The sequence below is a fragment of the Pyrus communis genome, chromosome 16, assembly GCF_963583255.1.
Source record: "Pyrus communis chromosome 16, drPyrComm1.1, whole genome shotgun sequence".
Lineage (NCBI taxonomy): Eukaryota > Viridiplantae > Streptophyta > Magnoliopsida > Rosales > Rosaceae > Pyrus > Pyrus communis.
The window spans coordinates 13,912,883-14,034,778 of NC_084818.1; the positions used below are offsets into that span (position 1 = coordinate 13,912,883).

Genomic DNA, 121,896 nt, shown 5'->3' on the forward strand with positions numbered 1-121,896 from the left:
AACTTTACCTGGACTTCAATTACAAGTAATCCCAAAAGAGTAATGGGTGGGTTCTCCAAATATTGTTGCTTACGAAATGAACCTCTAGAGTTTCAAGCAAAGTTTCGATTAAAATGAGGGCATTTGTTGTGTCTTTTTACATAGCAAACTCATAATACGTAAAAAAATAAATGGTTCCACGAGTGATGAAACAAACTTATAAGGAAAATTGTAACATGAATAATTTCAATATCTCTAATCTCTAATATTAGAAAGCCAACAATCAACTTTGGTGTCCAAGGCTTCACCACAAATATTTAGACAAAAAAACTCCTAAAACATAAAAAAAAAAAAAAAAAATATTTACAAGTGACAAAAAATAATGCAACCAAAATAGCAAGGATACTTTTGTCATCTTGAATTTATAATATTAGAAAACTAGTTATCAACTTTAGTGTCCCAAGACTTCACCAATACAATTTAGACAAAAAAAAAAAAACCCCTAAAACAAAAAAATGTACAACTGACTAAAAATAATGCAACCAAAATCGCAAGGACAGTTCAACCACCCAAAAAAAAAAAATCCAGGGATACTTTTGTCATCCAAATTATTGAAAAAGCCAAAAAACACCACGCTAACAGTAAAAATGAAAAAAATAATAATAACGTGGGAGAAGAAAAAGTTACCACGGTCAACACGTTCAGTTTTCAAACTGCATATAAGTTCCTTCAATTTTTAGACTCCCACCTTCGGTTACTGAAAAGAACACTACTTCTCCTCTCTTGCTCTGAGTCAGCCATCGCTGCTAGTTCCAAACCGCCGCCACCACGTACCGAAAGGAAGGAGACGATACGCCTTCCAACACAAAAAGAGTTACGTCGACGTCCATCAGCAATCTAACTTGGAGCGTACTCAATCGCCAACCTACATAATCAGTCTTAATTGAATGCAAACTTTTCTTATTTTTCATGGGTATTCAATGAAACATAATCTGTTGTTTTCGTAACTTTTTTTGATTTCGAAGTTTACTGCTTGATTAAATATTTGTACTAAATTCTTTGTAATGTTGCTGTGATTGGGTAAATTTGGGGTTCATGACTGGGTCTGTGGTTGAAGCTCCGAGAAATTAGCTCAATCAGATGTGCAAATGGTTGCGCCTCTGATTGTTTGCTTTCTTTTGGGTGCATGCGATTCACATAGGGTAAGAAAGTAAGGTAATTTAGGCTATGAGATTTTCTCTCTAAGAGGGAGAGACTTTCTCTCTGAGAGTGATAGTCTTTTCTCTTTGTGTCTGAGAGTAGCAATAAAACTAAAGATTTCCCTTTAGCCGCCAACCCTAATTCCGTTTAGGGTCAGTGGCAACCCTTCGTTTTTCTTCTTTGCTTCCTCTTTCTTCTATTTTTGGTGTTTTTCCCTGCTCTCCTTCCTATTTTGCCTTGCCTTTCCACCCCGATTATCACAGATCTTTCCTACTGCCGAATCATCCATCCATCCATATACATGTCCTTAATTTGGCTTCCGCCGATTCCATCTCTGTTTTAATCTGCAATCAATTTTAACTGCGAACTGATACGGTTTTCAACTGAAAGTGCGTAGAGTTTCAGTGTTCACACCGGCTCGGGTGGCAACACCACCTCATTCTCTCTGTCTGCCTTTTCTGATAGTGTTGCTTGTGGTAATCCCACGGGCTTCTTTGATTTCCCTTAATCAGTGGCTGCGATCAGTGAGATGTTATCTGTTGGAAGATGAAATTCATCTTGTGAGTTCCTAGTGATAGTTGGTGGTAGAGGTTGAGATCGTCGTGGAGTGTTGTTCTGGTGCTTTCGGCGGTGTCGTTGGAAGGAAGCAGTTAGGGTTAGCTTTTGTGTTTTTTTGTTTTGGGTTACTATTAAGGTCCTTTCTTTTGCTTGTGTGGTTAATGTTTGTGGGCCTCTAATTGTGTATTTTGTTGTGTTGCCTAAAGTAACCTTAGGTCACTCGATATTACGGTTTGGTGATATTCCTCTTCATTTGGAAGTGAGAGGTATTAGGTTTGAATCTTGTGGATGACAAATTTGATACGAAATTAGGCTGCCCATTGTGTGGCTTAGCCGATCTCCCCCTCCCCTTAGTATAAAAATATAGATGTACTAAAAAAATAAAATAATCTTTGACAAAAAAAAAAAAAAAAAAAAAAAAGAGTAGGGTATTTTAATATTTTAAACATTTTCCTTTTTTTTTTTGGTAATCAATATTTTTTTTTTTGAATTTCAACTGTTTTGGTGTATACCGAGTCGATTCGCAGGCATTTGATTGCTTCGGAACGGAAGAAAGTAAAGGTGTGAGTAACCCTTTTCAGATCAAGTTCTAAATTTTACTTTAGAAATCCTAATTGTCTATAGAAATTTCGCTTTGTTGAAACGAGTGTTTTGAGTAGATGTTTCCTAATTTTAATAGGGGAGTTAATCCTATTCTTTAAGGGACTAAATTGCCTGCACATTACTTCCCTCGATATAAACCCTAGAACCCTTCAATCTTATCCTACGTTTTCTCACCAAAAAAAGCAGATTCAAAAACCTTTTTTGAGAGTTATGGATTTAGGTATGTATGTTTTTTTTGTCTCTCTTCTTCAAATCAGTAGAAAATGTTAAAGTTAATCCTTTGCTTATGCTTTTTGCTGTCTAATTTTGATGTCCTTTTATGTAATTTGAAATGCTTTGGATTTGATCTATTGCCACATGTATGGCTTAGATCTTTTGTAAAGAGCTACCCAATTGCCTTAGCAGCTGTCCCATGTACTGGGACATTTAATCCAAATCAGAAAAATATCTCTTTGTGAAAAAATAGCTCTCTACTATCTGTTTTCATTTGCCCTGCTGCTGCCTCTTACTCAAATCTCCATCTTTCTCTCATTTTTATTCTAGTTTTATTAATGATGAAGATGGTCTGAATACCAACATGGTATTAGAGCCAATCTGATCAAAAAGTGGGGTGTTATTTTATTCTCAAAAGGGGGAAAATTCTAAGTGAAACCCAAGAATCAAAATTTTCAAATTCATGGCTGGTTTAAGTAGCTGTGGATAGATTCAAACTCCTATCTTTAGTGGAGTGAATTATGACTTCTGGAGGACAAAGTTGAGATAGATTCAAACTCCTATCTTCAGTGGAGTGAATTATGACTTCTGGAGGACAAAGTTGAGAACAATTTTTGTATCTCATGATTTGTGGAGCTTGATTGAAGATGGCTATGTGGTACCCTTAAGTACTGTGGCTTTGACAAAGGCTCAGACAAAGGAACTGAAGGAAAACATCAAGAGAGATACAAAAGCTTTTGGGGTCATCCAAAATGCTATCTCAGATGAAATTTTTTTGAGAATCTTGAATGAGACAAGTGCCAAATCAGCTTGTGATGTGCTGGAGAAAGTCTACAGAGGCTCTATTAAGGTAAGGGCTGTCAAACTCCAATATTTGAGAAGACATTTTGAGTACATAGAAGAGATTTTATCTATATAAGAACGAAATATGATGAATAGTTAGATGATTACCTGAGTACATTGTTTGAAATTATTAATCAAATGAAAAGCTATGGTGAAATCTTGTCCGATGGGAGAATAGTTCAGGAGTATCTAATCAGCTTGCCATGAAAGTATGACAACATAGTTTCAATCATAGAGGAGACTAAGGATTTGTCAACTTTGAGTGTTGAAGAATTGATTGGTTCAATCAAAGGTTTTGCTAAGAGACTATTCAGGCATGCCAAAAATGATGTAGAAAATGCTTTCCAAATGCTTACAGTGAATCCAAAAACTAAAGCTAGTTCAAGTCAAAGCAAAGCAAGTCCAACAAGAATTGGAAAGGCAAAAACAAAAAGTGGGAAGGAAAGGGTAATTTTGAAGAGAAGAAAAAGGTTGAGAAGAGTTTGTATGATTCGAAGTGCAAAATTTGTGACAAAGCTCATTACGGTGAATGTTGGTTCAAGGGAAAAGTGAAATAACATAAGTGTAGCAGATTCGGGCATATGCAAAAGGATTGTACCTACAAGGATAATTAGCTAGCTCACTACATCGAAGCAGAAGGTGAAGAGACCAATATGTTTTATGTTGGTCATGATACAACTGTCTACGAAGAAGCTAAAGTTTGGTTTATGGACAGTGGCTGTAGTAATCATATGATGGTGAACAAGAACATTTTCCATAATATTGACACTACAGACCTAACCCGAGTGAATATGGGAAATGGGCAGCTAGTTGATACATTGGGAAGAGGTACTATTGCTGTGCACACGAAGAATGGAAAGATGTTCATCAAGGATGTCATGTTAGTTCCTGATTTGAAGCAAAATGTGCTAAGTCTTGGATAACTCATTGAGCATGGCTATTACTTGTATTTTAGAGACAATACTTGCAAGGTATATGATGGGAGGAATCGTGAACAACTCTTGGCTAAGATTAAGATGAGGAACAGTAGAAACTTTCCTCTCACAATTGAGTATGCAACTTAGTCTGCACTTAAGATAGAAGTACAAGAAGATTCAAAGCTTTGGCATAAAAGGCTTGGCCACTTGAATTTTCAAAGTCTCAAAAAGCTACAAGAAAAAGAAATTGACACGCCCCGACCCCGATATTCCCCGAATACTAGGATAGGCACGTGCTGGCCGACACCCGAAGGTGACGAAAGCCAACACGTGCCTATCCTGGTATTCAAGAAATATCGGGGTCGGGGCGTGTCAGATTTGGTATCAGAGCCTAACCCTGGCCGCGTCTGTGCCGACGAGGACGACGGGCCCCTAAGGGGGGTGGATTGTGACATCCCACATCGCCCAGGGGTGTGATCCTTAAATGTATATTCCCATCCCTACTTAGCATGAGGCCTTTTTGGAGCTCACTGGCTTCGGGCTCCGGAGGAACTCCGAAGTTAAGCGAGAGGGGGGCTAGAGCAATCCCATGATGGGTGACCCACTAGGAAGTTGCTCGTGAGTTCCCAAAAACAAAACCGTGAGGGAATGGTAAACCCAAAGCGAATAATATCGTGCTACGGTGGTGGAGTGGGCCCGGGAAGTGATCCGCCTCGGGCCGGGATGTGACAGAAATGGTGCATGGGTTGTTGAGTATCTAAGAAAATGAAGAAATCTGTGAAGGTTGTGCACTTGGGAAGCATCATAGAGATTCATTTCCACATGGTAAAGCTCGGAGAGCAAAAGCTCAATTGGAATTGATTCATACAGATGTTTGCGGACCCATGAAGACCTCTACACCAGTGGGAAACATGTATTTCCTAATCTTCATGGATGATTATTCCATAATGACTTGGGTGTACTTTCTAAGACAGAAATTAGAAGTGTTCTTAATCTTCAAGAAGTTTCAAGCTATGGTTGAGTAGCAATGGTTATCTAATCAAAGTTTTTAGAAGTAACAAATGAGGAAAGTACACATCCACAGAATTTGATAAGTTTTGTCAAGATATTGGCTTGGAAAGACAGCTCATTGTCAGCTACACTCCACAACAAAATGGAGTAGCTGAAAGAAAATACACAACCATAGTTGAAATGACTAAGGTAATGTTGCATGAAAAGGGAATGCCTCAATATTTATGGGGTGAGGCAGTTAATACATCGGTCTACTTGATAAATAGGTATTCAACAGTGATGGTTAAAGGCAAGACACCATTTGAGGCATGGAGTGGAAAAAAACCTTCTGGGAATCACTTGAGAGTGTTTGGGTCAATCTGCAATGCTTATGTTCCGAAAGAACTAAGACAAAAACTTGATGAGTCAAGTGAATGATGCATTTTCGTAGGCTATGCTTCACACACAATAGGGTATAGACTTTACAATTTTAAAAAGAAGAAAGTTGTGTTTTGTAGAGATGTTCTCTTTAGTGAGAAATCTTCTTGGGATAGGAATCAAGCAACCATCCGAGAGGAATTTGCGCTAATCAAAATTGAAGAAGAAAATCAGCCAAATAAAGAGGAAATTGAGTCGGAAATTCCATAATTGTCACCTGAAAATAGTCCACAAGTTCACTCTCCCACACCCTCGAGTCCAAGTCAACGTTGATTCGGTTAAGGAGTTTAAATGAAGTCTATAAAAGCTGCAATTTGTGTTGTAGAACGGAAAAAACTTTGATGATGCAGTGAAAGAAGAGACATGGAAGGTTGCAATGTAAGAGGAGCTCAATGTTATTGTGAAAAACAAGACATGGGAACTAATGGACAGACCTTGTGACCACTCCTTCATTGGAGTGAAGTGGATTGATAAGACTAAACTCAATCAAGATGGTTCCGTTCAAAGGAACAAAGCTATATTGGTAGCAAAGGGTTATTATCATGAAACAATTGGAGGCCTTATTTCTATAGCTACTTAGAAGGGGTGGTTTCTACACCAACTTGACATCAAGTTTGCTTTCCTAAATGAAGTCATAAAAGAAGAGGTGTTCGTTGATCAACCTCAAGGATTTGTTCTTAAAGGACAAGAGCACAAGGTCTATAAGCTTAAGAAGGCACTTTATGGCCTGAAACAAGCTCCGAGAGCATGGTATGGAGAGATTGACTCATATTTCAATGAAAGGGGATTTCAAAGAAGTGAGAATGAACTTGCCCTCTATGTCAAAACTGAAGGTACTTCAGATATGCTTATTATTTCTTTATATGTTGATGATTTGGTTTATACTGGAAGTAGTGATAAAATGATCTTGAATTTCAAGAATGACATGATGAGGAAATATGAGATGAGTTATCTAGGTATGCTGCATTATTTTTTGGCAATTGGTATCATTCAATCAAATGATGGTATCTTTATTACTCAACATAAATATGCAAAAACACTTCTAGAAAAATTCAAGATGGTTGGTTGCAAGCCTGTTTCAACACTGCTAGTTGTGAATGAAATGTTTCAAAGAGAAGATGGTAGTGGTGATGTTGATGAATCTGTGTATAGAAGCCTAGTTAGGAGTTTGTTGTATTTGACAGCGACTAGACCCGATATTATGTATGCTGCAAGCTTGTTGTCCAGATTTATTCATAAGCCTGCTCGACTTTGGTATTATGTATGAAAGGAATGTTGAGCCAAAATTGTATGGGTTATGTGATAGTGATTGGGGAGGTAGTGTGGATGACTTGAAGAGCACATCTGGCTATATTTTTACACTAGGGACTGGTGTATTCTCTTAGGCGTCTAAGAAGCAGAAATTAGGTGCACTATCCGTTGTGACAACAAGTTAGCTATTTCCATGAGCAAGAATCCTGTCTATCATGGAAAAGCAAAACATATTGCTCTGAAGCATCACTACATCAGAGGTGTTGTGGAAGACAAGGAAATGGATGTGGTATACTGCAAGACAGAAGACCAAGTTGCTGATATCTTCACCAATGCATTACCAAAGGACAGATTCATCTACCTAAGAGAACTTTTGGGAGTGAAGTAGCAAAGCATTAAGAGGAAGTGTTAAAGTTAATTCTTTGCTTCTGTTTTTTTGCTGTCTAACTTTGATGTCCTGTTATGTACTTTGAGATGCTTTGGATCTCTAATCTATTGCCACATGTATGGCTTAGATTTTTTGTAAAGGGCTATCCAATTGCCTTAGCAGTTGTCCTATGTATTGGGACATTTAATCCAAATAAAAAAAATCTCGGTCACGCCCCGAACTCGGGGTTGGTGGAAAAATCACGAACCCGAATCCGGTGCGCAAGTTAAAAAATAAAATTAAATAAAAGGAAAGTGAAACTGGGTGAGAAAATATGAAATTCCTCTTATAAAAATAATTCATGATTCCTTACAAGACTAAAATAAATAAATACAAATTCTATCTTCACACTTAATCCGATCTCATCTCGTCTACCCTTTTTGACTGTTTAGTTCATAAACCTGCATAACAATAGAGGGGTGAGCTTTTCCAAAGCTCAGTAGGGACATAACCTTATCACAGTAATTGACAATACTAAATTAAGTGTCATAAAATCATGTAATAAAGTACCAAATCATTATCAATAACAATGCATGAGTGCAATGCAATACTCTTCATCTCTACCCATTGATTCATATAATAAAACAGACAGACCTGCACGTCCTATACCGTGCATTTTAGCTCTACAGTGGTGGTTTGAATGTTTTAATATACAAATTAACCCCCTGTAACTCAATCATCCCAATTTCCCCTTTTGTTAGTCATCTTGCCAAAACCCTTCGTCACCAGTCTCGAATTACCCTTAAAGAATTTGTGCACTGTGGGCTCACCTGAGACCTAGTACCTGCTAAGAGTTGGTTCAACTACACAAAAGATCCTTTCCAACTACCCTCATTTCCAATTTTTTCTCAACATTGAAACTCCAACCACATAACACATCATGAATGATGCGCAATTAATCTCATTTCATATTCCACATTTATCACCAATGAAACACCATTCCAACAACAATTCACAATTACAACTCTATGAACATTCGAATCAAGCAATGATACACATATAACCAATTATCATCCAATCCCAATCAGTTAATCAATATTAACAATAATATAACACTTCATGAAATTTAATAAGATCAATCTCTATAAAGGTCTACCGTATTTCCCTTATTTGGACTCCAAAGCATTGCACCAACTCTCTATTACAAGAGTACACCACCATTGTGATCAATTCCTATTTCACAAGTACAAGCAAATCACTAAAATGCATAACAACTCTAACCCTAGTTAGACTACTTGGTATTACTAATCTAACACCACTTGATTCAAAAGTCACTTTGGTCGATATGAAATAATGCAATTGCAATAGAAGACGTTTAAATGTAAAAGGATTTAGGAAATAAGCAATATATATGTATATATATCTCACTGTATAATACAAGTACCTCAAAACACTTTGGCTTATACAATTGCATAAAAGCTTTGTCATATTATATATATATATATATATATATATATATATATATATATGTATCAGTATGAACTATTTAACTATTTTACAAAATAATACTCCAACCGAGTTGGAATTGTACAAGTCATTTTATAAGGGTATTGCAAATAGACCAACACTTTAAATCAAAATAGGCTTTGCATTATAGTGAACAAACTAATCATACCATTCTTAATTGAAACCAAAAGGCTGTAGTTGTAAAAATAGGTATATGTTATATAGAATAGTTTTGTATCAAATAAGCAGCATTATATAAAACCCTTGCATATAAAACTTGTTTTGCAGTTTCTGCCTAAAAGCAACCATGAAAGACAACGAGTTACTACATAAAATAGCTAAGCAAAGAACAAAGAGAGCTGCGAATCATTACCCTGTTGCAGGCTGACATCCCAAGCAGGAAGATAAATACGAATATTTCATCACCTTTCTCTCTGATTCTATTTGATTTCTTAATCCCTTCCTTCTATTTGTCTTCTCTTATCTCTTTAACATATATAATGTATACATACACACGTACACACACACACGGACATACATGCATGGCTTCCTAGCAACCAACATATGTTTCCTAAAGTGGTGAATAAAAGAATGAAATGCAACCTCTATTTATAGTAGAAAGTGATAACAAACCACTAACAATGCCTTCGAATAACTCAGAGAAAGATTCAGAGATCGAAGAGACATAGAGAAAGAAAGAGAATGGAGAAGGAAACTGTATTGATTTGTGAAAATGTTCTAACTGAATTACAATATGTGTTTTTAGCTATTTATACACCAAGTACAATCTTAGCTAGTAAGCTATTCATGTAATTAACTAACTAACTAACTAACTGTAAGGCTGATTTGGCAGTCCATCTATCCATTGAATACTGTAATGAGTTGGCAGTCCATCTAACCATTGATTTATGACACTCAACATCCCCCCTCAATCGTGGCTAGGGTACTCCGCCAAAGATTGTAACAATGTCGAAGAAACACTGGATTGTGAAGACCTTTTGTCAGAACATCGGCAGCTTGATCTTCAGTTGGAATATAAACCACTTCCAGATCTTCTTGTTGAACACGTTCTCTCACAAAGTGAAAATCGGTATCAAGATGTTTTATACGAGAATGAAACACAGGATTTGCAGTAAGAGCAATGGCAGACATATTATCACAATGAATTATGGGAGGTGAAGGCAGAAACACTTCTAAATCCTTTAGTATTCCCCTTATCCAAGCAACATCAGCTGTGGTGTAAGCAAGAGCCTTATATTCAGCCTCTGTTGAACTTCTTGATACTGAACATTGTTTCTTTGATTGCCAAGACATTGGATTGCAGCAAGAGTAATGGCAGACATATTATCACAATGAATTATGGGAGGCAAAGGCAGAAACACTTCTAAATCCTTTAGTATTCCCCTTATCCAAGCAACATCAGCTGTGGTGTGAGTAAGAGCCTTATATTCAACCTCTGTTGAACTTCTTGATATTGAACATTGTTTCTTTGATTGCCAAGACACTGGATTGTTGGCCCAGATACACTACATAGCCTATGATCGACCTTTGAGTTTTTAGATCAGATGCCCAATCATCATCTGAAAATGCAGCAATTGTCTTTATTTGATCAGCCAAATATAATATCCCATGGTGCAGTGTACCGTGAAGATATCTTAGTATCCATTTCACTGCTGCATAATGCATTTCTATTGGATAATTCATGAACTGACATACTGTAGAAACAACATATGCAATATTGGGCCTAGTAAAGGTCAAATATTGCAATGATCCTACAATACTCCTATAAAGTGATGGATCTGACATTAAAGAACCCTTAGAAAGTAACATTTGATCATGAGGTTTGCATGGAGTAGCTACAGGTTTACATGTATCCATTCCTACCTTATGGATCACATCCTTTATATACTTTGATTGATTCACAAAAATATCTCCATTCTTCTTATAAGAGATTCGCAATCCCATAAAATATGTCAACTGTCCCATATCCTTAAGTTCAAAGACCTCATATAACTCATCAATCATCTTCTGGATCTTGATAGAGTTTGAACCTGTCAATATGATATCTTCTACATAAAGTAGAAGAATAACAATATCCCCATCATCTTTCTTGATAAACAAACTTGTATCAGAGGCTGAAGCCTAAAAATTCATAACATTCAAGTAAGATGTGAACTTCGAATTCCATGCCCTTGGAGCCTGTTTCAATCCGTATGGTGATTTGATTAATTGCACACATGAGTGGGATGTGATGCATCAACAAACCTCTGTGGTTGTTTCATGTAAATCTCTTCTTGCAAGTCACCATGCAAGAATGCATTTTTAATGTCAAGCTGTCTAAGTTTCCAATGGTTACCTGCTGCTAAAGCCAATGCAACCCTCACAGTAGTATGTCTCACTACTGGACTAAAGGTGTCCAAGTAATCAATACCTTGCTCCTGAGAAAATCCTTGAGCCACAAGCCTTGCTTTATACCTGGAAACACTGTCATCATAATTTTTCTTCACTTTATACACCCATTTGCTGCCAACAATGGATCTGTCACTTGGAGGTGGTACTAGAACCCAAGTGCCTTGACTTCGAAGAGAATCTACTCTTCCTGCATTGCGTGCTGCCATTGTGGTAGTGAAGCAACTTTCCTAAATGTAGTTAGTTCTGAGATATTAGTAATGGCAGATACAAAACTATAGCCTCCACTAAAGCAATCTTCTTTAGTGAGTTGCAAAGATTGCAACTCAGGAAACAATGCTATAAATGCACTATAATCTTGTCTTTGAATAACACCATTTTTCAATCTTGTTACCATTTGGTGGACAGACTTAGAAGTATTTATATTAGTGGATTGATCCATGTTAATGGATGAGTCATTTTGTGATGAAAAGGGCAAGATTACCTGAAGTTGTAAATCTATGTGGACATGCAACAATGATGATGTACCAAAGTGATGATGAGGGGAATATGGATCTTGATATTGTTGTGAAACCAAAACTGACTCCCTTGAGTCCCTTGACTATGACTCACTATCATTATTCATAACTGATACATAAAGACTTGGAGTTGAAGATTGTATTTCAGCATTACTCGTAGCACATGACACTGAAATTCTTCTTCTTGTACATTGTGAGAATTTGAATTTGGAATAGGCATTTGAATAGCTATATACTTATGATTGGACTTATGAGAAACCCCTTAATTAACACCTTTGGTACCATAAGCTAGTTGTTTAATTTCCATGTTTATGCATGGTTACGATGACTGAGTAGTACATCGATCACTAATGCTGCATTCGCTCGATCAATTTGTTTTTCTTAGTTGTTTAATTCCCGTCATGTTTCTTATTCAGTTTTTCCTTTTCAGATTGGAAAATTTTGCCTAACCACCTTCTAGATTCAGTGTTGGAGAAACTTGCATCGAATGACCTTTTGAGATTTAGTCTTGTTTGTATGTCATCGAATAGTGTAACGAAGGATAATCCTCGATGGTCAACCCCAATGGCAAACAGGGTACATGGAACTTATACAACGTTGAGAAGGATAAGGTTTATGATTTACAATTAAGGTTGCTGAACAAACGATTTTGTGGGTCTTCAAAAGGATGGCTTGTAACTGTCGATGAAATTTCGTGGTGACCTTAATGAATCCATTCGCAAGGATTCGAGGATGTGAAGAGAATGAAAATTCAGTCATTCGCCTTCCTTCACAGATGCCTCCTCTACCTAGACGCACTGAGTATTGGGCTCGACGATACGACCGTTATGTTCGCAAGGCTACTATTTCAGTAGATCCAGTTTTAAATGCAGATGAATGTCTTGTTAAGGTCATATTCGGGGATGGTTATCGATTGGCTTCTATTAGATCTAACTCCAATGGTGGGCTAAAAGCCAAATTACTCTCCAAAATTTCCCCCCAAACCCACTCCAACCCAAGGGGAAAATTTAGGCTAAATGCTAAACGCTAAACCAAGGCCAAATTAACCCCAAAATTTAGCCCAGAAATCAGAGTGGACTCTACCTAATATTTATCGGAATTTAAATTTTTTTAGATTAAAATGTTCATAAAATTAATTTACAATAGTCTACATATTTTTTATTTTTAAATTTAATTTAACAAAAAAAATAGCCTAAGTTCATTCTTTAATAATCTTGGGCTAAAATTTTAGGCTAGAACGGTTAGATTAGAAAATCTGTTTCTGGGCTAAAAACTAAATTTTCCAGGCTAAAATATTTGGCTTTTAGCCCAACCATTGGAGATGGTCTTAGACTTGCTAAAGATAAAACTTGGACGTATCGCGATCATAGGACATGGCACTTCATTGACGATGTCGTTCATTTTGGAGATGAAGTTTATTGCGTCGATACATTTGATAGACTTAACCTAGATCGAAAAATTATTGAACAACGTATAGTTTGCGAGAGATATCTCGTGGACTTGAACAAAAAACAAGTTTTAATGGTGTAAAGGTGCTTCAAGATGGAAAGAAAAGGGAACGGACGGCGATACCCCAACTTTGTGATACAAAATTTTGAAATTTTTAGATGGAACTTTGAAGAAAGTAAGTGGATTGAGATGATAAGTTTCGCTGATGTTGCTCTCTTCGTAGGGGCTAACGATTCGGTATTTGTTTTGACCTCAAAGTTACCAGGATGTTAGCCGGATTTCATATACTTCAACTTGGCAATATGTATATTGGAATCGTGAAGATTATGATGTGTATAACTTAGAGACTCAAAGCATTTCAAAGCCTTACACCCCACATGCTTTGACACTATCGAATATGACCAAGCAAAAATCAATCCGGTTTCTGCCAACTCTTCGCCTTCGGTCGTGAATTAATGCTCCTTGGATCTCTTCTTCTTTTATTCTTCTTCTATCTGCAACTCAATGGTTTTACTCCTCTTCTTCTTCTACTATTAATGTAATTTCCAGATGCATATTTTATTGTTAAAGGTTTTCCTTAGGATTGTAGCTTTCTTATTTGACATTTGTTTCGTATAATATGGACAGCCAGTTTGGTATCAAACTTGAATTCAATTTTTTTAACTGAAAAATTTAAGTGGTAGGATTCTCTACTCTCTTATTCCCATCTCATTCCATTCCCTCCACTCACACACTGCTTTTTGTTATATTCATAAAAAATCAATATACAATATTGACGTGGTTTAAATGTGATCGTTTAAATAGAAAAAGATTGAAAGGTAGAAAGATTACGCCAAAATTTAAACCCGGATCGTAATGCCGTCAGAATTCGCCAGAAAAATGGTAACTCAAATTGTAGAAGATGAATCAAAACCTACTAACAATAACGAGAGAGAAACCGAAACATTTAATCGATGAGAGAGAGAGATATCTCAGCGCGAACAGAGAGAGGGGGCTCGAGAGTAGGGGTGGTTCGGTATGGGATCCCATACCGAAACCCTTGTCCCGATTCCCAAACCGAAATTTTTGGGAATCCCAAATTCAATACCAATCCCAAACCAAATTTTCGGGAATCCCAATTTTCGGGAATCCCGAAATAATTTCGGGATTTCGGGACAAATCGGGAATCCCGAAATGTTTTTGGGCTTTTGGACTAAAATTTGACATATTATGTTTTTGGGCTAAAATTTGACATATTATGTTTTTGGGCTAAAATTAAGTTTCAATCTACCCACTACCCATTTGTGCACAAAGTTTTTGGGCTAATGCCATCTCACCCCACATTCCAACTTTGATTCCTCCTCCACATAGTTGTAATTAAATGAAAATTTTGGCGGCGCCCATGTCTGAAAGAACAACTATATTGTGTACTCGAAAACAAAAGAAAAAAATTTGAGCTCAACTAATTGCATGCCCTGTACCCACCTTGTCCGTGTATATATATACAATATATGTATACTGATATGTTCATGCATGCATAATGGTCTTTGCTCCTTTGTTTCCTTGATTTGCCTAGGTATGCAGGAAACTAATATCCACATGTTAATCACACTAGTGGCTAGGTATGCAGGAAACTAATATCCAAAGATTAATCACACTAGTGGCTAGGTATGCAGGAAACTAATATCCAAAGATTAATCACATTAGTTGAGACAACTGGAATATAGAAACAAACAAATTGAACAAACAAACATTAGTTATTTAGTTGAGACAAAGATTAATCACACTAGTGGCTACCAATACCATTAATTAAAAAATAATTCTCTTATAATTAAAAAATAATATATATATATAATATTTATTTCTATTCGGTATGGGAATACCAAAAAAATGGAGATGTAATCCCGAATCCCATACCGAAAATTTCGGTTTGGTTCGGGATGACATACCGAAATGTTCGGGAATTTTGGTTTGGGATCGGAATTTTTTCGGTTTGATTTGGGATTTTTGAGATTTTTTTCCAGCCCTACTCGAGAGGCAGGAACGAAGAGAGACGAAAGCGCCAACGGATAACAACACTCGTGCGGAGTTGTGCTGCAGTCTGCACTGAGTGAGTTCTGACCAATATCTTTTTCGTATTTACTTTTCGACCCCAAAAGGTTTACTTATTTATTTTAAACCCAGAAAAGATAGTTTAGTTATGTATGTCTATCTGGGCCAAGTTGGGCCTGGTCGGGTACTCTTCCCAAAACGACGGTGTTTTGGGGATGCTAGGGTTACGCCATGAATTGAGCGGCTGTTGTCTATAAAACCACAAGCTTCCGCCTCCTCTTCCGCATGTTAGTTGTGATCCAAAGAAAGCAGTTTTTTCTTTCAATTTTTTGGTTTGTGTATGAAATTTGATGATTTTGTTTTGGGTGGTTATTTGTGAGGGGATGATGAAATTCAATGTGCAAACGCAGTACCAATCTTGGTTTCTATGAGCGGCACTTCCACACGAGATTTCTGACTCTCTCTCGCTCTCTTCGTTTCTTCGTATGCTTTATCAATTTATAATATTTAGGTTTACAAAGTGTGGGAATTTTGCAATAACTCTTGAATGCATTTTGAAATCGTAGCGACCTACAAATCGATACACGGGAGATCATATTTTCCCATTTTTCTTTCATTGTGCGTGATCCAGAATAATAACAGTTAAACGTTGCATATATATTCTGTTTAGTATTCGGTTAATTATTTGTGCAGGTCAAACGGTAGCATCAAATATCTCTAATTATTCTTCCCAGCGCCGTGTTTGAAAAGATGGTATTGTCCAAGCTAAACAGGACACCGAGTGGAACTTCTCCTTTGAAGAAATCAACGGCAAATTCGAATCCGAATTGGTGGAGAAATTTTTATGAAGATATCATGAGGGGAAATTTTATCTCTCTTTAGTTTCAGATATGCAAAAAATGATAAACCCCATTTTTAATTAAGAGAGAGAATTTTATAATCAATTGAAAATTTGAGAGAACCATAATTAGATTCAATCAATGGAAAGAAAATTATGGGATAAATAGGAGGGAGGAATAGAGAGAAGAACCCAGGATTAAGACGAGGATGGTAAGAATGAAATTGATATGTGATCACAAATTCAAGAACTATCTGTGATAATTAAATAAAAAAGCATGTTTAGGTCATGCTTCATTGTACTAATCAAACATTTCCAAGCACACAACATAAAAAGTTTATTTTCTTTGTGTATCGCACAAAGAAAGCGTGCAAAAACTAACACAAAGAAAGCCCACCAGGCCGAGAAAAGGACATGCCCAACACTCCAGGGCCCGAAAAAGAAGTTTGCAAAAACTAAGTTTTACATTTTAAATGCTTGTAGTTGTGCACTTGTTTAGAGAAACAGCGCACTTCCTTGGAGTGTAGACTTCTGCATTATAAAAAGTACAATTCAGATGAAAATTGAGATGAGTATGTTTCGGAACATTAATTATTAATTATTCTTTTTTGATAAAAGAATGTGAATAAAATTTACCATCAAATTGCTTGTTGTTGTTGACGTCTGTTACATTTGTTGGTTGGGCTAGTTTAGTTGGTGGAATGGTACATGTGACTCCTCACCTGTCCACATGGCATTGCGAATGCAGACATTTCTACCTTCTGAATTCACGGCACTTGTGCCATAAACCTGTTACATAAAGTTTATTATTGCTAGTTTTTACTTTACCTTGCCAAATAAGGTAAGGTGGATTATGATTGATTTATTTTCTTAAGGATTTTTTTCTTGACAAATGAACTTTACCTTCTTGTACAGTTCCATATTTTGCAGATGGATGATATTACCCTGCATGGAACAAAGAAGACGAAAAACGTATGATGAGTGAACTAACTCTTAGTACGTAGTAATGTGTGAGACAAAATAACGATTGATTAATTATGTATTTTTGGAAAGACCTTTTGATTTAGGTCTTCTATTTCATCGGTCAATATTTGTTCCTGCAAGAGTTTAGATGAATGATATTTGTCAAACTTCTACTAAATGAAAACAATGACACCAGGAAATAAGATAATACATAAATAAAAGCATTAATTTCAGCGAACCTTTTTCATTCGAATTTCTTGTAGACTCATTTCTAATTGACTTTCTAGACCCTTTAGTTCTTTGACACTTAAACCACAAAGTTGTTCTCCCATGAATTGCCTGTCATATCACAATGCGGGACGATAAGTCGATGAGCAGTGTTTGGAGTCCTACCACAAATCAATGTATAGTATACATTGTTTTTAAGTGGCTCACATCCACCCTAGCTAAACCCTAAATAATTAGATATTAAATTAGGACATTGTAAGAATTCTGTATATGAAGCATTTTATGACAGTATTATCCATGAGATGATAACATTAGGTGCAGCCATCGTTATTTGTGTGTGCTTGTGTGCAATTTCAAAAAAAATTGTTGAATTCTAACTAACTGAAGGAGAAAGATAGTACCGATGATTCTCTCTCAAGTTCTGTAGTTCTTGCCTTAAGCTGGCTACCTCCCTTTGCCAAAACTAGCAAGTACACAATAACAAAACAGTAAAATGCATGCATCATTTGAGAAGTGCATCAGATAAAGTCCCTTTGACAATATGTCAGAAACTTGTGATTATTTAAGTACATTATAAACTTTGGTTTATCAAAGAAAAGTAGTTTCTTGCAATTTGTATACAGTTTGGTTTAGTTCAACATACATATTCTAGAAGTACTTCTGAGTCAAGACAAACGAACTATCTTATAATGGAGTTACGCAAGTTCATCATTCCAACATCAGAACTTATATTTTGTTTGGAAGATAACATGTACAGTTCTCATCCTTGGAAGCTGAAAAACATCCTATATATGTTTATATAATAAAAGATGGAAGAGTAATTTAAACTTATTCTTTGTACAGTTCTCACCAAACTCAAAAATATCTTGTGTTTCTATATATGTGAGTTAGGAAACGCAAGTTACTACACACACACACACACACACACACACACACATGTAACTAATTAACATGCTTGATCAGTGCCAAGGAAGTCGTATGCATGTTTAGTTTTGTCTGATGGTTGTGTGAAGCAATCTTTTCTTATGACTAGAACTGGTAGCCTTCAGAAATTATGACTAAGCACGCATAACTCCATTAAAGAATAGTTCGTTTGACTTGACAAAGCAGGACCACAGAATATTATTGTAACAATTTTTTGTTCTTAATTTGTAGCAATATTACAAGCAGCTGTCTGGAGTTGGAAACTTTTATTCCAAAACCTAACAATTACTTGAGTACGTATGAGTAACTGAATGCCTAGGTATAAGTTTTATGCCTAGACGGTGTAAGAAAAAGACGAATTAGTTTGGTTAAATACTTGTAAACGACATGAAATGGTTTATTGTGCATTGCACTTAGGTTGAAGCAGATACACAGATGTAAACATATTTTAGGGTTTCGGATTTCTATGTACAGAGTTTAGTCATGAAATCCATGTGTATCCTACCATCATGCCTTCATGAACCCTGATATCTATTTTAAACTCAAATAGCGTGGGAAGAAAGAAGACGAAATCCAACTCTTGGAGTATATTGTTAATGCAGAGAAAAATTAGCATGACTATTAATAAACTCCAATGTAATTAACATTTCATATGATATGCTGGAATATATGGTTAATGCAGAGAAAAATTAGCAAAAGGCAGATGGAGAAGACCTTCACTTCTGAAGCTGGGTTACGAAGTTGCTGATGTCCCTCCTTTGATCTGTTGTATCTCTCTATCACTGAATTCAAGCTGGTGGAAATAAGGACATAACACAGTGATCATGGTGATTCATGACGAGGACCTTAAAAATGGAAAACTGAACATTGACATTGATTTCTATATCACTACATTATATATATATATATGTTTCAGGGTAACAGATATTAAGGGATATGAATGTTGGCAATTAAGAAGTAGAGGATTATCCACAGAACCACATGTAGTTCTAGTCTTTTGATCTATTTGGAAACCCTACCTGTAGGTATCCAGTTGTAACGAAATTGGTTACTATGAATCCCAAGTTTTCATTTTCCGTGTTTTCCCTTTTCAGGGCCAACATCTTAATTAGATCTGTTTGATAACTTTTTAGTTTTTAATTTTCACTTTTTGTGCCTTAGATTTAAAGAAGGTGTAGGGGAAGTATGGGGTGGTAGGAGGAAGGAGATGAAATCAAGAATAATGAAATAAAACAAAATCTTAGAAGAAAACAACTTCAAATAGTATTTTTGTTGTGCATAGTTTTTATTTCATGGATATTTTCTTGTAAATATTTCTTCTACTTTTCTCCAATCATCATTCCTCCACAATGCATGTCCTTCATTTCTCCCCTAGATTTCCTCTATCTCAAGCATAAAAAATGAAAACTCAAAACTCAAAATAAATAATTATCAAACAAGCAATTATTTTTGCTCATTACTAAATGTGATCCACAATAGTTTCAGGCCGGTTCGTTTTAAAATGTTTTGAGAAGCGAAAATATTTCACATAATTAATTAAATTAGTTTTCCATTTGGTTTGGTAGAATTAACTAAAAGTGTTCTCTTTGTTATAGGTTGTTTTCTAAGAAAGCGCTTCCAAGGACATTGACAAGATGTATATAAATTCAGGGATTGTTTGAAAATCAGCTCATTTATAGTTTTTAATTTTCACTTTTGTGTTAGAGATAATTGAGATATGCATGACAGAAATGGGGAAAAAAGAGAAGAATGAGGATGAGAGATGCAGAAGAAATGTACTAGAAAAGAGACAAAATGAAAATCTAAAATCATTTGAAGTTGTTTTCACTTTCAAGATTTTGTTTTCATTTTGTTCCCTCCCTCTAACCATCTTTCCTCATTCCTCCTTTTTACTATATAATTTTTTTTTGTATCTCAAGCACAAAAAATAAGAATTAAGAACAAAAAATAAAATAATTATCAAACAGACTCTTAGAGTTTTAATTAAATTGAAGGTCAACTACATTTGGCATTGCTGTTGACAAAAACAGACCAAAAGTCACAATATGATTGATCACTTGGATGTCATATGACCAACATATAAGAACTTACTAAATGAAAAGAAAACCCTAACCTTCAAGAGGTAGAAAGAGTTGGGAAAGGGCTCATGTGACGCCCATATAAGCCAAAAAGAGATATATGAAGTTTGTAAAAAAGTAGTGGTTAATTTGTAGTTAGACGGATAAAATGCTAATGGTAACTTTAAGGTTGTACTTGTCAGTTGTCAATGTATTAAAGATAGGTGTCAAACTATTAAGATTGCAAATTGTGATTGACCCTAAAATGTAACTAATTACCCTCCCTAACACTTAATTATGTGCTTTTAACAAAGCGATTTCAAATTGTAACTTACCCTAACTTTTGAATATAGCGATTTCTATACTTTGACAAGCAAAATACATTTTTGTTTGGTTTAGGTTGCCTTAGGGTTGGGTTAGACCAAAATGGATTTATAATGTAAGATAAAAAATAGGTGATTGATAACAAGACATGAATGTGTTACGGTCACATTAACTAGGAATAACTCCGAGAATGTATTCTTTTTTTTGTATCTAACTCATTTAACTAATAGAGGTTGTCATGGCATAATGTCTTTTTCATATATTATGTAAATTCAAGGTCGATATTGTTCTTTCGAGTATCTTCCTGGCTTTTAATTAACATAGATATAATTTATTATCATATCACTTTCAATTTTGCGCAGCATATCACCAATGTAGACGAGTTATTTTACCAGATAATTTGCTTTCATTCTTGGGCATGCAACTCCCCCAATGTAGACGAGTTATTTTACCAGATAATTTGCTTTCATTCTTGGGCATGCAACTCCTCCCTCACATAGATCCGCATTGATCATCATCTCATGTGCCCCTTCATGCATGTTTTAGCTAGTGTTTTGTGTTCAAATTTAGATATATGGTAATATTTGTTGCACTAAATTAACCTCAGCTTTAATAATTATTTTGGAGTACCCTTAATTATCATACCTTTGACTTGGTTCAAGCTACTTCTATCCTTTTTTTAAATACCTTTAACTCCAAGCAGCTCATGATGATCTTCAAAGTAACAGCTTATACATTGAAAAATTCCCCAAAAATATATAGATATTTACACTGTGATGAGCCTCTAGCTATATCTGCTTAAGCTTGCATTGTAATATAAATCTCTAGGTCAGCACCATATTATTTTTGTATTTCCAGATTTGAATCTCTTCTTTCAAAGTGGTCCTAAGAGAATATATAGCTAATTAATTGTTTGAATTAATTAAAAAAATCATAACCATGCTATTTAAATGCAACAACATACATGTAGCACAACAACTGAGCCATGCATACTATATATAACACTGATTAACCCAGAGATACAAGAACTAAGGGATCCAAAATGTATAGAAAAAAAGAACATTGATACTTTTTTTTGGTTTCAAACCTGTTGCTTGCAAATTCATAAAGCTTTTCGGTGCTTGAGAAGATCACAAGTCCAACTTCTGCATCGCACAAAATCGCCAGCTCTTTTGCCTTCTTAATTAAACCCTTCCTACGCTTTGAGAAAGTCACTTGCCTGCTCGTCGAATTATCGATCTTCCGAATCACAATCTTCCCCCTCCCCATATCAGCCCCCTTATGCTCTTTTTGTTTTAAGGTTTCTGCAATTGAATAAGATCAATATTAATGTTAGCGTAAGGGTTAAGAAGATTAAGAAGAAAAGAGTACCTAGCCAATGAGAACACGGACGGTATTGATCAACCTGCCGCCTGTAAGAAACTATTTTGATACATTTTGCCCATTTATTAGAGCTTATATAGGCCAAAAGTGGTTAAAAAACATTCCTTGTATTTTTCTTTTTTCTTTTTCTTTTTTTTTTTAATGGGGTACGAGTTTGGATTTTACTATTAAATTGTCTTACTGGTTTGTAATTAACCTGTGTATTGAAATACAAATTAACAGATTATGTAATATGTAACTTATGGATAGGCTATATATAGAAACTACACGTCTATCTTTGACTATTTTAATGGCGCCATTGGCCTAATAAGTCAGCGACACGTGTGAATAAAATATCATGCCTACTTAGTTTTCTATTGCAATTTGTGGGGGAATTTAGGCCTGTTTGGTATTTTTATTTCACCAAAAACTGTTTAAAGTTAAAGTAATAAAAAAATAATTTTTCTCCTAAAAAAAAAAAAAAAAAGAAGTAACAAAATGCTTGGTAGAAATAAAATTTACTGTTTATTTTAAAATCAATGACATTCAAACATCAACTTTTTAAAAAAGCATCTTATATAGGTTATTTTTAAAAGCTTTTTATTATTATTTATTTATAAAAAACGGAGTTGAGCCTATAAAGTGATTTGCAAGTAATACTATCATTAGCATTAAAATGATGTTATATTTTTTCTTACGTACATTTTCTCCCTTGGAAAACAAAGTGACCACCATCATCTACCATTACAACCACATAGCCTTACACTACCCACTGCCATTACCACCACCACCACCGCAACTCTAGCCTCCCCATCGCCACTACCACCACCATCATTGCCACTACTACCAACACCAGAACTACCACCACAAGCATGTCACCACCACTGCTGCAGCACCTCAACCAACACACCCCACTATTGCCGCCACCAATATACCCTCAATGTTGTCGTTGCACCATCACTTCCCTTACCACCACCACCATCATCGCCACTACCATCATCAACACCACCCATAACTGCAACCACTAGCCTTATGCTATCGTTGCCACAACCACATCCGACGTCGGCGCAACACCACAATCCCCACCACTACTACCTATACACATTAACCACCACACATTGTTATTGGCTTCACCACCACCACAATCGCAACCCTTACTACTGTGATCAATGCTACCTCTACACCTCAATCACCACACTCTATTATTGACACCACCACCATACCCCACCACCACTACTGCCATCACCACCACTGCCCCTATTAGCACTGTCACCGCCACCATCCTTACTACCATGTCTATTGTTTGGCATTATATACAATTATATTAAAATTTACCAAACGGTTTTATACTCACAACGCTTTTAAAAATAAAATTTATCAAACACTCAACTACTTTATTTTACATCTAATTATTCTTAAATCACAACAAATTTTTTTTTTTAAAAAGCACAACAATCCTAACTTGGCCCTTAATTTTTGTTTTTATGCGGTTTTCTTTACACCGATCTAATGTTCTTTTTAGGATGTTCATTCTTTTAGGGTGCCACTTAGAACTATAGTTGAGCGATATTCTTTTTTTACTTGTAAGTGAGAATTCTTAGCTCTAAACTCAGTAGATGGCGAGTTAATACCAAATTATTATGGTTAATTACTATGACATGACCCACATACATACCTCATCCCTTTATGTAAATATATTATTGTATAAAATAAAAATTGCTCAGTTCAGGGTACCATCACACTAGGATGATTGCGATGCATCATCACATAAATTGGTCATCATATAATTTGATATTTACTTTAGTGTTAATACAACTAGAGTAATTAACACACACGCGCGCGCGCACACACACACACATGCCTACCTCCACGTCAAACTTCAACGATTCAAACCATTTATTTTGTAAGTCTCGATTTGTAGATTATCCTTGTAAAAATTTAATTTAATCCGAAACCATTTGCCTATTTAATTATCACTATGAAATTTTAATGTTTCTTAGATAATAAAGTATTTGTCAATTTCTTTGTACTCAATTAGATGCCTCAAATATTTTCGATTTGGGTAATAGTTTGCAGGGATAGTCTATGAGGTGCAACTTGAAAAATAGAGGGTCGGGATCGTTAAAGTTCAATGTGGTGCAGGCCCCACAACTAATTCCCATTTGTATAAAATGGAGATCCCTTCCCTTAAAGGCTTCTTATATATCTAAGTAGAATTGTAGTCAGTGTTCTAAAAGTCCTCGCCTGGCTGTCTAGGGCCCGCCTAAGTACCAGGCGACTGCCACAGTTCCGATTGATTCCTATACATTTAAAAAATAATAAAGAGCGCCCTAACAAATCTAGGCACCTGCCTAGCCCGACTAGGTGAGCCTAGGTGGGTTTAAGCGGGTTGGCAGATTTATGATTTATTTTGCTTTATTTTTATTAAGATATTTAGGGTCCAAACTCTTTATCTCGAATAGAAAATAGATAACTTTCATTTTGCATTTTATGTTTTTAATACATTGTAAGAGACTTGTTGGATACTTGAATGAACACATTATGTGCTTGTTTCCCATGTTCTCAATATGTTCTAGTCTTTTATAATTTACATATTTGTTATAGTTTATGTTTTCCAATACAATTATATATTATAATTTGACACTTATTTATATGGTTGGCACTAGGCTCCTATCCACCTCCGATAAGCGCCTAACGCCTTTAAAACATTGATTGTAGCACTTCAAAAAAGGTTATTTTACATGTTTCTCTTTTATTTTATTTTAATTTGTAAATATTGATGATGATAATGTCAATAAACGTGATGAACTCATTATTTCCTCAAAAACTCTATTTGTACGTTTCTTTATTTCTTCATTATTAATGTTCCGCTATCAATCTCTTCAAAATTTGACGCATATTTTGTGGTAAGGGTTGTTACAGATGATCCTTTTGTATATGTTTTCTTTTTATGGACTGCACATACATGCTCAGTTTCTGAGATCTGGTAAATTTACAGGTAAAATATTGTGGGTAAGATCTCCACGTGTCGGACCAAAGGTTGGTTTATATTGGAAGAAAGCATGGAAGAAGTTCTAGGGCTGCTGCTTTACTTTTCTAGGGCTGCTTTACTTTTCCATGTTCCTTCCATGTTTTCTGCTTTGTTTTTTCTTTCTTTCTGTTTTTGCTTTTCCTTGTTTTCGGCTCCTCCTGTTTCTTTTCCTTTCTTCCGCTCATTTATATGAGCTTTCCTTGTACTTGGTTTCACATAATACAAATATAGACATTCAAAATTCAATATGGTATCAGAGCAGTGATCCTAACCGGCCTGTCTCTGTGGTGTTCTCTTGAGAGATTTGTGAGCTTCTTGTCCTTCAATCATGGCTGAAGAAAGCTTAGTAAATTTGGAAGGAGACGGCTTTCATGCTACTCCACCATCACCACACTCAGATATTGATATCAACCCAAATCAACGTCTTAGTTCTGTCTTGCTAAATGAGTTTAACTATCTTCCATGGGAGAGAGCAATTTCTCTTGCTCTGGGAGGACGATCAAAGCTTGGTTATGTTAATGGTGCTATTCCAATGCCTGAGACTACCTCACCGGAGTATGATGCTTGGCTATGCAAAGACCAGTTGGTCATGTCGTGGCTACTCAATTCCATGGATCGTAAGATTGCAGAAATTTTTAGCTATGCTGAATCCTCCATGACTCTTTGGAAAAATCTCAAGGAAATGTATGGAAATCAGAACAATGCGGCTAGAGTGTTTCAGTTAAAGAAGGACATTGCTGGTTTGCAACAAGAAGGGAAGCCATTTGTGCAACATCTTGGAAAGCTGACCACTATGTGGAACGAGCTGAATGTGTATCGACCACACACCATCGACGCTGCTGTGCTAACTAAAAGAGCCGAGGAAGACAAAATATTCCAACTCTTAGCAAGCCTGAGCCCTGAATTCGAAGATCTTCGAAGCCATATCCTCATGAATCCCGACCTGCCTTCTTTTTCAAGTGTGTGTGCCATAATTCAAAGAGAAGAGGTTCGAAGGAAAGTCATGACCTTGGACATGAAGGCAAATATACCAGAAGCTAGGGCTTACTTCTCTAACCAAAAACTTGGTGAGGAGAGAGGCTACAAAGGAAAGAAAACTGGCTTAAAATGTAGCCATTGTGTTGTTGGAGTGGGCCCTCAGCCCGTCGACCTGAAAATTTCCACATGGTATCTAATTGGGACATGTGATAATATGTCAGAGATTAATGCTCTTAAATAGTATCTCAACAACAAGTTTGCTATCAAGGATCTTGGCACTCTCAAATACTTTCTGGGCATCGAGATGGCACACTCTCACAAGGGTTTCTTCCTCAACCAACGCAAGTATGTCATGGATCTTCTTCACGAAGCAAAAATGACAGATTGCAAGCCTGCTCGTACCCCCTTGGATAGCAACTTGAAGCTAAAAACTCACGGTGATCCAGTTCCCAATTTAAGTTACTATCAAAGAATGGTTGGCAAACTCATTTATCTGACTATCACACGTCCTGATATATCATATGCTGTCAGAATTGTTAGCCAGTTTATGCACTCTCCAAGCATGGATCATTTGAAGATTGTTCATCGTGTGCTACGTTATCTTAAGGGTTCCATTGGTAGAGGAATTCTTATGCGCAACAATAGTCACACTCAGATCTCAGGCTATACCGATGCTGACTGGGCAGGCAATTCTCTCGATCGCAAGTCTACCACTGGGTTTTGTACGTTTGTGGGAGGCAACCTAGTTACCTGGAAAAGCAAGAAACAAAGTGTTGTTGCACGCTCTAGTGCAGAGGCAGAGTATCGTGCTATGGCGTCCACTGCTTGTGAACTTATTTGGCTCAAAAGCCTTCTGTTGACTTTAGGTTTTCCTCATCAACAACCCATGTCCCTACACTGTGATAATCAGGCCGCGATGCACATTGCATCGAATCCTGTATTCCATGAGCGAACTAAACATATTGAAGTTGATTGTCACTACGTCAGAAATCAAGTTCAGTCCAAGGTGATCGACACTCACTACACGCGCAGTCATGATCAACTTGCGGATATTTTCACAAAAGGATTACCCTCTGCTGATTTTCAACGTCTTTTGTTCAAGCTTGGATCAATTAATCCCTTTGATCCAGCTTGAGGGGGAGTATTGGAAGAAAGCATGGAAGAAGTTCTAGGGCTGCTTTACTTTTCTAGGGCTGCTGCTTTACTTTTCTAGGGCTGCTTTACTTTTCCATGTTTCCTTCCATGTTTTCTGCTTCCATGTTTTCTGCTTTGTTTTTTCTTTCTCTCTGTTTTTGCTTTTCCTTGTTTTCGGCTCCTCCTGTTTCTTTTCCTTTCTTCCGCTCATTTATATGAGCTTTCCTTGTACTTGGTTTCACATAATACAAATATAGACATTCAAAATTCAATAGTTTAGTTTATTCTTTTCGAAGAGACTTCCAAATCAGGCAAGTTGAGATTTGAAATCCATGCCAATCCAGATAAAATTGTAAGCTATTGCTTCTAAACAATTTGAACTACTTGGTAGTTGGGACTGCCAAATACAGGGGCACCTACATGTACAAACCTTTTAATTAAGTAGTGTGTAAGCTTCATCCTGCATATGTCATACATGTTTACATTAAGCACCGTCTACATAATTTAGTTCAATTCTCTAACACTTGTCTGGATCAAAAACCTAAAAATATTAAGCTAAATGCTAATTAATTCGATTTTTGTAAACAATTGAATGATTTCAGTTGTTTACATCGTAGCTCCAGCACACATGTTGGCCTGGATTTAAGAGCATATATATATATATATATATATATATATATATATATATATATATATTCACAAACGTTGATAAGATACTGGTGAGAAATTCTTTGAAGGCGTTAAACTGCTGTGGCATGTTTCAAATACCAAGTAACTGACTCACACGTGAAGGACTATATTTAGCATCCACCAACCGAGGTTGGCTTTCGCACGCATGCCTTTATCGAGCTTAGCCAATGGTTATTAAACAAACCCTACGCCCAAGTTACGAGAGATTTTTTTAGTGTGTTCAAAATATGGGACGGAATATCACATATTACTATATAATTAAAAGGGACATTTGAAAAAAAATTCTTCAAATTATATAATAACATATGATGTTTCATCTGTGTTCCGGCTACTTTAAAAAGTCCCAAACTACAGCCTGCAGAGGCACCTGTGAGATTTCTATTTCAGAAAATACTCAGCTCAACACCACTACACAACTCAATATCTTATTATCATGTACATGCCACCCATATATGTCGAGTGATGCATCAAATTCACGTAACTTCCAATGTGCGTTCACGTTTTTTAAACTTTTTTCTTCTCTTCTTTTGGTTTTGTTTTCTTCCTAAAGTGGGCTACGGAATAGTCTTCATGTTCATGAACGGAATGGTCAAGGTCGGGCTCATTATTCCCAGTTGAAACGAAACGAAATAGTTGACCACCGATATTATCTCAAATTTAATCACCTAATAGTTTGTTGAGAGTGAATCCTAAAGAAAGTTGAGGTTCCACCATTAGATCGATTGACAATATGAGAATAATTCAATTTACTTATAAGCTCATAAAATGTTACTTTTCCATCAATATGTGATTCATTATCAATACTGCCCCTCACGTGTGGGGATTTTCAAGCCTAATATGTTGATAACACAAACGGAATGAGCACTCCCACAACTCACAACTCAACCCTATCAATGAACTACACAATGATCACCCAGAAGGTCTGGAGGTTCCTCGAACCAAGACCGAGAGATTGAATCATGCAGAGAAAATTTTGCGAGGCAGCGGGCCAAATCATTAGCCTGACGATGAACTTGGGCAATAGTAACTTTAGTGATCCTCGACATGAAAACTTTGGCATCCTCAATGATAGGTCCAATAAAAGACATGTTAGAAGATCATAACCCCTGCAAAGCAGTCGTGATCTTGAGCGAATCACACTCTAAAATAGAATTAGAAAAAGCCCTTTCAACTATCATCGCCAAACCCTCATGAGTTGCTAGAGTCTCCGTTGCTAGAGTCTCCGCATGAACCGGAGAGAAAACATTCTCAAACCGAGCCACTCTAGCAGCCACAAAGTGACCCAAAGCATCCCTCACGAGATTTAAACTGAGCAGTGGAAGAACTAAATTGATATTAAATTATTAAATTTGTCATTTATGAGGTTTAAATTTGAAATCTCTCACTTTCAAGTAAAGATGAGTATCACTAGATCATAGTATATATCTCTAGGAAATTTTATTTTTATTCTTTTCATTTTGAGTAGGTAAAGAAGATCGCACCACTTATTAATATCATTATAATCTATATATGCTATTACAATTAGCGATTAGGTAAGACCAATAATCATTATGGTTTGGTGACTGTCTCCCATTGGCTAAAACCCATGTGAATTTTATTTGTTAGACCAATAAGATTCGATGTTGCCGTAAATCCTGATGGGGGACCCTTGGATTAAGGAACCCCAAATCGAAGGTTAGGTTGTTTTAGTATTAACTTACTGACATCAACTTGGAGCCTAGCCAGGTGTCAATCATCAACAAATCATATGGTGCACACACCAAGAGAAAAGGAAATTTTGTGGACATTTGCGATTAGTTTATCATCCCAACAAAGGAAAATTGTTGCTTTAACGAGTCATTACACCATTCAACATTACCACTTTTCAGTTTGTGATGTTAACAGTAACATAAATTAATAAGAGAAGCACATGAACTTTATCATAACTTTCAATTTTCTCCGCCCAATGAAAGGAGATATGGCTTTGTTTTGGAGGAGGAGATGTATGTCCCTTTTGATGCTCGGAGCCCAATTGCTCTGTGGACTAAACACATTTACTGCAATTCACGTAATACTTGACAAAACCTTGAGTACCAGAGCAGGTGTTTAGGTAAATAAATATATACAGATATATTACAGTGTAACTCGATCAAGGTGAGTAAATATGTACTTGTGTTCTTTCCCCCTATTGGCCTTTTGACACTTTAACCTAGCTCTTTGTTAGTGTATTTCCCTCTTCGTTTTCTTCATTCCAAATGTCTACTGCGCCATCTATAATTAATTAGTTACATGAGGTATTACTATATATATATATATATCATAAGCTTTTGACTTTTGAATAGACATAAAGCTCAGTAGCTATTTGATAAATGCTAGTCGAAAGTATACATACATACATACATATATATATATATATATATATATATATATATATATATGTGCATGTTTAACTTGACTGCATGATGAGAGTGCAATTTTATTTAAGAGTGAAATGTCGAATCAAAGAGTGCAATTTTATTTGATAAATTCTAGCTACTGGTGAATAAGTGTCAGAGTAGTCAAGTCCTTCTTTTTTATGATACCCTTTGGCAACTAAATGAGCCTTATACTTGTCTATGGTGTGGATTTGAAATCACAAAGATCACTATGGATTAAACCAAGTATTTCGTTGGATTTTTCCACTGATTTATATGAGTGTCTTGCATATTTAGATTATGTGCATATCTCACATTTAGATACTTTGTTCATGGAACATTTTGGCAATAGGCCTAAGTTAACCATTCTTTGAAGAGAACGAAAATTAACATGACCTAATCTTGCATGCCATAATGTAGAGGACTCAATCAAGTAAGCAGAAGAAGCACTAAGCTTGTTATTATTATTAATAGCATTAGCAGAAAGTACATTCATTTTGAAGAGCCCCTCAGCCAGGTAGCCCTTTCCCACATACACCCCACCTTTGGTGATTACAAACTTGTCAGATTCAAACACAATTTTGAAACCTTTGTTACTCAGAAGCGATCCAGAAATCAGGTTCTTACGAATATCAGGAACATGTAGAACATTGGTGAGTGAAAGCTCTTTTCCGGAAGTGAGTTTGAGCGTCACTTTTCCCTTCCCTGCAATAGCAGACGCAGTTGCATTTCCCCATGTACAGATTTTCTCCACCATCAACAGACTGGTAAGTAACAAATAAATTCCGATCGGCACACACATGCCTTGTTGCTCCTGTATCAACAAACCAGTCATTTGAATTAGTCAATAAATTGACTTCAGAGACAACAACAACAAACGTGTCTTCTGCAACATTTGCTTGATTGGAACTTCCAGAATTCTGATCCTTCTTGTGGAGGCAGTCCTTTGCCCTATGACCTATCTTTCCACAAACCCAGCAACCTCCTTTGATTTTCTTAAAGGCTTTCCTTTTCACAGCAGTCATTGCTTTCTTTGCAGCATCCTTGCCTTTGTTTTTCTGATGGTGCCTTACCTTGTGTGAGTCACCTCCTTCCACAACATTGGCTTTTGCCTCTAGCGATGAGACATCATACTTCTTGTTTTTGTGATGATCCTCCTCCACACGCAGTTTGAGAATCAACTGATCCATGCTCATGTCTTCAGTTAGATGCTTTAGATAAATCTTGAAGTCCTTCCAATTCGAAGGCAATTTCTCTATGATAGAGCCAACCACAAAACCTTCTTTCAGACCATGGTTTTCTTCATCTAACTCATGAACAATCACTTGGAGTTCTTCAACTTGCTTGAAAACAGACTTGGTGTCACTCATCTTGTAATTCAGAAATTTCCCAATTACAAACTTCTTAGAACTTGCCACTTCAAACTTGTACTTCTTATCTAGAGACTCCCACAGTTCTTTCGCTGTCTTATATGATGAATAAACATCATACAGAGAGTCATCTAGAGCATTCAGAATGTAGTTCCTGCATAGAAATTCACTGTGAGTCCAGGCTTTTATAGCCTGCAGAATTTCGGCAGGAATATCTCCCTCTTCTGGTGCTTTGGGGGCCTCAAAAGTAATCACATGACTCAAGTTCAGAGTTGTTAAGTAGAACAACATCTTATGTTGCCAACGTTTGAAATCAACTCCCTTGAACTTCTCAGGTTTCTCAACGTGTTGCTTGACGACACCAACATTTGATTGATCCATATTTCTGTCTTAGATTGTTGGAACCAATCATATGTCAAGTATATATTATACAACAATTGCGCAGTTTATTTCGAATAGAAATTTCACAAGGATACAATATATATATATATATATATATATATATATATATATATATATATATATATATATATCTCACAATATAAACAATTAATAAAACTAAATTAATAAACCACAAAACACTGACTTGGTTAGGAAGATAGAGGCTTGCAGTAGCAATCTCCTAAGATAGAAATACGCCCCTACACCAGTGCAGTAGTTCAAATGGACGTCTATCTTGCAGGATACAACTATCTAATCCAAGTTCTTGCACACGAACTTGGATTCTTGGCGAATTGATTGAGCGTTTCTCTGTGAAATATGGAGAAGGAAAAATGAAATTGATGATTGAGTTTCTGATTTTATTGCCATATATATAATGGCATAATTTGAACAAATACAACCGTTCAATTTGCTTATGGGCTTGGTGCTGGGCTTCGGGCAAGTCTCCTTTAATTAGGTATTCTTGGGCTTTTCTTCATCTAAGTTCAATATTTAAATATTAACCCAAACAGATGATGCTTGGAGTCAAATAACTTAAGAATCCTTTTGTTAATAGCAATCACATTCCTGATCAGGATGTATTCCAAACCATATGACAGTTCATCCAATTCAGGGTCTTATTGAAGAAGATCGGGATAAACTTGTTCATATTGAGGTTTTATCATAATAGCTCTTCCTTCGGACATGCTGGTTCTGGGGTGGCAAGACATGTTGATTTAACATGTAGAACATGTTGATTTGACATGTGGTCTGGGATATAAGCACCAATACGAGTCCATGCCATGATAATTTCTCATGTGGACCGATCAACGTTCCCTCGATTGGTTTGACCCACGTTATGATTAGTCCCAGCTTTCTATTCTCATCTGGAAAGCCCTTACAATTCTTGGATTGCTAGGTTTCATCGAAAGACCAATTGTGTTTGAGTAAGCAGATCATATGGTCATATCTTAAATAATCTCAATCACAACCATACTTAACTGCACTTATTACGGAAGGAACATATTCTTGATAACAAAGATCTTCGGTATTTCATAGTTGACCTCAAAAGATCATTCCCTATTTTGGTCTTCTGTCCGGAGTATGTACTTTCCTGATGTTGACCCATGTTAGGCGCCCGAGTTATTGCATAAGACATTCTTGATCATGCTGAGCTGACTTGGCTTAAGGTCAATTAGTAGTTTGATGTGGTCCTATCAAGGGTTTGCTTATTCTAAAGCCGCACACGACTTATACTTAAGAGCATGCGTGAGGCTCGTTGTGATAATATCCTGCATACATAGATAAAATTAGAGTAACTTGAAAATACACTAATCTGTGCATGCAATTTGCGAGATGACCTTTTCTCCAGATTTACTTCATGTTTTGCGCTGGAAATGATTCCCGTTACATTAAATCCAAAATCGACCTGAGTGTTTCAAAATATCATAGATTTTGTTTCCTACTCCATTCCATGCCCTTTGCCTTTCTTCATTTCGAATTACAAGTGTGGAGTTTCTCGTACAATGTTTTGCAAGTGACTTCGCTTCCATTTTTGTCAATGCAGACTTGTATTGGTTGAATTTCGTAGGCTGGTTGCTACTTCAATCTATAACTGTGTTTGTCCTGAGCGAGCTTCAAACCATTATTAGGTTTCATAGTTACTGGCTCCATCGAGATTGTTGATAGGATCATGAACGTTCTTGAACCTTGGTTGACAAGATACTGAAACACATGTCTTCATTCTTCATGCAGACATCAATTGGTCAGATTTTGTTTCTGATCTCTTTGGACCTTTTTAGAGTACCTACTACGTTCACATGAGCTTTACTTAATTCAGTTACTATAGTAATTCCAGAAGTCTTGTTGGAGCTGTGTAGATCTACTCGGTGATGTGGTTCAGGTGAGAATCGTGAGTCAAATGCGTTTTGCAAAGTGAAATGGAAAGGTGGAGCAACTATTACGATTGTCGATTAAATTTCGGGAAGTGTTCTGAATTTTCGTGATGGTTGCTCCAAAAAGGTCGTTCCAATTTGCCAAAATTCACTACTTTTAAGAACAACGCTAGAGTGAAGCTGGATCTCGTCGAGGCTTCTTCCGAGCAATGTTGGCTTGGATCAAGATGGCGCATTGGTTCGAATTAGGATATAAGCAGATGCAGTGTTGCGGAACAAGCAAATTTAGTGTTTTTGTATGCTCCGTCATAGTTTGCTATATATACTTCCTGAATTACTCACAAGTTGTTAAATTACTATTACAATGGTAGATCCATGGGTTCGATTGGAGCGGCTATGATAACTCTTGAATAATCTTTCTGATTTGTCTAGGTATTGAGTCAGTTGCGGTTGTCTTCTCATAGGTCTGCTCCCAGCCTCGTAACACCAAGTTTTTTTTATCGGGTTTGCAGACTTATTCTTTTTAGCCATGACTCGTCCAAATGGTTGCATTGTTCCAGAATGACACCCAATCGTCTAAATAACCTCCTATTTTTGAAAAGTTACCAAAATAATTGCCTCATAGATTTGATAGCAACCATAAGCTATTCAATTATAATTGTTTTGATATGATCTGTAATTAGTGATTAGCATAATCACTATTAAGGGTTTAATTCTTGGGTTTATTAGGCTTATTCCTATTTTAGTGGAGTTTTTTATAATTGCTAGCTGGCTTGAGGAGTCATGACTTGTATAAGAGCACTAACTCTCATTATTGTAATCAGATCAGAATTTACACAAAAAGAAATATAAACAAAAGCAATTCAAGAGCTCTGCTCTTTCTCTTCCTTCCTTCCCTCTTCATCTCTATCCTCAGTATTACTTGTAGGTTGATTAAGGGCTTAGAGTTTTGGATCATATCATGTTTCACCACTAGAAATTAAACAGTTAATCTAATCGGAGTAGATAATAAGAGTAAGAACAACTCCCCTCTTTGTATTTGTTTGCAAAAACCAAGCCTCACTGTTGACTAATCAAGATCCTAAAAAGGGTATATATTAGCATGATAAGTGACATTCTTGGCATCTGAGAAATCAGATCATCCTTGTCCCCTTCAAACGAAATTAGAGTCTTGAGTTCTTCAATCTTAATTGAAGTGGTTGTGACTACCGTCATGGTGCTAATTGTTCATGAAAACATAAGAATTTATCTCTCAATGAAAATACTAATTGTTGAAACCAAATTCACGCATGACCGTTGATATACGAATAGTTGCAGAATTCCATGAACGCCCGTGAATGAGAGGATTGCTTCTGCATGTGATTGAATCTGGGAATGATCCCCTACATATCTCTTGGTCAAAGAGGAAGAGTCAAATCACATGTACTTCCATTTATGAGCATGCAGGGATGCGTTGAATAAGATGTGTGATATGCCAGGGTTAGATACTTAGAACCTCTTCTCTTTGAGCCCTAGAGGGGTGTATTTATAATGTCCAATGCAAATCCTTATAAGGATAGAGATCCGTATTAAAAGTTAGGAGAATCCTAATAGGAAATTTGGGAAGAGATCATTTCCTATTAGGTTAATGATTGTTTAAAGCACACACTAATTCCCACCATAATAGGAATTCTCAAGATTATGTCCTAATCAAAATATGATTAGAGATGTGTTTTTATGGTCAAGTAAGGTTTGGTCTTTGTGTTTTCCCTATCTTGGTCCGGTGGTCTGAAAGTTATGGTCCCACAATGCTAGTGGAGTGTGCTAAGATCACTAGTATCAAATTGGACTTAATATAGAACATGTGCCTCATAAAGAAAATTAGGGTGGTTGGAATTCCACGTCAACCAAATCATATAACGGAGTGGCAGAGCTATAAAAGTTTCAAACCTCAGGGATCGTACGTAGAGGTTGCTTTGAAGGCAAACTTTGAGGTTGTAGCTAAAGAGCTAAAGGTTTTGCTAAAGAGCAAATGAGTTTGTATTGAAAAGTAGTTGGGTTGATTGAAGAATCACTCAAGGTTTAATATAATCGTAGAGATTGAATTTGATGTAAATCTTGAGCTTGAAGGCATCTAGCTCCATTTATTGGCAGTGGGGAAGAAGGAACCTCGATCTTATCGATGATCTAAAGTAGGGATAGATCGGTCATTTAGCACTTAAATTAATTGCAATTCCTGGTTAGTGGGTATTGGAACCAAATTCGCGCCCCGGCTGCATATGGTGGAGGCACAAATTTGAGTGACCTATAAAACAACAAACAACAGTGAGCAAGCCTGAGATCCGAGGAGGGGGTGGGGGTGTTGTGTGTGCGCGCGTGCCGGCTAAAGGCTTTTCGATGGTTAAGTTAGTAAGCAAGTATAAGACTCAAGAAGAGAATTAGAATGCGATGACTGTGCCATCAAAGACCCCCCAAAAGGCATATTTATACTAGTCAGGAGAGAGACCTTTTAGGATAGAATCCTTGTGTTAAGCTAAGAGAATCCTAGATTATATATAGGAGTAGATATTGCATCCTCTTTAGGAGTGTGATTACTTACGGCACACGTCAATTCCTAGAATGTAGGAACTTCAAGACATGTAGAAGATTTGCCTGATTCCATGCTGAATTAGATCCCATTGTCATGTAGAACAAGCATGGTCATTCTTAGCGAAGTCGTTTTAAATTTGCCCATTGCTCTCGAACATGATGATGGTGGCACCACTACTCTGTTACTCTAGCTCTGCTTGGAGCTGTTGAGTCCATAATTGGACTTCCGATGTAACTGTAGCATATCGGATGATGCGTTCATCAACATTGAAGAAGGGGAGATATTATCAGGCTCGATTGTTTGCGTGGTAAACGTGATTTCGGGGGAACCCTGTCCAAGCCCTCAGGCGGGTCGAAATGAAATGAGGTGGTTGTCTGAGCACTAGGATAAGATCCATATCTTTAAGCTTTCTTTATTGAAAACCAACTCAATCAAATAAGGAATCACAATCAAATCCAATCAAAGATACCATGAGATAAACCCAAGATATTATTTAATTAATTATATCTTTAGGATAATTCTCTCATCCATCCATTGGATGATACAGTTGACCAACTGGACGTTGACAGAGTGCATGGCAATCCTACACATGTGGCCAAATATCTCCCTATAAATACTTTATTCTATATGAAATTCTGTTAAGCTTTCGCTACATAGTTAAGTTGTAACTCTCTTTCTCTCTCTCTCTTTTCAGAGAAACTGATTTAGGCATCGAACATCCATTGACAAAATCCCCCCCCTCCTCACCTCCCTCCGTGGACATGTGGCTTTGGTAATTGATCAAAGGTATTTAATTGTTTTGTAGGTACAAATTCATATAGTGAATTTTTGCTATGCTTTCATTGAGAGCTTGATTTAATTCTCAAAGAAGCTCTCGCAATTCCTTTCAGAATTGACCCTTCTTTGAATTTTTCTAGCGCTCCCAATCCCTAAATTTTTAATTCCTTGATTTATGTGTGCTAGAAAAAGGAAAACATGATTGGAAATGCTGAAACTATAGAAAAAGGAAAACATGGTTGGAAATGCTGAAACTATGATGAATGACACTCCCTATATGCCTGGGTTTGCACCCACTGACAAAAGTCATTTCATCGCAACGAAATGCAATGAATACCTGGCCAACGCACCAAATCTCCTTATTTGTGGTTCAGATCTTAACGCTACCTTCATGAAAGTTGTTCATTAGCCCAACATCTATAATATATCCAAATTTCAGGAAGATCTAACGATGCAATCATTGCAGATATTCAAAATTCTGACCTAGTGTGCAATTTCCGCAGAAATATAGACAACCATGTTACGGGTGCTAAAACCCCATTTTTCGTAGCTTGGTTCAAAATAGTGGCTTCACGAAAATTGTTCGTCTAAGAGTTATAAGTTGTCCAAATTTCAGCTCCACCCTAGTATTAAAACCTCAAATAATTCGTGCAGCAGCAGCAGCCTCTGCCGCGGCCCAACTCAAAAAAACAACACAAGCCCACGGTGAGTAGGAACACATGCCCACGACGCTGAGGCCCAGCTCGTAGCAGCAACACAACCCATGACGCTCCACAACACAAGCCCACAGGGAACCGGCCCAACTCGCAGCAGCAATGCAACCCAACATGATTAAACCCAAGTGCAAGCATAGCCGAACGACGCGAGTCTCGAAAACTAATTCCAAAGGCCCATTTCGCACGACAAAGCGCGTTGCAGCAGCCTAGGGCACGCTGCCTTCAGCGCAGGTCCAACCACGTAGGCCCATTCGGGCATGCCCTTGCCATCATCCCTCAGCGGTCGACCCGCTCCAGCCTGGACCCTTTTCATTTCAACTCACTCGTCTCTATTCATTTACGTGGGCATTATGATCATTGGGATAATTCATGTTTATCCAAGACTTGATCTTGGCAATTTCAATTCGTATAGGATGCAACCGAGACATCTACCTGATCTCTTCAAACGTCACTCGATTGGAATGATCCTGTTCATGGGCTGAAAGCTCATTGACCTGAACAATATCCATTGGATCAAGGTTTCTACCTCCCATCTTTTTTACGAAGAGAGAGAATATGGAGATCCAAAATAAAAAATAGTGGTATTTGCTTGAAACAACGTAATGGAGGTAGTCAATTAATTTTTTTCAGAAAGATTCTTTATTGGATAAAGTATAAGAAAAATAGAAATATTCTAAATCATGGCTATCAACTCGACCCTTTTCGATCCACGTTATCATTTCAGGCCCAAACAGATCCTAAAATGTTCATGTGCTTCCACCTATGTCTGTCCGGCCCAAGTGTTTGATATGACTCTGGTTTGATTTCATTGGTAAGTCAACCACTATGCATAGTCCCTCCAAAAGTATACATTTCGGACGGCAACCGGCGATGTTGGTTAGGTACATTGAAGAAAATATCAACGCACAATTTTGTTGGATCTTTGTTTTGGAAACAGTCTCATCCTTTTGTCTTGTTATTTTGTCACATGCTTCCTAAGCTTTAGAAAATGAAAAAAGTCTGAATAAAATTTACAAAGTCATTTTTCTCGATCGAAAGCATAATTAAGTTAATTAATCCTGACCAATTCTTAATGAAAATAAGTAGCTATCATCTTATAGATTGGGGTGTGTTATCCACACATCTTTTTTACTTCTCATACACTCCTTATTAATTTATGTCCTTTGATATTTTTCAATTCATTTGATCCGACAGCTGAAAATTAAAAGAGTATGTGAAAAGTAAAAAGGATCGTATGCATATCACACCTTATAGATCACTCAATACCGGCAAGCCGACCACCAAACATCACACCAATGAATTTGTTAAATCTTCACCCACATTCCCAGCCAAATATACAGACAAAACACAAATCCTGCACTGAATCGTCACGTTACAAGTACACGTCCCGTTTCACATTAGTCCAGAGTAATGTTAGAGTAATCATAATTTCGAAATATATCCTATTAAATTTGATTGTAAGAAGTAATGTGGGTTTGTGCTCCAAATGTCACACCTTTAGCGAAAATGAAGCTCCAAATGTCACACTCTAGCGAAAATATATTGTTGTATTAAAAAAAAGTTAACTGATGCTTAACTTGCAGTTGGAGTATGCACGTGTAATTTGGTGTAATATATTTTGTGAATTAGAATTTAAGAAAGAACACTGCCTGCTTCTTCTTTTTTTAATGGAATTAGCCCGTCATATGATACATCAATTTAAGCATCAGTTAATTTTTTTTTTTTTTTAATAGAACAATATATTTCTGCAATGTGTGTGACATTTGGAGCTAAGCCACACAATGAGTAAGCCATAATAATTTGTTATAGAGTGTTATTCACAAGAGTTGAACTTAAGATCTCCCAACTGAAGAGGAATATCATTAAATCGTAGTACTACGTAGAAACATCAGTTAAATGTTAAATATAATAATTAATTCTAGGGTAAATTACATAATACCCCCCCAGGTTTGAGGATTATTAAAACCCCATACAACATCTTTAAAACATTTCACTTTCATACCTGATATACTATTTTATTTCAAAACAATACATCCGTTAGATTTTTCATTCATTGGTCTATTAAATGCTGACGTGGCTGTCACATTTGTGCTAATGTATCGCCACGTGGCAAAAAAATATTTTTTTATACATTAAAAATATTATAATATTAACCCTATTAAAATTATAAAATAAAAATAAAAATAAAAAAAATAAAAAATAAAAAACCTAGAAAAACCCAAACCTAGAAATCCTTCCCTCCAACCCTACATCCCACCCCCACCCCTTACCCATCTTTTCCTTCCCGTCCGTCTATCCCCTCCAGCCCTCCATCCCCTCCACCAGAGCACCCCTTAGCACGGGTCCCACCTCTCTCTCTCTCTCCCTCCCTCCCTCCCTCTCTTTCGCAGAGCACCCCTTAGCACGGGTCCCACCACTCTCTCTCTCTCTCTCTCTCTCCCTCCCTCTCTCTTTCTCCCAGAAATCATTCCCCGCAACCCCACATCCCACCCCCACCCCCACCCCCTTACCCATCTCTTCTTTCCTGTCCATCCATCCGAACTTCGATGACCTCCTCCTCTTTGACCCTTCCAACCTCGACCTCTCTTGCCTCACCTCTTCCAACCTCCTACCATGTTTCTGGAGTTCGACGACTCCTCGGGGGGCCAACCACCCAACCCCTTCTCCTCGACCCCCAAGCCCACCGCTTCCTTCGACTCCACCGCCATTGCTGCCCACCTTCAGAGCTTCTCCGTCGACTCTGACTTTTTCGACAGCCTAGGTAGGACTCTCTACGAGTTAGGGGGTTAGGTTATTAGGGTTTCAAAGTGGGGATTTTCTAAATGGGTTGGTTGGTGGGTAGAATTAGGTATGGAAATGCTTCAATGGGGATGAACCGCGGGTTGAGCGGTGGATTTTGTAAATGGGAGTTGTAGAGAGGTGAAGGGGAAGGAAGGGGATCTAGGCTCGAGTTTTTCTGGTTTTATTTATTTATTTATTTAATTTTAAATATGGTTAATATTATAATATTTTTTATGTATAGAAAATTATTTTTTTGCCACATGACAGCCACATCAGCACAAATGTGGCAACCACGTCAGCATTTAACAGACCAATAGATGGAAAATCTAACGAAGGTATTATTTTGAAATAAAGTAGTACATGAGGTATGAAAGTGAAATGTTTTAAAGATGTTGTATGAGATTATAATAAACCTCAATCCTGAAGGGGTATTATGTAATTGAACCTTAATTCTGTTACTACACATAAAAATCCGTTGTTTATATATGGTAAAGAAAATATGATCAGAAAATGTTGGCTTCAATAATTTGTGATACAGTATTTGAGTAAGAGCAGTTGAGAAGAATATCCTTAGATGGAATTGACTTGGTTATTTACCTACATAATAAGAACAAGTCTTGAATTAGGACAAGCATATAGTTGAACTCAACTTATGCCTCTCCATCCAAATAAGCATGCATCCCCCTTCCTGCTTTTCTTTATGAATACAGACCCTTCAACTATGGCTCTCTTCAATCCAATTTTCCACCTCCAAACACAAACTTTGCCCTCTTTTCTCTTCGACTTCTTTCTCTTCCTCTTACTACTCGAAAATGCCAAGCCATTCTCCTTCAACATCTCCACTTTTGATACAAACGCAAAAGATATAACCTTCCAAGGTGATGCCTTCCCATCCAGAGGAGTCATTCAGCTCACAAAGAATCAAGTTGATGGTCTGCTGACTGAAAGTGCAGGTCGGGCCTCATTCGCTCAACCCATGCGCCTTTATGATGCCAGCACGGGGAGGCTCACTGACTTCACAACCCATTTCACCTTTGTCATAAAAGCCTTGAATGATACATACTATGGTGACGGCATATCTTTCTTCCTTGCACCATTTGATTCGAAAATCCCCGAAAATTCAACTGGGGGATACCTTGCTCTATTTAGCTCCGATTCTTCCTTCAACTCCACCAAAAATCAAATTGTTGCTGTAGAGTTTGACAGTTTTCAAAATAGTTGGGATCCAAGTCCTGATCACGTAGGGATCAATGTCAACTCCATTGTCTCAGTAGCCAACGTTTCGTGGAAAACTACCATGAAAAATGGATCAGTAGGAAATGCATGGGTAAGTTATAACTCTAGCTCCCATAATTTAAGTGTGTTCTTAACATATTCCAAAAATCCAAAGTTCAGCACTGGAAATTCTAGTGTTTCGTATATAGTTGATTTGAGCAAGGTTTTGCCGGAGTTAGTAAGCGTCGGTTTTTCTGCTGCCACGGGTGCATGGGTGGAAGTACACAACATTCTGTCTTGGTCATTTAGTTCAACCCTAGAGATCAGTAGTAATAATGAAGCAGAAAGAAAAATAAGAATTGGGGTTAGTTTAGGAGCGGGATTCGGTCTTTTGAGTTGTGGGTTATATCTATTTTGGTTCATCTCTTGGAGAAGAAGGGCTAAGAAGATAAATGAGGCATATGATATGTCCATGGATGATGAATTTGACAAGGGAACTGGGCCTCGGAGGTTCACTTACCGTGAATTAAGTCACGCAACAAACAACTTTTCCGAGAGAGGCAAGCTTGGAGAGGGAGGATTTGGAGGAGTCTACATGGGTTTGCTAACTGAATCAAACACAGAAGTGGCTGTGAAGAGAGTATCCAGAGGATCAAAGCAGGGTAAAAAAGAGTACATAGCGGAAGTGAGGATCATCAGTCAATTGAGACACAGAAACTTGGTGCAGCTCATTGCTTGGTGTCATGAACAAGGTGAGTTCCTTCTGGTCTATGAGCTTATGCCAAATGGAAGCCTTGATTCCCACCTGTTTGGAATGAAGTTCCATCTCACTTAGACAGTGAGGCACAAAATAGCCCTTGGCTTAGCATCGGCACTTTTGTATCTTCACGAGGAGTGGGAACAATGTGTGGTGCATAGAGATATAAAGTCAAGCAATGTGATGTTAGATTCAAATTTCAATGCCAAGCTTGGAGATTTTGGGCTTGCAAGGCTTGTAGACCATGGCTTGGGTTCACAAACAACTGTATTAGCAGGCACCATGGGGTATCTAGCCCCAGAGTGTGTGACGGATGGAAGGGCTAGTAAAGAATCCGATGTCTATAGTTTTGGGGTAGTTGCCCTAGAAATTAGCTGTGGAAGAAGGCCCGTCGAAGCAAAGGAGGAACCGAGCAAGGTAAGGCTGGTGGAGTGGGTTTGGGATCTGTATGGAAATGACCAAATACTTGAAGCTGTTGATAAACGATTGAATATGGAATTTGATGAGCAGCAAATTGAGTGCTTGATGATAGTAGGGTTATGGTGTTGCCATCCTGATCCTACCTTTAGGCCTTCTATTAGGCAAGTGATTAATGTTCTCAATTTCAAGGCCCCCATGCCAAGCCTGCCTTCGAAGTTGCCAGTGCCAATGTACTTTGCACCTGAATTGAGTATGTGTAGGTTCTCCTATACGTCTAACCTCACCGGATCATCAGTAAAAGATCAAACTCAGTGTTTGTCTAGCAGTTGCACTACCTAAAATTCATCACAGTCAGCCGGCTCTTCGAAGGCTTTATTGAATTCGCACACAGCCGTTGTGTAGTGATGTGCCTCGATTAACCTTTTCCTTTTCTTTTTAATTTTTTGTTTGATTTCTTTCTTGTCCATGGTTAAGAGCAGGAATTCTTGTGCTTTCTGTTGTTTTCGTTTATAGAAAGAGTTAGCTTATTTGGATATTTGGTAAGTTATTTTTATGTTGTTAATTAAAAAAACTTGTATGAACGGTGGACCATGTAGTTTAGATCAATTTGAGCTTTGAACTTTTATTGATATATTTCAGGTTTCAGTTTAGAGTAATACCAATTTATGATACTTTTCTACTGAATTATTTTAAACTATGTTATAGAGATCTTTCTTGAGATTATAACAAGAACCATGTTCTACTAATATACTTTTCCTTTCAGGACAAAAAACAGAGTAATATCTTTCGTCACGACGGTTGTTTGACCATGTCACGCAAGTCCTCCTCATATTTTAGGCATGTCATGTTTTAATTGATTAGCTTAAGAACTATTCGGTGTTCGGCGTAGTACATGATCATAATATTCTCCAACTTAATAGTTTTGTTTATTAGACATACAATATTCCATACTTCTCTAATATATAAATAAAGGAAAATTAAAATTAGGTGTAAGAAAGGAGGACACTATCTTAGTCAATTGACATAATTCCATACACCTTTCTAATTTAACAGAATATAGTTCAAGCAATGTTTTTTTTTTTGTTAACCAAGCATTGTTATATTGGGAAAAGTTGACTACATTCTAAACAAAAAAACGATACTCTTATCACATATTTGTACCATTATTTATACAATTTTTCTAATAGAAAGGAGACATACATGTGTTGATATGTCTTATCTCTATTAGAGAGATGATACAAATAATAATACAAATATGTAGTAAACGTTGCATTCCTCTGTTCTGAACTAGTTTGTTGACCCAGTCATTTAACTTTTAGAATACAAATCTGTATTGGAATAATCACCCAGCTTTATTGTCCTAGTCCAATTTTCAAAGCCCTCAGGTTCGTTTTCGTCGAACTCTGTTGCTTCCTTTGCCTTGATTCTATCTGAAACAGTCTAATATTGCCAACTTGTGCATTCAAAACAGAAATATTTTAAGCGGGCTGAGCCTTGCAAACAGCTAGTACTGCAATGGTGAGTGGAATTTGACTATTCAATCCCCTCGTGGGTTCGAAACTTGTGCTTGTCAACAACCCTTTCTATTTTTTTTTCAAAAAAAAAAAAACCTTAACCTTGGTGGTCAAATTACAGAAGGTATATATGTTTAATACTTTTGTTAATTTAATTTGGACCACCACCATAGCATCAACTGTATGATCAAATAATGTTGAACTAACACTTGTACCTCTCCCGATTATAAATGAATTAATTCCCAGTGGGGTAAACCTCCTGTCCTGTGAGATATATTGGTGATGACAATGTTTGACAACTTTGGCCTGCAGATGTTTGAATTTCGACATTTTGGTAACGAGAGTTTCATCGGAATTCTTGACATCCATATGTCCATTTGGTTTGCTCTTTCTTACTATTCTTTTGTCTCACATGAGTTCAACAAGCTATACTGGATTTGGAAGTCCACCTCATCTCATTCTTTGAGGGTCTGCAACCCTTTGGACATGATATTAGACCTATATGTTAACTATATTGAAATATTTGAGAATCGAAAAGAAAATGGAGAAGAAAGAGTAACTGAGAAAGATGAACTAGAGAGAATTTAAAGAGAAAAATATGAGACTTGTATATTGACTGAAAATAATGATGATCACACATTGCTTTTATAATAGAAAGTTTAACAACTCTAACCAAACAATAACAAACTTGCTAACTGTATTGCTAACTTGTACAACTATTTAACTAATTATCTAACTAATGATGTGGAACCCTTAATACTGTATACATTCACAGTTGAGTGATGGAACCCATTTCGTAAATGAGAAGTAAGAAAAAGAAAATGCATGAAATTAAACAACATTATTGTCTATTAATTCCTCCCCCATTCAGACAAGTTAGAGTTTAAATATATAAAAGGAGAGCTAGCATTTAACGGGCCTAATGGATATTACAACTGTTACGAGCCTAATTAGTAATAGTCGTATATAGTAGTCTAATGGATCGTAACAATTATACCGCCTTAAAATAGGATACGCCGTTAGAGCTGATCAAACAACCTAACATAAGGGGAATTACAAAGTAGCAGTGCCTGATGACCACCATGCTAAAGAGTTCAAAAGATACAAGCAGCTGGAGAGTGGCCACCATAGCATCATTATAATCATGTTGCTCTTGAACAAGTAATGAATTAGCAAAAGCTAGGTAGAACGTCGTTGCTTGAACAAATATAGATGTCTCCAGCATAAATGAGTTACAAGATTGTTCTCCTTTCGTTTATAGAATAAGAAGATCGTGCAAAATTAATGGCCTCCAATGAAGATCTCTCATCTTTGGGATCATAGTGAGTGATGCCTTGATAGAAAAAAAATTACCAAGAAAAGTTGAACCCAAGCACCTTTATCATCAAATTCTGAATGTGCAATATCGTTTGAACATCTTCCATCCCAAGTTGAAGAGTAGTCTGTATTTGGGCAAAGATTTCTCTGGATAGGGCTCTTCGGCTCTCAGCACAGCTCCCCAAGGGATTGGCACTTTGGATGTGTAGTCGGGCTCTTGCTTGCTGATGTGCTGCAAGAAAAGGATAGAGTTAGTTTTGAAAGGTGCCTTTGTAGGGCCTTAGGTGTAGGCCTTGAGGCTTGCAATCAAAACTAACTATATCCTAGGCGTGCCACTGCTATCTCAATATAGCAGATGTAGAACAAGTGTGTTTTAGTCGATTACTTGCGCTCCAAGTTACTCGAACTTCTTGTTATCAAAGGATTGTCGTGGATGGGTTAAGTCCACATTAAGTTCTTTTTCTTGCCTTGTGACCAAGGACTTTTAGTTCGTAGTCTTGTATGTTCAAGTGAAGGAAGTCCAGATCCCCTTAAGTCATCTACTTGGTTATTGATTGGTTTTTAATGAAGGCATATTCATTTAGGTAACCAGATCCGGGCACAAATGAGACTCTTAAAGTAGGAAAGCAGATGGATATGACTTGAATACATGCTGGAGAATACATTAAGCAGTAGATCTATTAACTTATAAAACAAACAAAGAGCTTTGAGCAAGACTTCACCTTGTCGGGTGAGGTTGAACTTCTTACAATCACTTCTTTTTTGAGTTTACAGGGTTTATATGCTAAGAAGGGATGGATGGTAAACAAGTTTACACGAGAGAATCGATATTATGCCACTGGGGGTGCTAGCTGAGCTTCTAAACTAGACAAAAGATGGCTTTTGTGGGGAATGATCCTGAAAAGGATTTAGATCTGGGCTGATTATAGCTTTTAGATGCAAATCTGGCTTGAGAGCAGAGTTTGTATGTTTGTTTGCTTGATTGGTTGCGTGTCATTATCTCTGGGGCTTCTTCCTCATTTTATAGGCAAGTTAGCGGAAGCATTGTTTTCCACAGCTGTGGTAAGGCACCGGTGCTTCTAAACGGAAGCAGCCGTTGCGGGCTTTAGCACCAGTCGAGGATGGTTGAAAACACTGGGAGACAACCGCGGCCACTTGTCACTGTGAAACTTGGCAATGACAAAAAAAACACTTTAACTAGTAGGCGGCGTAGCCTTTAGAAATGCCACATACTCGGGTTCGATTGGTGATATATTGGAAAAGATGAAAACATGCCAGAGGCTCATACATAGAACTCTACAACAGATTGTTGAAAGAGGTCTTAGCTTCAGTAGGGAAAGATATTTGCATACCTTGATCAAAACCCAGTTGTCATCACACTCGAAAATGAGAGTAAACTGCACTCCTTTCTTCACTATCTTCCCTTTTGAAAGGGACCGAGGGAGCCAACATAGCTAATGATTTTTGGCGAGTGAGGGAAAATCCAAATTCTCGAAGAGAGAGATTGATGTCACACTTGGATCATCATCACAGGCAACATCGGTAAAGATCATCACAGAGGCAACACCTTCTAGAACTGACATGTATTGATGAAAAATAAAATTGTTCACATCATCTAGAAGCTCTAAGAAGTCCTGCTTCTTCACCAGAATCTTCCCAAACCAATGATAAGCCAGTGGGAGCTTCTCAGGTAAAAAATAAGCGGAGTCAATAATGTAACGGCTCTTCGCTGCTTCAGAGCGGTAAGGAGTTATCTTCAAACCTTTGATGCACTCCCATAAGAAATTTGAAGAAAGCTAACACAGATAAAACTTTTCAACGAGGCACTACCCGCGACCTACCCCTTTAGGGTGTGAAGCTAGTCCAGTTCGTGGTAGAGGAGCTCGAGAACAGCGAGGCTAGCGGAACCACTTAGCCACGTGCAATTGCCATGGCCCAAAGAATCACTTGGCGACTAAAGGTATCCTTGCTATCACAGAAGATGAAACGGGCTAGCCATAAGCACAACATGGCTTCAAACCTGCAGTTCGATTCTTGCTTCTTCAGCCAAAAATGTTTGATCCATTCATTGAAACGAAAAACTTTGCTCGGAGAAGTAGGAGCACCCTTCTTCAAAACATTAAAAATCTCAATGTCGGCAGAGAGAATAACATAATGGAAGGGACCCGCGTTACTCGCAATTGGAAGATGCATGATATTAGCAACATCTTCCATAGTGAGGGTAAACTTTCCCCAGGCACAGACGAAACTATGGGCCTATGTACTCCACCTCCTAACCAAGTGGCAAAGAAACTCAAGCTCGAGGCGAACAACCTACTTCTTGGTCATGAAGACAGCGTCCAAAACCTTGGCCCTTGTCAAGGTGGCACAATGGTTGGCGAAGCTGAGCTCAACGTCCACCCAATATGCCCAACCGGTGGCCTCACCACAAGAAAATTCAAAATGGATTGGCACAGCAGGAAATAACCCACTCTTGATGCAGCACTAGGAAATACACAAGAGATCAATAAGAGGCACCTCCTTGAAAATCTTGCTTTGGGGGCCAAGAGAAGGTGGCGGCCTACCTCGTCGAAGACGACCCTTAGTAAGAAAAGACTCGTCCACCACAGTTGAGCGTTCTGGTGATTTCGCATCCATAATGCACCTATAGAAAGCAAGTGCCAAGCCATAGGTATTACAAGCCAGTGCATCATGAAAGAAGAAAAGTACAAAGCAAAATACGATAAAGAATCTATCCCGAGAAAGCAAGCGAGCGCGCCCCGGGAAAGCAAAAGGGTACGTGCATAAAATTCAAAGTCTTTGATGCAAAAGTTTAAGACTTCAACATAGGACTATTTTTCCAATATGCTTTCACGCTGAGCACATGCTTCTTTCCCTGCACATGCCATGTTATCAAAGCCCTAAAAGATCTAGCCAAGGAAAGCATGCCATACGCACACCCAAGCAAAATGGCAAGTTATATGTAATCAAGCTAATCATGCCAAGTAGATCAATGCAATTGATCAATCAATCTCACTCAAGCATGCACCAACATGCAAAAAGGCTAGACTAAATGACAATTGCACAAGCATACATGAACAACAAGAGAGAAATCGCAAAGGGGCAAACACACATGATTTTGAAGCAGCAAGGTTGCCCAAAGAGTGGAGTTTGATTTCCCAAAGGAAAGATCCACACCCCTTGTGTGCCCTTGCTAAACCCCAAAATATTTAAAACGCAGAAGAAAGATGCATGCCTAATCTCATCATCATGCCAAACACAGAAGACAAAAGAAAGAAAGAAAAAAATTTGAAAAAAAGGTCAAGGGAAGAATTTCCTTACTTGGACAAAGCTTTGTTGCAGAACTCGAAGAAGTATGAACGAGGTAACATAGCCCAGCGCAGAAAGCAGAGAAGAAGTTAGAGAGAAAATCAATTATGAAAATTTTGAAGAAGGAAGGAGAATTAAAGGAGGAGAAAAAGAGCAAGGACAAATTAAATACTTGTCCTAGGGAGAAGAGTAGTTTGTAACAGTTACCAAGTGGAGGCAGGGGAATACCCAGAGTTTCTTTATGTGATTGGACATGCACGGGAAGTAAGGGCACATAACGGTAGGGAGTGATCAACTGCCATGTGGGAAGAGCAAGAGTCACATCAGGAAGCCCACGTTTAAAATAAAAAAAATAAGGGAAAAAAATCCCTTGGGCCTGAGGTTGTTTATTTAGGGCCCAAAAATGTCACATTCCAACCCAACCAAGTCTCAAGGCCCAATTGTCATGCAAAGCCTATATTCAAGCTCGTCAAGGCACAGGGGTGACAAAGAATATATTTACAAACATGCCATGCTCCAATGATTAAGCCGGAGATTCATGCCATGCTCAAGCTTATTCATCATGCCATGCTTCCTTAGCCACAATTCATGCTAAGCCCAAGTCACATATTCGGTGCTTGCCAAGTGGGTTGTGGTGTGGATGATTACGGAAGGTTATCGAGCCTACGTGGAATCGGGGTCATGGAAGACTTTAGGCTGCTTGGGAGTCCAAAGATCCAAGCCCATACCTTTTGTATTCCGTTTATCCTTTTCCCTAGCAAGCTAACCCCCTTCGTTAGGATTAAACTAGATTCTTGCATTAAATGCATGTTAAGCCCAGCAAGTCAGGAATTTAATGCTAATTCTCACCTACACAGACAGCCAGCGCTCAAAAGCCATGAAGTGTGCTACCAGTTTTAGCGTCTGCGAAATTCGTCTCGAGAAGAAACAATATGCAGCTCTCAACAGTGCATCTAGTTTACACCAAAAGGGGAATAATATGATAACTAGGGAGAAAATGAGGGAAAACCAAGCCACAAAGGGATATTCCCTTGAAATCTAGAAAAGAACCCGTCACCTACATAAGGAGGGAGAGAAGTTATTACAGAGAGATTGAGAGGAACACACAGAGAGAAATAAAGAAAACACAATAAGATAGAACCACCCAGGAAGAAGCTAGGGAGCTCCATTTTTATCCAGAAGCTTACTCCAAGCCTCAAGAATCACCATTCATGTAACCTTAACAATTTCCACAGCCTTCTATCAAACATCTTAACCATTAAAAGCATTGCTATTACCCTAGGAAAGCCCAAAACATGCAGCTAAGAATGCCATGCAACCATGCTAACCTTCTCTCTCATGTAAATTGATAATCTTCTAGCTTCCACACCATGCTTCACTTGGGCAAGTCATTATCTTGATCTTTCACATTATCTTTGAGTCGTTGATGATGTTACCGGGGTATTTTCTAAGATAAGCTATCTCTTTTGAGATATCCCCGAACTTGTTACAAATTTGTACTAAGGGAGACAAGAGGACGTTCTCAAAGCCCAAGTCTACCTTGACCTAAAAGTCTCCTAACAACTTGCAAAGGCATAGAAGAATCATAATCGACATTGATTCACATGCTTTTTGTGAGGACCCATAGTAGCACATTACAGCGGCACAATTAGCACGAAACTTCAGGTTTGTACGTAGTTACCAATTGTAATGCCAATAATAGGATTGGGTGGCATGGTCATCAAACAGACCAACATAGCCGCATGAAGTAGTCCATGTTCCCAAGCAAAGGTCGGAAGTTTGGTACATATAAGCAACGGTTGAGCAATTAAAATGAACGATTCTGCTATGCCATTTTGGGGCGAACATGGGAATTTGATGTTCAATTATAAACTCAAAAGACATCAATACTTATTGAAGCATGTTCGATATAAACCGAGGATTATCTAGTCTTCCAAACTTTATGGGATTTTTAGGTTTGTAAGCCCATAAAATCAGCTAGGAGGTTTCGCAGCAATGTGTGTGGACAAACATGTGACTAGGGTGAGCATGTTTGGAAAGGTACCCTACCAAGTACTAATGTCCTTACTTTTGGTAAATGAATGCCCTATATGGTGCACCACTGGTCAATCTGGATGTCCCAAATGTTCGTGCCACAACAAAAATTCCCTTAGAATCTCGGACTTCTGGCTAGCCACATAGTGGGCCTGAATGGTTATAATCCATTTAGTAGGCATTCTATCTTTTGTAGAATACATTTCTGGCTATATTCCTAGGACGCTAGAGGAATTTTACTCCATTTTCTATAGTCGTTTCAATATGGTAATAGTTCTCTTGAATATTCTCAAAGCTTAAAAGCATTCTTTTGGAACAAAGTAAGTATGAGGATCATTTATGGTAAAATTAGTACCATTGGACAACATGATATAAGCAGTCCAAGGTTGGTTAAGAGAGAGTGATAGACCCAAACTTGGTTTAAGAAGTTTCCAGCTGCAGTTGGAGGGGTCAATTTGGTACACCTCTGACAAAGCAAAGCATACCTTTCAGTGCACCTCTGCCTAAGCAAAGCATGCATGTTGGTGCTTCCCATTTAAAGCAGGGTACCACCATTGGGTAGACTCTAACCGAAACTGGGTCTACACTATTCGGTGTGTCCCATTTAAATCACTAGGGTACCTTTCTTCCATAAGTGAGATAGTAATCAGATCCAAGAGTTTTAGAAGACGTCCACTCTCTACATTGCTGCTTCAAGAGCAAGTTAGAGATAAGGAAGGACGAGAAAAATCTTCTACAATCGAAATTTGATTGGATATAAACTTCAAAATTGTACCGATTCATGAACGTAAAGGTTTCAATCATGTCTTGCTTCGGACAAAAAAATCATCTTTTTATGACTAGAACGGGCCATATAAGCGAGTCAAAGAGTCGTAGAATCCTAATTAGTGAGTTACTTCTATTTGTAATGTTTCAGGTATAAGTCTTTGAATGAAGATTATAGTGAAGGCTTATTCAGCTCTTCCACACCATAGTTGGCTACAATGGTTTCACAACTCTTCATAGTTAAGCGGAGCATCGCATCTTGCATCCATATAAAGTAGTTTTTGTTTGAAACTTCCAAATCAGTGAAATCGAACTTGTTATGGTTCAACAATTCATTGAATGGACGGAACAAGATTGTGATTGGTGCTATTGGAAATAAAACTTCCATAAGTATCAAAGTTAGAATGTTCGGGTACTAGGACATAATTTGGTTTAAACAGATTAATCATGGAGAACTTGTGGTCCCAACATAAGTAGAGCACGTTAAGAAACTTCAGGTTCATAATACATGCAAAGAATTGCAATATATACAGAAAAATATGCAACAAATATATGCATGTAGGTCTTTAAGCCATACACCAATAATTAATGAATCGATAATTTTCGTTATTGAACTTCCGGCCAATAAGGAAAAACACAGGCAAAATTAATAAACCCGATGAACAATGCCTAACAAAAATCAGGCGTTGAAATTTTGGTGGTCCAAAACTAGACCAAAGCCAAAACAAGCCTAGGCCCAAAAGCTGGGTTGGGATGAGGTGCGGCCGAAATAGGGGCTGCAGGCCCTGTTTCACTTGAGTGGCCTGCATGATGCAATCCCGAGTGACAGAGGCCCAAAACTGGGCTCTGTGCATCATAGGCCACGTGCTAAAGGGCAGCAGTAGTGGGTTGCGCTGCAGCGGGCAGTCCAAGGGAGCAACCTAGGTGGGTGCTGCTGCGGGCCGAGTTCATTGGGGCGAGGCATGGGTTTATTTAACTAGAACCCTCGATTTTTGGATGAAAAATTATTTTCAATGACAGGGTGCGAAAACCATATGGACTGGATTGGATCCCTCGAAAAATCAAAGAAATTCTTCCGAAAATTTCTAATAACATCGTCGAAGATGAAGGATTCAGTCCAAAAAATATGACTGCAGTCATGATTTCCAGAGAAATGGCAAGGATGTGGGTTGGGGTTGATGCTAAGAACGGCGTCGTGTTCTTGGTTTTTAGACGGCGCAATTTTGCTCTAGTGCATCCCGACTTGCGGCTCGTGACTCGGGGGTTCATGGCTCTATTCCAACGGCGCAAGCTGCTGGCTCACAAGCTGGCGGCTCGCCAGGGTTTTTCAAACCCTAGTTTTTTTTCCTCTTCATAATATCAATTCGCATAATATGGCAATATTTTGAGTGTGAGGCATGCACAATTTACGTAGAATTTAAAATTCGTAAATCTTAAAGTTAGGTGATGCATTATAGTGAATGTTCATGCAATCAAGACTAAAAAAATATCAAAATAAACACCATTGGTTTGGAAGAACCTGAATTGTATAATGAATATTGTGAACGGGTTTGTAAGAGTTGCTCCTCCGGATTCGAATTTCGATCTTCAAAACTTGTATCACATCAACGCAAGAAAAATAAATTGAATCAATAAAAGTATATGAATTCGATAAAATAAAAATTTATTCAAATAATAATAATTGAAATGTGGTATTCTCTTAATTGAAGATGAACGCATTCTCGTCATCGCAACATCAATAGCATGATGATAACGTGTTGTGGCCTATAATTAGCTGAAGGAAAGAGAGGGGATGCACAACATAGAGAAGAAAGATGGAGGAGGGCTTGAAGAATTCTGTGTTATTCCGCAAACCTTGTGCCTTTATTTATAGTAATAGTGAGGAGAGAAATTTGCTCTCCAAGTAATGCAAAGTTTGATAGGAAAGATCTATAAGATCTCAAAGGATTTCTAATTTATCTCTACTTAGAATTTACACAACTGCACATATATTAGAAGAGTAATGCTAAGGAGACTAAATTTACAAACTAAATGATGCGTCACTAATATGAATAAATACATTTATTAACGTTTAAGTAATAAACTAATCATTAACTTCCATGTCTTTTAGATTTTAAAATTTTTCTTTAAATTTAATCTCCCTAACATTACCTATAATAGAATGTATGTCAAAACAATTATAGCAGTCGTGTCGTCTACATAAGGGAAAATTGTTGTGTTGGCAGAATTTTTTTATATAGTTCCGGAGCAATACTATAACATTTTAATGGTAAGATTTTTGCTTAGATTTTTGTAAGACAAACTATAAGCGCGTCATGCATAATGCTAATTAGGGTTTATTTTGGGGTTTAATTTTCTGATATTATTCTTCTCACCAAGGAGGGAAATATATATTGTACAAGATTAATTGACAAGGAAAGAAACACCAAATAATATCTATCCTAATTACATCCTGATTACAAGGACCCAAACAGGTAACTAAGCTAATTACAAAGGTCAACTCTCCAACACTCCCCCTCAAGTTGGTGTATAAATGTCGTTCATGCCCAACTTGATGAGAGAGTTGTAGAACGCTAGACTGGCAACAACTTTAGTTAAGATGTCCGCTAATTGATCCTTTGACTTTACGAACGGGAATTGAATAATATTCCCATCCAACTTCTCCTTAATGAAGTGTCTGTCAACTTCCACATGTTTTGTGCGATCATGCTGGATTGGGTTGTGTGAGATATCAATCGTTGCTTTATTATCACAAAACAAATTCGAAGCCGACATTGAAGGACACTCGAGTTCTTCGAGTAACCTCCGAAGCCATAATAATTCACATACTCCTTTTGCCATACCTTTGTATTCCGCCTCTGCACTTGATAAAGCAACCATTTTCTGTTTCTTACTTCGCCAAGTCACTAAATTCCTCCCCCCCCCCCCCCCACAAATGTAAAGTAACCCGATGTGGACCATCGATCAGTAATATTCCCTGTCCAATATGCATCGGTATAACCTTCTATCTGGCAATGACCATTCTTAGAAAACATGATGCCTCTAACGTATTAATCTTTGCTACCGGAGCAAATGTTTCTGTATAATCAACACCATATGTCTAAGTGTATCCCTTGGCCACCAATCGTCCTTTGTATCGTTCAATCGACGCATCAACTTTGTTCTTGATGGTGTACACCCATCGACATCCCACTTTCTTCTTTCCTCGGGGTAGCAAAACTAAATCCCATGTTTGATTTTTCTGAAGTGCATCCATTTCTTCCTCCATTGCCTTGGTCCATCGATCATCAGATAGTGCCTCCTTCAATGAACTTGGTGTGCTATCATTGGATATTTGTTGTACAAAAGCTTTGCTGGGTTTTGATAATTTATGTGATGACACATAGTTGGTAATGGGATATTTAAAGCCTTTTGTTGTTTCCGGTGAATATCGATTGGGTGGCTTTCCCCAGTTGTGCCTGAAAGGTAATTGATAATTCTAAACATCGGATACATCAATAGACATAGTAAATCTTACCTCAGGAATACTCTATGGAGTATGGTCATCTGAAGGTACTATATTTTGAGACGAGAGGGAAGAGGAGTAGTATTAGTAAAAGTCTCAAGATCGACAAGTGGTAGTACTGTTGCCGTGGGTGAGGATGGCACTACCGTGCCTGTTGCTGTTTCTGTGGGCAGTGATGCTGCTTCTGTTGGCTGGGCTGGCACCGTAGCCACTGCGGCCTCGACTAATAGTGGCAGCGGAAGATCAGTGGTAGCAACCATGGTCCAAACCTGCTCGTCATGTAATGTCTCCCCCTTAAGATGAGGGTTGGAAGAAGCCGGAGAGTAATATATCTCAGACTTAGAAAAAGTAACATCCATGGTAGTATACATCCGACGTGAAGAAGGGTGGTAGCAACGGTACCCTTTCTGATGTAGTCCATACCCCATGAAAACACAATGGAGAACACATGGTTCAAGTTTTGTTCGTTGATTTTTATGTAGATGAACAAAGGCAACACATCCAAAAACTCGCAGTGGGACCACCAAAACGGACGGTAGAGGCACGAATGTAGCAAGAACTTGCAAAGGTGTAAGAAAATTCAATACTTTGGATGGCATGCGGTTGATAAGGTAAGTGGTAAGTTAAAAAGCAACATCCCAAGATGAGCGGGGAACATCCGCCCCAATCAATAACGATTGAGCCGTTTCTAATAGATGGCGATTTTTGCACTCAGCCACCCCATTCTGTTGAGGAGTCTGAGGACAAATAGTTTCGTGGAGTGTTCCGTGATTAGTTAAATAATGTGTAAAATCATTATTAACATATTCACCACCATTATCAGAACGCAAAATCTGGATTTTAGTAGAAAACTGTGTCTGAACCATGGTGTGGAATATCTTAAACGCCAGAAACACATCACTTTTATGCTTAAGAAGGCATAACCATGTCATCTGTATGCAATCATCTATAAACATTACAAACCACCTAAAACCAGATGAAGTAGTAATTGAAGATGGTCCCCAAACATCCGAATGAACAAGACCAAAAGGAATATCACTTTTATTAGAATTCAATGGATAAGAAACATAGTGACTCTTGGCAGGTACGCAAGTGTCACATTTAAAGTCTGAAACCGAACAACCAACAAATAAATCCGGAAACATATGTTGTAAATAACTGAAAGACGGATGACCCAAATAGCGATGCCATAACCATATCTGACGCCGTTTGTGATCAACGGCTCCTTGGGCGAGATTAACCTGTCCTGCACTGACATCATCCAAAAAATAAAGATCCCCCCTCTTAGTACCACGACCAATTATCTCTTTCGTGAGAATATCCTGAATAAGACAAAACTTCGGATACAATAGTACACAACAGTTCAATTGCTCAGTAGCTTGGCCAAGAGACATCAATTTATGCTTTAGTGAAGGTACAAGTAGTGTACGCGGCAAAGAGAGGGTAGGCGTGAGGTGTACAGTGCCAGTTATCGGTGAGATGACACCATTAGCATTAGTAATATTTTGTTGAAGTGGAACAGTATCACAAACTAAATCAGTGGGGTCATAGGTCATATGGTATGTGGTACCAGAGTCAATGATCCAATCAGACCGAGAATCAAAATTATTCATATTAAAAGCATAACCACAATTACCTGAGAACTCCGAAGGCATGTTGCAAGAACTTGAAACATGAGGATTCATGGTAAGGTCAGTTAGGGTAGTAGTGTTTAGTATAGGGGTAGGATCGATTAGGATGAAATTGTTTCCATCGTGGAGTGGTGGTAGGTTCTCCATGGGAGGGCTGAGTTTGTTTGAGGGAACGGGCAGAGCAGAAATCCTAGGATCTCTACTCTGATACCATGCTAATTAGGGCTTATTTTGAGGTTTAATTTTCTGATATTATTCTTCTCACCAAGGAGGGGAAATATATATTGTACAAGATTGATTTACAAGGAAAGAAACACCAAAAAATATCTATCATAATTACATCCTGATTACAAGGACCCAAATAGGTAACTAAGCTAATTATAAAGGTCAACTCTCCAACACATAAGACTGTTGACACGTGGCACTGCTTTATTTTCACGGGCTCGAGCTCATTCCTTTTTCCAGAATTTTTATTTGGAGTGGAACCTTTTTTGTCCAGAGTAATTGTTTCACAGTTGCGGCCAACATATCATAGTAATCAGAAAAGGTTCCTGTGATCGCCGCATAGATTCGTGAGTACAACCAACCTTGTTTTCTTGTGCAGTGGGTTAGTTTGAAGGACGGCTTTGGTAAAGAAAGTTCTTTAAAGCAAAAGAAGATAATTACAATAGCATTGTTTTGGAAAATGGTTGAGTGGCTATCTTTTAGATTGTATTTTATAAATAGAATAGTTGATGGTTAAATTTTATTTTTAATAATTTAACGAAAGAATTCAATTAACAATCACTAGGTTATATTAATTTATAAAATATAAGTTAAAAAAATAATCTTCCTAGCATCATGCGTTTTAGGAAATAAATGCTAAATATTTAATATTTTCATTATTTTGCATTGGTCGTAGAAGGTTTGAGAATATTATTATTCGGGGACATGCATCCATTTAGACTACCTCCAAGTAATTAAAGGCGTTTCAGCTTAAGAAGCGGGTGAGCCCGTGTCAGGAAGGAGTTCTACTGCTGGGATGGGCAATATCCCACTTGAAGCACGTCTTGGGGTTGCAAAGTCTTAAAATTCAGCCCTGTATTTTTAATTACTCACCTATACATATCCGGTTAGACACTTTTTCCTCCAACAGTGCGGAACATATATAATTTGTACTCCCAACTTTATAAATTGTTAAACTTTTATATTTTATTTGTTTTTGCTAATAGTTTTGGAATTAGTTTTTGTCTAGTCTGTCTTGTTTTATAATCTATCTTGTTTTGTTTTCTTAGTAACAATAATGTTGTCAATAAAAAACAAAAATACACCAGCACTTTGGATATTTTTCACTATTTTTGCATTATACCAGCATCATTGTTACTCCAATTATCCAATAGCAGCTCTGATGATTAAATAAAAATTAGTCTATGGTTTTTCTTTTTGGCAGTGGAGAAAGTAGGTTCAGCATTTGAAAATTGGAATGACATAGTTGCATATTTTATTGAACTTCAAGAAATAATTGGGTGTTGAATAAAAAATTAATTCAGTTAGTCAAAAGAGCTAGCTACCTTAACCATAAAGGTAATCTAGCTAGGTTAAAACCAGAAGAGTTGTTATTAAAACCAAAAGGGTTGTTAATAATTAAACAAGATTAGCTGAGGAGTTAGTAGATCAAGTGAGCTCACACTGTTTCAAGTATAAAAGGATAGGAAAATAGTAAATATAGAGAGCTATGTTGTTGAAGGAGCAAGCCCAAAGAAGAACAAGAAGCTAGTGCAAAATGCATGCGTCAATATTATTCCTCTTTATCCATAAACTTTTTAAAAGGTAAACGTCCTTTTCTTTCCTCCCACCATATATAGAAGTTAGAAACCATATGATTAATCCCAACTCCTTTAGCTTTTAGTCCATACTCTCTTGTCTCTCTCCCATTTGGGGTACACATATCAACATTGGAAGCGTGCAAGTGCACCGGGTTGGGAGAGGTAGTTTTTATACAATGTTACAATTAGCATTTCGTATTAATAATGCAGGAACATGCAGAGAAATTAATATAAGTAGTCTTTGTGTATTGACACAGAACGCTTTATGTATTAATAGACGTATGATAGAGTTTGGTTTATGATTGAATGGTGGTGATTGGTCTACTAAGAGTTTGTTAGAATGTTAGAGTTAGTTACTTTGTAGGCTAGTATAAATTGTAAATTCTTTCTCATTTTCTGTAATCTGTTCAACTATCCACACAAGCTTTGATTTCGTTCTAAACCTTCATCTTCCAATGCAGTTAATATTATGTACCATAAAAGTCCTTACAATATTAGGTTGGAGGCCACATATGCAATTATCAAACTACAGATATAAAACATTTATATTCTCATATGCAACATTTGGATCCCAATATTGTTTTAACTTATGTTTTACTGCTACTAGAAATGCATTAAAACTTTCTATTTGAGGGACTACGCATGATATATGCAAAAGTAGTGGTTCAAAGCAAAGTGTGTTCAGATCAATGTCACGGGCGGGGCTTTCTGTGAAACTACATGTACGTGGTTCCCATGTTCAATGTCGTTTGGAGTCACATGAGGGTGGATTTTTTCTCTGATTTGTTATTCCTGACCTGGCGTGTCATAGGCGGATTCTTTGTTGGATTTTTTTCTACGGTTTTGACTGTGTGAGGATATTTTTATTGGGTTTTGGGGTCAAATTATAATGGGGGCGGACTTCAACAAAGGTGAGAAGTAAAGAAATCGAACAACTTAGCAATAAATAATGAAAACTGGATTAGCAACTATGACTTTAGTTGGTTTATTAGTTCCTGGTTTAGAAGTTATTTGACATCGGATTTAAAGGTCTAGGATCACATATTATTGAATTTTTATGTCACTTAGTATTACAGTTTAATAGTATTCTTCTTCATTTGTAAGTGAAAGGTTTTCAGTTCGATTTTCACCAAAAGCAAATTTGAATCACATTAATGTAGATAATATCATTTAATAAAAATTAAAAAAAAATGTGAGAAGATTCGAGAACTGAAATAACTCCATTTTCTTTCGCAATTATTCTTTATATAATAATATGTATGTGTGTAGTTGTATAAACCAACAAGAAAAATAAACCTTTGATCGATCGGTTCTCAAAAATTCAAACGTTGATTTATTATTGGAAAGAGTACTAAAATTGTTTAAGGCACGACAAAATCATTTTACAGGCTTTTTCGAGGTACGCTTTATGTTCTGTATTATACAACACTTGGTCATGGTGTTCTAGAATGTGGCACATATTGCGCCTTAACCGGTTTCAATTTTGACACTGTAGAAATTTTGTTAATCGTGTATTCTATGAGTTGGCTTTTCATAGCCAATAGAAAAATACTGAGGATTTTTGAGTCTCAAGTTTTGACAACCTAACCCAACGTCCAAGTAACAGTATTGAAAACTTGGGAATTGTTCTTTACCAAAAATAAATAAATAATGGGTTGTGTGCTTTGTGACTTCATATGGCTCAAATGCTACATCACATGGGCAATAGATTTTTTATTTTCAAGTGTACACGGAACATTGTCACATGTTATAATTTTTGCCAAATTCTAACATGTGTTTATTTCTATTAATATATTAAGTAGTATCTATCAATCATGTTGTGCACCTATATTATTATGTGAGAAATATACACCATGCAACAAATGACTCATCATACACAAAATTTTTGCCCACTCAAACATCTATTTGCTAGTCATTATTAGAGGCGAAACTAGAAAGTTAGTTCATCAAGATTACAATTAAGTAGTGGTGGGTGCAGAACTATCCTCATTGCATCCTTACAATTGCACTCATAGTGGCAAAAAAAAAAAAAAAAAAAAAAATTCCCACTGTTTTCAGTAAAGTATTTTGTCGAGCACTTGGCTGACCCATGCCCTTGCGTGCTTAGCGTACATTCCCGCCCTTTAATGCTCTTTTAATTATGTCTTTAGGTAAATACTTGTTATAGGTCAAACAAAGAGTAATATCATATATGTATATGGCCCAGAGCTCAAATTTATAAGACAATTGGGAGGAGGGAGGGTTAATGGGTCCTTTATTATTTTAAGAAAAAATGACTAACTTTAAACTTTACAAAAAAAAGGGTGTCGTTGTGCTAAAAACATATATTGTTTTCCTTGGTGGTCTTAGACGAGGATCAAGGTATAGAGTTGCACCAGAAAGATGTCAATGTTGTTTAACTTTTTTTGAACTCATTGGTTTCACACAAAAAAAAAAAAATTTAAAAAAAAATTTTAAAGGTAGTTTTAGCAAGGTGTATATAAACTTAATTAGAAAACTGAGAGGGAGCACGGCCTCCCCCTTCCTCAAATTCGGCCCCGCTAGCCACGGACCCAACCACAAATACTGCCGGAGGTTGAGCTTTCTAGGCGGTAGGGTTAGCGGGATTAGGTTAAGTGCTCAACCTAGTTACGGTGGATACATTTTCTAATCGTAGCACACACCAAAGATAATTACCAGATGTAATGGTATTTCTATTCACTCATAAGTGAGAAGTCTTAAGTTTGATTTTTGCTAAAAGTCAAGTTGAACCACATTATTATAGCTGGCTAGTGTGAACTTAGTTCACCCCTAAATGTAGATACTATTGTTTATTAAAACAAAAAAAAAAATAATAATTAGCAGATGTAAGCAGTCGTTGAAGTGACAAAAACACATCTGGGGGATTAGTTTCACCTGATAACGTGATTGTTAATTACTTCCTAAAAATTAGGCGCACACACTTTGCCACCTTTCTTGACGCCCTTAAACGGAAAATACCCCTCATTATGCTTTTGCTCTACCAAATACCAATAGGAAATTATAATGTCAAACTTTGGTATAACAGCATAAACAGCTCCGTAGAAATAAAACCGAATTGAAAATTCAACAATATTTTAGTTTACAAATCCTCGAAATTTGTCAAAATTTAGGCACAAAATACTCAAATTTGTCAATAATTACAGGTCACCTTACCATCCTGTGCCCACATAACATTATTGCATGACAAAATTGTCCTTTCCTTTCCGAACTAGAATAGTAGGTGGGTTGCCTTAATAGAAGCTGTGATACATAAAGAATCAAGGAGGTGATTGTTGGAAATTCATGCACCAAAATTGCCAAGTGTAACATGCCAAAAGGGAGCAGAACTCATTCTCCACCTGCGGTTATATAAAGCTCATTCATTCACTTGGAGGCATTATATATTTGTTTGTCTGCACGTTTTTGAAGCCTTAAGGATCCAAAAAGGAATTTAGTAATGCCCAGAGAAGAGAGAGAAAGAGAGAGAGAGAGAGATATATATATATAGAGAGAGAGAGAGGGAGAGAGAGAGAGGGAGAGAGGTACGTTCTAACAAGATAAACTCTGTTGTGCTTTGTCCCACTTTATAGTTTTGCTTTTGCTTCCAAAAGAAAAGACGGCCATAAATATATAGGAGTTTATCCTAGAACTCGAATAATTTGCGTTAATCAAGGTGCATAAACCATTTTCTTTGGAACTTTGCTAGCCAGCTCGTGTTTTGTGATTAAATTCTGGTGCAGTTAATTTCCATTAACCATGCATATATTTGTGTCATTAACACAAAAATATGCATATATCTTTTGAATATATGCTGTTTAAAAATTTTCAGGTTGGTCGAAAATGGAGACGGTACGGCAATGGAGTTGGGTCCTTGGGATATTGGCAATGCTCGCTTTGCTCTTCTTCTTGCCTGATGATGGTAACTTCGCGAAGATTTCCGTAAGGTTCGTTCGTCCTCTACCTTCCGCTTTCTTTTTTTCTTTGAATTCGTGGTGATCGGAAAAATTTAGATTCCAAAACTTCGTTGAGAGGAAAAGGCAAGCTCTTTCTGCAAAAGAGAGACAGGGTCGTGCATTGCCTTTTAAATGGTGAGACCTCTCAGAGAGGGCGACCAGCTCTGATCGAGTTGAGTTGCTACCTGTTTTATTTTGTGGCCTATAAATAACGGTCCCTTGAATTTTTTTTGCTCTGTTGAAGAAGCAGATTATTGCTATAGAGAACCGACGACGTCCCAAATAATTTTTTTGTTTTGTTTACAGAAATATTTTATTGAATTTAATGCTTTTGATATTCCCATATTTTTAAAATATAAAGGGTATTCCTATATTTTTAATGCTACGTTCTAATGGTATTTCCCTTTACTTGTAAGTAAGAAGTTTTAAGTTTAATTTTTACTAAACACAAATTTAAACTGCATTATTGCTGACATATTGTGAGGCTAAATTCATCATCTCTCTTAATATATATAATATCGTTTGTTAAAAAGACATATAAACTATAATTTTGTGTTTTTTCTTCGAATTAATTCTAGTTTTTTCTGCGCTTTTTTTCTCACGAGACTTCAAGTCTTACTCAACTCCCCAGTCAACATATATATTCTTTCTCTAGCATAAGCCATCATAATTAAGGCGTTCTCAGATTCAATGTTGTTGTCCATCTCGTGAGTCATAACTCAATAGGATGTTGTAACTCTCTCTCTCTGTCTCTCTCTCTTTCTCTCTGCTGAATGTCACAAAGATCCTTAAATAGTTTCATTCATACCTTTATTTATAGGATGTTTGTAGGACCACTATGTTTTGCCTTTTACCTTCTTGGCAGTCTTTACCAGAGGTCACGGTTAGTACTAGCAATTCACAAGATCAACACACACCACAAAAAAGATTATTTAAAAAAAAAAGTGTGATATCCACGTACCTATTATTATTTCTTACACACTTTTTTAATTCTCACACACCCTTATTTGACATGTATCACACGTAATTCAATAAAATCAAAATCAAAATTAAGATCGAATATTGGCATAATTGATTAAAGATTGACATTTGTCCATTCAACCTGGGACTAGAAACACTTGGCCCACTCTTTGGATTCATTATATTCTTGAAATTGTACTAGTTTACTTAATCGTGACGAAGGTTGCTCAAAATTGGAGCATACCTCAAGGAATTCCTTGTTTTTGAAAGACTACAATTTCTGTTCGATCTTTTTTTCAAGCCGCCGTATGGACTGGGATTCCCCTTTTTCTGGCTTTTTTTCTTTCCTTAAGTTGTGATTTGTCCTTGAAATTTCATGTCAACATCTGCATAACTGAATTAATTTTAAGAAGAATTATTAATGAAATATTTACTGTGTAATTGCAGAAGAGCACTAAGGAGCGTTACTGGATCAAATAATGGGCTCGACCAGATGCTAATAAAGACTAAAAACCAGGTAAACTTGCAGTCACCATTTTGTAAGCTTACTGACCAATAATATCTTCTGATATCATATTCCTAGTGGTTTTGAGGAAATCATATTCCTAATGATTTGAATTTTCTAATTCTGTTATTTGAATCTCCTTTTCCGGGTCCTCTCTAACTTCTTTTTTGTTTTTACATGATTTTTCTTTACATCTGGATGCCATTGTCAAAATATCACATGTCACATTTCATTTCTCTTTCAGGTGGTAATGAATAATGGCATTGTCCGGCTTACGTTTTCTTATCCCGGAGGAGACGTCATCGGAATCAAGTACAAGGGAATCGACAACTTACTTGAAATCAAGAATCAGGAAAATAATAGAGGGTAACACACAAATTTTACAAAAATAGCGGAGTAAATGTGATTTTTTTTATTTTTTATTTTTTTTATTTTTTTTGTATACTAATCATATATTATACAAGTTTGCACATCGTTTGAACTTTAACTGATGCCAAACCTATCATATAGCTATTGGGATGTTGTCTGGAATAACAAAGAGACAGGAGGTATCGACAAGTACGTGCTCGTCATTCTTTCATCTGCATATTTTTTGAGGTTTGAAAAAGAAAATATGTCTCTTAGCTTTTAGCTAAAATTATGTATATCAACCGTGTGCAGACTACAAGGGGGGAGATTTAAAATTATTACTGCGAGGGCAGATCAAACAGAAATTTCTTTTACCAAAAAATACGATATTTCTCGAGGAAATGCAACACTTTCCATGAATGTTGACAAAAGGTACGGTGTCAACCTTTCCCAAATAGAGATAAACAAAGTACAGAGAATGCAATTACAATTATGCCTGAAATTCTCTTAACTTTACTTTAAACTTTGCTGCAGGTACATAATGCAGCGTGGTCGCGCCGGGTTCTATGCATATTCCATATTTGAGCGTCCCAAAGGGTGGCCGGGTTTGGACATTGATCAAATTAGAATTGTGTACAAACTTCAACAAGACAAGTAAGTGTGAAATGGAACAATAATATGGATTTATCGACGCGTTGTGTTAATTTCTGAAACTATGAATCTACTATATTTTTATCAGACTCCGACGAGCTACTTCAGTCTGCCACTTATATTTATTTGTTTCGTTTTATAATGCAGATTTCAATTCATGGCTGTGTCTGACGACAGACAAAGGGTCATGCCAACAGCCGATGACCGTTCAAACGGTATTAAACTTGCCTATCCTGAAGCTGTTCTTTTGACCAATCCAAGCAATCCTGACCTCAGAGGAGAGGTACCACTTAGCCTCTCTCCATTTTTATTGTCAAAATTTGTCTATAGTATGTAGCATAATAATTAGAGTAAAATTTAGAATTTGTCTCTGAACTTACAGCTGAGTTTAGAATTCATTCCAAAACTAAAATTAGGCTAATTTACATCCCTTAATTTAACAATAAGTTTGGGGTTGCAGGTGGACGACAAGTACCAATACTCAAGTGAGGACAAAGATAACAAGGTCCATGGATGGATTTGCAATAAGCCAGCCGTAGGCTTCTGGATCATCACACCTAGTGATGAGTTTCGCACAGCTGGGCCCTTCAAGCAGGACCTCACCTCTCATGTAGGCCCAACCGCCCTCTCAGTAAGTACCCCCATCAAAACTCTTCAGCCACCCATATCCCCCAATATTCATCTTCATCCACCTATATGCCCTGATATTCATAATATTATTGAAAAACTTAAATACTTATCAGATTTACTTGATCCAGATGTTTGTTAGTACTCACTATGCTGGGAAGGAGGTTGGAATGAGATTTGCAAGTGGTGAGGCATGGAAGAAAGTGTTTGGGCCTGTCTTTGTGTATCTCAATTCGGTTCCAAGTTTAAATGAGTCTGCTCTTTGGGAAAACGCTAAAGAGCAGGTACGTAATGTGATAATATATACACACATTTACTATGTTAATAAGGATATACGTCAATTTATATTAACCCTGTAATTGTTATTAGTTGGTTGAAGAAGTCAAGAGCTGGCCATACAGTTTCAGTCAATCAGAAGACATTCCTAGCTCAAGCGGACGCGGATCAGTTGCCGGTCAATTACTAGTACGGGATCGGTATGTTCCTATTTAGAGACTTCAATTCCTTTTAATTCCCTTTTATTCTTCCTCAAAGGGTTCGATCTGTTCCACTGTAATTATAAACGTTCTTCTTGTTTTAGGTACACCAGCAAGAGCCTTGTTTGGGCAAGTTCTGCGTATGTAGGATTGGCTGCACCTGGAAAAGCGGGATCATGGCAAAAGGAAAGCAAGGTAAATTGTGACACTAGTTTTTACTCCCATATGTTTCACAGAAACAGTTTGGTAACGTTTTTGTTATTCGCTTTGTGTTTGTTCTTACCATGAGTATCCAAAAACGCGAAAACAGTACCAAACAGGAGATATCAACATGCTAGAAAATCCAGTCGACATTTTTTGCGCACCAAATACGCACTTAGCAGTGTGAATATTATGGTTCAAATGCAAGTTCTTATAACTTGCTATAAATTTGTTTTAACAGGGTTATCAATTCTGGACTCAAGCTAACGAGCAAGGTCGTTTCCTCATCAAAGATGTTCGACCTGGAAATTATAGTTTGTATGCAACTGTTCCCGGCATTATTGGGGATTACAAATATAAGTCTAACATTACAATTGAACCAGGTGCGTTCTCTGTGCAAATCTTTAATTGACTTTGCCATTTGAAACAGCAAACAAGTATATATTTCCAATACTGAATTATGTATGCAGGAAGTGAAATCAATTTAGCTAATCTTACCTACGTACCTCCAAGAAATGGTCCCACCCTGTGGGAAATTGGCATACCGGATCGATCCGCGGCCGAGTTTTACGTACCGGATCCAAATCCCACCCTTATGAACAAATTGTTCACTACCAATCGCGCAGACAAGTGAGTTTTCATATGGCAGTCATATTTTGTGTTGCTCGTAGTATAATTATGTTCTCAATCTTGATAGATAGTCTTGGCACTATATATTATTAGACTATCAATCTAAACCAAAGTAGATTGCTTGACAAGAGAACACTTCATTCGGTTTAGTTATATAGAAACTCACTACATTTAAAATGCATTTAATTGCTCACAGGTTTAGGCAATATGGCTTGTGGGAACGATATGCAGATTTATACCCTGATGAAGATCTCATCTATAACATTGGTACTGATAATTATAGTGATAACTGGTTTTTCGCTCATGTGACAAGGTATTTGTTTTACCAAACGTTACAATGCCTCTGCTTCTTTAAATTTGTATGTCTTACTAATCTAATCAAGCACTCTAGGAACATCGGAAATCGTACGTATGAAGCAACCACATGGAGAATTCTTTTTGAACTTCAACATTTGACAAATACCGGAAATTATACGCTCCAATTGGCATTGGCCTCAGCCACTAATGCAGAACTGCAGGTACTGTTTCTAACCCTTAAAATGCTAAACATTTTGCAAGTGACATAGCATTGGTATAGTTTTTGGCTGATTGTGTTTGACATTGTGTTCGAACCAGGTTCGATTCAACAATCAGAGCGCCTTCCCACCTCATTTTACGACAGGGCTAATAGGGAAGGACAATGCCATAGCTAGGCATGGAATTCATGGTTTGTACTGGTTGTTCAGTATTGGTGTACCGAGCTACCGACTACGAGAAGGACACAACACCATCTATCTTACTCAGTCAAGAAGCTTGGGCATTTTCGAAGGAGTGATGTACGACTATATCCGACTAGAAGGACCTCCTCCTCGAAAGTGATTATGTTGGTTCCGGTACCAATATGATCACTTTAGTGACATGCTTCTTCAAGAGAAAAGTAGTGTAAAGAGAACCACACAAATTAATCATATATACAAATGTCAATCCCATTCTTCAATTTTTTATTTTTGTTTTTTGGTATTAAAATTAGAGCCTAGGCATGAGTCAATCCCGTTCTTTGCAGTGTTCATATTTAATAGTTCAATCATATTGTTGCTACAGTTAAGGTATTTTTAATAAAGGATTGATTTTTGTCTCCAGCAATTTATTCTTTCAAACATGACAGTGCACAAGATTTTCCTTGTAATTAAGTGGCTTGACTCTTAATTCTCAGGTTTCTTTCAGAAAGAAAAATTAAACATTGGAGGGACAAAGCTCACTTTAATTTGTACTTACGCGCAAAAGATGTTTGTGGATGGGACATACCTCAATTTAATTGATTCACTGAACAAATTTTATTGATCATGAAAAAAAAAAAAAAAAAGTTAACCTTGACACATAAACTTTAGTCCTCATAGGGTAAGAAAAACAAAATACAAGAAAAGAGGAGGGGACATAAACTTACCCTTCTTGAAAAGGAAAATACAAGGAGGGGGGAGGGGGGGTGGTTTGGGGGTGGGGGTTGGCGGCGGAAGGGAAGGACCAAACCCCTCTAAAATAAAACCTAAAAGGTAAGAACTTGCAAAGTAAGCTACAAAACAAGAAGGAAAATCCTAAAGAATTAGGTAAAAAAGAAAATCAGACATTAAGAATGGGAGATAAACCTGTAGGCATGCATGCCCAAGAAATATGAAAGCATAAAAGGAACAATCTCAATAGGAGGAGCTGCGTGCCAAACAAGTGAAGACAAGAGAATCCCTAAATTGGCTAATTTGTCTGCAACTGCATTCCCTTCTCGAAAGGTATGAGACAATGAAAAATCATGTGTTGTAACCGGGAAGTACAGCTTTTCCAACGAAACTAGAGTGACCAATGAGGAGAAAAAGAACTAGAAGCACATCAAGATACTACACTAAGAGTCACTTTCAAGACATAAGTTTTGCTAACCCCACACATGACCTTACTCCACATTAAGGATGATTGCATGAAGTTCCGCATAGAAAGAAGTACGATGCCCAGGCTCATGGAGAAACCACCAAGATAATAACCTACAAAATCTCATAAAACCCCATCACAAGCCGGGAGACCAAAGTTACCTTTAGAAAAGTCATTTGTATTCACTTGGACCCAAGAGAATGCAGAAGGATGCCAAAGAACATGAACTATAGAAGAAGCTTTACAGGTTCAGCTAAGATTCTAAGAGAGACTAAAAGTTGCTTATCTGAAATACCACGTACATGAGCTAGAGTGAAAAGTCCAACCTACCTAATACAGGCCAAAGTAAAACGACAAATAGTGAAAAAGAATAGGGCTTACCTTCAAACTTCATTTTGTTATTGTTGAACCTAAAAACTATCAAGCCTACGTGACATGCAGACCAAGTAATCAATAAGCTAACTACGTCATTCAGTTATGTGCGGGGCGTGTCAACTCGACAGCCGAGCTTGGCCGAGCAGTAAAATGTGTTGATGTTGCGTTGAGCACGCTGCTGACTTTTTGATCTTGTGATTACGGTCGAGGAAGGAACACGCCTCGGCCTTCGGGTTCTAGAGCCTGAAGACAAGGCTACTAATCTTGCGAAGTTCATGGATCGTCGGCACCGGGTTCGATCACAGTGATTATATTCGTAATAGTATAAGTATGCCAAACCGGTACCAAACTATATGGACACAAATACTCAAAAGAGATGTACGTCTTGATGGTAAATGTGGTTCGGCCGTCAGAATGCCGAACTCTAAAACTTACTTGTGAATATCCAATCATAAAACAACTCGGCGTTCAATGTGCTAGCCCAGTAATCTGTAACACTTCACTTCGTCGAGAAAACTAATGAGATGACCTCTGCCAATAAGAACTCGAAAATCCTTCTTGGCCGAGATTTGGATAAATAACCAGTCAGCCTCGACGCAGTGCTGTTTATCCAAACTGAAAGTGCTCCGAGGTCGACTGATTCTACGGCAACAATGTTGTTTATCCAAACTGAAGATGTCATCGGTTGCCTTCACAGTGTTGTTTATCCAAATTGAAGATGTGTTGGCGAAAAGAAATAAAAATCTCAAGGTGTTTAAGAGGTTTCGCATAGAGCGAAAGTTTGCGCATGGCAGTTTGTGCGTTGAATTGGACAACGCTTTCTCGTTGCCACTGCCTCTTTATTTATAGGGATGATGTACTTGCTTGACACGACCAGATAATTTTGTAAAGTCCAACTGTAACTCAATTTCGCGGACTGAAATTAATCCGCGTGAGAGACCAAGACATATCCTTCAGATAGATGTTCGTGATTTTCCAAACCTCAAAAAAGCCTATCCAACTAAAAGTCTTCTTATCGTGATAGCCTAGCCTACCTAGGCTTGTCATCATTATTCAAGATCATTATTTTCTTTTTAATTAGCCCCTTATATGTCTGAGTGCAGCCATGCATGCCACATGCTTTCTTCCAACTTACACGCAATCCGTGCAAATCTTATCACCCATTTACTTGAATGTGCCGTAGCATCCGGCCTCCTTCATTTTCGCTCAGATGCATCCATGTAGCCAAAAAACAAAACATCATCAAAAGGTGCGCATCATTTGCACTTCTATGAAGATCATCCCACTTTGGATGCTTCATTATTTGAATTCAATTGGGATTTAAATAAATATTAGGTTTAGATAATTTAATATATTATTAAGAGACATATCATGATTATCATAATATTATTTTTCAATAATAATTAAAAAAGTAATGTTATTCATACCATGTTTTTATACCATATTTTTATAATACCCTAGGTGGCATTTGACAACCACATTATTTGAATTAATCAGATTTTTAAATTTAGTTCATTATTTAATACAATAATAATTAAGAAAAACTAGTTAATTAAATGATGATTGTGGTATACGAGAAGTTTTTCTCTTTCATTTCCTTGGGTTTTGCAAATTTTTCAAATGATGTGGTTGTCCACATCAAATGCCACCTAAGGTGGGATATAAATATGGTATAAAAATATGATATGAATATCATTACTGTGTTAAAAATTATTTCAACCATTTTATCATCTAACAGTCTAAAATTTTGCTCATTTAATGACCTTGATTACTCGAGCTAGAGTGTAAAATCGGGTCCAAACATTAGCCCCCAGTTTCCTTGAGTTACGGCTCATAAGCCGAATAGTTAAGGAAATTAGCGCAGTCCAAGAACTCCCGATATCATCGAAAATGAAGTCACTCGGTGAAGCAGAGGACTCTCTTTCCCTGACCGCTGAGCACCTCCAAGTGACAAAGAGAAATATATGGTCAAGGAAAAATAAACATCCACCGCCGAATGTACTCGGTAGAAAGTTGTTCCGAATTTCCCCGTCCCCCCTTATTTTCTCAAGTCTCGGCCTGTACAGGCCACAGCCGAATGATTAAGAAAATAATTTATGTATGTGTGTGTATATTACCAAAGGAAAAGAGAAACGGTCGAACAGATATTAGGTGTCGAACAAATATGGATGTCAAACAGATACAAGGTTGGATCTTGGATTAGTTGTCCTCTCGTACACCAACCACAAACTAAGAGGTGAAGCAAAACAATGGACCAACGACCCAATCTTTGAATGAAGCAAAAATGGTGGCATGGCTGGGATCAATAAGGTAAGCGAAAAGGTTGTCAGTAGGCCAGTCCCAGTGTATATGTCTTGGAACCAAACCCCTATCACTGCCGACATAGCCTGCCTTCCACTCTTAATCTCCGTTGTCCTTACCTTGTTGATATTCTCGAGCAAGCCGTATCCCCTCCAAGTGGGCCGAACCAAAGCCCTCCTGGGCACCCTACATCTACCTCGGTGAGCTTGAAGTGTCTCCATAACTAGTCGAAGTTATATCAATAACTGGCCGAATACACCAGTTGAATGACTATACACCGGCCAAATGCACTAGCCGAACGACCATACACCAACTTACCAATGAACAGCATCGTCGAAAAGCCATTCTTTTTTATACACAACTCAGCAGACTAACTGCCAAGCTAGTGTGAAAAAATACCATAAATACCTCGACAAATATAAACCTTTAAGGCCACTTCATTCGATGAAACTTCACCGCTGAGCTCGGTGGGCATCCTTAATGGTATCAGCACACCATCACGCCATGGACAACGCTAGTGTAGACTTGTTGTTCAAATACCTTGGTGCCATGCAAAATTCCTCGGGCTGATTGCTTGTTCACTCTCGGCCTAAACGGCCGAAAGTATTTTATAACCACGCAGCAAATGTGGGAGTTTACTAATATACTCCCATTTTTCCTCTTTTAATGCATCTTGCAATGAGTGGATTGCCTAACGCTTTTCTTGTCTCAATCAGGTGACTAAATGCCCCCAAATGTGCTGAGCGCTAACTCATGCTCATCGAGCTCGGCGAACTATTGGTGTGTGTGTGTGTGTGTGTATATATATCATGCATTTGAAAAGGCTTTTGCATTACCTTTTTCTTTTGTGGTATGCACTTATGTAAATGTTTTAAATTGATGGTCGAATTAGTTTATTGTATTCATATAGGGTTAAGGAGTGTAGCTGTAAAAAATTCACCAAAATTGGAGTTAAAATAACCGTTAAATCATGATTTTTCGTTTATCGCCGTCAAAAAGATTTTTTCCAAGTACTTGATATTTGAATGTTTTTTTTATGTGATTTTTGGCGTATGTGATCTCGAAGCATATACAAACAAGTTTGACGGTTGGATCGTTGAAACTAGTTTCGTACAATGCGTATCACATCAAAACAATACATTCACTAACACTTGGAGTTTATCTGTACTTTTATTAAGTATAACATAAGATTTTGTGGTATCCAATAGTATAAATATTTTAAATTGATGATCGAATTAGTTCATTGTATTCATATAGGATCAAGGAATGTAGCTGTAAAAAATCATTAAAATCGGAGTTAAAATTACCGTTAAATTGTGATTTTTCATTTATAACCGTCGAAAATTTTTGTCCAGTTACTTGATCTCTGAATGTTTTTTTGTTGTGATTTTTGGCGTATGCAATCTCGAATTATGTACAAATAAGTTTGATGGTTGGGTCGTCTAAACTAGTTTCGTACAATGCGTATCCCATCAAAACAATAGATTCACTAACACTTAAGTTTATTTATACTTTCATTAAGTATAACATAAGATTTTGTGGTATCCACTTGTGTAAATGTTTTAAATCGATGATCGAATTAATTCATAAGAAAATGGGGAAAAAAATAAATAAATAAAACACTTTGCGCGACGTAGCAATATCGAATACTTGCGTCTCGCAGAGATTTTTTTTTTTTCCTTTTGCTTTTCTTTTGGGGTTCTTGCATTGCCTTTTTCTTTTATGGTATCCACTTGTATAAACTTTTTAAATTCACGATCGAATTAGTTCATTGTATTCATATAGGGTTAAGGAGTGTAGTTGTAAAAAATCATCAAAATCGGAGTTAAATAACTATTAAATTGTGATTTTTTGTTTATCGCTGTCGAAAAGGTTTGTCCTGTTACTTGATATCTGAATGTTTGTTTTTTGCGATTTTTGGCATATGGGATCTCGAAGCATATACAACCAAATTTGACGGTTGGATCGTTGAAACTAGTTTCATACAATACGTATCCCATCATAACAATAGATTCACTAATACTTAGAGTTTATTTATACTTTCATTAAGTATAACATAAGATTTTATGATATTGTTTGGGCCCAAAATATTGTTGCTGGGCCGAGCAGCAGGATGCGCTCGGCCCAAGGTGATGACAAATAATATGGGCCGAATAATAAGGCCCGGGCCAGCTGGCAGGGTCGGCCAAATCCTATCATAAGTAGTCCAGATAAATAGAAAGGTCGAGGAAGTCCTGGTGCAACTAGGATTCTCGACCAGCAAGGAATGAAGTCCCGAAATGAAGGAAAATTCAGAATCCCAGTAGAAGGAGGTTTGTTCGAGGAAGAGGCGAAATGGGACAAGGACTCCCAATCCAAATCGGAGTCGGTTTCAAGGAATGGGGCACTATAAATACAAGAAATCATGCAAACAGAAAGGACCTTCAAATCAGCATACAATTGCCCTGCGCAAAACCTCTCAAACACCTTGAGATTTTTTCCTTTTCTTTTTCCTGCCGACACACCTTCAGTTTGGATAAACAGCACTGTGGAAGCACCCGGCGAGCACCTTCAGTTTGGATAAACAGCACTGCATCGAGGTCGACCGATTATCTATCCAAGTCTCGGTCGAGAAAGGTTTTCGAACCTTTGTTGGCAGAGGTCACTTTGCTAGCCTTCTCGGCATAGTTAGGTGTTACGAATTACATTGCTCGGCGTACTGGTCGCCGAGTGGTTTTATGATTGGATACTCACAAGTGAGTTTCAGGGTTTGGCATTCCGACGGCCGAACTACGTTTACCATCAAGACATACGTCACGTTCGAGTACCTGTGCCCATACAGTTTGGTCTCGATTCGACGTGCTTATACTCTCACGAATATAATCACAGTGACCAAATCAGGCTCGGACGATCTGTGAACTCAGCAGAATTAGCAGCCTTGTCTTCAGGTTGTAGAACCCAGAGACCGAGAGCGTTCCTTCCTCGGTCGCAACCGCAAGATAGAGAAGTCAGCGACGCGCTCAAAGCGACATCAACAAATTTTACTCCTCGGCCAACCTCGGCCGACGAGTTGGCACGCCCCGCATTCGACCGAAGGACGTAGTTAGCTTATTAGTTACTCGGCCTGCGCGCCACGTAGGTTTTGTAATTTTTAGGGTCAACAGATATCCACTAGTGTAAATATTTTAAATTGATGATCAAATTATTTCACTGTCTTCATATAGGATCAAGGAGTGTAGCTATTAAAAAATCATCAAAATCGGAGTTAAACCTATCGTTAAATGGTGATTTTTTGTTTATAATCGTCGAAAATGTTTGTCTCGTTACATAATCTCTTAATGTTGTTTTTTGTAGGGCTGGGCACGGGCCGGGCCGGGCCCAATTTTGAAGGGACCGGACCGGACCTAGGTTCAAAAAGAACGGGGCGGGCGGGGCCGGGGATTACATTTTTTAATATAAGAACCGGACATTACCCGGCCCGGTTGAAACGGGCCGGTTCGAGCCGGGTCCACGGGTCTTTTTTTTTTTTTTTTTTTGGTTGTTTGAAAAAAAAAAAAAAAAATTTGTACAGATTGCAATCTGCACAAAAACTGCAGATTGCAATATGCACAGATGAACATATTGTAAAAGAAAAACTACAAGAAGGGAACTATCATGACCAAATCCTGGTACTTTTTGAGACATTGATTCAAAACAAAAGATAAACAATATGTACATCCAAAAACATAAAGTTAACTTGTAATGTCATGGTTCCATTAATAAATCATGGCCTCTTTAATCATGCTCTGTTTTAATGGTTTAGTCTCATTAATCATGATCTTTTTCATGTCCACTTACTACTATATTTCCCAGTTTTTTTTCTCGCACACTATGCTATCTTTACCAACCAAACAGCCTAAAAAGTTCGTGACTCATTGCAGCTCTGCAAAACATTCTCCTTCACTTACAGAGCGGCAAGAATAAGGCACCACCCAATTGAACATAGTTAAATAAAAAAGGTATACCACATTGTAAAACCACATGACAATAAAGAAGAAACATGACTGCCCTTTGAAGCCGATTTGCGCACAGTGCACGAATGAAGAAATACACAACAAAAAAGCCACCTCCGTCGAATGACCTGAGAGAGGGAAAAGATCAACTACAAAAACAGACAGAAAAGAGAGGGGAAGGGAAAAAATGTAAGAACAACTCTGAAATCGACACACAGCCCCGGCACAGAGAGAGAGAGAGAGAGAGAGAGAGAGAGAGAGAGAGAGAGAGAGAGAGAGAGAGAGAGCTCTTAGGACATAAACCTTAACATTTTACCTGCAAGCCCACTTTCTACGATAACAACACCAAATCATTGTATCCCTTCATACATATAACATGATGCTTCACCTTGACCCAGTGGCCAATGAGGCTGGGCAATAACACGTATATATTAGAGAAAATTATACAATAGGTTATAGAGAATATGAAGGAAAAACATACACTGGTTGTGTATTGAAAGCAATCATTACAACCCCTGGCTCTAAATCATTGAAGAAGAAATATCTGCAGTAGTTTGGAAGCGCGAAACTCCACGCAGAAAGTAGATTAACGTGGGTCAACTGCATCTTCATGGTGCCAAGAAAACAACCACAATGGCATTGCTATTCATAGGAATATGGAACATTACATAACACTCCTTTGTACAATATACGAACTGTTAAGGACTGATTCAGTCAATTTTGAACCAAAAGAAAAAATCCAAAACAAAAAGCATTATTAAAAATTCAAGGACACCGTAAAACCTTAAACGTTGAGCAAATGAATGAACGTGCACTTCTGTACCCCGATCCTTCGTCATGAATTTGAAAGATAAAAAAAGGATAACCAAAAATCAAAAGGAATTATTAACTTACGAATTCAGAAGTAAACCTAAATTAAAAAAAAAATATCCAAAACCACCGCTCCATTTTTGTATTGAAAATTCATTTGCTCCTCTTGACAGCTTCTAGTCAAGTTTATGAGGCCACGTTGTTGGAATTTTGTACCCATTTTTTCTGACGGTTTATTTCCTCTTTATAACCATTCCGCTCTGTTTGCAAAGCCAGAGACGTAGAGGAAATACTGATGTGGGAGTGGGAAGTTAGGGGGGAAAGCAATGCTATCAATCATTTCAATAGCTAGATCATCATTCACTAACACCAAAATTCCAGTAATCAATCATCATTTTGTTAATACAATCACTGCGTCGGAGAATCACCTCACTACCACAATTAAAACCCTTAACACTAACCCAACGAGCATAGCAGCGGAGTAATTCAGTCAAGTGGTTGTGAATCTTTACGCAGGGCCATAAAAATGAACAAAAAAAAAAAATCCCAAACTAGAACTCCTTCCATCTTCTTCACAAGTTTTCTCGGGAAATAAAACATATCCTAACCTCAAAAACAATTCCCAAACCCCGAAACTTACAATCCCTGATCAATAATCAAAAACCCCTACCCCTGATCAACACCAAAAAATCCCCAAAACTCCAATATCTCAAACAATCAACCAAAAATCCCAAAACCCTCCATATCAACCTAACAATCATACAAAAATGGACAAGAAAAAACGAATTTTAGCATGAATTTTCAATTGGGGTCAAAACGCAGACTGGGAAAAGCACACAGTCACAGAACCCACATGAATTTTCAATTGGGGTCTTGCTCACTTTGAGAACCCAGAATAGCATCTACAAATCTAAGGAAGCAGAAGAAAATATTTACCTTGCTGGGTACACGAGTTGTTCGACTTCGTTGTTTGTCGGAGGGAGAGAAACTGATTTCTAGAGAGTGAGTCAGGAAAAGAAGATCGAAGCCTGATGATGATGGCAGCGGACGGAGGGTAGCGATGTATGGAGCTAGGACGATCGGAGAGAGTTAGGAGGAGAGAGGTCTGAGTGAACTGTGAAATGAGAGGAGTCGGGAGGACCAGGAGGAAACAATTTCTTGATTTTCTTCTATTATTCATTCTAGAAACGGGCCGGCCCGGGGGCCCGCCCACTTCTATTTCAAGATCCGCTCCGCCCCGCTAATATGGTATACCCGAACCGCCCCGCCCCGTTTTGTGTTTAGAAATTTAGGACCCGGCCCTTACCCGCCCCAAACAACGGGTACCCGCCCCTACCCGCGGGTCCAGGATCCGTTTGCCCAACCCTAGTTTTTTGCGATTTTTTGCATATGCGATCTCGAAGAATATACAAACAAGTTTGACGGTTCGATCGTTGAAATTAGTTTTGTACAATGTGTATCCCATCAAAACGATAGATTCACTAAAGTTTATTTATACTTTCATCAAGTATAACATAAGATTTTAAGGTATCCGCTAGTGTAAATATTTTAAATTGAAGATCGAATTCTTTCATTGTATTCATATAGGATCAAGAAATGTAGCTATAAAAAATCATCAAAATCGGAGTTAAAATAACCGTTAAATCGAGGTTTTTCGTTTATAACCATCGAAAAGGTTTGTCCCATTACTTGATCTCTGAATGTTTGTTTTTTGCAACTTTTTGCATATGCGATCTTGAAGCATATACAAACAACTTTGACGGCTGGATCGTTAAAATTAGTTTCGTATAATGTATATCCCATCAAAATGATAGATTCACTAAAACTTAGAGTTTATTTATACTTTCATTAAGTATAACATAAGATTTTGTGGTATCCACTAGTGTAAATATTTTGAATTGAAGATTGAATTCATTCATTGTATTCATATAGGATCAAGGAGTAGCTATAAAAAATCATCAAAATCGAAGTTAAAATAACCGTTAAATCATGATTTTTCATGTATAACCGTTGAAAAGGTTTGTCCCGTTACTTGATATCTGAATATTTGTTTTTTGCGATGTTTTGCGTATGTGATCTCGAAGCATATATAAACAAGTTTGATGGTTGGATCGTTGAAATTACTTTCGTACAATGTGTATCCCATCAAAACGATAGATTCACTAAAACTTAGAGTTTATTTATACTTTCATTAAGTATAACATAAGATTTTGTGGTATCCACCAATGTAAATATTTTAAATTGAAGATCAAATTCATTAATTGTATTCATATAGGATCAAGGAGTGTAGCTGTAAAAAAATCATCAAAATCGAAGTTAAAATAACCGTTAAATTGTGATTTTTCATTTATAACGTCGAAAAAGTTTGTCCTGTTACTTGATCTCTGAATGTTTGTTTTTTGTTATTTTTGGCGTACGCGATCTTGAAGTATATACAAACAAGTTTGATGGTTGGATATTTGAAACTAGTTTCGTAGAATGCATATCCCATCAAGTTGAATGGTATATGTTAGATCCCATATTGCCTAGGGGAGTGGATCGTGTAAGCCTTATATGTATATTCTTATCTTTACCTAGCACGAGGTCTTTTGGGAGCTCATTGGCTTCGAGTTCCATCAGAACTCCGAAGTTAAGCGAGTTCGGGCGAGAGCATTCCTAGGATGGGTGACCCACTGGGAAGTTCTCGTGTGAGTTCTCAGAAACAAAACCTTGAGAGTGTGGTCAAGGCCCAAAGCGGACAATATCGTGCTACGGTGGAGTTGAGCCCGGGATGTGGTGGGGGCCCTGGCTAGGATGTACCAATTTGGTATCAAAGCCAATCCTTGGCCGGTAGTGTGCCGACGAAGACGTCAGGCCCCTAATGGGGGTGGATTGTTAGATCCCACATCGCCTAGGGGAGTGGATCTTGTAAGCCTTATATGTATATTCTCATCTCTACCTAGCACGAGGCATTTTGGGAACTCACTGGCTTCAGGTTCCATTGGAACTCCGAAGTTAAGCGAGTTCGGGCGAGAGCATTCCCAGGATGGGTGACCCATTGGGAAGTTCTTGTGTGAGTTCCTAGAAACAAAACCGTGAGGACATGGTCGGGGCCCAAAACGGACAATATCGTGCTACAATGAAGTCGAGCTTGGAATGTGGTGGGGGCCCGGGCTGGGATGTGACAATATATATTTATTAAGTAGCTTTAAATTTATTTATTTTGTACGTATAACTCTTAAGAAATTAAGTGGTATATATATTTATTAAGTAGCTTTAAATTTATTATTGTAGTTCGGATCGAGTTTTTGTTAAAAAAATATATTATTGTGGGTTTTATGTAAAAAAAAAAAAAATTAAAATTTGAAGGGAATAAAGTTAAATTTTCAATAATTTGTATAATATATATATATATATATATTTTTTAAATTAACTTGCGCGACCCACTAGCCAATGCGTTGTGCAAATAGCCTTTGCATGACGTATTAGTTGATGCGTCGTGCAAAAACACTTTGCGCGACGCCGTTATTCCGTGGCGCAAACATTCTTTGCGTGATGTATTGGTTGCTGCGTCGTGCAAAGTATGTTTGCATGACGAATATATGCATCGTGCAAGTTGTTAAAATTTTGGCGGTCCACCTGAAAAAATAGGCGCTGTTTTTAAATTTTTATAATGGAGGTGCAATCGGAAGAGTCCAGACACTACCCTCTCTCTCACTCGGTCTCTCTCTTCCCTCTCGCTCATCTCTCCCTCTCTCTCACTCTGTCTCGCTCTTCTCTCCCACTCCGTTAGACGATGACAAAGACGAAGGAAGACGACAACCACTACACACTCCGGTCCAACCTCCGTCGGAATTATCGCCGTTTCCTTGATTCTGAAGGTCCCTTCATATCTATCTCTCTCAATGTTTTGCTTTTTGCTTTAATCGTTCAACATATGATAATTAGGGTTTTATTGGGTGAGTGTTAGAATGACCAATACGTTCTTCCACTATTTTGTGACGAAGAAATTCTGATGGAGTCGATTGCAAAGAAGGGGTTAGAGCAGTACTTGCTTCAGCTTCAGCATCACCCAGAACCAAGGTCAAATTCTATGCCCTTTATCAAATTATCAGTCTCACTTTTATTCTAGGATATCTTGATTTCCTCTGTTTTCTATATTATAACCCTGTTTGGTTCCCGAGAAAGTTGAGGAAACCCCCAAAGATTGAATTTTTTTTTTTGTTTTTGTATGTCTAGATTGTTTTCTCATCTAGGTTTTTTCAAAGATGATGTATTTTCAGCTCATATTCCTTAATTATTATTAGTAGTTAATTAGTTTTTCGAGCTGAATAATATGAGTGTAACAAGTTGTTAATTGGGATTTTTTTTGGTAATCTTCATTTCGTTTGATATCCGAACAGGCAATTACAGCAGGGGTTTTGTCAACGATCTGTGACGTAATGTCACAGAAACTCACCAGCATTCAGAAACTTCAGATAAGATGGCTCCTTCTCAAAATGGTAAGGTCCATTAGGATTCCATATTGACGATTTTATGAAAGTTTGTATATGTGATCTGTGTATGTGTGCATACTGTATATGAAAGAAACAGTGATTTTTGAAAGTAGTAAAGTTGGTTTAAACTCGTTGTTCGATAATTTAAACCTAATTTTACGCTTTTGTCAAAAAAGATGTCTACTAGCATTTGCTATGAAACTGAAGTGTTTGTAGATTCACTTTCTCATAGATGTTCGATCATGCATTCTATTTGAGAAACATTGTCAAACTAATTTCTCTCCCACTCCGTTAGATGAAGACAAAGACGAAGGAATTCCTCTTCGTTTCCTCAATTCTGCTCCACCTTCCGTCGGAATTCCTCCGCTCCACCTTCCGTCGGAATTCCTCTTCGTTTCCTCAATTCCGAAGGTCCCTTCACATCTCGCTCTCAATATTTTGCTAGGTCCAGATTTCAATTTTAGTTTGTGTAATTAGATTTCAATTTTAGGTACATCAAAATCGGAATTCAAATTTCAATTTTAGTTTGTGTAATTAAATTTCAATTTCTGGAAATAGGTTGCTGTAAAATTTACAGATGTTTGTTTTGTGAATTGGGTGTATGAATGATTTGTGGGTTTTGGTTTTGCAAGAGGACGCTTGGGGTGTGGGGAAGTTGCGGCATCGGTGTAAGGTCCCGTATTTTTAGTTGTATTGTGGCTATTATTATTATTTTTATATTTAGAATGAAGCTAAGATAAGTTTTTACATAGCTCATCACGTGTGATGCATGTAGCTATGCATATTTACACCTCACCATTACCATGACTAGGTTTTGAGTTGGAAGGATTAAGGTGGAGGTGTCATTAGTTTGCATTTATAGGACAAGTGTCTTGTAATTCATGTTTTTATTAGTAGGAGCTGCCATTTAAAAATCATGCAAGCAGGAGGTGGAACCTTAATGTTAGAATGAGGGCAAAAGGTCTTCTTTTCATTAGTCTAGCTAGATTGCTTACTGTTGGAAGCTATATTCGAATGTGGCACACCACAGTTTATGGCTATCTCCTTGTATATTTGCTTAGTGAGCACTCTACACAGTGACTATGTGAAGCTACTTACTTGGACGTGTCTTATCTTCTATTTCCACCTGTTATTGGCCAGCCACTTGCCTAAGTCTACTACCTATTTAGATTACCACGCAACATCTTGTAAGAGAAGGTCAATTGATTTGTTATATCTCTAGCCGCTAAGCCAACCAATAAGAAGTTAGCTTGACCTCCTTATTTCTAGTATAAATAGGAAGCCATGCTCCATTGTTTTCACATATCAAGGAAACATGCAGAGCATGCATCAAAGGTTCAACGTAGAGAAACAGAGTGAAGGTAAAGAGAGAAAGAAATAGGGTTTAGGGTTTGTTGTGTGGAGATTCCTTGTGTACTTGTCTTGTCGAGGTTCTAGCTATCGATCAATGTGAGTGGTTTATGTAATGTGTTTTAGGCCTCGTTTGGCAGCTCAGACTGTATTGACTATTTCTGTCGGATAAGATAAATAGCCACCGAATAGTACTGACTAAATTAGTCGGGTGTTTGGTGCAGTATCGGATTAATGACCGTATTATTTATACTGTGTTTGATACTGAACCGGATAGGACAAGAGAAAAAAAAATTAACAAATCTTTCTTTGTTTGTTGAACTTTTCTAATATTTATACCTATTGAAAACCACATCAAATTCAAAATATTTTCCAATAACATAAAAGAAGGTTCACAAAAAACAACTACAATCGTTACGATATATAATCTAACCACATATCCAAGTTCATAAAATATACAAATGCAAGGTGGTTTCAGTAAGAAACAGTTTGTCCAGATAGCCAAAATATATGCATGCTACTTTTAACAAAATATATGCATGCTACAGCTTTTAACAAAATATATTGTTGTTGGTTTGAAATGTCAATTGAGGTTACTTTGTCCAAGTAACATGAGTACAAAGGCTTTTTTCATTGCACCATCCAAAGACGAGAATGTCCTCTCATTCTGTGGCTTTTCAAAAAGGATATTTAGTGCCTTGATTTGATCCTCAATAGACAAATCCATCTTTGACAATTCTGAAACAATCTTAGGTTTTGGATCCACTCCTTTCCCAAAAGCAACTTGTAAAACTTCACCCAACTTATCAACTGATTCAGAAAGCATTTCTTTAAATGCCACAGCAAGATCATTATCATTAGTAGCTCTCTTCCTTTTCCGGGTACTTGAACTACTGGACCGTCGAGCAACATAGGGAGAACTAGTCTCCGCCTCATCTTCATCTTCATTAATGTGCTCAGGCTCATTCATCATCTCAATAGGAGTTGCAACTCCTACTCCAGTTGCTCGGTCTTTCCCAAAAATAACATTCAATCTGTCATACAATGGAAACGATTTTCCTAGCCAGCCTTCTGCTTCTTTGTTAACCTGCAATGCGAAAACAAATCACACTATCCATAAAATACAAACAATCTTATTTTGATCCCTTCAACCTGTCTTGATATAATCAAGCATCCATTAATTTAATTAAGATGTTATAATGAATGGGGCTAAATGATATGGTTTGGTAGAGACAATCATACTATTAAATTGTATGTAAAGGAACATGTTAAAGTAATCAAATATGTAAAGTTAAATTCTAGTATTATGTTAGAGAATTACCTTTACATAGGATTGCCATACTTCAGTGCTATCAACCTCAATACACTTTCGTACATCATTCCATGCAAAACCAGTTTTATTAACCATGTCATAAACTATTGCATAATCTTTTTTCCACCTCCTCATTTTGGACTCAATATGTGGAATTGCCTTTATATTGGCATTAGGACATTTCAAATTAATAGCTGTTTCAAACTGAGCCATTGTTCCGGGTTTGAAACAACCGTTATCACATCACAAATTCTTAACAACTGGCTCCTCAAGTATGGAGAGCAATGCATCTTCTTCATGTTGTTTCCAAACCCTTCTACTTCCTTTTAGTTGACTACTTTGTTCACTTTCCATTCCTACAATTACATACACAACATGTGGAACTCCTTTATATTGGCATTAGGACATATAATCAATAATGCATATAATTAATAGTAAGTGATAAAAACCATAAGCAAATCATACACTTTTTAAATAAATACATAACCAGGTCACACTTTGTTCGAATAAAGTATCATAACTGAATACATAAGAAATCACTATTTGTTCAAATAACAAACCATAACCAAATCACAACATGCATATGTAAAAAAATTTAATCAAATCACACTTGTGCATGCCACTCATTGTACATACTCATAGCCAAAGTGTTTCTCCATGCAATCCATTCTTGTGTAGGTTGAACACTCTCAATCATATCTTCATCATCATCACTACTTTCAGATTCGTCCAAGTTTAGGATTTCATTTTCTATTGGATCAGCTGACATATGCCTTCTAATAAGATTATGTAATAGGCAGCAGGCTATCATAATCCTAAATTGTGTTTTAATTGGGAAAAATGATGGACCTCTTAAGATGCTCCAACGCATCTTAAGTAGTCCAAAACATCTCTCAATGACATTTCTAGCTTGAGCATGTTTCATATTGAACTACTCCTCATGATTAATCGGGAGTCTTCTATTTCTCCACTCCGAGATATGGTAACGCACTCCCCTATACGGTGCAAGGTATCCTGGACCATTTGTGTACCCACCATCCACAAAGTAGTAACACCCTAACACACAAAAAAATGTATATTGCTATATATAAGAAAAATGAGGATTCAAATTACAAATATAAACAAATAATCTATTGTTACCCGTGGGAACTTTTAATCCTGATGGTCTACTTATCGCATCTCGGAGTACTTTAGAATCAGATGCCGACCCTTCCCAACCTGGGTACACAAATATAAAATTCATGTCCACATTACAGACTCCCAACATATTGGTCGCAATCTCTCCCTTCCTTGATCGGTATCTTGGTTTATCTCGCTCAAGGACATGACCGTTAATGTAAGTCCCATCCAATGCCCCCAAGCAATTCTAAAAAAAATCATTAACATTAGTATGCTCAATATATTTAATTACATTAATTTTAGAAGTAATTTTTATAAAATATGAAGAATACCTCAAACCAACTCCATTTAGGATCTGGGTAGGCATTAGGAATGGGTTCTAGCACTTTCAAAAGTGTACCTTGTAGCCTTAACACTCCATGTAGAATGGAATTGAAATACCTACTTATGGTCTCCCCCGATCGACAAAACCTACTCCCAATTGTACGATTCTTGACATGATGTGCAAGTATATGCAAAAACATGCAAACTTGTTCTTCCATTGTCACTACACCATCCAATTTTACTCTACCGTGGTCACGAAGCATTTGACATAAATAATGGAACGTTTTTCTATCCATTCTAATTTGGTTCACACACTGAACATCATCATATCCTATTAGGCTATCTAAATAGGTTGACCCTACCATTCTCCTAACAAATGTGTGATTTCTACGTGCAAGTTGCCGATTCCGCCTTCTAGCTGAATTATGATTCTTGATGAACCACATCATCAACCAAGTCACAATATTCAAGTACCACACGTTAACAATGAAGCATGCCACAATCTTTCTTTGATCCATGTCTAGTGAAAATATAAAATAACATTATTAGATAGTGAAAATATTACCACACAAACACACACACACACACACACACACACACACACACACAATTCAATAACCCTAGTTCGAAAATTTTCAATTCAACAACCCAACTTCGAAATTTTTCACACACACACACACACACACACACACACACACAGAGACACATAACACACACACACACACACACACACACAATTCAACAACCCTAGTTTGAAAATTTTCAATTCAACAACCCTAGTTCGAAATTTTTCTCACACACACACACACACAATTCAACAACCCTACTTCGAAAATTTTCAATTCAACAACCCTACTTCAAAAATTTTCACACACACAAACATAATTCAACAACCCTATTTCGAAATTTTTCACACACACACACACAGAGACACAATTCAACAACCCTAGTTCGAAAATTTTCAATTCAACCACCCTAGTTCGAAATTTTTCACACACACACACAGATATATATATATATATAAAGTAAAATTAACATAAAAATTTTAAAAAAATGGAACGAGATTTGTAGTTTAGGTGTGGTTAAGAGTTGTCACCGTCGTACCCAAGGTCAAGTTTCCGTATGGTTGCATTGCGGCTGCGAGACAGCGAGTGAAACAGGAGCTGCGCCAGAGACAAAGTTTTGTTTAGGTAAGTGAATCAGCACACTCCCACTCTACCCAATCATTAAAATTGTAAGTTCAACACCAACAACAAACCCTAAATTCGACCCCAATAGCAAACCCTAAAATTCAAAAATTCTAATTAAAACACAAAATTACATAATCAATTGCATAATTAGAGAGAAAATAATAACTAGATTCAATCAATTGAAAGAAAATTGCAAGAAAAATAGGAGGAGGGGGAAGAATAGAGGGAGGGGCGGAATCCTAGAAGAAGAAATCTGAAAAGAACTGTGATTCAAACGAAGAAGAAGAAGTTGAGAAGACGAACCTGGGATGAGAGGAAGAGAGAGCGCCTGGAGAGCGCCTGGAGAGGAGGAGAGGAAGAGAGGGCGCGGAAGACTAGTTTCTCGCTGAGCCCAACTAAGTTATACCGTGCATTTGCACGGTATTAGTAAGCGGGTAAGCGTCGGGTAAAAAAGGTGGGCCCGAATTATTTAATCCGGTGCTTATTTAATCCAAACGGTCACCAAACACGGTACACCGTATTATTAGTCCTATCCGGTGCCTTATACGGTGTGCCAAACAGGGCCTCAAAGTATTCTTATTTTCTGATAAATGAAAACCACGAACTATTGTGGGTTTTATCTATTTATAAATCTCTATCTATTTTAAGTCAAGCATGTTGGATTTGTTGAAATGCTTTTGGAATTATAAATATGGTGATATGTGGATTATTTGGATATGTTCATGCAGCATGCAAACTTTAGTGTTGCATTAATCTGAGGGATAAATGTAAACTGCACACGGGGACATTAGGGCAAATGACCATTAGGGGTCATGTGGTGAGTTACAATTTATGAAGGATATCATGAACACGTGAAGGGATGATGTGATATGACATTATGTGTATAATGATTTAATATTATTATCCTATTTTATAGTGTGATTAAAATGGAAAGCTTGACTGGCATATTATATATTCTACTCACTGAGCAACGGTGGTTGTTGCTCACCCCTCACCTATTATTTTATAGATGAGTTATTTGGCAAGACATGTGTTATTTGGCAAGATAAATATTGGAAAAGTCGAGATTGTGATTGAGGAGAAGTTTAAGGATTTTTTATTTATTATTTTTGTACACCCTCTAAGGATTTTGGAGTTATTTTTATAAGAGAAGTTTGTTTTTTGTTTTTTTTTTTTACTTTTACTTTTACTCGCGCATCGAGAGCGGGGTTATTTTTCCATCGACCCCGGGTCTAGGGCGTGACAAACGGGGACTTGAAAATTTGATTGGGTATTGCTGTGATGGGGATGAAAGGCTGCTTGTTGCTGAGTACATGCCTACTGATACTTTGGGCTAAGCATTTGTTGCATTGTATGTCAAACAAAATCTATCTTTATTTACTATTCATCTTTCGACTCCACTTGGTTTTTTAAGAATGCTATTTTTAGCTCAGCTTCTAAGATTTCTCAGTGACCATTTTGTGAAGTACCTCTAAATATATAGCTTTTTAACAAGCAAACATTGAAATGCAAGATGGTATTGACATTAGTTTTCTACAACATGATTCTTATCTAAACGGCTTCTGCTTGAGATATGCTGACTTTACTGGTTGTTTATTTACTTTGTAGGAAGGGTCACTCCAAAAAGTGTTGTTTATAGCTTTGGCATCGTCCTTCTAGATCTGCTTAGTGGGAAGCACATCCCTCCAAGTCATGTAAGTGAACTGCTATAAATGTGTGGCATCTACATTTTTCAGCTAGTGTGTCCTACTCCTTTGCTTACTTATTCAAACTAGAGTCTTTAGTGTTGTGTTATAGTCATGTTGGAGTGTGTCAACTTGTAATTGTTCGCTCAAAGTTGAAGTTAATTGATTACAAATAATCTTTAGTGTATCTATTTATACTAAACTTGTGTAGTTCAAAAATAAATGTTAAACAACGTGGTACTCCTTTTGTTTCGTCTATAATGGCTCTATTTGATAGCTTATTTCAAAGTATTTGGTATGGTATTCATTATAGCTTGTGTATTCGTTTCATGCCAACTGCTCCATTTTGATGATGCAATATTCTTTGGATTTATAGCTTGTGTATATAAGGACAGGTTACCCTGACAGAGGAAGTGGAAACCCTAAAAGATAAGATTGTGGCCCAAGAAGTAGCCAGGGATGCTCGGGAAGCCCAGATTGCTGCTCAGTTTTCGACCTAGGATGAGAAGATGAGCATGATTTTACGGGTCTAACAGATGTCTGGCCTTCAAATCCCGATGCCATCACCTAATCTTGCTCCACCTTCAACCTTCCAACCATTTTGCCCAACTGATACCTAGTAGCTTGATGTATTAAACCTAGAAGACTACTTGTTGTAGTTTTTTCTTTTTTGTTCGGACATCTTGTATGTACATTTTCATATATTTTATAATTAAATAATTTTTCTTGGTTTATTAATTATTGTTTAGAATTTAATTAAAATATTTATTAAAAATTAAATAAAAAATATTTTTGCCAAAAAATAAAAATAAAAAAACAAAGGTTTGCGCGACGAAGAAGTAACATACGTTGCGCAAAGCGTCTTTGCACGATGTAGGTCCCTACGTCGCGCAAGGTAGCTTTGTGTGACGTAGGGACCTGCATCACGCAAAGTACTTTTGCGCGACAAAGGGACTTGCGTCGTGCAAAGTAGTTTTGTGCGACGCATGTTACTTCTTCGTCACGCAAACCCTGCTGTCACGGCCTTGGCTCGACGATTGGTACGCGATGAAGGTTTGTTGGGCTAATTTTTGCGCGACGATTTTTAACTTTGCGCGACGAAGGACATGCGTCGCGCAAAGTATTTTTTGTACTAGTGTAAATAGCCATTACTAAGAAAACCCTTGATGCTAGGTAGACATTACGAAGTTTGTTGAAAACCACTTTGACATAAAAGCAAGCCATGAATTTGAGAAGGAACCGGTAAGCGGAATAATAGTGCGAAAATGAGTTGCAAGCCAAAACCAAGCAAGTTGTGCAAATTTACAACTAAAATATAAATGCTTGATAGATTTATAATTATTGTAACAAAGTTGCCGTATTGGAACCAAACGAATGCCCCGTCACTATAGTTGATCCTTTGCTGGGAGCTTATTGAAAAGAATCCTCCAAACTAAAATAATATAGCGAGGTGGAATGAAAGGATGTCAAATAATGGAAGCCCGACTTTTAATAGGAAACCGATGACGAACAATTTTCTAACCATAAGAAAACCAAAAATAAACTCCAGATGTAGAAGGTTGCCCAATTAACATGTCATTTTCCTCATGAATTGGATGAGGTATCTTTAAAATCTTTTTAGCCAACTTTGGAAAAGTAGAAGAAAAAAAAAAAAAAAAAAGCAATAACTCATTTTCTCATACTACGAATAATGTCAAGACTTCAAAAAGGAGTAAGGACTGTAGCACCAACAACCTCCACAATAAGTGTATCAAACCACTAATCAACCAAAAGAGAAGTACTAGAACCATTTCCAATCACCCAAAGACAATTCTGAAATAAGATATGGAGAATGGAATTAACACCGGGCCATATAGAAGATCTCTTGTAACAAGAAGAGTATGAACGACCATGTAGATGAAATCGCACTCGAAAATAAATACTCCATAGAGAATCAAAAGTAATAATAACCTATCCAAGCTTTAAGAGAGCCGTAATATTTAGAGAGCAAAGATCGCACAACCCCAAACCACTTTATTTTTTCATGCACAAATCTGAAATCAAGAAACTGTGACAATCTTCTTTAAGGTCACGTCACCTGACCATATAAATTTGCAATTACATCGCGAAAGAGACCTTAGTAAGGAAGATGGCCATTGATAAACAGAAACTATGTGTAATCATACTCTGAAAAACTTATTTAATGAGTTGAACTCTTCCTACCATTGTTAAAACGTTCCCCTTCCAACTTGTTAACTTCAGGTTTATCTTCCAAGGCTTGAAGATGAGACCCCTAGACTTGTCACAGAAAAAGTTGAACTCTTAAATAGACAAATGGTACTTTACCTTGTTTGAACCCCAAGTACTGCTCGACCACAACTTTGTGAAGCCTTGAAATAGAGCCCAAGTAGAAAATACTTTTATCCTTATTGATAATTTGACTAGAGTCCCTACTATATATCTATCTAAGAAACCTTGCAGATTAAGCAAAGTGACACCAATATTTATGCAAAAACTAAATAGTTCACTTGCATAAAGTACATGAGAATAAGAAATACAACCTGTTCGAGCGAAATTTGTCTTAGTAAGCCCATCATGTTGAAACCGACTCAGAACCCTTGACGCATTCCCTGAAAACAAAAGAAAAGAGAAAAAATTATGTGGGGAACCATTGATTAAGATGGACAATTTAACACATCTCAAGATATTAGATACTAGTTCATAAAACAAGTGTAAAAACCAAAATTAGTAAGTACCCGTAATAGAAAAGACCAATTTAAAGTATTAAAAACCTAAGTTGTATCCACTTTAACTCCTATGTTACCACCACAAGCCACCCCAACAGTAGTTAGTTTAGGATATTTTACATACATTTTAGTTTAGGATGTTTTACATACATTTGTATGAACATTTTAGTTTTAATATAACCAAATACATTTTTTAAATATTGTGATTTCCCTTGAGATTATTATAATTTAAATTACGAATTATTTAAAAAAATTTAAAACTTTTGCCCGATGATTTCTTTCTTCGAGCTTGTATTCTGTACTCTTTTTTTTTTTTTTGCTTGAAATTAATTGAACGACGACCGTTTTGTTGGGCAAAATATTTTAAATTTTTATTTCTTGAAATATTTGGTTCGTCGGGCCAAGTTAGTCAACACACTTTAAATATTTGCCCAACAAATTTTCAACATTCATGCAAACATTTGAGTGACGGTGTTTGCCCCACTAAAATTGCCCGACAAATTTTCTTCGGACAAAAAACTAGGCGATTGAACCACTTTGGCTCAATGAAATTATTTCGTCTTGAAAAGGTTATTTTTTGTAGTGTTGATTGTCGAGATTTTTTCTTGTGTAGGGTACTCCGCTCCTCATTGTTGGCAAGAGGAGATAGTGTCGTTGTATTTCTTACATGGATTGAAGATTGGTTGTTGTACTCAACATTTTCTGCTCAAACATGGGATGAGGAAGTTAATTGTGGAATCAGATGTGCCAAAGCTTGTTGAGACTATTCAAGATAAAAGGGTGGTTGACGTTACTTTGAAGGTACTTATACATAATTTCCAAACTTTAACTACCATGGTGGAAACTATTAGTTTTCATTTCACACCAAGATCGTGTAATATGTCTGCTCACGCCATGGCCTCTTATGCTTCTACTTGGTGGCCGTCTCCCCAGTTTTGAGGGCGATGTAAACAGATCCATTTGACAAACAAATCTGTCAACTGTTTGACAAAACAAGTAAAATCTTTGTTTGTTTTGTTTTGTTTCCGTTAACCAAGGTAAAACTGTTTCAACCAAAAAAAAAAAAAAAGTTACAACCGTTATTTTTAGAATGTTGCTAGTTGAGTTCCAATAAAAATTTGATGGAAGTTCCATATACCATGCAGTATTTTTGTATTGTTTGTGTTATATATATGTGCATGTCTTTCGGTATTTTTTTTTCTTAAACATTTGCAGTTAATAGAAGATGGAGAAGGTAAGGCAATGGAGTTGGATCATTGGGGCATTAGCAATGCTTGCCATTTTGTTGTTTATGCATGGTGATGGTTTCAAGAAGACCCCAGTAAGGTCCTTCCTCTATCCCTTCTCATTCTTCTTTCTTGTTTAGTGCAACGGTGCAACCCATCTCTGCAATAGAGGCTCATGCATTGTCATTTTAATGTTGATAAGTCTGAGAAAAGGTGATGAGCTCTGAGCAGCCATATATCTGTTATTTCAGAATACTGTACAAATAAACTGTCTCGAAAAAGTTCTGCTTTGGTTTTGTTATAGATACTTAATTTCCATGATGACCGATAAATGATATTTTTTCCGATACATATGCTCTCAAAATTTTATTTGTGGCCCATATTACATTTTCAGGTGCTTTTTTAAGTTTGAATTCTTCATCAACATATTCTTGCAATCTCATTTGAAATTATATCCTCCTAATGTCATTTAGGATGTCCTCTTTTGATGATTCTTATTGTGCTTGATTTGAGTATTAATTCAATCGCCTTCTCTTCAAGAAAATCAACCACTCAATCCTGCCACACTTTCTATTTTACCTTTTTACGAACTACTGCCCCATAGTCAGGCTTTCTCTTTTAGGTTTTATTTTGTTTGGGGTGAAATATTGATTTATAAGAATTATAATGAAATTAATATATTTAGTGTAATTACAGAAGGCTACAAGCGGGTGTTACTGGGGCAGATACCGGGGTCAATCCGATGCTAACAAAGACTAAGAACCAGGTAAAGTGCAATCACTATTTGTTAGCTTGATCAACATTGTTATTGTCTTTCGATGACAAAAGGTTTCTCATAGTTCAGTGAACTCTTTCTCTTGCTTTCCCTATCTTCTTCTTTTTTTCATTTTTCATTTTTTTTTTTTATTTTTTTTTTATTTTATATAAATGTTTTCACGTCAGTTCTCTCAACGATGTTGTCTTGTAGGTGGTGATCGATAATGGCATCGTCCGACTCAACTTTTCTTATCCCGGAGGAGACGTCATTGGAATCAATTACAAGGGAATTAAAAACTTGCTTGAAACCAAGAATGCGCTAGATAATCGAGGGCAAGCACGCAATTTGCACTGATTTCTTTTGTTTACTGAATACATGCATAATTTGCACATTGTTTGAACTTTGATATATGTCAAACCTATAATACAGGTACTGGGACGTTGTCTGGAACAGAGATAGAGGTAAAGATGTGGTGGACAAGTAAGCCCTCTTCCTTCCATTTCTACCTAGCATAGTAGATTATCATTTCGATATTGACTAAAATTACGTCCATAACTCATTTGCAGGCTACAAGGAACTGGATTTAGAGTCATTACAGAGAGGGCCGACCAAATAGAGATTTCTTTTACTAAAACATATAATGTTTCCCTCGGTAATGCTACACTTCCCATGAATACTGACAAAAGGTACGGTTCTAATCTTTCCCAATAAGGAGTTTTATTATGCACTTCTCGCTATTTTTATTTTTTATTTTTTTTACCAATATGAAGTACAATTTTAGAGTGTCAATAACAACTAAAGCAGTTTATCAAACTTTATGCTCAAAGTTCTCTAAACCTAACATTAAATTCTTGTTGCAGATACATAGTGCAACGTGGTCGTGATGGGTTTTATGCCTACGCAATATTTGAGCGTCTTAAGGGGTGGCCCAGAACTAATGTGGATCAAATTAGATTTGTATACAAACTTCAACAAGACAAGTACGTGTGAAAAGTGCAAAAAATCTGTAATACATTAACGTAGTGTGTCAGGTTAACGATAAATGGACACTATATATTGTTATTAGAGTTTGACACAATTCTTCAACCTTATCAAATTGTAAAGGGATTGAAACCTCTTGATTAATTATTATGAAAATTTTCAATTCCAGATTTCCATTCATGGCTATATCAGACGACAGAAAACGAGTCATGCCAACAGCCAGAGACCGTACAAATGGCAAGCCCCTTGCCTACCCTGAAGCTGTCCTTTTAACCAAAACAAGCAATCCTGACCTTCGAGGAGAGGTACCACTTAACCTAGCATCACTTTTACGATTATTTTTCTTCTTTTGCTGAGAATATGATATTTCATTTTTGTTATTTTAATTTTTATGTTTGTTGCAGGTAGATGACAAGTACCAATACTCAACTGAGGACAAAGATAACAAAGTTCATGGTTGGATTTGTAATGAACCACCTGTAGGGTTTTGGATAATTACATCAAGTGATGAGTTTCGTACAGCCGGGCCTTTCAAACAAGACCTTACCTCACATGCGGGTCCAACTGTGCTCTCTGTATGTCCACTCATCTAATCAAATATTTCTTCTTACCATTATTGGCATATCCATATCTTCGGTGACGGAACTTAAGAACTTGTGATCAAATTCACCTGGTCCAATAGATGTTTGCTAGTACTCATTATGGCGGGAAGGAAGTTGGGATGACATTCAAAGATGGGGAGGCATGGAAGAAGGTTTTTGGGCCTGTCTTTGTCTATCTTAATTCAGTTCCAAGTTCAAATAATTCCCTCAGACTCTGGGAAAATGCTAAAGAACAGGTATTTACTAATTAATATTATGTTATAGGCAATCATTGTTGAAAGTAGCAATCCGAAATCAGAAAAGAAGAAACCTTGCATGTACTTATAAGTAATTAGGCTACTCTACCTCAACATTCTTCAACCATTTCTCTTTTCATTTTTCATACGGGTAGTAAATATTCGAACAGTACCTTTCCCAACGTCCAGAAGATAAGAAATAATGCACTAATTGAAGTGCATGATTCATGTAACTATTATTCAACTTGTAACGACTAGAAAATTTTATATTAGATGCTTGAAGAAGTCAAAAGATGGCCTTACAATTTCACTCAATCTGAAGATTTTCCATCATCGGATAAACGTGGATCAGTTGCGGGCCAGTTACTAATACAAGATCGGTATGTTCCTCGTTCGAATATTTACATTTTTTCCCTTCAAGAGTTTGAATGTAACTATAAAAACTGATCTTTTAGGTACATCAACGAGAGCCTTGTTTGGGCAAGTTCCGCTTACGTGGGATTGGCAGCACCTGGAAATGTGGGATCATGGCAAAAGGAAAGCAAGGTAACTTTTGAGATTTTTTCTTTGGTGAAACACAAATGTCTTCTATGGTGTTAATGGACGGGTCTCTCAATATTGAGCAATAAACAAACAAAAAGTACCTCCATTTGTTGTGAACTTATTCCTTTTTTTATTTAACGATATATTTACACTCAAGGCTGTAGGTAATAAATTGGTATCGAACTCGCCATCTACGAGATTTTAATCTAAGACATTTTTTGCGATCATTCCTTAACTGAAACATAACTTTTTTATTGCATACTTTTCGTTTCAGGGTTATCAATTTTGGACTCAAACTAACAAGCAAGGTTATTTCCTCATTAAAGACGTTCGACCTGGGAACTATAGTTTGTATGCAACAGTTCCCGGCGTTGTTGGGGATTACAAATATGAAACTATTATTAAAATTAAACCAAGTAAGTTATCTTTTCAAAATAAATATATATATTTGAAATTATAAACAAAAAATTATAATTATACTTTCGATTTCTAATTTGTTTTTCTTTAGTATAATTTGAAGTGCGGCGGAAATGAAAGAGTATGTCAGAAACCTCTTTCGTATTTTTGTTGGTCCAAAACGTGAATGAAGAAATTCAAGATGCCCAATGATTAATGCAGTACAGAACAGTTAAAAATTTCCGGACTAGATATTCACATCACTGAATTATATATGTAGGACGTGGAATTAATCTGGGCAATATAACTTACGTACCTCCAAGAAATGGTCCGACCCTGTGGGAAATTGGCATCCCAGATCGATCAGCTGCCGAGTTCAATGTACCTGATCCGTCCCCAACTCTTAGGAACCAATTATACACCAATCACACGGACAAGTTAGTCTTCGTATAGCAGTCGTATTTTGTTTTACTAGAGGGGAAATGTTCTCTTGCTAGATAGTTTAGCACATTATCAAACTGCGATTTTTCAAGTACTCTTAGCAATTGGTTTGTATGCTTACATAAGGTTATATTGCTTATAGGTTTAGGCAATACGGCTTGTGGGATCGCTATACAGATTTATACCCTAACCATGATCTCATCTACACCGTTGGTGCTGACGATTACCATGACAAGTGGTTTTTTGCTCATGTGACAAGGTACTTCATTGTTTTAACTTAACCTAACATGAGAACAATGCCTCTGCTTTTTTAGATTTGTAGGTACTCTTAATTTAATCAGGCATTGCAGGAACACTGGAAATAATACGTATGAAGCAACCACATGGCAAATTCTATTTCAACTTAAGAATTTGACTACTACCGGAAATTATACACTCCAATTGGCATTAGCCTCAGCCAACAATGCAGAAGTACAGGTATCGTTTAAATCCACAGAAAATGCTAAACAATGTGCAAATGACAGGGTTTTAGTATAGGTTTTTTTTAGGAAAACTAATAAAAATGACTTGAAAATTTTGAGTTCTAAGGATAAAATAAAGGGTAAAATAGATAGTACCAGGATTGACTTTTTAATGTAACAATATGGTTTTTCGTTAAAATGAACAGTATCGGGAGCTTTTCGTTAAATTTTTCATTTTTGTTTTCCTTGGCTATTTGTGTCTTTGACAATGGGATTCAACTAGGTTCGATTTAACAACCAGAGCGCCAAACCACCTCACTTTACGACAGGACTAATAGGGAAGGACAATGCCATAGCAAGACATGGAATTCATGGTTTGTACTGGTTGTTCAGTATTATTGTACCAAGTTATCGACTACAAGAAGGAAACAACACCATCTTTCTTACACAGTCAAGAAGATTGGGCTCTTTTGACGGCGTCATGTATGACTATATTCGACTAGAAGGACCTCCTCAATGGTGAACATATATTGGTTTTAGTACCAACAGGCAAGTGGTGACTTTTGGTGGTTCCTTCAACGGATATAGTTGTCAATGAGGCCACAGATTACGGCATTGTGCTCCTTTTTTGACGTAGCCATTGCTATATAGATGGCCAATTAGTTATATAGATCTTCACTTGGTCACATAAGTTGTGTAGAATTCAAACTCAGATTACTAGAAATGTAATTCAAATTATAAGCTATGATTCTTGTATGATATGAAAATGAAGAAGGGATCGATGAATACACACAGGGTTTGTTGCAGAGAGAATGTAACTCTTGCTGACATCAGTACAAAAATAACTGTTGGAGGAGAGAGGGAGAGGGAGAGATAACAAACTCAATCAATCTCAGCCCTCCATTGTAACTAGCCAATGAACTAATGACAAGTGGACCATTACATTACTTATGAGCTAATAAAAGAACTCTCCAATAACATAATTGCTCGTGTAAAATCTGTGTGGGATTTTTATTTTTGAAAATTTGACATTACTCCTTGAAATTATATTTTTCTGAAGTAAAATTCATATTCTTTTGTTTTCTTGACTAAAGGCCATTGACTAGGCTTCAACTAAGAAAATTCTTTAATTAAATTGGACTTTTCAAATTGTGTATTTTCTGGATGCCTAAACTACCCTTTTAATACTTGGATTGGGTTTTTGGATCAGTTACTTGTTATATCCATTTAATTAATTATATTTATTTTACAAAATATTTCATGCTCATTGTATATTCAATGTATAAACTTTCAAATTGTTATAAGGTGCCGATTGGAAAATAATAATACTAATTTCGTGATTTTGTACATTAAATATACAAGTTAATTTACCTACAAACACAACAATAGACCTAAAACAACTTCGGTTATTGCATATATACTCCAATCCCTAATGCACAAAACAAAAGCTATATGTTCCACACAAACAGAATAGTCTAATTTACCTATATGATTTATGTGCATTAGATTTCAAGTTTATTTAATTGCCTACAAGCACAAACCCACAACATTCAAACATGATCTATTATCACTAATATTTTTTTTGTTTGGAATAGGTAAATTAAAGTAGTTAAATTAGTATAATATTTTATAAGTAGGTATATTAAATAATATGTAGGTAATTACATGATTCAAACAATATTATTTTTTTCGTACGAGATATGTCTATTTTTTTTAATATGATAAATTCATTTATATATATGTTACTAATATTTATGATACAAGAAAGGTAAATATCCATATGGGTTTAATTGCTCATCATAATTAGGATGAGTAATAACATTTATTGACCAAATGTTGACCTAAAAAATTACAAAGCCTACGTGGCGCGCAGGCCGAGTAACTAATAAGCTAACTATGTCTTTCGGTTGAATGCGGGGCGTGCCAACTCGTCGGCCGAGGAGTAAAATTTGTTGATGTTGCATTAAGCGCGTTGCTGACTTCTTTACCTTGCGACTGCAGCCGAGGAAGGAACAAATCTTGGCCTTTGGATTCTCAAGCCTGAAGACAAGGCTGCTAGTTCTGCGAAGTTCACAAATCATCAGCGTCGGATTCAGTCACAGTGATTGTATTTGTGAGAGTATAAGCACGTCGAATCGACACCAGACTGTACAGACACAAGTATTCAAAGGTGATGTATGTCTTCATGGTGAATGTGGTTCGGCCGTCAGAATGCTGAACTCTGAAACTCACTTGGGAGTATCCAATCATAAAACTACTTGGCGTTTAATGCGCCAAATGTCGTAACTCATAACACCTCACTTCACCGAGAAGGCTAATGAGATGACCTCTACCAATAAGGATTCGAAAATCCTTCTCGACCTAGACTTGGATAGATAGCCAGTCGGCCTCGACGCAGTGCTGTTTATCCAAACTGAAGGTGCTTCTCGGTTGGCTGATTCTACGGCAACAGTGATGTTTATCCAAACTGAAGATGTGTCGACGGAAAAAAGAAAATAAAAAAAACTCAAGATGTTTGAGAGGTTTGCGCAGGGCAATTGTGTGTTGAATTGGAGGTCCCCTGAATTGCACCCTCCTTTCTCTATTTATAGCAACAAATCCTCCTTGAGATCGAGTCAAAATCGTATATGGATTGGGACTTCTTGTTCTGTTCCAACTCTACTTCGACCAATCTTACCCCTATTAGGACTTTGAACTCACCCCCTTTTTTTGGCCATATTCATTGTTGGTCGAGAATCCAAATCGCACTAGGACTTCTTTGACCCCTTTGCTCATCCGACCTACTCCTTCTTCTGATAGGACTCAACCATTCTTGCTGAATGGCCCGGGACCACCAGGCAGCCTATAGTGTATTTGAAAGAGCTTTGGGCCGAACATAAACCTACAGTCGGCCCAACACTATTATTTTGGGTTCGAACGGAAGGCGACGGAAGGCGGTCTTGTGAAGGTCAGCTTCAGCAATAAAGATCTGGTTGTAACCGGCATGGCCGTCCATGAAAGACAACATTTCATGAGGCGTCAATTAATAAATCCGAGATTGGCATTGTGTATTCATCCTTGGGAGTCGCCAGATTTAAATTACGGAAATCGATGCAGATGCGTAGGGCTCCATTTTTCCTTAACACCAGGATGATATTGGCCAACCATTCGACGTACCGTGCGGTCCGAATAAACCCGACTTTCAAAAGTCGAACTAATTCGTCCTTTATGCCGAGCTGTACTTCTGTCGAGAACCGGCGTGGGGGTTGTCAGAAAGGCTTACACCCCTCTTTGATGCGTAACTCATGTTCGATGAGGTTTTGGTCAAGGCCTAGCATCTCATGATAATTCCACGTGAAACAATCTTTAAATTCATGGAGCAGTTTACAAAGCTCGACCTTCATGGAGGGCGGCAATAACGCACTGATAAACAACGGTCGAGGCTCATCGGCTATGCCAACATTTATTTCTTCCAATGGGTCCTTAACCTGGGGCTGATTGTCTTCGAGTTCGGCTGGTGCGGCCTAAATTTTGTCGAATGATAAAACGGGTATGTTATCCACTTCGGCCAAAAATTCTATTAAGTTTATGCCCGAGTGTGGTTGTTTGGCAATGGCATACCAATGAACCAGTAAAAATTCCATGGTGGATGAAACCGCGGCCCGATGCCTTTCTCGTTTGGCGGTGTCAGTCATCAGCGTTGGTAATTAGATTAGCCAAGCCGAGTCTCGCTGAATCCTGTTGTACAGTTTCGGCGCTTGCCTCGATGGCTTTCTGAACTGAAATTCAAGTCGGCCGTTCGTCCTCGTTAAAACCCTATAGGGTGATGTAGCCGACGTGATCGTCATAATAGCGAGCCTGAATTATGTTGGTTTTAAACAGCTGATTATCGGTTGGATGGACTACGACTGATTTGTCGTCCCAAAAGATGAAAACCTGGTACAGCGATGAAGGAATGCAACATGTTTGATGGATCCAATCGCAGCCGAGCAATGCATTATAGTCGGTCTTTGAGTCAATTATAAAGAATGCAATCATGTAGTTGCTACCTGCGACACTGACTTCTAACGGGAGTACTCCTTTGGTTTGAGACTTGTCGCTAATGAAGTTGTTCATCGTAATCCCTGACGGTATGAGCTCATCATTAGAGCGACGTAATGCCTTCATGATGGAGATCGGCAAGATGTTGACTGTGGCTCCACAGTCGACAAACAACTTAGAAATGGGATATCCTTCAATATGAGCCGTGACGTATAACAGCTTTAGATGTTGGAGATTAACAAAAGGAGAGCGGGGAAACAATTCGGCCAGGGCTGCCTTAAGTTTGTCGCCTTTACTGATTTCCCCATCTTCTTCAGTAGTGATGAAATCCACTTGTGTTCCTTCTTCAGCAACCACATCCCCATCCAAAAAATTTAACTGATGGGTTCTCGGTTGAAACTCAGCCGGTAAGACATAGATCATACTGATCTCCATATGCTTGATGACCGAATGACCCATCGAGTCTTGGTCGTCGACTTCCAGAGTAGTAGATGTAGTATCAGTCGTTGAAGTATCTTCAATTAGATTATTTGGCGCTTCAGTATGTACCGGCTCTTGGGGCGTGTGGTCTGAATCTATTTTATTCTGGTCATTTTCCTCGAGCGTGTTTACTGCCGAAGATTGATTTCGTTCTTGTAGTGCATTACAGGCTCGTTCTTCGTAGGCGATTCGAGTGTTCCTTGTGTCCAGGTATGCGTCTAAACGCGCCACACAATTTTTCTCATCGGCCGTAAGGCTGAAAAGAGACATGGTCGAGAAAACTTCGAAATGATATCGCAAATGCTGAAGGTCTTCGAGTGAAAAGGGTAACTCGGCGGTGTCTATATCTGTGTATAGGTCGACCTCAAAGCCGAGGGCTCGAGCCTCACATATACGTTGGAACCTAGCTTTCATTGCTGGATCGGAAGTTTTCTGGATAATTTGCTCAGCATCAGGGCAAGTTAGTGCTAGGTCGAGGGCTTCCTGACATGCCTTGGGTAGTTTGTATCCCGTATGTACTCCAAGGATTCACCGAGGAATAGAGGGTGCAGATTACGCCATACTTTTACTAACGGTTCTTGTGGTGGTAGCGGGGGAAGTTTACTTTCAGCCTCTTGTCTAAAATGCTCGAGACGAGCTCTCATCTCTCCAGGCCGAAGAAGGAGCTTGATGCGTTTCTCGAACTCTTCAATGGTGGTTTCAAAGTCGCGATCAACTGCCTTTTTCTCTTGAAATAATTCAGCCATAATGGTCTGGGTAGGCCGGTCGTCACCGCTTCCTATTGCCTCTTTTGGCTGCCATCGGGTAGTCGAATTAGCCTGTGCTTCTTGTCGTCGAGCCATGCAATCTATCCGCTGGTGACAACGTTTTTTAGACTTAGATAACGCCGTATACAGGCCAGTTGGAGAATTGTAATTGTACCAACGTTGGTCACATGGCTTTGGTGGCTTGAAGGTTTTTCGACTTACTGATGAACTTCGAGCTCCTTGAGTTGTGCGAGTAATAGTCCTCATTATAGAATAGCGCGTTAAAGTCAAGACGTCGTCTGACTGGGGCTGGGTCTTTTGCTTGTACCTGTGGGCCGAGTGTCTAGAACACTTGCCGTCGTGGGCCGGCACCGATTTGCTTCGGCAGTTTTGCTGCCGTTGTGAATGGCAGACATGAAGTTAGCGCCGGAGATGCTATATTTTTAGGTTCAATTCTTGTTTTACAGTGGTCGCATAAAACCATTGATTCATTAGTGTCTTCGAAACTAGAACCTGGCATGGGTTCAACGATGGCTAGCCCTGAAAACTCTGTGGGTGGTGCATTTGAAAATAAATCAATCTTCAGTCTCGGCTGACCATTCTGCTTACAGACATGCTGCACCGGGATGAATTCGGCCGTCCTTTTTCCTTTGTTTTTAGGGAGATGAGCATCCACCATACCAATTGTCATCGAGGGGAAAGGATTGACGTCAACCGCCATCTGTTTCTCCAAGAATTTTAACTTACCCTTCTCAATCCAACTTTGAATCGCATCACGGAACACAACGCAATTATTGGTAGCATGCTTGTTTGAATTATGGTACTTGCAATTCTTCGGCCTTAGGGATGTTATGTCCTGGCCGAAGTTTGATGATCTTTGCTACCAACAACTGGTCAAAAATTGCATCGGCTTTGGTAATATCGAAAGTGTAAACTTTTGATGTTTTAATCATCTCCTCAGAGGCCGAGCGGGTCTTGGCATCTTTGGGACTGATTTGAGCTAATGCCTTGCAAACGTATGGTTTATCTATCACTATTTCAGCCGCGTCTACACTGGCGTATTGGGGGTCCTCGCTTTCAGCCAATGCATAACTGACCGTGGGATTCTTGTATATTGTTTCCCGGGATGGGGACTTCGATATTTTTTTCCTCTCGGAGCAAATAATAATACTACTCAACGTGCTGAGCAAGTTCGTACATATCTCGAATATTTGCCCCCAGGAATTTCTTTTTGTATTCCACATCCAGGCCATTTAGGGCAATTCTGACGAATTCAACTTCAGGGAGAGGTACTCGACACCAATTCCTGGCCGACTTGAACCTTGTTAAGTATTCCATTGGCAATTCGTCTGAAACTTGAGCCATCCTAGCCAACGATGAAACGGACATTTCCATCCCTGTTCGATAAAATTGTTCATGGAATTTCTCAACCAATTCCTCCCAACTCTAGACGGAGTTTGGTGGGAGATTAATGTACTAAGCAAAAGCTGAACATGTCAGTGAAAAGTTGAATAGCCGTAGTTTATGGAAGTCGCTATTGACATCCCCACATTGCGCCGTGAACCAAGCTACATGTTCTAACGAGGATAAGGATAATTCTCCGGCGAAAAGACTGAAGTAGGGGATCTTAAAGCCTTTAGGGTATTCAAACTTTTCCACATAAGTCGGGTACGGATGGATGAATTTGGGAACTTTTGCCCCTTTTTTTAAGGCCGAGTCGATCATTCTTTGGACCTCGGTTATATTGACGGATGCTGTTTCTGCTCCCTGGTCAGGTCCATCAGATCTACTGTTTGATCTGCTTTTCTTTTCCAAGTCAATTGGTTGTAACCAAGCAGATCTTTTCTCGGCTTGTAATGGAACATTCTTAAGGGGAGGTTGTCGAGGTTGGCCGACATGGCCATCTTTGAAGGCTTTACTAACCAATAGTTCAAGCATCCTAGTTTGTGTATCACTATTGCTTCGTATTGCGTCAAGTAAATCATTCATTTTCTAGCCAATCGATTGCTCGACCTGCCGAGATTGTTCATCAAGTTGTCTTCGAAGAAACGACCTAGTTGGTGGATTAGAACCTTCGCCACCATCTTCATCGCAATCTTTCACTATTCCTTCGATGAAAATGCCTGCCGTTTGGTTGGGAATTTCTGGGTTGCGAGGCTGTTCGTTGAGACAAATTTCCTTTTCTCGACGTGTTACACTTGTAGCCTTGGGTGGCGCAACAATGAGGGGATTTTGTGCCTGAGACAAATCTTGTCCAAGGCCTTGCACTGGTAAGTTAGTTGTTGACTTTCCCATGATTGTTTTCTTCTTTACAGACTGTGTGTCAATGGTCATGAACTCCGAAGGTTTAGCACAAGGTCCTACTGGGCGTGCCAAAATGTTGACCCTAAAAATTAAAAAGCCTATGTGGCGCGCAGGCCGAGTAACTAATAAGTTAACTATGTCATTTGGTTGAATATGGGGCGTGCCAACTCATCGGCCGAGCTCGCCCGAGGAGTAAAATTTGTTGATGTTGCGTTGAGCGCGTTGCTGACTTCTTTATCTTGCAACTACATCCGAGGAAGGAACAAATCTCGGCCTTTGGATTCTCGAGCCTGAAGACAAGGCTGCTAGTTCTGCGAAGTTCACAAATCGTTGGCGCCGGATTCGATCACAGTGATTGTATTCGTGAGAGTATAAGCACGTCGAATCGACACCAAACTATACAGACACAAGTATTCAAAGGTGATGTATGTCTTGATGGTGAATGTGGTTCGGCCGTTATAATGCCGAACTCTAAAACTTACTTGGGAGTATCCAATCATAAAATTACTCGGCATTTAATGCACTAAATGTCGTAACTCGTAACACCTCACTTCGCCGAGAAGGCTAATAAGATGACCTCTGCCAATAAGGATTCGAAAATCCTTCACGACCGAGACTTGGATAGATAATCAGTCGACCTCGACGCAGTGTTGTTTATCCAAACTGAAGGTGCTCCTCGGTTGGCTGATTCTACGGCAACAATGCTGTTTATCCAAACTGAAGATGTTGGCTAGTTGCCTTCATAGTGTTGTTTATCCAAATTGAAGATGTGTTGACGGAAAAAAGAAAATAAAAAAATCTCAAGATGTTTGAGAGGTTTGCGCAGGGCAATTGTGTGTTGAATTGGAGGTCCCCTAAATTGCACCCTCCTTTCTCTATTTATAGCAGCAAATCCTCCTTGAGATCGAGTCAAAATCGTATCTGGATTGGGACTTTTTGTTCTGTTCCAACTCCACTTCAACCAATCCTACCCCTATTAGGACTTTGAACTTACCCCCTTTTTGAGGCCATATTCATTGTTGGTCGAGAATCCAAATCGCACTAGAACTTCTTTGACCCCTTTGCTCATTCGACCTACTCCTTCTTGCTATAGGACTCGACCATCCTTGCTGAATGGCCCGGGACCACCAAGCAGCCCATAGTGTATTTGAAATAGCTTTGGGCCGAACATAAACCTACACTTGGCCCATCACTATTATTTTGGGCCTGAACACCAAATTAGGATTTTGTGGCATAAATTGTATATGTGTTGTAATAGTTGGTTACATATTTGTCTACATGGCAGTCTATTTGAAATTTAGGTTTTATTTGAATGTTTAAAATTAGGTGGATTTTTGTTTGGACAATAGGAGTTTCAAGGGCCGATATCAAAAGAACCCTTTTTATTTCAACATCCCCTTTAAGTCGTGCACAGATTTTACCCCAAGTTTCTTCCTCAAGTAACCAAACTTTCTTGATAAGGACTATGTGAAGATGTCTGATATTTGCTCATTTGTATGGCAGTAAAGCAAATCAATTTTCCCTTGCTGTAATGCATCTTTGATGAAATGATACCTTCTATCAATAATGCTTGGTTTTTTTTATGAAAGACAAGATTTTTGGTGATAGCTATAGTAGAAGTGTCATCACACAATAATGGAGTTGCTTCAGTTGTTAACTCCCCAAAGTCCTCCAAAACAAACCTCAGCCATATAGCATGATCACAACACAATCATAATCATCAATAACCAAGATTTGGATGAAAAGTAATTCTCATTACACAAGTAATGCGAGCCAATTTCATGGCTTAATTCCCAATACTCAAAGGTAAAGGTACAAAAGCGTAATACCTAAGCTCTGATACGACTAAAATTGTCACACTCCGGTCCCAAGATACATCAATGATCAACACGTAATGTCATCACGTACCTATTCAACTATCATGCCTCGCTCCCAAGACATGATGAAAATTGACCCAACGGTCCAATAGCGTGTTAACTTTTCCTTTATTTCATGGTTGCTTCTAACCTTTGTGTTAAATTACCTATGTGCCCTAAGATGGGATCCAGCCATTCATCATTTACCTTTTGTTAATTTCGACATTCTAATGTTACTTTATAGCTGAAAATATAGAGTTCTCGAATCACTCAATGGAACTCAACTAGCGTGATTCACTGGATTTCAGACTACTTAGGCCATCTCTAATCGAAGGAGGGCCAGAGGACTCGTTTTAGCCCTCTGGCCCTCTAAGAAATTAATATTTTAATGAACAGTGCATGACCATATTTCTTACCATCTCCAACCGATGGCCCAGAGGATCATAAGCCAAACATAGCCCTGTGATGAAAAATCATCTCCAACTGAGGGCCAAAGGGCTATAGTATGAAATGTGAAGAATTGAAATAAAATGAGGTAAGATAGTATGGAATGGTGAAAAATAAGTGAGAAATAGTGTAGGAAAAAATTAGAAATTAGAAATTAATAAAAAATAAAAAACGTCCCAAAAAAAAAAAAAAAAGTGGGCTAGGCAAAAGAAATAAATAAAGTGAGATGGGCAAAAAAAAGATTCATAAACCCTAAAGTGGGCTGGGCAAATGGAAAAGAACAAAAAAAAAAAAAAAAAAAAAGGGCTAGCTAGCTGGCTAGAGATGGCTAGCTCGTTAGCCAAATTGGCTAGTTTTGGCCCAGTGGGGGCCCACAAGCCTTTGGCCTAGCCCTCAGTTGGAGATAGCTTTAGTGACATTTCGGGCAATTTTCAACCATATGACCCTCTGGTTGGATCGGTTGGCGATGGCCTTACAAAACCACATAACATCCAGGATTGTCACTTCATCTTTTACGCATATCCCCCTATCTTCCAACAACAATTCCACAATCATGACAATTAATCGGTTCAATGATGCGCAATTGACATTTAACTATGTTAATACTTTACTAAGTTTAATAAAGCCAACCTCCATTAATCAACCATTAAAATCATATATTCCCTTACTAAGTTTAATCAAAGATGCGCAATATTGATATTTAACTGTGTTAATCAACCATTAAATAAGATGAAAAAAGGCCGAAAGACCACCATAGTCACAATGTTCCACATAATTAATATAAAATTATAGCAAAAAAATTACAAGGTACGATTACTTTGATACATAATGATGTTACGGTACGTTTTGTAATGTTGATTTAGCACGTACCGGTCTTTAGCACGCATGGTAAGGTTTATTTGAAACATACCAATCATGTGGTCTGTACAACTAGGCCTAGCAATTTCTGACACGACCCGATAACCCGATACGACACGAAATTAACAGGTGTTTAGGTCAACACGATAACGAATCGGATCGTTATCGGGTAACCTGATAAGCACCTGTTAAGATAACGGGTTGATTCGGGTATACACGTGGGTAACACGATACACGATAAGTAGAATATTATTTTTATAATTTTATAACCCTAAAAAAATACTGAAATAATTATATACATTAATTTTACAATTTTATACCCCTAAAAATTATAATATATATATATATACATATATTAAATTAACTATAAAGTTTATTATAATTATAATAATTATATATACTATAATAATTATACCCCCAAAATATTAACAATCTATAATAATTATATATATATATATATATTAAATTTTATAAAAACTATAATAATTATTAATTAATAATTTAATATGCATGATGAATTGCATGATTTTGCATCCATTGATGTGATTTCTTTCCATTCAATTTCTTGCCGTTGCCGCCCTTTTTGAAAAAAAAATGGAGGGAAAATGAAAATGTTAAGAAAAGTTGAAAATGAAACAAAAAAGTGAGGGAATTAGGGAAAGATGTTGAAGGGAAAAGTGAAAATGATAAGAAAAAGTTGAAAAGGAAACAAAAAAGAGAGGGAAAAATGAAAATTAATAGAAGTGGTGAGAATTTTTTTTTTTTTTTTAAAGTTATTAGCTCTTTATCACACACATGACATATCTCACTATTTTTATAATGACACACGTGATGTATGTACTATTCCGTGTACCAGTCAATTATAATTTATACGTACAAAATAAATAGATTTAAATCTACTTAATAAATATATATATACACACACACACACGGAACTTGATTGATGGCATACGAATTCTCCAAAACTAATTTCAACGATCCCAACCGTCAAACTTGTTTGTATATGCTTTGAGATCACATCAACAAAAAATCGTAAAAAATAAACATTCAGAGATCAAGTAACGGGACAAAGCTTTTCGACGGTTATAAACGAAAAATCACGACTTAACGGTTATTTTAACTTCGATTTTGATGATTTTTTATAGCTACACTCCTTGACCCTATATGAAATACAATGAATGAATTCGATCTTCAATTTAAAATATTTACACAAGTGGATACCACAAAATCTTATGTTATACTTGATGAAAGTATAAATAAACTCTAAGAAGTGTTAGTTAATCTATTGTTTTTATGGGATACGAATTCTCTTAAACTAATTTCAACGATCCAAACCGTCAAACTTGTTTGTATATGCTTTGAGATCACATCAGCAAAAAATCACAAAAAACAAACATTCAGAGATCAAGTAACGGGACAAAGCTTTTCAACGGTTATAAATGAAAAATCACGATTTAACGGTTATTTTAACTCCGATTTTGATGATTTTTTATAACTACACTCCTTGACCCTATATGAATACAATGAATGAATTCGATCTTCAATTTAAAATATTTACACAAGTGGATACCACAAAATCTTATGTTATACTTAATGAAAGTATAAATAAACTCTAATTGTTAGTCAATCTATCGTTTTGATGGGATACGAATTCTCCAAAACTAATTTCAATGATCCAAACCGTCAAACTTGTTTGTATATGCTTGGAGATCACATCAGCAAAAAATCACAAAAAAAAATCATTCAGAGCTCAAGTAACGGGACAAAGCTTTTCAACGGTTATAAACGAAAAATCAAGATTTAACGGTTATTTTAACTCCGATTTTGATGATTTTTTACAGCTACACTCCTTGACCCTCTATGAATACAATGAATGAATTCGATCTTCAATTTAAAATATTTACACAAGTGGATACCACAAAATCTTATGTTATACTTAATGAAAGTATAAATAAACTCTAAGTGTTAGTCAATCTATCGTTTTGATTGGATACGAATTCTCCAAAACTAATTTCAACGATCCAAACCGTCAAAATTGTTTGTATATGCTTGGAGATCACATCAGCAAAAAATCACAAAAAAAAAACATTCAGAGATCAAGTAATGGGACAAAGCTTTTCGACGGTTATAAACGAAAAATCAAGATTTAACGGTTATTTTAACTCTGATTTTGATGAATTTTTACAGCTACACTCCTTGACCCTATATGAATACAAAGAATGAATTTGATCTTCAATTTAAAATATTTACACTAGTGGATGTGGATATCACAAAATCTTATGTTATAATTTATATACTTAATAAAAGTATAAATCAACTATAATATTAATAATTATATACATTAATTTAACAATTTTATATCCCTAAAAAGTAAAAACTATAATAATTATATATATTAAATTAAATTTAAAAATTGATGACCATTGGATCGGCTGAGATTAAATCTCAACCGTCCATTTGATAATTATATATATATATATTTTATTAAATTTAAAAAATTGATAACCATTGGATCGGCTGAGATTTAATCTCAGCCGTCCATTGTGTAGGCTATTACTCTTCTTTTCTCTCTCATTAACTCAGCTTAACAGTCTCTGTCTGTCTGTCTCTCTCGAGTCTCGAATCCTCGATCGACTTCGTCTTCGACTCCGAGACCTCATGCCATCACGCGGACGCGGCGCCTCACGGGCCCTCACCTCAGTCTCAGATCAATGACCTCACTCTCCTCGTCGTCCTCGAGTCTCGACCTCACCCAAGTCCCAGACTGTCAGTGTCACCCTCCTCACTCAGTCACTCAGTCAGTTTCCTCACTCCTCACCGGTTCACCCACTCTGTCACCCTCCTCACTCCTCAGTCTGCCCTCCTCCTCACTGCACAAGTTAAGAAATTCCTGTAATAAACTCAAGGGTTTCTGAATTAGGGCTTGTCGAATTAGGAATTTCTTAAATTAGGGTTTCTAAATTGGGGCTTTTGGAATTAGGAATTTCTGAAATTGAAGTTTCTGAATTAGGGATTTTGAATAGGGACTCTGAATTTGGGCTTTTGGAAATCGAAATTTCTTAAATTAGGGTTTCTAAATTGGGGCTTTTGGAATTAGGAATTTCTGAAATTGAAGTTTCTGAATTAGGGATTTTAATTAGGGACTCTGAATTTGGGCTTTTGGAATTCGAAATTTCTGAAATTCATGTTTCTGAATTAGGGATTATGAATAGGGACTCTGAATTAGGGCTTTTGGAATTCGAAATTTCTGAAATTCATGTTTCTGAATTAGGGATTTTGAAATTCATGTTTCTGAATTAGGGATTTTGAAATTCATGTTTCTGAATTACTGAATTAGGGATTTTGAAATTCATGTTTCTGAATTAGGGATTTTGAAATTCATGTTTCTAAATTAGGGATTTTGAATAGGGATTCTGAAGTACAAGAGAGATGACGCACGGGCCGCACACGGCCTCACGCTGCCACGCACACCTGCTATGAAAAATTAGGTTAGAGTTAAAATAGATAATTAAAAATACCCATATTCTCTTAGTCATAGTGGAATGTGGTTACATCTGATCTGAGACATTTCCAGAGAACATGGTTTTCCAGAGAACATGTATTCAAATTTTCAAACAGTCTGTCTCAAAACCATTTACCTAATCCTCATTTTCTAACCCTCAAAAATCTTTCCGAAAGTCACCACTTGCATTGCCAATCATGATGATAATTGATAAAGCATCTTCTCTTGCCATCGTGGTTTATATTATAGGGCCTACTAATTTAGTCAAAATCATTTGATATTCCATTATTTGCTTACTGTTTGCTTACTGTTTGCTTACTGTTTGAGTGCGGTTATAACTTATATATGTGAAATTGAAATAGTTATATATGTGAATTTGAAATGGATATGTGAATTTGAAATGGATATGGTATGAAATTGGTATGAGCAAGATTTTAAAATTTTGTTTTTCTTTCTTGAAGCAATGGATGTTGTAGAGCAAGATTTTACGAATCTTAGTGATGGAGGGTCAGTGGAAGTGACAATGGGAATGCAACCTGATCATGGAAGTGAAAATACAGAAGATACAAATACAAGTCCGGCAAAGAAAAAGGCTAGAGTGATCAAATTAGGTAAGCGAACACTCAGGTTTCCTGTTTGGAAAACTTTCAACAAATTGACTACTGTTTTTGAAGATGGTAAAAGTCGAGCTCAATGCAAAGATTGTAAGAAACTGGTAATAGATGATAGTCATCATAGGACGGGTAATATGAATAGACATTTGAAAACATGCCCTGGACAGACTAGTGGAGTATTGTCGGTGCCTGAGTTTTGTTCCCAAAACTTTGATCTTGTGGTATTCCGTGGGTTATTGGTAGAGGCCATAATCAAGCATAATCTTCCCTTTAGTTTTTCTGAGTACGAGGGAATTAGGGCTTTGTTTGCATATATATCTCCTGATATTAAGTTACCATGTAGAAATACAATTAAAGCTTGTGCGTTAAGGATGTTCAAAAATGAAAAACAAAGGCTTCATAATTTGTTAGCCTCAGTTGAAGGTAGAATTTGTTTGACATCAGACTTATGGACCTCGCAATGCACTGATGGGTATCTTGCTCTTACTGCTCACTTTGTAGACAAAGATTGGAAATTGCATAAGAGAATTTTAAGTTTTTGTCACATGCCTCCTCCTTATACTGGTGTTGCATTATCTGAGAAAATTAATGCATTGGTGACTGAGTGGGGGATTGAGAAGAAGTTATTTTCTATTACTTTGGATAATGCTTCTTCAAATATTTCTTTTGTTAGCATTTTGAAGAATCAATTGAATCTTAGAAGTCTTCTCGTGATGAATGGTGACTTTTTTCATGTGCGTTGTTGTGCTCATGTCTTGAATTTGATAGTTCAAGATGGACTTAAAGAAATTGATTCTTCGGTGATAAAAATTCGTGAATGCATCAAGTATATAAAGGGCTCTGAGGCTAGGAAACTAAAGTTTTGTGAATGTGTTAGACAAGTAGGGATATTGGATAGTAGGAGAGGGTTGAGACAAGATGTCCCTACTAGATGGAACTCAACCTATATTATGCTAGATAGTGCAATTTTCTATCAATATGCTTTGATTCATTTAGGGTTGAGTGATTCCAATTTTACTAGTTGTCCATCTTTTGAAGAGTGGGATAAAATAATGAAGATTTCCTAGTTTTTGGGGTACTTTTATGAGGTTACTTGCTTATTCTCTGGGACAAAGTACCCCACATCAAATTTGTTCTTCCCTAAGGTCTTTGTAATCCAACTTCAAATTAAGGCAGCCATGAATGACTCTGAAAGCTTCATGAAGAAGATGAGATCTTACATGTACATGAAGTTTGAGAAGTATTGGTCTGAGTACAGTTTGATTTTGGCAATCACAATCATCTTAGACCCTCGTTATAAATTGCATTTTGTGGATTGGGCTTACACAAAACTTCATGGTGTGAATTCGGTTGAATTTACAAAGGTTGATGACAAATTGAATGATCTTTTTGGTGTGTACTTGGAAAAACTTTCACATCTTGATAATTCAAATACTGCAGTGAATTCAGTGCCTATTCATCAAACAGAATATGTGGATGTTATCTTTGAGGTAATCTAAGTTTGTTTTTATTTACTTTATATATTTGTAGATTGTAGTATTAGTACTATAATAAGTGTTGAAATTATATTTGAAATTGACATGATGCCTGCTTTTTTATGATGTAGGATTTTGATAATAATTATGATGGTTCAAGTTCGATTGAAAAAAATGAATTGCATAAGTATTTGGAGGATAAAAGAATAGATAGAAAAGTAGACATAGATGTTCTTTCTTGGTGGCAAATGGAGCGTTTTCATTATCCGATACTTTCTCAATTAGTACGAGATGTGTTAACGATTCCCATTTCAACTGTTGCATCAGAATCTGCATTTAGTATTGGGGGTACAGTACTAGATCAATATCGTAGTTCATTATTACCAGAAACAGTTCAAGTTTTGTTGTGCACACGAGATTGGCTATTTGGAAAAGGAGGTAATATATTTTTATATGGTATAGTATTATTATTTTATTTCTTTTCATAATTATTTTGTTTAACTTTTCATAATTTGAATGATTTTTAATGTTTGCTTTTTCTATACTTAATTTATGCGGAAGAGAGTTCTAACGCGGAAAACCTTACTGAAAACATCTTCAACATAACTCTTGAAGGCAATAGATCAAGCCAAAGTTCCAATACAATTTCATGATGATCGATGTAAATTGAAGATTTTGTAAATAGAGGTGTAAACTTTTGAGAAAGACTTACAATCTTAAAAACAAAAACTCTTTATCCTTGCACATTTAATATTTGTAATAGATTAGTAGTGTATGTATTATTTTTTTTATTAGGCTTTTATTTTCGAGTGTAGATATAGTACTTGAACGAGAAATGTTTTAATGTTTTGAAGTAATATTTATGTGGCAATGTGTGGTATGTGCAAATTTTTAAAAAAAATATTTTTTTCTTAACGGGTCATAACGGGTCGGGTCACTTTACCCACCTATTAAGGACCCGTTAAGATAACGGGTGTGACACGACACGACCCGTTAAGATAACAGGTGTTACACGAAAACGACACGAACACGATAGACACGACCCGTTTGCCAAGCCTATGTACAACAGTATTTCGTGAGGCGTACCAAAAGTTGAGGCGTTATATATCTGTCATATTTAATTCGTCTTTGTATTAGTACATTAATGTTCCACATAATTAATTTAAAATTATACCAAAAAAGTTTCGAACTTTTTTTGGTTAAAAAAAAAAAAAAGAGAAGAAAAGAAAAAGCTTTAAAGCCTTTTTGCCTCACGTACCATAGTCGTCAATCATGCGATAGAGCTGAATTGAAAATGAGGAACAAATACACAGCAGTAAAACTGGAGTAAAACCATGTTTGATTATGCTGAAATCTGCAATGATAAATTGATAACTGGGAAAAACTTCACACCAGATCTCAAAAAGTCCGGCAACCACAAAAAAATAAAAAATAAAAAATAAAAAAATCAGAATACTAAAGAAAATTAAACAAAAAATAAATTGTTAACCAACCAAATATAACAAATGTACCTGGGATCATTCAATACGGAAAAGGATCCCCGCCGGATCTTCTTTGTGGGGATCCGGCGGATCAAGCAATCACGATCGTTCATCGTATATCATGCGGTCAGTTTTTGTTAGATATTATTTATATTTAAATTTAAATTTAAATTTTAAAATAATTTTTGACCGCACGATATACAAGAAACGGTCGTGATTGCTTAATCTCCGGATCCCTACAAAGAGGATCTTTTCCATTCAAAAGAATCTTCAACAATTTGATCTGTCTGTCTCCCACTCGCATCCTTCCTTGAAAATGAAACCAAAAAGCCCACAACGCATCAGAGAAACAGAAACCTCAAAAACCAGCGGATAAACCCAAAATCCTCAATAAAAACTTGAGGCCATCCAAATTTCAAATGTGAGAGATAAATCTGAAAAAACACAAGCAAACGTGCAGCAAGCTCTTATAAAAAAGCCGCAGTAAAACAAACCTCGAACTAGAACCACAAACTCGGAAATTACTAATTAGCATTTTAATTTCAATATTTATTTACCCGTACTTTTGTTGCAAATCACAACCGTGAACGCCTACATTTAAAAGGCCGAAATGGTAGTTGAGATGATAATCTAATGTTAAATTAGATCTGGCTATGCGTACTGGCTCTGCCTCCAACTTTTCTATATTTATACCGAAGCTTTAATCACTCTTACCGTGTTGTGGAGCACTCAACATATACACTTGAGAGATTACACTTTCTCCTCCCACTCACTCAGTGCTTCAAAAATGGCAAAGGCTCCGGAACTAGAACACCCTGTGAAGGCCTTTGGATGGGCTGCTAGAGACAAATCTGGCCACCTCTCTCCCTTTAACTTCTCCAGAAGGTAAAATATATATATATATTGCTTAATTTTTCCCTCTAATTTTTTGGCAAATAACCGGTACGTGTGTGTTGATATATGTGTGTGTATGTACAGATCAACAGGTGATGAGGACGTGAGGTTTAAGGTGTTGTATTGTGGGATATGCCACACTGATCTTCACAACATCAAGAATGAATGGGGTATCTCTTTGTACCCTATGGTTCCTGGGTACGTACAAATAACCTCCAAACTTTTGATTATCCTTCTTGTTATTATATATTCTTTTATTTCTTTCTTTTCTTTGGTTTTCTTTATCAATGTATTTTCTGTTAAATTTTAGAAGAGGCACCATAAAAAAAATATGGAAAACAAATAAAAATAAACACAATCACCATCTCTTTATTCGAGTAAACTTAACATAATTAAATGAAGCAAAATGTAGACATAGATGTAGTCACATTTGTTAGAATAAATGTACTTTTTCCTGTGATCTCGAGTTCAAATCTTCGTCTACGCACGTAAATATCGCCTACATAAAAAATGTTTTTGAACACCTATATGTTCAATTTGGCCTTCCCAAACTATCACGCGTATGTGGAAAAAAAAAAAAAAAAAAAAAAAAAAAAAAAAAAAACACACACACACACACACACACAGCTTGTTTAATCTATAAGTTAGAATATAAATTTTGTTTTAAAACAATAATCCATAAGTTATAGACTGTTGAGTTTTCAATTGATCCGTAAAGGGATCGAAACTGGCTTAATCCGTATTTGATTCGTTTATTATTTGGATTGGCAGATCTAATAGTTGTTCGTATCGAAAATAATACAATTCGAATTCAATGTATTGAAAAACTTATGTTAACTATCAGATTTGAATCCTATTTAAATTATAGGTTGAAAATGTCAAATATAATATTATATATTGGGTACTAATACTTTGAGAATCACCCGTGGATTGAGACTCGTTCATCATCTTGGGTAGTACTATTTTTAGAATCACCTGTGGACTGTGACTCGTTTATTTCCTTATATGAGAGGTCTTTAGGACTCATGAACATATTTGTGATAACATTTTAAGTTAGTTTTGAGGTGATTCAACTTGTATGATACAAATTTGACACCAAAATAAAAAAATAAAAAATCTCAATCCAGAATTTTTTTTTTTTTTTTGAATAATACTAGGGAGACAAAATTGTGTAAACTAAAAGATATGTAAGTTAATGATTGAATTATTACTTAAACGTTGATAAATGTGCTCATTTATATTTGTGACGCATCATATAGCTTGTAAATTTTGTCCACAAATTTAGTCTTTCTAGCATCATCCTCTTTTTTTTTTTTTTTTTTTTTGGTTGAATCCATATCTTGTTAATTACATTGAACTTGGGTCGCATTTTTTTTAGTACAACTATGTATATCATACTAAGGGGAGAGGGGCTCGGTTAAGTTATACAATAGGCAATCTAATTTGGTATTGAATTTACTATCTACAAGATTTGAACATAAAACTCTCACTTACAAATAAAGTGAAATATTACCAAATCGTAGTATTGAATGACAATTTGGCTCGCATTTAGATGACCATCAGTTCAATAAGCCTAGTTTTCAATAATATGGGCGAGCCCAACTGTGAACTGTACCTGACTCCCTAATAAACACACACCATTAATTTCAGCGGTCACCGACTCAACTTCGTCTCGTATATATAATAATTGTACCGTCAATTGCCCTTCAATGTTGTCAACGAACTCAACTACTCAAGGGCATAGCATGTAATGCATGTCAAACTACTGATTAATAGTTGGCCCAGCCGAAATTAAAAGGTATATTGGACTATATTAACTTGATTTGGAACATGTATGTACACATAATTTGGTATGGGCAAATCTCCCTTGTCAACTCTTTTTCATAAATGATTTTTTTTTTTTTTTGTTTTTTGGTACAACGATATATTTTAAATTAAGGAGATGGGGAAGTTTGGTTAAGTCATACAATGGACAACCTATTTTGGTATCGAATTCATCATCCATGAAATTCGAACCTTAGATCTCTCACTTACAAGTGAAGAGGAATACCACTAGACCGTAGTACTAAGTGACTTCATAAATGCTATTTCTATTTTTGTTTTTGTTTTTTTGTTTTTTTTTTTCCATCTTTTTTCAACTAAGCTCTTATTTTACTAAATAAAACAAGAATTGGTAGAAGATATCCACGCACAGAGCAAGAAGGAAAGGATGCCGGTTGCTATTCAATCCGGTGTTATAGACTTGCCAAAATTTAATCATGAAGAACTTAACCAATAAATAAGTTTTTAATATAACTATATATTTACATTAAAGGATAGATGAAAAAATTGAGTTCAAACTCGTCATGTACAAAAATTAAATGTAAGGCCTCTAATATACGAAATACTTCTTTATAAAAAATATAGAGCTATGGTGCGGTACTTAGTGGCCCAAATAAGTTCTTAAAACATTTAAAATTTCTTACAACATTATGGTCTTTGCATTTTTTGTTACAAGGACTGCTCAACACATGCATAATACATGGGCAATTGCTAGTTTTATTTAATTAAACACATCTAAAAAATTTTAATATCAAAACGAAAAGCAAAATTGGAATTTAATTTGGCTAACTTTCAGGCACGAGATTGTGGGGGAAGTGACAGAAGTGGGAAGCAAGGTGAGTAAAGTGAAAGAAGGAGACAAAGTGGGTGTGGGCTGCATGGTTGGTGCTTGCCATGCATGCGAGAGCTGCAACAGCAACCTTGAAAACTACTGCCCCAAAATGATACTTACCTACGGTTCCATTTACGCCGACAGAACTGTCACATATGGAGGTTACTCGGACACAATGGTCGCCAATGAGCGCTACATTGTTCGTTTCCCCGAGAACCTGCCACTTGATGCTGGTGCTCCTCTACTTTGTGCAGGGATCACAGTTTATAGTCCCCTGAAGTATTTTGGCTTAGCCGAGCCTGGTAAGCATGTTGGCATTGTAGGCCTTGGCGGGCTTGGTCACGTCGGTGTGAAATTCGCTAAGGCCTTTGGGGCAAAAGTGACTGTGATTAGTACCTCCCCTAGCAAGAAAGATGAAGCTCTGAAGCGACTTGGGGCTGATTCATTCGTGGTTAGCCGCGACCCCCAGCAAATGCAGGTTCATTTCTAGCCAATTTCATTATGATATGTTAGCTTGTTTTGCTCTCATTAAATTAATCCTTTTTTAAATGTCAATAGAGGATCAGGCAAGATTAATTTCTCGGTGCACTTGTCACCGGCAGAACCACATTAAGGGCTACCCTGGGCTGTAGCCTAGGTAGCTTTCGGTAGAACATAAAATTTTACATGTAATTTTAGTGATTTTTTAATGTAGCCCACTATATATTTAGTCATTAATTCGAATTCTCTCAGTTTAATTATATAATATAGTTTACAAACCATTTTTTTTTCTCATCGCTTCTTGTCCATGTACAAGTTTGAATTTGTTTGAATAACGAAAGTTTTTGACTCACCTTGTGAAAATTTTCTTAAGCTAGCTGATACTGTAAAAAAAATATAGTATCAAGTTTCCTTTTTTATAAAGATTTAAATCTTTAAGCTAGCCCACCCGGTGAAAAATTTCTAACTCCTTCATTGGCACTTGTGATGATTTTGTACATATTAATTGCAGGCTGCCATAGGAACACTGGATGGCATCATCGACACAGTCTCAGCTGCGCATCCCATTGTGCCCTTACTTGGTCTTTTGAAGCCCCATGGGAAGCTTATTCTGGTGGGCATAGCAGATAAGCCACTTGACCTCCATGTGTTTCCTTTAATCATGGGTAAGTACAAAACTCCTGGATAATTTGTATATTATCTCGTAAATTATTTCGGCCTAAAATCTAAAATGATTATGAATATGTGAATCTAGGAAGGAAGTCGGTGGCGGGTAGTGGAATCGGAGGAATGAAGGAGACCCAAGAAATGATTGATTTTGCAGCAAAACATAACATAACGGCGGAGGTTGAAGTTATCTCAATGGATTACGTGAACACAGCAATGGAGCGTCTCGCTAAGAATGACGTTAGATACCGATTTGTGATTGATGTTGGAAACACACTGGCTGCTAGCGAAGATTGAAGACTCAAGAAGGGAAATAATTAATGAAATGTGTTGGTCTAAGTAACCAAATTTCATCCAAGTATGTAAGTTGATATGTGTATGAGACGGTTTATTTAGCTTCTCTCGCTATTTGATATTTCAAATAAGAAATGTTGGAACCTTATTGGTCTTACTAAATATATTGTTAAATTAAGAATTAATTAGAGTTAATATTTGAATCACACACTATCCTTAAAAGAAGGACCTATATAAGCTGACCTGAAAGAGTGGTAGATAACCCACTTTGGTATTTAACATAGATATTACGGTTACCAGCTGATGCCCTTTATAGGTGGGAATCAGTTAGGGTTTGTCTATATCTATATATATAAAGGAGCACCTCAAATGGTAAAATATTTGTTGACACATCCCGACCTGGGATGTCGACTCCGAATCAAGCTGTATTGGCCGACACCTGCAAGGTGGCAAAGCCATAAAGTATATTGATGTGGATGATGTGAATAAATTTAAACTTAAAAGTGCCTAAGTACAAAGTGCGCAGTGAGCGGGTATGAACCCATTTCACACGTGATGACAGAGCATAAGTACAGTATAGTAAAATAGGGTGAGAATTATACCATAGATGGTAATTGTCTACCCTAAGATTTGCCAATAATCCTCGTTGGTACGAAAACTCTGCTACTAGAACCTGGAGGGGCGAAAAATAAGGGTGAGTGGGCCTGAAAATAAAGTTTTTAATAAAAACCTTTTGAAAACATTATAACCCCTTGTCGTAAAACTTGTATAGTTTCCAGAATATACTACTACATAGGTATGAAAACCAATGCACAAGAGCAGCGAAAACTAAAGTATGCCATGTCATAATATTTCAACAATAATAAATGTAAGCCAGGTGTGAAACCAATATAAAATAGTATACTAGTAGGAGTCGCCTAACATGACCTATACGATTGGACCTGTAGCTCATCAACATATGTCTGCACATGAGTCAGAGTCACCTAATGTGACTTGTAAGGCAGGCTGGGTGTGAATAAGTACGCTCAAGTGTTACGATCACGTGAAAGTTGTACGATAAATCGTGGGTCACCTATGAGTCGAAACCACCTATTGTGGTTTGTATGATAGGCTAGCACCAAAACTTGGATCCAAGGTGAGCGTGTGGTGCGGGAGGTGAACTATCACGTGAAAGCTGTGCCCTGGCCTCAGGCGGGAGCACTAACACCAGGGTGCAACCTAATAAGCTCTAAATGCATAAATACATAGCAATATGCAATGCAACAAGGCCAATCACATGCTAACTCACCTGAAGCTTACCTGAGCCTCCGCAACATCAAATAGTGTAATTCACAATTCATACTAATGCAACAATATAGTAATAAACGGTATAGACATGGCATACAAGGCATAAATTCATTTAAAAACTTTTTCTGGAAATCGTAAAGCTTATATATATATATAGAAAACAACAAATGCTCACTCAAATGAGGTCCACACTACAGCTTCCTAGCACGAATATCAAGGCATCACGAACGATCGTCGCCTAGAACAAATATTCAGCCACGTCTCAAAATTCTTATCGATAGAACACGTAACTTACATAAAACATATCCCCAAGGATGTTTTAAAATGATTCGAGACCTATTGACCAAAAGTTAGTCGTTGGTCAAAGATCGACGGTAGGGTCCACAACCCTACATAACTTGATCTGGAAGATCCGCATCACATATTTCTGATCCGTAACTTCCAAAGATCCACATTATGCTTCTAAAACATCACAGTAAGGTTTCATTACGATCCAATGGTTGGATCTCCACCAATTGCAAGTGCAAGTGGCGGTTAACGTTTTGTTTTATGAACTTACAAATCCAATTCGAGAAGATCTGTACATCGGATTCCCGATCCATGAGTTCCTATGATCTTCATATATTACGTACTATAACGTATTAAAGTTTGGTGATGATCCAACAGTCGGATCGTCAATTGCTATAATAATCAAGTGGCGAATCCTATCAAAACTATGCTCAAATGATGAGATTTCATCAATCTAACTTCACCTATAGAATTGAGGTATCAAACTTAGCTTAGGAAGGTCAGGGGATGCCTCGACCCATGTGCCGCTGCCACGCGCCGCCATGTAACTTCACAGAAATTAAGATCTCAGTTAGTACCTGTTACCAAGTCCAATTTGGCCAGGAAAAGCCTCAAATCGCCACGAACTCACCAAGACCCTAGAATTTGGGTGTTTCTTGATTCGTCCTCAAATCGACTTTGACACTCCAACCAATGATTGGGCATTGTTCCTAAGCTCAAGGGAAGTATATTGGTGGTGGCAATTGAATGGAAATATTGCAGGAATGGCGGATTCACCGCCGTAGGTGCCCTTAAAGCTGTACCTTCGATCTTCACAAATTAAGGCCCAAATCCCTCGATTTTTAGGTGTAACATGAAGAAGGGAGGTCGTGGGATTGATCCTAGGTGGTGGCAACGGTCAATTTGCTAAGTGATTGCCAAAATCACCACTGGGTTGTGTAGAAACCACGTCTGGTAGGCGGGGAGGAACCGGGTTAAGGGTGATCTGGTGCTCCTCCACTCTCTCATTTCCCCTCCTTTCTTCTCTCCCCC

At 37.2% G+C, this 121,896-nt stretch overlaps 7 protein-coding genes and 2 pseudogenes across 7 annotated transcripts; 7 read left to right on the forward strand and 2 right to left on the reverse strand.

Moving 5' to 3' along the window:
• Positions 1-12,116: 12,116 nt before the first annotated feature.
• LOC137719849 (F-box protein At2g26160-like) lies at positions 12,117-13,692 on the forward strand (annotated as a pseudogene).
• A 3,102-nt stretch (positions 13,693-16,794) lies between these two features.
• LOC137719427 (MADS-box transcription factor 23-like) lies at positions 16,795-21,875 on the reverse strand. Its single transcript, XM_068458465.1, has 7 exons — positions 21,694-21,875; positions 18,940-19,018; positions 17,703-17,764; positions 17,313-17,412; positions 17,166-17,207; positions 17,014-17,055; positions 16,795-16,899 (listed from the first exon to the last, which is right to left on the reverse strand). Exons 1-7 carry the CDS (start codon positions 21,873-21,875, stop codon positions 16,795-16,797), a joined length of 612 nt encoding a protein of 203 aa, XP_068314566.1.
• Positions 21,876-41,429: 19,554 nt separating this feature from the next.
• Positions 41,430-43,787, forward strand: LOC137721384 (lectin 7-like). Its single transcript, XM_068460478.1, has one exon. The coding sequence runs from the start codon at positions 41,444-41,446 to the stop codon at positions 42,770-42,772; it is 1,329 nt and encodes a 442-aa protein (XP_068316579.1). The 5' UTR covers positions 41,430-41,443; the 3' UTR covers positions 42,773-43,787.
• Positions 42,878-43,453, forward strand: LOC137719850 (L-type lectin-domain containing receptor kinase IX.1-like). The gene has a single exon (XM_068458852.1). The coding sequence runs from the start codon at positions 42,878-42,880 to the stop codon at positions 43,451-43,453; it is 576 nt and encodes a 191-aa protein (XP_068314953.1).
• An 18,675-nt stretch (positions 43,788-62,462) lies between the features above and the next one.
• LOC137720581 (uncharacterized) lies at positions 62,463-68,463 on the forward strand. The gene is made up of 17 exons (XM_068459672.1): positions 62,463-62,667; positions 62,824-62,938; positions 64,355-64,424; positions 64,657-64,778; positions 64,923-64,970; positions 65,073-65,192; positions 65,295-65,414; positions 65,559-65,694; positions 65,872-66,042; positions 66,170-66,322; positions 66,408-66,514; positions 66,619-66,709; positions 66,957-67,098; positions 67,186-67,345; positions 67,542-67,658; positions 67,737-67,863; positions 67,961-68,463. The coding sequence occupies exons 2-17, from the start codon at positions 62,835-62,837 to the stop codon at positions 68,201-68,203; spliced, it is 2,031 nt and encodes a 676-aa protein (XP_068315773.1). The 5' UTR covers positions 62,463-62,667; positions 62,824-62,834; the 3' UTR covers positions 68,204-68,463.
• A 15,973-nt stretch (positions 68,464-84,436) lies between these two features.
• LOC137719632 (protein ALP1-like) lies at positions 84,437-85,793 on the reverse strand (annotated as a pseudogene).
• A 7,051-nt stretch (positions 85,794-92,844) lies between these two features.
• On the forward strand, positions 92,845-97,042 carry LOC137719851 (uncharacterized). Its single transcript, XM_068458853.1, has 15 exons — positions 92,845-92,868; positions 93,070-93,191; positions 93,289-93,339; positions 93,426-93,545; positions 93,720-93,839; positions 94,010-94,145; positions 94,245-94,415; positions 94,523-94,678; positions 94,952-95,058; positions 95,134-95,224; positions 95,496-95,637; positions 95,898-96,054; positions 96,201-96,317; positions 96,409-96,535; positions 96,803-97,042. The coding sequence occupies exons 1-15, from the start codon at positions 92,845-92,847 to the stop codon at positions 97,040-97,042; spliced, it is 1,881 nt and encodes a 626-aa protein (XP_068314954.1).
• A 15,482-nt stretch (positions 97,043-112,524) lies between these two features.
• On the forward strand, positions 112,525-113,181 carry LOC137719852 (zinc finger BED domain-containing protein RICESLEEPER 3-like). The gene is made up of 3 exons (XM_068458854.1): positions 112,525-112,836; positions 112,953-113,051; positions 113,149-113,181. The coding sequence occupies exons 1-3, from the start codon at positions 112,525-112,527 to the stop codon at positions 113,179-113,181; spliced, it is 444 nt and encodes a 147-aa protein (XP_068314955.1).
• Positions 113,182-114,966: 1,785 nt separating this feature from the next.
• LOC137720082 (8-hydroxygeraniol dehydrogenase-like) lies at positions 114,967-119,474 on the forward strand. Its single transcript, XM_068459092.1, has 5 exons — positions 114,967-115,187; positions 115,281-115,394; positions 117,814-118,327; positions 118,841-118,994; positions 119,084-119,474. The coding sequence occupies exons 1-5, from the start codon at positions 115,090-115,092 to the stop codon at positions 119,290-119,292; spliced, it is 1,089 nt and encodes a 362-aa protein (XP_068315193.1). The 5' UTR covers positions 114,967-115,089; the 3' UTR covers positions 119,293-119,474.
• The last annotated feature ends 2,422 nt before the right edge of the window (positions 119,475-121,896 follow it).

What these genes read in the sequence shown, in the direction of transcription:
- LOC137720581 (XM_068459672.1), top strand. Translation starts at nt 62,835, where the DNA reads ATGGAGACGGTACGGCAATGGAGTTGGGTCCTTGGGATATTGGCAATG. An exon ending in AATCAGGAAAATAATAGAGG is followed by an intron (nt 64,779 to 64,922) that starts GTAACACACAAA and finishes CCTATCATATAG; the next exon opens with CTATTGGGATGTTGTCTGGA. An exon ending in CAATTACTAGTACGGGATCG is followed by an intron (nt 66,515 to 66,618) that starts GTATGTTCCTAT and finishes TTCTTGTTTTAG; the next exon opens with GTACACCAGCAAGAGCCTTG.
- LOC137720082 (XM_068459092.1), top strand. Translation starts at nt 115,090, where the DNA reads ATGGCAAAGGCTCCGGAACTAGAACACCCTGTGAAGGCCTTTGGATGG. An exon ending in CCCTTTAACTTCTCCAGAAG is followed by an intron (nt 115,188 to 115,280) that starts GTAAAATATATA and finishes GTGTATGTACAG; the next exon opens with ATCAACAGGTGATGAGGACG. An exon ending in TTGTACCCTATGGTTCCTGG is followed by an intron (nt 115,395 to 117,813) that starts GTACGTACAAAT and finishes GCTAACTTTCAG; the next exon opens with GCACGAGATTGTGGGGGAAG.
- LOC137721384 (XM_068460478.1), top strand. Translation starts at nt 41,444, where the DNA reads ATGGCTCTCTTCAATCCAATTTTCCACCTCCAAACACAAACTTTGCCC.
- LOC137719852 (XM_068458854.1), top strand. Translation starts at nt 112,525, where the DNA reads ATGAATGACTCTGAAAGCTTCATGAAGAAGATGAGATCTTACATGTAC. An exon ending in ATGTGGATGTTATCTTTGAG is followed by an intron (nt 112,837 to 112,952) that starts GTAATCTAAGTT and finishes TTTATGATGTAG; the next exon opens with GATTTTGATAATAATTATGA. An exon ending in ATAGAAAAGTAGACATAGAT is followed by an intron (nt 113,052 to 113,148) that starts GTTCTTTCTTGG and finishes CTGTTGCATCAG; the next exon opens with AATCTGCATTTAGTATTGGG.
- LOC137719427 (XM_068458465.1), bottom strand. Translation starts at nt 21,875, where the DNA reads ATGGGGAGGGGGAAGATTGTGATTCGGAAGATCGATAATTCGACGAGC. An exon ending in AAGAAATTCGAATGAAAAAG is followed by an intron (nt 17,208 to 17,312) that starts GTTCGCTGAAAT and finishes AAACTCTTGCAG; the next exon opens with GAACAAATATTGACCGATGA. An exon ending in TAGAAGACCTAAATCAAAAG is followed by an intron (nt 17,056 to 17,165) that starts GTCTTTCCAAAA and finishes TGTTCCATGCAG; the next exon opens with GGTAATATCATCCATCTGCA.
- LOC137719850 (XM_068458852.1), top strand. Translation starts at nt 42,878, where the DNA reads ATGTTAGATTCAAATTTCAATGCCAAGCTTGGAGATTTTGGGCTTGCA.
- LOC137719851 (XM_068458853.1), top strand. Translation starts at nt 92,845, where the DNA reads ATGCTAACAAAGACTAAGAACCAG. An exon ending in ATCCTGACCTTCGAGGAGAG is followed by an intron (nt 94,146 to 94,244) that starts GTACCACTTAAC and finishes TGTTTGTTGCAG; the next exon opens with GTAGATGACAAGTACCAATA. An exon ending in TACACCAATCACACGGACAA is followed by an intron (nt 96,055 to 96,200) that starts GTTAGTCTTCGT and finishes TATTGCTTATAG; the next exon opens with GTTTAGGCAATACGGCTTGT.